General features: G+C 34.2%; 20 protein-coding genes, 1 long non-coding RNA gene and 2 other non-coding genes across 38 annotated transcripts in view; 14 read left to right on the top strand and 9 right to left on the bottom strand.

The window, feature by feature from the left end:
* Positions 1-978: 978 nt before the first annotated feature.
* Positions 979-9989, top strand: LOC123218789 (protein STICHEL-like 3). Of its 4 annotated transcripts, XM_044640417.1 has the most exons (8): positions 984-1842; positions 2043-2164; positions 2249-4298; positions 5007-5226; positions 5634-6188; positions 8125-8779; positions 9023-9086; positions 9709-9989. In XM_044640417.1, the coding sequence occupies exons 3-8, from the start codon at positions 2334-2336 to the stop codon at positions 9799-9801; spliced, it is 3552 nt and encodes a 1183-aa protein (XP_044496352.1). In that variant the 5' UTR covers positions 984-1842; positions 2043-2164; positions 2249-2333; the 3' UTR covers positions 9802-9989. The 4 variants fall into 4 exon arrangements, with proteins under 4 accessions (XP_044496354.1, XP_044496353.1, XP_044496351.1 ...); XM_044640419.1 differs by having other exon boundaries at positions 979-1842; positions 2043-4298; positions 5835-6188; XM_044640418.1 differs by having other exon boundaries at positions 979-1842; positions 2043-4298; positions 5826-6188.
* A 5012-nt stretch (positions 9990-15001) lies between these two features.
* On the top strand, positions 15002-17739 carry LOC123219103 (U-box domain-containing protein 17). Its single transcript, XM_044640848.1, has one exon. It carries the CDS (start codon positions 15470-15472, stop codon positions 17612-17614), a length of 2145 nt encoding a protein of 714 aa, XP_044496783.1. The 5' UTR covers positions 15002-15469; the 3' UTR covers positions 17615-17739.
* Positions 17740-19463: 1724 nt separating this feature from the next.
* TRNAE-UUC lies at positions 19464-19535 on the top strand. Its single transcript has one exon. It is a non-coding gene; the product is annotated as a tRNA-Glu (tRNA).
* Positions 19536-21371: 1836 nt separating this feature from the next.
* Positions 21372-23710, bottom strand: LOC123218615. Its single transcript, XM_044640119.1, has 3 exons — positions 23157-23710; positions 22233-22855; positions 21372-22114 (listed from the first exon to the last, which is right to left on the bottom strand). Exons 1-3 carry the CDS (start codon positions 23413-23415, stop codon positions 21470-21472), a joined length of 1527 nt encoding a protein of 508 aa, XP_044496054.1. The 5' UTR covers positions 23416-23710; the 3' UTR covers positions 21372-21469.
* A 1782-nt stretch (positions 23711-25492) lies between these two features.
* LOC123219021 (transcription repressor OFP5-like) lies at positions 25493-27007 on the top strand. The gene has a single exon (XM_044640675.1). It carries the CDS (start codon positions 25689-25691, stop codon positions 26922-26924), a length of 1236 nt encoding a protein of 411 aa, XP_044496610.1. The 5' UTR covers positions 25493-25688; the 3' UTR covers positions 26925-27007.
* A 94-nt stretch (positions 27008-27101) lies between these two features.
* LOC123219020 (pentatricopeptide repeat-containing protein At4g18840-like) lies at positions 27102-30427 on the bottom strand. The gene is given in 3 exon segments (XM_044640673.1): positions 27102-28090; positions 28093-29970; positions 30062-30427. Coding segments are annotated over 2 exon segments (1605 nt in total). The 5' UTR covers positions 29156-29970; positions 30062-30427; the 3' UTR covers positions 27102-27548.
* A 1467-nt stretch (positions 30428-31894) lies between these two features.
* On the bottom strand, positions 31895-34301 carry LOC123219022 (heat stress transcription factor A-4a-like). 2 transcript variants are annotated; one of them, XM_044640676.1, is made up of 3 exons: positions 34033-34301; positions 33125-33929; positions 31895-33027 (listed from the first exon to the last, which is right to left on the bottom strand). In XM_044640676.1, the coding sequence occupies exons 2-3, from the start codon at positions 33338-33340 to the stop codon at positions 32026-32028; spliced, it is 1218 nt and encodes a 405-aa protein (XP_044496611.1). In that variant the 5' UTR covers positions 33341-33929; positions 34033-34301; the 3' UTR covers positions 31895-32025. The 2 variants fall into 2 exon arrangements, with proteins under 2 accessions (XP_044496611.1, XP_044496612.1); XM_044640677.1 differs by lacking the exon at positions 34033-34301 and having other exon boundaries at positions 33125-34022.
* A 4364-nt stretch (positions 34302-38665) lies between these two features.
* LOC123218773 (BES1/BZR1 homolog protein 4-like) lies at positions 38666-42046 on the top strand. Of its 3 annotated transcripts, XM_044640396.1 has the most exons (4): positions 38667-39026; positions 40758-40917; positions 41017-41518; positions 41612-42046. In XM_044640396.1, the coding sequence occupies exons 1-4, from the start codon at positions 38811-38813 to the stop codon at positions 41613-41615; spliced, it is 882 nt and encodes a 293-aa protein (XP_044496331.1). In that variant the 5' UTR covers positions 38667-38810; the 3' UTR covers positions 41616-42046. The 3 variants fall into 3 exon arrangements, with proteins under 3 accessions (XP_044496330.1, XP_044496331.1, XP_044496329.1); XM_044640394.1 differs by having other exon boundaries at positions 38668-39026; positions 40758-41518; XM_044640395.1 differs by lacking the exon at positions 41612-42046 and having other exon boundaries at positions 38666-39026; positions 40758-41522.
* Positions 42047-42385: 339 nt separating this feature from the next.
* On the bottom strand, positions 42386-45124 carry LOC123218775. Of its 2 annotated transcripts, XR_006502738.1 has the most exons (4): positions 43833-45123; positions 43312-43488; positions 43001-43196; positions 42386-42769 (listed from the first exon to the last, which is right to left on the bottom strand). It is a non-coding gene; the product is annotated as an uncharacterized LOC123218775 (long non-coding RNA). The 2 variants fall into 2 exon arrangements; XR_006502736.1 differs by having other exon boundaries at positions 43312-45124.
* LOC123219857 lies at positions 44149-44358 on the bottom strand. Its single transcript, XR_006502935.1, has one exon. It is a non-coding gene; the product is annotated as a small nucleolar RNA U3 (small nucleolar RNA).
* Positions 45125-46724: 1600 nt separating the features above from the next.
* LOC123218774 (CTD small phosphatase-like protein) lies at positions 46725-47844 on the bottom strand. Its single transcript, XM_044640397.1, has one exon. The coding sequence runs from the start codon at positions 47784-47786 to the stop codon at positions 46920-46922; it is 867 nt and encodes a 288-aa protein (XP_044496332.1). The 5' UTR covers positions 47787-47844; the 3' UTR covers positions 46725-46919.
* Positions 47845-51273: 3429 nt separating this feature from the next.
* Positions 51274-53080, top strand: LOC123219088 (aquaporin NIP1-2-like). Of its 2 annotated transcripts, XM_044640821.1 has the most exons (6): positions 51275-51391; positions 51501-51650; positions 51750-51974; positions 52175-52372; positions 52645-52706; positions 52816-53080. In XM_044640821.1, exons 2-6 carry the CDS (start codon positions 51513-51515, stop codon positions 53051-53053), a joined length of 861 nt encoding a protein of 286 aa, XP_044496756.1. In that variant the 5' UTR covers positions 51275-51391; positions 51501-51512; the 3' UTR covers positions 53054-53080. The 2 variants fall into 2 exon arrangements, with proteins under 2 accessions (XP_044496757.1, XP_044496756.1); XM_044640822.1 differs by having other exon boundaries at positions 51274-51650.
* Positions 53081-54401: 1321 nt separating this feature from the next.
* LOC123219089 (aquaporin NIP1-2-like) lies at positions 54402-56121 on the top strand. Of its 2 annotated transcripts, XM_044640823.1 has the most exons (5): positions 54402-54653; positions 54755-54979; positions 55184-55381; positions 55661-55722; positions 55834-56121. In XM_044640823.1, exons 1-5 carry the CDS (start codon positions 54516-54518, stop codon positions 56042-56044), a joined length of 834 nt encoding a protein of 277 aa, XP_044496758.1. In that variant the 5' UTR covers positions 54402-54515; the 3' UTR covers positions 56045-56121. The 2 variants fall into 2 exon arrangements, with proteins under 2 accessions (XP_044496758.1, XP_044496759.1); XM_044640824.1 differs by lacking the exon at positions 54402-54653 and having other exon boundaries at positions 54749-54979.
* A 1491-nt stretch (positions 56122-57612) lies between these two features.
* LOC123219087 (seipin-2-like) lies at positions 57613-60551 on the bottom strand. Its single transcript, XM_044640819.1, has 2 exons — positions 59397-60551; positions 57613-58341 (listed from the first exon to the last, which is right to left on the bottom strand). Exons 1-2 carry the CDS (start codon positions 60345-60347, stop codon positions 57856-57858), a joined length of 1437 nt encoding a protein of 478 aa, XP_044496754.1. The 5' UTR covers positions 60348-60551; the 3' UTR covers positions 57613-57855.
* Positions 60552-64169: 3618 nt separating this feature from the next.
* On the top strand, positions 64170-84951 carry LOC123218867. The gene is made up of 48 exons (XM_044640522.1): positions 64170-64436; positions 64565-64733; positions 64895-64966; positions 65114-65182; positions 65275-65346; positions 65742-65813; positions 65898-65969; positions 66058-66129; positions 66208-66279; positions 66399-66470; positions 66563-66634; positions 67571-67639; positions 67725-67790; positions 68210-68272; positions 68392-68439; positions 68857-68900; positions 69806-70182; positions 70626-70824; positions 71519-71650; positions 72163-72284; positions 72387-72597; positions 72731-72968; positions 73047-73197; positions 73551-73973; positions 75270-75414; positions 75527-75692; positions 76122-76193; positions 76563-76631; positions 76718-76789; positions 77246-77317; positions 77409-77480; positions 77570-77641; positions 77717-77788; positions 77909-77980; positions 78073-78144; positions 79151-79219; positions 79306-79371; positions 80580-80642; positions 80761-80808; positions 81139-81182; positions 81505-81878; positions 82108-82303; positions 82497-82640; positions 83106-83227; positions 83345-83555; positions 83686-83923; positions 84006-84156; positions 84370-84951. Exons 1-48 carry the CDS (start codon positions 64340-64342, stop codon positions 84826-84828), a joined length of 6195 nt encoding a protein of 2064 aa, XP_044496457.1. The 5' UTR covers positions 64170-64339; the 3' UTR covers positions 84829-84951.
* A 3173-nt stretch (positions 84952-88124) lies between these two features.
* Positions 88125-93324, top strand: LOC123219315 (MACPF domain-containing protein CAD1). Its single transcript, XM_044641203.1, has 6 exons — positions 88125-88594; positions 89720-89958; positions 90614-90809; positions 91003-91186; positions 91698-91852; positions 92421-93324. Exons 1-6 carry the CDS (start codon positions 88343-88345, stop codon positions 93066-93068), a joined length of 1674 nt encoding a protein of 557 aa, XP_044497138.1. The 5' UTR covers positions 88125-88342; the 3' UTR covers positions 93069-93324.
* A 2318-nt stretch (positions 93325-95642) lies between these two features.
* LOC123218866 (protein NRT1/ PTR FAMILY 4.5-like) lies at positions 95643-98047 on the top strand. The gene is made up of 6 exons (XM_044640521.1): positions 95643-95672; positions 95728-95824; positions 95976-96193; positions 96361-96804; positions 96942-97066; positions 97157-98047. Exons 1-6 carry the CDS (start codon positions 95643-95645, stop codon positions 98013-98015), a joined length of 1773 nt encoding a protein of 590 aa, XP_044496456.1. The 3' UTR covers positions 98016-98047.
* A 127-nt stretch (positions 98048-98174) lies between these two features.
* On the top strand, positions 98175-99618 carry LOC123217980 (oil body-associated protein 2A-like). Its single transcript, XM_044639097.1, has 4 exons — positions 98175-98688; positions 98773-98855; positions 98943-99057; positions 99148-99618. The coding sequence occupies exons 1-4, from the start codon at positions 98406-98408 to the stop codon at positions 99402-99404; spliced, it is 738 nt and encodes a 245-aa protein (XP_044495032.1). The 5' UTR covers positions 98175-98405; the 3' UTR covers positions 99405-99618.
* Positions 99619-99821: 203 nt separating this feature from the next.
* LOC123217981 (cyclic phosphodiesterase-like) lies at positions 99822-101720 on the top strand. 2 transcript variants are annotated; one of them, XM_044639099.1, is made up of 4 exons: positions 99822-100034; positions 100072-100403; positions 100493-100547; positions 101367-101720. In XM_044639099.1, exons 2-4 carry the CDS (start codon positions 100089-100091, stop codon positions 101570-101572), a joined length of 576 nt encoding a protein of 191 aa, XP_044495034.1. In that variant the 5' UTR covers positions 99822-100034; positions 100072-100088; the 3' UTR covers positions 101573-101720. The 2 variants fall into 2 exon arrangements, with proteins under 2 accessions (XP_044495034.1, XP_044495033.1); XM_044639098.1 differs by having other exon boundaries at positions 99822-100403.
* A 2356-nt stretch (positions 101721-104076) lies between these two features.
* LOC123219309 (integrin-linked protein kinase 1) lies at positions 104077-110183 on the top strand. 2 transcript variants are annotated; one of them, XM_044641191.1, is made up of 12 exons: positions 104079-104789; positions 104870-104944; positions 105042-105137; positions 105505-105590; positions 105664-105784; positions 106193-106272; positions 106990-107052; positions 107155-107261; positions 107457-107542; positions 107991-108112; positions 109151-109262; positions 109897-110183. In XM_044641191.1, exons 1-12 carry the CDS (start codon positions 104469-104471, stop codon positions 109999-110001), a joined length of 1374 nt encoding a protein of 457 aa, XP_044497126.1. In that variant the 5' UTR covers positions 104079-104468; the 3' UTR covers positions 110002-110183. The 2 variants fall into 2 exon arrangements, with proteins under 2 accessions (XP_044497127.1, XP_044497126.1); XM_044641192.1 differs by lacking the exon at positions 106990-107052 and having other exon boundaries at positions 104077-104789.
* A 9039-nt stretch (positions 110184-119222) lies between these two features.
* Positions 119223-129509, top strand: LOC123218171 (floral homeotic protein AGAMOUS-like). Of its 5 annotated transcripts, none has more exons than XM_044639434.1 (9): positions 119223-119244; positions 119811-120048; positions 125337-125418; positions 126177-126238; positions 126333-126432; positions 126790-126831; positions 128126-128167; positions 128248-128414; positions 129198-129509. In XM_044639434.1, the coding sequence occupies exons 2-9, from the start codon at positions 119819-119821 to the stop codon at positions 129199-129201; spliced, it is 729 nt and encodes a 242-aa protein (XP_044495369.1). In that variant the 5' UTR covers positions 119223-119244; positions 119811-119818; the 3' UTR covers positions 129202-129509. The 5 variants fall into 5 exon arrangements, with proteins under 5 accessions (XP_044495369.1, XP_044495366.1, XP_044495370.1 ...); XM_044639431.1 differs by lacking the exon at positions 119223-119244 and adding an exon at positions 119311-119529; XM_044639433.1 differs by lacking the exon at positions 119223-119244 and adding an exon at positions 119315-119529 and having other exon boundaries at positions 119807-120048.
* A 75-nt stretch (positions 129510-129584) lies between these two features.
* LOC123218865 (GDSL esterase/lipase At1g29670-like) lies at positions 129585-134779 on the bottom strand. The gene is made up of 5 exons (XM_044640520.1): positions 134575-134779; positions 134327-134445; positions 133982-134227; positions 133688-133892; positions 129585-129805 (listed from the first exon to the last, which is right to left on the bottom strand). The coding sequence occupies exons 1-5, from the start codon at positions 134777-134779 to the stop codon at positions 129585-129587; spliced, it is 996 nt and encodes a 331-aa protein (XP_044496455.1).
* Positions 134780-137495: 2716 nt separating this feature from the next.
* Positions 137496-137616, bottom strand: part of LOC123218168 (GDSL esterase/lipase At1g29670-like) — a 1801-nt gene continuing 1680 nt past the window's right edge. The window contains exon 5 of the mRNA XM_044639422.1: positions 137496-137616. This exon is cut by the window's right edge and continues 395 nt beyond it. The gene's annotated coding sequence lies outside the window, so the exon portion shown is untranslated.

Raw genomic sequence — 137616 nt, 5'->3', positions numbered from 1 at the left:
ACATTTTGTTTCTTCTGTAGCCAAAGCACTATTTCCCACCCAAGGTATGCCTTTTTTTTCAAATTCTACTATTAACTTTGAAAATCTCATTTATCTACCTATAGTCTATTAAAAAAAATAATTTTAAAGACAAAATTATTATTTTATCTTTAATATTAAAAATAAACTTAAATTTTATTTTATTTTTCTTCTCAAACCCTAAAAACTAATAATTTTTTTCAACCCAAGTTTTCAAAAATAATATTTTCCCCCCTAGGGTTTTCAAACTTTCGAATTGAATTTTTTGACAATGATCAACGATCTCTGGATGATGTCTCTTCTTTCCCAACGTCTCCTCTTTCCAACCGTTCAGCGTCTTCCCCTCTTAAGCGTTATCGTTAGCGTCTTCGACAAAAAGTTTTCGTCGTCTTCATCTTTGAACGAAGATGAGTCGTTTTCATCTAGACGATAACGTGTCATCTTTGTCAACGTGATGCCACATAATGTTGAAAGATGTATGGTCAGAAAGAGGGGTCGTCGAAGAGGGAGAGTAAGTGTTTGGAGATCGCTGGTCATCGTCGAAAAAATTAAATATGAAGGTTTGGAAATCCCAAGGGGAAAATATGGTTTTTGAAAATTTGGGTTGGGGAAAGTTGTTAGTTTTAACGACGTATGGGTGGATAAATAGGATTTTCAAAGTTAATTATGAGAATTTGACAAAAAAGCAGTGGGACATAGTCCTTTGGCCTTCTTCTTTTTGGCATCTTTAATCACAACTTTACCACATTATTCAAATTTGATTCCAAAACGAAACCCTTGAAAGAATCAAAACACGGAAGCTGGAAAAAATTTGCCCACAGTTTTGCATTTCCTAAACTGAACTCAAACTTGCAAAGAACACATAACTTGTCAGCAACTCAGAACCTTACAGTCCATAAAATCTAATTGCACATATAACCATTGAATATAAAAATATATATAAAATTTTCAAAGTCCCCATCACTGGTTTTTACATTTGATTTTTCAATTGTTGCCACTCGAAGAGTCCAATCAAACCTGTACTAAGAAATCTGCAAGAAATTCAACAGAAAGCACTTTTTGGTCCCCATTCAAAATCCAAAAACTTGAAAAATAATGTCCGCATTTTTTTCTGAGGAATTAAATATGCAGAAGAAAATTATAAATATATATACAAAAGAAACCAAAGTTTGCATGCTCAGCTCAAACAAATGCGCACATGAGTTGTGTTCTCTTGAGACATGCTGTCTGTGAGTGTAACAGATCTCATTTTCACCCGTTACCACCTCCTTCTCCACAAATTCTCTCTGTGAACTCCACTCTTTCACTATCTCTCCCTATCTCAAACACTCTGCAGATAACTTACTCCCTTTTCACTGTGTTGTCGTTTTTTGCTATTCTGGGGGCTATTGTTTTCGTTTGAAAGAAACCCCAGGTGGTGAAGTGCATGTGAAGTTGGTTGAGAAAGGAAGAAAGAAAGAAAGATCTAATTGGTTAATGGTTGAAACGCTCACTTTGCTTTTTGGGTTTTTGCTGGTGGCAAATTAACTTGAGTGATCTCCTTACTTATTCTTTGTCCTTTTTTTTTTTTTTCTTTCCTTTGCTTCTCTTTTCATTTATCTCTCCTCTCTCTCCTTTTGTTGCTGCTACTACATGGGTTCTCAAAACGCCCCTATTTGATTAAAAAGCTTTGATCTTTCAAGGCTTTTTAGCTTTAAGAGTGAAACTTTACCGTCCCCTACTTGCTGTTGTTACACTATTTGTATATTGATGTTGAAAGGTGTCGCCATTGCTGCTGTTTTCGACTTCTAAGCTTGATTTTTTAAATTGGAACATGGGTTTCAGGTATTTATGTGTTTCTCTTTAGTTGTTTGTGGGAATGGGTTTTTGCCTTCTGAGTGACAAACGATTGTTGTTTCGGATAATTTGTTTTTCTTGAAAGAAATTTTGAAATTTTTGGTGCGTTATTGCTGATGGAGTTGTTTCAACTTCTTTTTTTATTATTGTGGATTTTTTATTGTTTGAATCTTCTGGCGGTGTTGTAGGTTTTCTCCAAACAATCAGCGAAGTATCATTACCCAGTTGGGAAAAAAAGTTGTTTCCTTTTTCATAATGATATAATTGTGAAGATTTGGGCGGCTATAGAATCAAAGGAGAATGCAATCTGGTTTGATTTGTTTGTATAATTTACTAGACAATCTGTTGTTGGATTTATTAATGCTCTGATCATGACCAAGGCTGTTCGTGATAGGATTCTTAAGGATGCGAATGGTGATATTGGTGATCATCTACGTAACCACATACATTTAACCAATTGCATTCACTTGAAGAATCATATGCATAAGCAGAGCCCCATTTTGGCTGATAGGTCCCTTATGAGGGACCTTATGGTCCTTCAGAGGTCACGGTCTCTTAGGGATCCTTCTGCCAGTCCTCCATCGTGGCATTCACCTTCAGTTGTTGATTTGCTTTCTAAGAAAGGCGACAAGGATGCCACTATCCGGGAGGGAAGAAGGTCAGTTGGTATTGAACATCGGAGGGATAGTAGCAGGTTGTCAGGAAGCTCACCTCCTTTACCAAATTTTGTTGCCCATCAAGTTGCTCCTGCTGAGGTTGGTGTGCTTAATGAAGGAGTAGCAGCAGCAATCAGTGAACGTAGTAACAAAAGTGGAAATCGTGATGGTATAAGAGTTAGGAGAGAAGAATCTAGTCGGAAAAGTAGGACTGATTTTTTGGATGGCAATGAGGAGCTTCCAGAAGATCAAGATGGTAATTATTTGGTTCAAGATGTTGTTTCAGATAACTCTGAGAGTAAAGATAGAAAGAGTAGACAAAAGGGGAAGCAATCCCAAGATGTTCGGGTTAAGACCCTCTCTGAGCAGTTGGATGATATTCCAATGGACAGCGATGATTTAATATCTTCAAACATCCAATTTCATGGTAGACGTTCTCAACTGGAGAAAACTGGTGAAGAACCAGAAGTCAGCATCCGTGGTTACTCCAATGGATTGAATAGGGGAAAAAGGCGTAAGTTTCGAGGGACCAGAAGAAACCGAACTGCTTCTGCCTTGAGGGATATTAAAGGTCAGAGTGAAATGTCTGTGGCTTCTAATTCATTGGCTCAAGGTTCAGCACGCCCAAGATACCACATAGAGGAGGATGAAGAAGAGTATGGAGATCAAAATGTCACAAGGGCTCCTAGAAATGGGTGTGGCATTCCATGGAACTGGTCTAGAATTCATCATAGAGGTAAAACATTCCTTGACATGGCTGGAAGAAGTTTAACTTCTTGTGGTCTGTCAGATTCAAAGACAAGGAAAGGGAGTGCAGCTTCCTGTGGAAGAGAGATTCCTATGCCAGTGGCATCTGATCATTCAACCTCATCCACTAAATCAGATGCAGAGGCTCTACCTCTACTTGTTGAGGCCTCTGGATCTCAAGAAAGCACTGAAAATGCTTGGGTGCACAACTATTCTGGGGAGCTAGGTATCTTTGCTGACCATTTACTGAAGAACGATATTGATTCTGACCTTGCTTCTGGAGGTAGATCTGGTGATCAACATAAATTAGGTGCAAACTGCAATGGGAGGCACCAAAATTTAACACAAAAATACATGCCAAGAACTTTCAGAGATCTAGTAGGACAGAATTTGGTAGCACAAGCTCTTTCCAATGCTGTCATGAGAAGGAAAGTTGGGTTGTTATATGTGTTTTATGGACCTCATGGCACAGGGAAAACTTCCTGTGCTCGCATTTTTGCTCGAGCTTTGAACTGTCAGTCTCTGGAACATCCCAAACCTTGTGGCTTTTGTAACTCTTGCATTTCTCATAATATGGGTAAAAGTCGAAATATACGTGAAGTTGGTCCGATCAGTAATTTTGACTTTGAGGGCATCCTGAATCTACTTGACAATATGGTGATCTCCAAGCAATCATCACAATATAGGATATTTGTTTTTGATGACTGTGATACTCTGTCCCCAGATTGCTGGAGTTCTATATCGAAGGTCATCGATCGAGCACCCAGACGTGTGGTTTTTATTCTTGTCAGTTCAAGCCTTGATGTTTTGCCTCATATAATCATATCCAGGTGCCAGAAATTTTTTTTCCCAAAGTTGAAAGATGCAGATATCATATATACTTTGCAGTGGATTGCATCCAAGGAAGATATAGAAATTGAGAAGGATGCACTAAAACTTATTGCATCAAGATCAGATGGATCATTGCGGGATGCAGAGATGACTCTGGAGCAACTCAGTCTGCTTGGACAGAGAATTTCAGTTCCGCTGGTTCAAGAACTGGTAAGTTCTTTCTTCTTTTAGATCCAGAATGAAAATATTTAGTTTATTTTTAATTTCTTAATATTTATATTGGTTATTATATGTAATCATGAGGAAATGAGTTCCTCATGAGTACATATAATAACCAACATAAACATAAACATGACTGTCTCCATTCCTTCTTTTCTCTGTGAGTAAAGACTAATTTTACATGATACCCTCCCTGTATTGGAATGTCTTAAATGTTTCTGTTATCCATGAGGAAATAGTTGTAAGCTGTAAACCAAATGCTATTGAAATGTTTTCCTGTAGATAGACTAGTCTGACTATTAATACACCAAGGTGCTGCCAAGCTGTATGTCTTCTGAACACTTTGTAATTATCATTTAATGACCAAATTTTGTAGGATAAGTTGTCTCTGATATTGCATCAGATGACAATTGATTATTGTTTTGATATGTGACTTGAGTGTTTTGGATATATAGCTGGTGCTTTGTCTTTTTGTATGTTTTCTCGGAGGTCTGATTGTTCAACTGGAAAAAAAAAAAAAACATTACTGACAACGAAACAAATTCTTACCATGCTTGGCTTTTCACCCACCCAAATAGTTTGTGAATTGGGGTTGGAGGTGTGTAGGCATGGTTGTATGAGACTCAGGATATAAATTTCTGTTTATATGATCTAAAGAAAGTGCTTCACTATGCATATTGTGACTTTGGCTTTTCGCAGGTTGGGCTTATCTCTGATGAAAAGTTGGTGGATCTTCTTGATTTAGCATTATCTGCAGACACAGTAAACACTGTGAAGAACCTAAGGGTGATAATGGAAACTGGTGTGGAGCCTTTAGCTTTGATGACACAACTTGCTACTGTAATAACAGATGTTCTTGCTGGGAGTTATGATTTCACAAAAGACATGCATAGAAGGAGGTTCTTTCAAAGGCAACCATGTGAGTATAAAAATTGCTTCTTCCCTAGTTTCTACAATGACAAATAATTAACAAATTCCTCCAATCTATTGTAAGTGGTGCTAATTGTATTAGATTTTATTAAATATGTATATGCAGCATTAATTACAATACCCAAAAAAAAAAAAAAAACTGTGTCTGGAATTAGGTTAATGCAGCTCCTGTGTAACAGCTGTACATTGCTTACCAAATTTCTGAACAGTTTTGGTGCTGTCAGAAGCCCTTTTGGCTCATTTACCTCAACTACGTTTAATTTATTAAGCTTTTCTTATTTTAATTTTTTAAACTTTTGCAGTTCAAATCTTTATCAATTTCATTTTTTAAGTTTATCTTTTGTTTTCAAGATTATTCTTCTTCTAGAAATATTGCAATAAATTTATTGATTCCAGTGTCAAAAGAAGATATGGAGAGACTGCGCCAAGCTCTAAAAACTTTATCTGAGGCTGAGAAACAACTGAGGACGTCAAATGATAAATTAACATGGCTAACGGCTGCATTGCTTCAACTTGCTCCTGATCAGCAGTATATATTGCCGAGTTCTTCTGCTGATACTAGTTTTAATCATAGTCCCTTGGTCCTAGATAATGCAGGTAAAAGAGATATGACCAGGAAAAGTGGTGACCCAGCTATGATTTCTAATAAAGAGACAGGCATGTCAATGAATGTCAGATCGAAAAATTTCCATGGTGGAAGTTCTGTTGATATCGGTAGTAATAGCATGATGAAAGGTATTAGTATAGATAGAAAAAGACATGTTGGGGCTGGGACTGCTTCTCAACAAACATCCACTGATGCAATTAGAATGAGTGGCAGGCAGATTTCAGGCAAAAACCATGCTGGAACTGAAGAAATCTGGTTGGAAGTGCTTAAGAAGATTCAAAATAATGGTATAAAAGAGTTTTTGTACAGAGAAGGAAAGTTGATCTCTGTCAGTTTTGGTGCAGGTACATCCTAATGTGCATTATACTCATTTTAAGCATCTTATAATTTATGCTATTGTATCATTTAGAAAGATTTTGAAAATTTTCAGCCTCCTATTTCTATATTGTGCGGGAGAGTTCTTAGCATTCTGAAAGGTAATAATTTTTGGTGCTGTTTAGTGGACCTGAAATAGTATTGAACTAAACTGAAAAATTTAGTGCTTTTGAATTCAATTGAATATCATTGAGGGGGCTTTTGAGTTTGAACTTCAGGAACACTGGATCTCAAAGCTGGTTTAATAAGATATTTAAAAATCTAAGTATATATCATTCATTTTTTTCTCCCATAAAGGCTTGAATCAAAGTAAACAAAATGCCTTTATTTCCCTTATGCGTTTGGTAATCTTCTCTCATCATTTCACTCAATTTCCCCTTTCATTGCTTTTTTTCAAATGTCAAGAGAACAGTTCGGCCAATATATTCCTCTTCTTTCATGCTAAACCTGAAGTTTCCTACCACTTTCAGCTCCCTACGGTCTTAGTCATTTGCTCAAGTCAAATGGATATAACTGTGCATGTGTCATCCCTTATATTTTCATCCTCTTCAGAATGTTAGTAAACTGAAACACTTTTGTGATGCAACCAACTGACCAGTGTCACTTCTTTTGCAACTTGGAATACTAAATTTTCATTTCCCTTTTCTTCCATCAAGTTTAGTCTTTATCTAGCATGTGTGTTCTACCAGTTTTGGAGCATGCTTCCATTTGACTCTCGATGAAAATACCCTCCCTACCTTTTAGTTGTGTACTACTGTGAAAAAGCAGGCATATCTTCTTGACAGCGGGTAACTGACGTGGAAGTAGAGTGTAAGATGTCATGTGGAGAATTTTCATTCCACCTCTGTAATATTAACTTTACCTCTTATTGTCGCTCAAAACTCAATAGCCCACTTTGATTTTAATGCTCCCTAAACGGTATTTAGATGTTTACTAATTAGTTAGGCTGTCTCATGTCTTTTATTATCAAGTTCACACTGACCAGTCATGGAGGCAGGAAATTTTGTCCGGAGGGCCAAATTTAAAAAACATATATATGTATACCTAATTTTTGTCAGGGGGCCCTGTAAATATTTAGTTTCTGAATTACAATTATAACCTCATTTTTTTCATAAATAGGCAGGCCTAATGCCCCCTTGGCCCTACAGTGGCGTCATCTCTGACACTGACTGCCTTTTTGTTCAGTATTAGCCAGGCTGCATCTACTTTGGCAAAAGTTTGAGTTGTTGTATTGCCTTTCCTTACTTTTCCAAGTAGGTGTAAAACTTTAAGCTGATTATTGGACCTTTGCTTGCCAAGGTGTAGATATTCTGAAGCAGTTGCAAGAACTACTTATGCCCCCAAACTTTTATTTCAATTGTCCTTGGCTACCCTGTTACTAGAATTGTGATTCTCCTTCACTGCAATTATATGCATTCGATTGAATATATTGCTAGTCTGTTTAGAAGTTAAGCTTTTGGGCTCTCTTTTTTTGAAAAAAAAAATGATATATGTATTCTTACGTGATTTTTCTTTTAATCGTGTCATATTTTACTTTCATTGAAATTTTTGTCGGTATGGACAGATTTCATTTTGCCAAAAGATGATGTCACCTTGTTGACATATATCATATTCATAATGATAACTGTTAATGCAATCGTCAGATACTGTAGGCTGCTTATCCATGCTTCATATTCCCTTTCCCTTACTAGAGATATACCTTGTTAAGCATTGCCTATCATATGTGTGTAGACTGCGTGAGTACAACTTTCTGTTGGTATTTCCTTTAGCTGCTATACCAGAGGCTTATCTGACAATCATTTGGCTCGTACTTGATATTATGTTTTATATTTTTATTAATGAGATTGTGCTCATTAATTGCTCAATGTCTAATTCTTCGTCTGCATTGATTGTTCTTTCTTTCAGCTCCAACTGTGCAATTGATTTTTAGCTCGCATCTCACAAAATCTAAGGCAGAAAAGTTTAAGGATCACATTTTTCAAGCATTTGAATCTGTTCTTGGTCCGGTAACAATTGAAATTAGATGTGAATCAAGGAAAAATAGTAGGACAGGGTTTCATTCACCTCATAGCTTAGCCTCTAAAGATTCCCAGATGTTTACTAATGTGGAGTCTAAAGCGGGAAACAGATTGCCTTGGGCTGGATCTCTTGAACTTAACAAAAGAGTTACAAGAGATAGAGATTTTAATAATGCAAGTACCCAAGCACAGCTTTTACACGCTGAATCTCTTGAAATGGCAAGGAATGAAATTGTTGAAGTGCCAGCTTCTCCCCGGGAAACCAAAGACAATGATCATGCTGGCAGTCGAACAGTATACAATAAAAGAGGTGGGAGTACATGGATGGGTGATGCATCTGCTTCACAAAAGAAATCACCCTTGGCCTCTACCTTGGAAAGAAGGAAACTTGGGGAACAAAGTCAAAGCCAGAGCCAGAGCCTTGTGAGAAGCAAGGTTTCCCTTTCACATGTACTTCAGCAGGCAGAAGGATGTACGCAGCGAAGTGGATGGTCAAGACATAGAGCAGTTTCAATTGCTGAAAAGCTTGAACAAGAGAACCTGTAAGTATTTGTGGTTTTTCCATATATATGTTAACCTTTAGTTAGAATACGTGCTGTTCTTAAAATTAGGTATTCCAACTGTACTTCAGTAGAGTTTAAGTAGGTTCTAGTTATGTTTCACTAAGAAGTCTTGTCTTGACCCAAAAACTTGAATTAATCAATCTTTTCTGAATATCATACTATTTTATGAAGGCTTTAATCATAAGCATAGATGCTGTGGCTCTTATATTTGATAATTGACAGGAGATTGGAGCCTAGATCAAGAAACTTGCTTTGCTGGAAAGCAACTCGAGTAACTCGACGGAAGGTAATTCATCTTTTGGTCAACAATCTGTATTCAGTTCTAACAGTGTAATTCTATGAATAATACTCAGTTTGGCCAAATGTGACCTATTACTCATTTTGGCAACATGTGACCTATTACATACTCATTTTAGCATCATATGACCTATCACTCATTTTACTAAGTGATTTGATTATCCATCAATATATGGTGCTTCTTTTATTAATCAAAAAGCAATGGAATTTTAATGAAATGATTTTATTAATGGAAGCAAGAGTCAAAGGCATATTAATGTATAATGATTTCTTGCTAATTCAAATCTAGGCAAACTAATTTTTGAGGGGAAGAGAATAAATTAATGGATGCTTAGCTGATAATGATACACTGGATAGATATTTATACACGATAATTTACATTAACTTTAGATAGTATGGATTATTTCATAGGGAATTAGAGGCACTGCATCTGGAAATTTAGACCCATCATAACCGCATTTGTTCTATAATTTAGTGGTAACAATTTGTCTTCACTGCCGAAGCGGTACTGCAACGTAGCATCATTATCTTAACTAGATTTTTCAGAAGATGTGAACCATTGATTTAATTTTAATGTGATTGATCTTAAAATACTCTGTGTGCATCTGCAGCTTTCTCGCTTGAAAACTAGAACACGAAAGCCACATTCATTGCTGAAGCTTGTCTCCTGCGGGAAGTGCCTCTCTTCTAAATCTCCAAGGTAGCACAAGATAAAAAATTTGATATGCCTTTGAACGGTTTGCTGTGCAACTCATTCATATTACTTCTGTAATTAGCCATTTTATTGCCGTTTACAAGGTCAGTTCTACCTATCAATCCTTGAATAAAATGTAGTTTTTTCAGATTAGAAAATTTCGGAAAGAAATATAATAGCAAAGTTTCATTCAGCGAATTTCATATGTTTAATCATATCACTTTTCCTTCATCCCTCTAAATTATTTTAAGATGTTTTGTGATTCAATTTCTCCAACATGTTGGTTACTTCCCCATAATGATCAATGCTAGACATTAAGCTTGGCTGAGTAGGAGAAACAAATTTGTTCTGAAGGCTTGAGTTGCGGCATCTGCAGATAATTTATATGCCAAAAAGGCCTGTACATATTTTGCTTCATTGCCATAGATATCTGAATTGCGTATGGAAATGCTACAGAAGAGTGTTTCTACATTCTGCCGATCTTTTTCAGTCCCAAGTTCTGTAAATCTTGGTAGCCATTTCCCTTGTTTTCCCTGCCATTCTCCTCTTTCAAAATGTAATTTTGTTCTTCAGATAATGAATTTCTGAATCCAAACTGATTATTTGATATCTGGGTATCAAATTCAACCTTCTGAGTTTGACTGCAAGTTTTTATCAACTGTAGAGCCTTTTAGGTCAATTTAAGCATTCAAATTAAGTGATTACTTAAAGCAGGAAAAATGTGAAAGAAAAACAACCATGTGGGCACAAGTTTCAGTCATTTTCATTGGTATTAGCCAGATTTTCAAAGTCCTCTAGTCGGCTTGTTTGGGTTCCAGGAATGCCAAACTTTTCTCCATCCTTTGCAGGAAGACAATCTTTTTCTCTCATTCATTTAATATCTTTTACAAATGAATTGATCATCACTTTCAGAGGCCGCTTTCACTTATTGAAAATTAAATAGACGTGTGGACAATTGTAGCTCTTCTCTTGTCTGTTTTCAACGTGAATGGAAGACATGGAAAACGGACATCTTCCACCAGTTTAGAGTATTCAATTGAGAGCATTTACATTAGATCTGATCGATTGTATTATTGGGTTGTATTTGTATTATATCAATTCGAGTTTTTTGTCAAAGATTTTTAACTTTAACTTGATCTAAATTAAACTCATATCGAAATTTTTTAAATCTAATCAAACCTTTAAATACTCAAATTAACTCGATCTGATCTAAATTGATCAAAAATTATTTATTATTTTCATTTTTTAAAGTATTTTTATTGTATTAAGTTTTTTATCAAATTACCCCAACTTACTATTAAAAAAACACACAATATAATATTTTACCTTATTTATAAATTGACTAAAAATTAAATACTAAAAGTTTTAAAACACATCAATAATTTAATTTATTAAATCACATTTTTATTATTTAATAATAAAATAAAATATTTAAATAAGAATAAAAAATAATATAAATAATTACAATTATATAAAATTATAATTATAAGTAATTTGTAAAGGTTTTAACTGCAGTTTATATTGTTTTTCAATATTTTTATAATTTATCCTTAATAAATTATATTAAAGTAATATTTTTTTAAAATATTAAAATTGATTTAAATTATATCTATCGAGTTATTTTTATATGGACCTTAATATTATTTAATTTAATTTCAAATCATATCAAATTAATTTGAAATAAATTTTATATTAGAATAACTTAATTTTAATCCAATTTTTTCATATTAAATTAATAGATTATATTAAAAATTATTAAATTTAATTTTAAATTAATAATAAAATATTATCTAATTATATAATAACATATTACCTACCTCCTACCATCTAACTCCTGATTCCACCGTCAAAACGACACTGTATAATGCTTTTATATTCAATTGATGCTGACAATGCGTTAGGTAATGCATACTGACAATGCGTTAGATGGTACCTCATGCAATGCACGAGGTCTGATTACAATCGGCCACGGTATAGAAATAACACAATACCTTCTTTTCCTTTATCAAATTATTTCCACGCCCAATGATTTTCAGAAACTAACAATATTAACCCAGTTTTCAACACTAAGAAATCAATTTTGACACAATATTTTCAGAATAACAAATGTACCCTCGCTTGTAGGGTATTTTTTTAATTCTAAATCTAACATGTTAGGTTATATTATTTTAAGGGTAAAATGGTACATTTATTTTATTGAAAATTGGGGGAGCTTTGTTACATTTTGAAACTTTTTTAATTGTGCTAGTTCAATAAACCTGAAGGAGGTACTTGTTATTTGTTATTCACTGGTAATCAGGCGACTTCAACCCGGCAGAAGTATCCGGATAATTCCAAACATAATAATAATATTCTTATTAAGATACTGAAATTTCTAATAATTTGTCGGCCTGAAGCTTAATTTATATTCAAATTGTGACTTAAGAATTTTTTAAGTATAAATTAATCACAAATTTAGTTCATGGATCGGTCATCCGGTGCACCGAATTTTGACTCGGACCATTAAGCTAAAATAATTTTCTCAAAATTCATGAAGAAAGATAAGCATATATTATAATTAAAAATATAAGCAGAAATGTGTATCATGATTCGTGTTCTTGAGTTTTGAATGAATGACGCGTCGACTTAGCTGTATCACAAGCGGCAGCCACTTGTTTTGTATGGTGAATCGATACACGTGTCGCATTCACGCCACAAGTATACGCGAAACAGCCGGCAATTATGACTCACCCAAACCCAACTCGACTCACTCTTTTTCCGTGACTATTTAATTTCAAATACCAATTCTCCACGTCGCCGATTAAACCGGCCCAGCTGTGGTCATGGTTCAACCTAGGCCCTTCCTTTTCTTTGACTTTTTTTGGTTGACTTTATCTACGTGGCGTGACTGCAACCATGGCTGCATTGTGATGGCGTGTAATTCAAGGTTGACTTTCTTATCAGACTAATCGCTAGCTGACACGTAGCACGTGGACAGTAAACGCATGGCTCGACTTTGTGGGGATCGGCAAGACCTAATTTAAAGTTGGCATTTACTGCCAGTTGGTTCAAAATTTAGGTTCATCGACCTTTCTGACCCAAAGTTTTCCGTAATAACTTTGTCATCCTCAAACTTTCAAATCATTAAAAAAATTGAAAATATCATTTATTATGTACCTTAGAGGCATCGATAAGGCTAACACCAACCTAACGCATCATCTCTTTACCTCCATTGTCATCTACCACACCTTTGCTATCTCTTATCTTGAATTTGATGAAGGAACAATTAAATTGTTGACATCATTTTTCTCCCTCTAAACAAAAATAATTAATCAATTTTTTCAAACTTAAAGGTCAATTGTCAGTTGTAATTAATAATCACAAATTTCAATAGGTTTTACAAGTGGGAAGACTCTTCAACCCATTTTTTGCGCTCTCTAACGATTTCTCTTTGTGAATTATGTCTCATAGTCAATGATACAAAATAATTTCTTCTCATGTAAAAAATATAAATATAAATTAATTACTAAATTGTTTTGATAATTATGAAGAAACGATCGATGTTGGTATAGAGAAACAAAGAATGAGTAAACACCAATGTTTTAGTGTCCACATTGCCAATTTTATAACAAATTTAAATTTGTCTTTTTCATTTCCTTGTAACCCACATGTAGAAAGGAAATGGTGTAAACAATCTAATTGTGTTTGTTTCTATCATAGAATTCAACGTTGGGCAATTAGATGATAAGTTGCCAGCTCATTAGGTAATGGTATTTCCATACTTTTATTAAAATAACATATTAGTATTTAAGTTTTTAAATTCGACTATCAAACCCTGATATAATTACAAAAACTTGTCTTTATTACATGACACATTAGTCGATATAACATATCACATATATGAGAATAAGATTATACAAAATAATGGATTTATTGCAATTAAATTTATAGAAATAACCCATTTTACCAAGCTTCACTCAATTTTGTTTTCTAAGAATACAAGTCCACATGAAATTGAAGACTACTAGAGAATTAAATTGTTAAAATGGGGTAGGTTTTATTGTACCTAAATTTGTTTTCATCTTATTTGTCATTTGTAAGGATTTGGTATTTGATTTGAATATGAGGAGGCAATTTTTATTCAATTATTAATATTTGGTTAAATTTTTTCATTTGATGAACGTCACGTTCATTCTTATTTAACCTGAAAAAAGAATAATGCTTTATATATTTAGTTTTAAATACTTAATTAAATGTTAAAATAATAAATTATTATGCGATTGAAGATTATTTTATTATTAATTTAAAATTACCTAATTATATAATATTATAAAACCCAAACCTAATTGAGTACTCAAAATTAGAGGTAATTAATTAAAAAAATGTTGAATAATTATTTTCCACCAAGGTTTGATGAAACGACAAATTCTCCCTTTAAGTTTCAGAAAACTAAATTCCCTCATGTTTTCCACTTATGTTAGTGAATCTGTTAAGTTTTATTTCAAAAAAGACTATTTTGTTCTTTTATTAAAATTAAAAAGTTGTTTTAATATTTAATATAAAATATTATCTTTTGATATATAATTGTCATTTTTAAAACTATTGAGAAATATATTGAAAATTTTAAATATTTAAAAATACCTTTGATTTTTTTTTTTTCAAATTTTTAGCCCTTTGAATATTTTGTTAACACCTCTAATATTTAAAAAAAAATTAGTTTGTTCCACGGGCTTTGAAAAGAGAAAATAGAAAAAAAAGAAGATAAAAATTAAACAATAAATAAAAAAAGAAAAATTTATGTAAGATAACCTCCATTCTTTTATATTTAATGATATTTACTAATGAAAAAAATTATTGATAAAATTATTTTTTTTTGGAATTTTAAAAAGGTAAAAATTTGTTATTTCAGCAGACTTTAGGTGGGAAATAGTTATTTGACTTTTAAGAAAACTAAATTCCAATATGAATTCCATTTTTCACTCATTTTTTCAACATTATACTTTAAGATTAAAAAAAAGGGGAGTTTGGAGTTGGAAGGGGGGAGGTTGAGTTCAGTACACGGTAAAAAATGGCGATAACTCCGCCTCCTGTATTTTAGTCAACCCTTCCAAATAATAAACCCTAAAACTGACCCATCAATCTTACTTTTTTTTTTTTTCGCTTTTCAGGAATATTCAATTTCTGGAATTAAAGGGTGTAGTAATATCTGAAGGGAAATTTTGTAGTGAAGTTGAAGAGAAAGAAGAAAGAGAAATCTGGATAATTTAAGCGTCGAAACCATTCAAGTCATTTTCACAAAAACAAACAACAACTCCCTTCCACTCCATTGAATTCAATTCTGAAACTAAAACCTTGCAAATTTTCTCTCTTTTTCCTTTTTTTTTTTTTTTTTCTAACAAACGCGCATACGCCACATAGACTAATTTTACTTTTAAACCTACCTTATTTATTTATGCCCTTTTCTTCTTCTTCAACCAACAACATAACAAGAGTGAGGGATTTTTCTTAGGAAGTAACTATTGCTCACTTTGACTTTTTTTTTTATTGTTTCATTATAGTTATTTTTTGCTTTGGTTTTGTTATATGTACAGAAGTTGAGGTTTTTTTTTTTTTTATCATTGCTTTTATAGTAACTTTAGATCTACTTGCATCAAAGTCTTCGATTTTGTTGGGTGGAGTTGTTCATTTTTAGATAGTTTATGGCTACAGCGGCCATATTTTCATCTCTTCGGAGACGGAGATCACCTTCTTTACAGGCGTTCTTGGCTCCGGTTGACTTGACCGATGTGGCTCTTTTACAGACCCTTGTAACTATTTCATCTGAGCTTGTTTCTTGCTTTTCCAACAAACCTCTCTTCTTTCAGCGGAGGAATTTTCGTTCTTTGATTCGAAAGGTTGAGGTTTTTCGTGTGTTATTAGAGTGTTTAAGGGATTCGGGTTCGGTTCTTCCTTCAACGGCCGTGCTGTGTTTCAAGGAGCTGTACTTGCTTCTTTACAGGTGCAAAATACTGCTTGATTATTGTGAACAGTCTAGTAAGTTCTGGCTTTTGATTCAGAATCATTCAATTTCGGGGCATTTTCATGATTTGAATCAAGAAATATCTACCCTTTTGGATGTTTTTCCTGTTAATGATGTTGAATTGAGTGAAGACGTTAGGGAGCAGGTTGACCTTATGCAGAGGCATGCTAGGAAGGCTAAATTGTATATAGATAAAAGGGATGATTCATTGAGGGTTAAATGTTTTTATTTTCTTGATGAGTTTGAGAATGGGAGAGTACCAAATCATGTGGAGTTGCGATCTTTCTTTGTGGAGAATTTGGAGATTAAAGATGCAAAGAGTTGTAGAACTGAGATTGAGTTTTTGGAGGAGCAGATTGTCAATCATGAGGGAGATGTTGAGCCATCTGCTGCTGTCCTTAATGGGTTTGTTGCGGTGACACGGTATTGCAGGTTTTTGCTATTTGGATACGAGGAAGATGTGGTGGCATTGGGAATTGGAAATCAGAAGCCAAGAAAAGGTTTGATTACTCAAGAGATTGCGGATACTTTCTTATCAGTACCTAAGGATTTCTGTTGTCCAATATCGTTAGATTTGATGCATGATCCGGTGATAATTTCAACTGGACAGACTTATGATAGGAGCTCAATCACCCGGTGGTTGGATGAAGGGAACTGTTCTTGTCCAAAGACAGGGCAAATTCTTGTCCATACTCGTCTTATTCCTAATCGAGCTTTGAGGAATTTGATTACTCAGTGGTGCACTGCTCATGGAATTCCTTATGACCTTCCAGAGACTACAGATTCATCTGCTGATTCTTTTGCTGCGGCTCTGCCTAGTAAAGCTGCAATTGAAGCCAATAGAGCTACTGCAGAGCTTCTCATTGAACAGCTAGCCAATGGGTCACAGGCTGCAAAGACTGTGGCTGCACGGGAGATACGCTTATTAGCAAAAACAGGAAAAGAAAACCGTGCTTTTATTGCAAAAGCTGGTGCAATCCCCCATCTTCGTAAGCTACTTTCATCTCATAACCCTGTTGCACAAGAGAATTCAGTTACTGCAATGCTTAATCTATCAATTTATGAGAAGAACAAAAGTCTTATCATGGATGAGGAAGGGTGTTTGGCATCTATTGTTGAAGTTCTGAGGTTTGGACTCACAACAGAAGCTAGAGAAAATGCTGCAGCAACATTGTTTAGCCTCTCTGCAGTTCATGACTACAAGAAGAGAATAGCTGATGAGAGTGGGGCAGTTGAGGCCTTGGCGGGGTTGTTGAGAGTCGGAACCCCAAGAGGGAAGAAGGATGCTGTCACAGCTTTATTTAATCTATCTACACACACAGATAACTGCCTGAGAATGATAGAGGCAGGGGCTGTTGCCTCTCTAGTTGGAGCATTGGGAACTGAAGGGGTTGCAGAAGAAGCAGCAGGTGCATTGGCCTTAATAGTTAGGCAGCAAATTGGTGCTGCAGCTGTGGAGAAAGAGGAAATGGCTGTGGCTGGGTTAATGGGAATGATGAGGTGTGGGACACCAAGAGGGAAAGAGAATGCAGTTGCAGCATTGCTTGAGCTGTGCAGAAGTGGTGGGGCTGCCACGACTGAGAGGGTGCTTAAAGCTCCAGCATTGGCTGGTTTGCTTCAGACTTTGTTGTTTACTGGTACAAAGCGGGCAAGAAGAAAAGCAGCATCCCTTGCCAGAGTGTTTCAAAGGTGTGAAAATGCTGCCTTGCATTTTGGTGGACTGGGTGTCGGTTATGTATTTGCTAGCAACTCAGCTGCAAATAGGGATTCAAGTTTCACCAGTGATGTCTCAGTATCTATGTCCATGTCTGTGTCTGTTTTGTAATGGTAAACAGCCACTCCTTGGGTGTTGTCTTCCCTGTTTAAATATGTTAACATTTTTGTTGGTATTAGTTACAAATTCTTTCACTGAAATCTCAGGTTAATAAAATATGGAAAGTTACAGGGATACCATACATGTGTTGGTGGAATGACAAATGTTGCAGAGCTCTTTTAAATTTTCATGTGTAATGCTTATTGATTTAGAAAAGTAAAATAGAAAATACTCAACATAAAATGTGAGCAGTTTACAGATGCTTAAGAAAAAGGCACTTTCCAGATTGTTTTTTCACTTTGCTCATTAATATTGTGCATCAAATACACTTAACAAAGCTAAAAAAAAAAATCATGTGTACTGCATATGACTGTTAAATTTAGCTTTTGGCTGGCCTAAAGGTTAAATTGTATGACGTTATATGGCTGAGCAGATTGATGCTGTTACTATCTATTATTTTTCCTCATTCATGAGAATCGTAAAAAGATGCTGAAGATCATGTCATGATCTGAATGGCATAATTTATTTTTTCAAACTCTCACATGTGATGAAAGAGGCATATAGGAATCTGGATGGTCAAAAAAAGGGACGTTAGATCCTTGTGCAAAAAAGCACAAGAATAGGGCATATTTCTGCCGATAATGCTTTTGTGAAGATTCTGAAGAAAGGCTAGAATAAGTTTCAATAATAGGAACTTCCTGGAGATCAACCTAGTGGTTGTCATTTTCAGTAATCCAATGACTGGTGCCTAACACTTTGCTGCATTAGATTCCAATGACTGGTGCACGCCAGACCCGCACCAACTTGCTGATGTTGCATAAAAAAGTTGCATTGATGAACTGCATACTTTATTCTTGTTGGCACTATTGAAATTGGTCTTTATTAAAACATATAAAAAGAGTTTTGTGAGTTTAAGATACCCAGTTAAATCCACTCCTGGTTGGGATATACAGTAGGCAAAATCTTATTGCAGTTGAGAGTTTTTGGATTGGATGTGGTGGGGCAAAAGCATCACCATGAGCCTTGTGCTTTAGAGGATTAAGATAAAATGGCAGGCTGACAAAATGGATACACAAGCAGGCCATTTAACTGGGAAATAATTGGAGATTGTGGTGGTGATAGTGGTAGTTGACATGAACCAATCATTCTGATATTAGAAATTATGTTACTATATCTCATGATTTGCTTCATCTCTTTGATTATTTCTTTAATTTATTGCAAGAATGCTAAACTTTTTATCATTAAAAGAAGTAAAGGAATCAAACAAAAGAGTGGCTCAATTTGATTCATTATATTTTCATCTCTTTTTGTTTAGTTATCATTGCCAATGTCACAATGGCATTACTCGGTTATTTTTCTTGATAAGAAGAAATCCCAAACTGGGTATTATTTATTTGGGAATACAGATTCTGTCTTTTAAAAGATGCAAAGTTTGTGGCAGTCAATCTCAATTGCCCCGGTCACAAGTTAAGTTGGTGTATATGGTGTCAAATAAAAATGCATCTGTCATCTTCCCATTTCCAGTCTTGCTTGTTCTAGAGGGATTTTGTTATAGAGTGATCAGCATCTTCAAGGCAAAGCAATGCAAAACTGAGCACATGAGAGTTGTGATTATTATTTCTTGGCCGGCGGTGCACTTAAGAAGATTGTTTATTCTTTTCCTTCAATTTTTGTCACTACTATTAGTTTGACATTTGTTCTTTTGCATATACTGTGTGCTGGGTAGTCGATATTATTAATTAAATTTTCTGATATTAAAGTTAATGCGTAATTCAAAGTTCACAAGAAGATCAAGAATTTGGCAAAAGGGCATATAAATTTTAGGTTATAAAGCTTTTCGATAGAGAAGTCGGACAGCAAATCCGTTGTCGTCCAGCGGTTAGGATATCTGGCTTTCACCCAGGAGACCCGGGTTCGATTCCCGGCAACGGAAAACTTTTTATATATTATTTTTTTTATTCTTTTGAAGAAGGAATTCAATTTTAATTTTGGTTACATATGAAAATTGGGAAATCTAGATTAGCTTTTTTTTTTTTTTAATTTTACTATTCTACCCTTACGGTAAGAATTTATGGGTAGAGATAATATCTCAATAGCATTGGGAGGTATATTATTATATAAACATACTTATAATAACATTATAAATAAGATGATAAAAAAATATATATATATATATATTATTTAGTATTTTATTATACACGATAAAAGGGGTTTTTCGTTAGGAGTGAATTCGAGTTAAATTAATTTAGAGTCAAATTTATGTATAGTTTAAATATATCGAACTATACCTAAATCTTTAGTTTAATAATTTTATTCAAGTTTGAGGGTATACAATGATTTTGCATTAGAGTTATTCTCATACAATGATTTTTTTTTTGTTTAGTGATTTTTTATATTATTCGACTTCTTCTCTTATGACCCGTTATCTTTGCTGACTTCATTGTTTATCATTCAAATTAGTTTGTGCTCGAATTAAACTCAAACTAATCTTTGCTGAACTTGGCTTTAATTCACTCCAGCTGTGCTACCTGCTTTATGACTTAAAATCAACAACAATTTCTTGTCTCTTCCAATTCCTTCTTGTTCAAATAATGCATCCAAATTCAGAAATTACACAGCAATTTCTCCAGCTTTTAACTTATTGTTCATCATCATTCTTGACTTGGGGTCCTCTTTACCCCATAATACAAGAAGTCTTTGCAAGTCAACTCTTTGCTTTTTTAATTTCTTCTCACAAAGGGAACCCCTCTCTCAATTTGCTTTTCAATATTATAATATAAATTTTAAAAATAATGTTTTATGTATATATTTTTTATATACAATTTATATATAAAGGTAATATATCATCAGTATTACTTTATTTTTAAGTCAGAATCATCCAATTACATCTTGACAAATTGTCTATTTACTTAAATTGTATACTAAAAATGTGTACGATAGTTTTATTAAAATTTTAATTTATAGATATAAACTTCCACTATAATCTTAGCAAAATGACATTAAACCATATTTCAATTTTGATAGACCATAACATATATGTCATTAGAAATTATCCACTTTAATTAATTACCATCATCAATCCTGTTCAGAATCTTGGTTGGTTTCCTCTTTTGGTTTGCTTTTGAAGTTTGAGTTTGTATTATTTTAAGAAAACTTGTTAAAATAGAAATAAGATAATACAAATAATAACAATTTTACATGTATAGGAACATATTTCTCAATAGAGATTGTATATCTTCATAATCTACAATTGTGAGAATCAAGTAGTTTACGAGATAGAGAAATATACGAGAGTTTCACAAAATTTGTCAATATACAGAGGAGTCTCGAGAAACACTTATTAAGATATTATTAGTTTAAAGTTTTGACAAATCGCTCCTTTGGGATATTATATAATGTGTCACACATGTATTTTTGTAATAATAATATATTCCTTCCTCATCCGTGAACGTAGACAAGTTATGCTAAACACCGTTAAATATCTTGTCTTTTGTGTGATCATTTATTTCACGTATTGTTAGTCTTGATATTTAAAATGTTTCTGTAAATTCCTAATAAATCATGCTCAAGAAAAGATCTCCTGGCTAGTTGGACAAGGTGGCAAATTGAATGAGCTGTTACAAAAATGAAATTACATGAGCAGGATTATGAGATGCTAAAATCTTGAATTTGATTTTAAAAGAAGGGTAAATTAAAAAAAAAAAAAACACCCAACAAAGTTTTGCTGCACAAATTCTGGTTGAGACATTTTCTTATTATGCTGAAAAAATGACAGAAATCATTTGGATTGAAGCTGAAGAAACTTGCTATACAATTAATTGATATTTTCACTTGCACCTAATCTCTCTCTTTCTGTATCATGCATATTCATTGCTTTGATACGAGGATATCGAAGTCACTAACAGTCCATTCTGCAACTTGATCTGGGTCTTTGAAAATTTCAGTTCCCAAATCAATGGACCTCCATTGCCTCCTAGCTGGTGAAGTACCAGGATCCTGATAAAAATATAAAGATTGAGACAATCTTCCAACATCAAGCTCCCAAGTCCTCGGATCACCAATCCAACCTTCTCCTTGTCTAGTAGGATAGCCGTACTCACCCCAAACGGGGTGCGGCAAAATTTGCAATATCTCCTGAGGCTGAGGATTGCTATATGGATCACATAAAGTGTAAGGCATTTCAAGATGCTCTGCATTTCCAGGGGAGCAATACAGGTGATAAGCAGCATAGGGGAAGCGGGCAGTGTCATTGCGGTGGACGCGTGTCCCATCAGGGTATGTGTGGTACGGTGGGCATATGCTAATGTGGTCACGATGGCACCATGAAGTTGTGTTAGGATTTATAATCATTTCACTGTATCTAGTAACATCTGATGTTACATTGCCATCACAAGGTTGTCCATTGTTCTTCCAACAACTGCCAATGTCCATTAGGTAGAATTGGCTGCTAGGGCCCCCATCTTTGATCACATTTAGAGTGAACCTTACTTTAAAGTTTGGTGATTCTGGAATCTGCAAAATACATTTGGGATTTAAATGATTGCCCAACAACCTGATTTACTTGTTGGAAAAGTTTACAAATTTGAAGGAAATGCTTCTATAAAACTAAATTAAAGTCATAATAACTTACAATCTTGGACATACCCCTGGTGGGATAATGATAGCCACCAGACACCCCTTTCGTGGCATCTGATCTGAAGTAAAGCATCAACCATGGATACTTAGTTGAAGTCCTCAAGACATGATGAAAAACCCAACTTCCTTTACCAACCTCTTTCTCCCAATCCACAGAATGGTAAGAAATATTACCCACTAATCCTTTACTCAAATCAGCATTCAAGTCCCATGAGCCATAAAACCTTCCCTTAAGAGTAGTCCTATTTGGCCCCTGTAATGTGGTGTAGTCATGATACATCAATGGTTGATTCATGCACCTTTTTCCAAAGCAAGGGAACCCATTATCAGGGCCAAATGGTCCAACTTTATACCCGTTTTTAGGACACTTGGCTGCGGTAGTGTCCATGTTGCCACTCTTGAGCATGATCATCCAAAATTGCCAAGGATTTGGGTTGTCTTCAACTTCACATTTAGATCCCAAATAGAGTTCCTTCTCTGCAGCATAAAGGTCTACATTGAATAGGGCATCTGGTTGCACTCCAAGAAAAGGGTCTCCAACCCCTAGCTTGTTGTCTGCCTCCGTGACTCTGTGGACCAATGCGTATGGTAGCATGTTGCAAATGGAACAGTTTTTTTCTATACATGATTATTTGCCAAAAATAAGAATATAATGCAAAGAATAACTACTTGTTCTACACTGAAAAAGAAAAAATGATATATGTTTCTGGAAAGTAATTAAATAACTCAATGACTTTCAAGGACAGACTTGTTTTCAATGAAAAGATAAACAAAGACAATCTTCTTTTATCGTCTCCACGAACAAGATGAGATAAAAAAGGAAACCGGTCTAGTTTGAGTTAGTGCTGTTTACTATATATGTCGAACCAAATTATAAGTGAGCTGACATCTAATGAAAATAAGAGAAGTGGGAACTAACCATTTGACTCTGGAGAAGCTTTGTATATGTCAAAGCAATCTGCAGCTCTAGGACTTCCCATGTGAGGAACTTCTTCTCCTACCTCATTGCATTGATTCCATGACTCAATGGCCAATCTTAGGCTATCCCTTCGCATTCCTGGATCACCTAGTGCTGATATATACTCAGTTTCGGCACTTGCATGCCAACCAGTGCAAAGAAAAACCAGAACTGTAACTATAACAACAGAGAAGCTCCATGGTTTCCTGAGTTTAGCCATTGATGATATTTCAAGCTAAGTTGAGATGAAGCATATTTTTGAATTTAAGTTTCTTTGCTTTTTATGTATGAAAGAATCAATAAATTTCAATGAAAGCGGGAATGGGACTCATTTATTTAAAACTTCATAGATTTTGCCTTGAAAATTTTGTTCCTACTTTTGAAATGCACAGAACGTACTCTACCTTATATGCCTTTCCCATGCTGAATATTAGGTGCAAGTAAAGCTGTGCAGCACTAAGATATCATTACTTTTTCCTGAATTGCCCATTGTTGGGTGCAAATTCTGTATCTTAGATGGTAGTTTGATGCTTAAGCATTTGTTAGTCCTTGACTTTCCTACCAGAAAGGAAAAGGACAAGTCCATCTCTTCCGCAGTTCAATTTTTTCTACAGTAGAATTTACTGTTTCCACAGCTGGCACTAATTATTCTGTGTAGTAGTTGTGGAATGTTATTGGTTTGGCTCCGAAGGAACAGTCCGATTCAAGTTGGGTTTCTCGAAAAAAAAAAAAAAAAGAGAAGTAATATTGGCCAAACAATGTATTGAATGGATTTGAAAATGAAACATTATCTATACTATTGGTAATCCACAGGTTTTTCCAGGAAGAGAAGTTAAAAATATCTTCATACTTTATTCTTACTCTGATCCTTGAATACTGTTAAGAGTCCAAGTTATGAGCCCTCTGTAGTTTTCTGATTATTAGGTGAAATTGCAGTCAAATCAACACTTTTATTAACCCCTTATGGGGGCAAATTCTGAATCATAGAGGGTGGCTTTATGCGTAATCTATTTGTCGGATCTTGACTTGCCTACCACAAAAGAAAATGACAAACCCAGTTATCTTTGCAGAAGTCCTTGATTTCTGCCAACTGTTACCATCTTTGTTTTATATAGAAACTTCTAACTTAATTTCAATAATGTTCTTGATTACATTAATATTTCTATTATTGTTAACATTATAAAATGCATATTCTGGTATGCATTACATTGAAGAAAACAGTACAGGAGTGGTTAGGATGAACCAACAACCAAGTTTAAAGACTCAACAGTTGTGGCCTTCAGGATTTCTTTTAATCAAAGTGATGCTTTCATTATTTGTGAAGCAAGAGAAAAGGTAGTTGATTCTGTACTTGAGGTGTAAACCATCTTGAGAGGTTGATACCAGAACCATTGCCAAATTATTTTTTCTACCAAAATATTTCTACTTAATTGAAACAATTCAAGATTTATAAACTAGATTAACTCATCTTCACTGGCAATGTGAACTCAGACAGAATTTATTTCAGAATTGTCAAATCATAGGAAAAAGAAAAGAGTTACCAGGTTTTTCTTCTTCTATGCTGTCATCACTGTAAGATTAGGCAATTTGTATATTCTGAGGAAGAAAAAGTGCCTGTAAAAAAATGATAAACCCTTTCTATATATTTTTTAAATGAGAGATGACTAATCTTTAAAAAAAAAAAAATTGCAATTTGTTGGTATGCAGCTACATCAATGTAGAGGGGAACATTTATTACCCATAAAAGCTTACAGGAAACAGAGCCAAAAAGAAACCGATTTAATAAATAAAAATTATTGAATTTCATTAAGCATTTGCAGAAGATAAGATATGGGAACTTCAAAGTAGCTTATCTTTGGAGTAATCTATTTGAGCAAAGAGTCGTTGGGGTTAGTCTATAGTTCTAGCCAGCCTAATCCATGAGATTTTTCGGCTACAGCAGAGAATATGTACCAAAGTTGGACTAAAAGAAGACGACACAAAGTAGAAAAGCCAAAAAGCACAAGAAGGAACAACAATCAGTTTTATTTTAGTACCAAAGGGAAGGAAATGACTAAAGAGAGAAATCCAAAGAGTGAACTGTCAGTCAGTCTTAATCATCCAAAATTGTCTCTCAAATAGCTGTTAAAAGAGAGAGGGCATCTGGGTTAGCTGAGTTTCTGATAAATGTACATGTTGCTTAGGTCCCCTACTGGGCATAATCTATTTAAGTGGAGACCAAAAAGTAGAAAAAGGTAATCAAAGTGGTCACATGAATTAGAGCGGTTCTTTCTTTTGAACCTCAAAGATTAAAAAAAAAAGGAAGAAAAATTAGCCGACACAAAAGCAAGTAAGAAGTCCAGGAACCTATTTATCAGCCTGACCGCCACATAACTGCTACAAGCCTCTAATCTCCATCATTTTTATCCATTCAGTTTTTGTGAATGTGATCATCTCCTTCATCAAACAGTTTTCATTTAGAGAATTAAGTGACTTATCTGTTAGCGTTAGATAATGAAGTGGGGAAGAAAGAAGCCCTCTTCTTTTTCTTTGATCTCTCATGTCTTTCCCATTTCATGGCTTTCCAAGTTCAAGCGAAAGAGTAGAGATGTGGAACCAAAACCAGGTAAAGTGAAGCACGTTGAGGCTAAGTGGAATTCATGTGGTAATGCCAGAGGAGGAGGTAGATTCTACGGTGGGGAAGGTGATGATTTCTGGAAATTATCATTTGGCGAAGAGGGTGTTGAGGGGAAGAGTAGTACGAGTGTTTTAACCTCAGTTTGGTATAATTCTGACAATGAGTTTGATGTTCCGCCTTCAACTTGGCAGAGTTCTGGATCAAAAGCTACAACATTAATGGGAAAAGAAGAGATTCAGATGTTTGACAACTTGAGTTTGAATTCAAAGAAGATTAGAGACTCATCAACCAATGCAGAGATTTTTCCTCGCATGGATGCATGTAAAACTGAAGTACATGAAGCAATTATCATGACACCTAGAGTGAAAACTGAAAAGACATTGAAGAGAAATCCAAAAGTTTCAAGGGGTTCATGTGAAAGAGAAGAGAAATCAAGAAAATCAATTCAAAAAGACAACTTGGAATTTGAACAGTTAAGAACAATTCAAATGATGCAGAGACAGAATTGCAAGTTAATGAGTGCTTATTTAGAGAAGCGGCATCATCACTCTTCAAGAATGTCGAAAAATTGTAATCCCATCGCTGAAGAAGATAGTGTATTTGCAGCAGGGAGTTTAAATGGAAATTATGGAACCTCTTCAAAGAAAATGAGTTCAGACTGGGAAGAATTGAAACGGATGAAGATAAAAGAGCTAAAATCAAAGAATGAGAAGCAGGGGAAATCTATGGACACAAGCAGAGAAGTACAGAAAAAAAGAATGAAACAGAGTAGCAAGGTGAAAGTTTCCTCTCCAAGAATCAAGGCACTTGAGGACATGAAGAAAGCCAAACTGAGGATGAGTAAGGGAAAAGAGAAAACAATGGAGCGAAGAACAAACCTAGAGAGCTTTGCTGTGGTGAAAACATCATTTGATCCTCAAAAAGACTTTCAAGACTCGATGAATGAGATGATCATGGAGAAAAAGATCAGCCAGCCAGAAGAACTCGAAGAGCTCTTGGCATGCTATCTGACATTGAATTCTGATGAATACCATGATCTCATCATCAAGGTTTTCCGGCAGGTATGGTGTGAGATGAACCAGGCCTGCTTTGACAATGAATTACAGAATTAAAATTATTTCCATAATTAACTAATGGTTGGCTAATGATAGGAAAACTTGTAAAAATACTGTCAATAGTTAAGCATTAGTGTTTTAATATTATGCTTCTAATTTCATTTACATTGAAATCTTTGCTTGAAATTTATAGCACATGCAACCAATATCTTCTAAGTTGACAATAGGTAGAACTGAAAGTATTAAAAGAATAGAGATTTTGAGGTGATAAACAGTACAAAGCTGGCTACTTACAATTAGGGAACCCTATCACTAGATGCCTCCCCACAACATTCTCCCCTCCCATGTTCCAAAGAAGAAGAGGTTCCATTTTACAAGCACAAATAATTGTAACATCCCATCAGCAGAATTCTATCATTTTGTAATTTTCATGCACCACTTATGGGTTTGAAGGCCCCTTTTCTCTCGAAATTCTACCGCCTATTCTTGTTCATTCTACAATCCACAGCATATGGCTACTTGTAGGCTTTAATTGAACTGATATAGAGTGCCAACATCGGAGAGTGAACAACTGCTACTCTAAGATGAAATTCAGGTTTAATACCCAGTGAGCTCTGGGATTGATTAAGAAGAGCTTGCATTCTGAATTGTCTAATTCATACTTTCCATGGTAAAGTTTGCTCAGGAAATTATTCCTTCGCCAGCTAAGAACTCATGAATTACTCCATCCACTTCTATCATGCTACAACCGGGCTCCTTGTTTACTTTTTGTGCCTTCATTTTATTCCTCAACTCCATAACATCATCCCATCTTCCAATAGATGCATACATGTTTGACAACTGTACATACCCAGCACTATCTTGAGGATTCATCTCCAAGAGCTTCTTAGCAACAGACTCTGCCAACTCTATATTACCATGGTTTTTGCAAGCACCCAAAAGTGTTTCCCAGACCACGGGAGCTTCTTTCTGTGGCATTGCTCTCACGAGTTCCTCAGCCTCCTCAAGTAATCCCTGTCGACCAAGTAAATCCACCATGCAGCCGTAGTGCTCAACTGTTGGTTGAATTCTATAAACATGAGTCATGAGATCAAATTTTTCACGCCCCTCATCTAACAGCCCTGAACGACTACATGCAGATAAAACACCTATAAATGTCACTTCATTCGGCTCAACACCCGCCACACTCATATCAGAGAATATTTGCAAAGCAGATTCTCCAAACCATGTATACTTAAACCAGAAATCATTGAATTCCAAGTACTAACATCCTTCCTCAAAGTGTTTCTAAAAATTTTCATAGCCTTTTCAATGATCCCACATTTGGAATACATATCAACAAGAGCAGTAGCTATAAAACCATCAATTTCAATCCTATTCTTATCAATATAAGCATGAATCCATTCACCTTGGCTTAGAGCTCCAACCCGGGCACAGGCAGATAAAACATTGACAAATGTGCAATTATCAGGCTTCACTTTCGCATCCTGCATATCCTCAAACAACACCAAAACTTCATTGAAACAACTTGCATGCGCATAACCAGTGATAATAGCATTCCAAGAAACCACATTCTTTGAAGGCATCATATTAAAAATCCGTCTAGCGTCTTCAACCAACCCAGCATTTACATACCCCGAAATCATAAAATTCCAAGATTCTACATTCCTTTCATCCATTTCATTAAACAACTCGCGTGCTAACTCAATCATTCCCATTTCCACATAAGCACTTAACAAAGCATTCCAAGAAACCACGTCTCGTTTCGGCATTTTATCAAGCACATTACGTGCCCTTTCAATACACCCGGATGTCGCATACATATGAACCAAGGTATTTTGAGCAAACAAATCACACCCAATTCCAATCTTTAACAAATGACCATGAATTTGCATTCCTTCTCTCAATCCACCAGATTTAGCACATGCCTTTAACACAAAAGTGAAAGTGTACTTATCAGGAACAACATTTGCATGGCCACTCAACATTTGAAGGAAGACTGGGAGTGCATTTTGTGGGTTGAGACTGTTAGCATAAGCTCTGATAAGGATATTAAAAGTGTACGAATTCGGGTTGTGAATTCGAGTGAGAATGGAGTGACTATAAGAGAGAGTTTGAGGATCAGGGTTTGTGCTGGCAAAACTGATGAGTCTGCTTGCAGCAAAAGTGTTGTTGAAATGACCAGTTTTGAGCATGTGGGCATGAGCTTGCTGAATTTCAGTAAGGGAAGTGGCCATATCAGTGAATGAGAGAATTGGGGTCTGAGAGTGAGACAAAGATGTACTCATTGGTATCTCCCAAACTTTTCGTTTCTTGACTTGTTTTCGTAATGGTTATATTCAATATTCACAATGGTATATACCAATGCTGGAAATCTGCCTGTGATAAATTTGGCATTCATTAACTTCTATATGAGTTGATCAAGATTGAAATACTTACAACACAAAACAATATTCACCATTGTTTCTGTAAACATGTTTAATTATCGAAGCCTTCTAACTATCACAAAAAGTAACTTGCTACTTGATTATTGATATTGTGTACCCACTCTTTGTCAACACTAAAGAGAATATCCTCCCCTAATTGTGCTAGCTGGATTTCAACTGGTGCTGGGAGAGCCATATTAGCACGGCTACTGATTCTATTCCAAAAATGGCTTATATAAGCAAGTATCTGTTGCCCACGTAATTTTAGCAAATAGTCATGTGCTTGTGGCGGAAAGCTTGAAGGTAGTTGTGCTATGTGTAGCCTGACTACCGAGCATTTTCTGAGGAAGTGCTATGCTTCCTGCAAGCGACCGAACCCCGATGTCATCAATATCTTCTTCATAATAAGTAGGTAAACTGTGAAGAAGGGAGGGAGACGAGATTTTGGTAACAAATAGGTTCACAAAAGAGTCAACTTTGACGCCACTTGTATTTTCATCAACTAGAATAGTTTCAGTTTTGTACGTGTAAAGGTGGGATTTGAGAATTTTTTGGCATTTGCATCATCTACAACCATAAAATTCAGAAGAGCTGACTTTTTCAGCAAGCCTGCCCCCTATCAAATACAGAATTGCAAGAATGATTTGCCTCTTTTAAAGTAACAATTTAGCTGTGTACTGTCAAATGACATGAATTTGGTCAGAACTTCATCCCTCCTAACTTGCCAACATAAATTCAAGGAGAAGATAGGTGAAGCTCTGCAAATACCTTCATGTCTAGGGAAAGAATTTTCTTTCCCACAGGCATTGGAGCTATATAAGATGATCAGCAGTCATATGGAAGCAATATATTGGTGTATGTGAGTTTCTCTGCCATGTCATGCATGAAATTATGCAGATTTCTGCTGTTGAGCACCATACATGATCACAAATGCCCTTTACCTGTGCACAACTTGAAAGAAATGCATTGCATGCTCACAGTTATCAGCAAGACGAACACAATATGACACAAACATTTGGTGTGGACATAAACAACCTAACCCTATCCCAACTAGCATGGCAACCAACAAGACCACCTTTGCCAAAACACGGCCCGTGGAACAGACAGATACCGTAGTTCAACATATTTCAAAGTTGTCAACCAAAAACTATGCATGCTCATCTAGATTATCACAGGAAGTAATCAGAAACAATGAAATGTCTTGATAGGAAGAAATGGGCATAAATAATCAATTAATCAGTAAATTATTAGGTCAGACTGATTCTTTCAGTCTAATATGTAACATGAATGTCTTTCTAGATTATAAGAATTATCTTAAAAGATTGGTGTTCCATTGGGAACTCATGTTTTAGTGTTACAGTGGCAAAAACATGGGTGTTCCTAGCAGCAATCTTATAAGTTCAATCCATAAGAAACAGTAAGCAGATCACCCAATTAATGTGAAAGTAAAAACCAGAAAAGCAATCTGGTGTTGCTACTTTGCCTGGAACTTCTTCCTGCCAAGTCTTATTGCTACTACTCTGCCAAACTGCTTCAAATCAGTTGCTGCCTTGATGCTCTCCACTGCTAAAAAGCTTCAAGTCTGTTGCTGCTGCCTGCTTGAAAATTTTTTGCTAAGCCTTGGTGTTGCACCTTGCATAATTGTTTTAGTTCCGGTCCTGGTGTGTTGTCCAGCTGGGTATGCCTCTGCTGCTTCCCTCACTTTGGGAACTCGGTGCTTTGTTTTGTGCTTCCTCTCCCCTTTGAAGTTATATGGGTATTAGTTAGGAGGTCTTGATGTATAGTGTGCCCTTTGCGCAATGTAAAGTGGTAAGAAATTCTTTTGCATAGTTTGTTATCTTATCCTACTTTTGTTGAGATAGTTTATCAAGATGAGCTTAGATTATCTCTTTTGGTTTTAGTAATATACTCTTGCTTACCAATAAAAAACAAAGCCAGAAAAGCATTCAAATTGACTCTTGGTAGGAAAATGATAGTCTGGCAACTTCGCTTTAGCATTCGCATGAGTACAATATATAAATAATTTTTTGGCAATCAAACTCCCAACCTTTAGTCTGAAGCTACTCATGAAGAAAACCTAAGATGATTATGGATCACTACGGCTTCTGAAAACGAGCCATAAAATCACTAATTAAATTAGCTAACACGAAACAAGAAATAAAAAGCCATCAGGTCACATCAAAGCGAAGGAAAAAAGCATAAGACATGTAAAGGGAAGTCTCACTGAGGTCAACTGGATCTATTAAATTCCTCTAGTAGTAGCATGAATAGAATGACAAATCATCAACTGAGAAGACCAGTAACAATTAGATCAGAAACGAATGTTCTTCAAGAAAAAATGTGAATCACCACATTGATAGGCAGCGAACATATCTTAATAGGGAAACATTAAGACAGGTTAAAGATTACTCAGCTACTTGCCTAAACACAACATCAGTGTTTGAGCTTTTTTGTTTGCTTGTAAACGGTTTTGATTTTTTTTTCAAATAACAAATTGAGCAAAACATGATTGAAACAGAGTCGACACAGGCCATTTGAATCATAACAACAACTAGAACCAAAAAGCATAATGGACTAGTGGCACAACAATAAATCATGATGTTCTGAAAAACAATGAACTACAAATATAGAACATCTATTTATTGCCAGATCCAACCATTCATACCTAAATTTATTATGAAAGATAATGGGGCATCAAAAGCTGGAAAAAAATAAAAAACAATGAAACAATATCAAGTTCTCTCTGCAGGAGTTAGATGCCCCATCTGTTCTGCAAGACTATTTACATTTCTCATATTCCACAAAAATCTGCCATGTTCAACAGGTTTGCTTTCTTTCTTTCTGCCATCAGGTTCTCTTCTTTCTGACTGAACTTCCTGGGTTTCAGTAGAACCAGGATTCTCTGTCAAAAACTGTTCCCAAAATACATCATTGACACCGGTTGTCACAGGAGCAGTGGTCACAGCTGCTGGTTCCTTCGACACACCAGGATCAGAAGCAGCTGCAACAACAGGCTCAGCGTTCATGTCAATTCCAGGAGATTTTGGCCGGGCATCAACATTAAGTTGTATACAAGATATGGCTGGGCTATCTGCACAACTTGTAGATTCATCCAACTCCAGGCTTGAATTAGGTTGAAAGGCAGTTTCATCAACATCGTGCACAATATTCTCCCAAAAGGTCAAGGAGGATTCCAAATGCTCAAACTGTTCTGTGTTTGGTGGCAAAGTACTTGTACTCTCAGCATTATCTCTAGCCACAGTTTGGGAAGTCTCCATCTGATTGTCTCCAATGTTGCCTTCATCATAGAAGTAACCTATTCTAGGAAGTCTTCTCTTTCTATCATGAGTTTCCAATTGTGACCTAAGATTTGAGGCAACCCCTGGTTTCTGCAAGGCTTGAGCCACAGAAGACAACATCTTCTGCTGTCTCTGCTCCATATGCTGAAAACGCTTCTTCAAAAGCTGCATTTGCAATTGAAATCCTCGCCGCTCTTGCTCATGCCTCTGTAGCTCCAAAATAAGCAATTTTTTGTCATTTTTTAATCTCTCAATCTCTTCCTTTAAACTCTGTCTTTCCAATTCAGTTGATGGATTTCCCTGGCCTTGTACATTCTGAAGAGAATGACTATGAACTGGCTTTCGCCTGTGGATATTCTTCATGAGATGTGGCTGACCTCTTACAAAATCCTCATTTGCAAATTCCCATTGCTCGGGATCAACTTTTCTGAAACCCTGTTGAAATTTATAAGTCAATATCATCATATGCATTAACTTCATGAATATTGAATAAAACAAAATATACCGACTAAATGAAACAATATAGGCTTACATATGTATTGAGCTGTCTGATAAAACTTGAGAAATTATTGTGCTTAAAGAATCTTGGTAGCAGATCCCTAGCAAACTCTGGTGGATTCCACACAACAAAGCTTTTGTTAGATGCACTCCAGGACACGATTGAATCTGTCGAAGGATCATCTACCATGTCATATGTTTTCGAAAGGAAAGGAGGAAGCGAATTTGAACTGCCTTGAGAGTCATCCATTTCAAACCTTCAAGTCTAATCAAATTCCCGAAATCTAATAGCTGCCACAAACTCTCACTTTGCTTGGATATTTTTAGCACGAAAAGACAAAGCTCAAACAGTTTTATAAAAAAACTTCAATATCCACTCCAAGTTTCAATCTCAAGGAAAAGCAAACTCTTTCCGTCACTGTTTCATATGAAACCCAACATCTTTAGTGATCTCATAAAGTTGCTAGACTCCATTGAATTTTACAACCATTAAATTCCTACAAACCCATTTACAACTCTTGAATCTCCAAAGGAAAAAAAAAAAAAAAAACTTTACTCTTAATAAACACCCAATCAGACTGCACAACTTTCCTTAAGCTCTTTACAGCTAAAAATAATACTAACAAAATCAAGGAACAATTCAAATCTAGTGAACCCGAATTCCAAGCTGCAGAATTAAGTGAACAGAAAAACCCTTCTGACCTCACACCACACACCCCGAAACTTGTCGTCCAAGATTTGTCAAAACTTCAAGAGTAGTCAAATTCAAAAGAAATTCCAAACCCAGATCAAAACCCCCAAAATATTTTCAAGCCTCTAACCACAGCAGCAATCAATCCCTGTATTTCCCAAATATTCAATCTCAATTAAATTCCACTAAAAAAATAAAAATAAAAAAAAACTCAAACCACAAAAATGAATCCAAGGTGTCAGATGTTTTACCAAACAGAAACGGTGGCAGGTTAATTCGTTTAGTTGAAGCTTGTACGGGAATTTTTGGGGATTGTCGTTCTAGAACCGAGTAGGGAGAGAGAGAGAGAGAGAGAGAGAGAGATACATATATATAAACGTACCCTTTCAGCAGATGCAGAGTAATTGAAAAAACAAAGGGCATTGACTAGTGGTACTGGTAGACGATAACGACACCAGGCAGCTTTGCTTAGTTGTGGCGAGATCATTGGCTCCCTCCATATCTGCCTTTTTCTGTCCGATTTTGATTATTTTAATTACTCTATTTATAGCAGTAGTTTTGTTTGTATTTGTGTGACGTGTGTGCTTATGTGGATTCTTACATGTGTCGTCTCACTACAACCCCATTGTCTTTCCAGAACCTCCCTCGACATCGCCCAGGGTCTTCAGCGGCATTGTTTTTCCTTCTTGCACATGGCTTCGACTATTCAGTTAAATAGTTAAATATTATGTTATTATATAATTAAATAATTTTAAATTAAAAATAAAATAATATATAATTATATAATAATATAATAAATCAATATTTAATTAAATATATAAAATTAATTACATATAACATAATTATTTACTTTACGATAAATGTTTTAACCGACTGTTTTACCGTCTTATCACTTTAATATCAGAATTTATTTATTTAAATATAAGTTTTTATTTTGTTAAATGATTGTGATATTGTCAATAATATTAATATGCAATTAAGTTCTTCAGGAGTAACTTATGACTTAGTTTAAATAATATTGAGCCTAGACTGAGTTTAAATATTTTAAGTATACTATTAAAAAATTTATAAAAGTTTAAAATTTTACATCTATACCCAAATATCTTATTTTTATCTCTAGGTTTTTATATATTAGTATAACGAATTTCATCAGATCCATTAGCTTTTAAAACTCGCATATATAACTCAATGTTAACATAAATTAAATGATAATTGATAAACATATATAAGGTATGGTGTTTAATTATAATTTGTCGAGTCAAGATTAAGTGAATAGATTCTATATTAAGCTTGAGCAATGAATTCAATCGAATTGAACTTGAGCCTAATAATATTCAGTTTGGTTTGATTACAATCCCAAATCACATGTTCTTGTTGGGTGTTTTGATCAAAATGATGGAGTTACACTATCTTATGTTAAATTTTAAAAACTTGTAGGATTGGGGGGTGATGACGGTAAACTTTAGGGGGGCGGGGGTGTTTAATCTTCCATTGTTTTGTTATTAAATTGGTATTTGTTAGATTGAATAACCCATTTGGGCTACAGTTGGCTCACAATAGGAGATGTTCTGGTCAGTGTCACACGCACGTTAACCATCTTTTAAGCCTTGTAAGTTCTATAGGTTCAAACAATGGTAAAAATGAGAATGGCGTTTATGTTTCCCTATTGACATGTTTAATGATTTCTTGGTTAACAATCGACACTAGTAGATTTGTACGATTGATTTTATCCTATTTAGTATTATTTTGTATTGTTGAAGTCTAATTCGATATGCCAACACAACTTTGTTTCACATTTAAAACATTAAATCAATTTAGACACGTAATCTTTCATGATTGTTATTTCAATCGTTCACAATTTTAAAACGTAATGAGATTCTCGAACCTAATTTTGGGACGTACGTATTTAGTTTTTGGATCAACTTGATTATTGATCCAATCAAAATATATTACTCAAATGGTTTAATTATTGGCTTTATAAAGTGATTGAGTAGGCTAAAATCAATGAACTTCACTAATTGAGTTTTAAATGGTTCAGGGTTAAAATGGTTGACCCGACATTACAATTTGATTAACTGCCAATTGGCAATTGGGCTGGCCGGGTCCTGTTGAGGGCTTATGATTTCGGAAAATGAAAGGCCAAGCATGGAGCGTATGGATGAGTTGGATTTAATTCCAATGACAAGACAGAAATTATTATTGTCTATATACAATTAAAAAAATTATTACAATAAAACTGTATTATTTAGATGATGTGTTATTATATAATTAATAATTTTAAATTAATAATAAAATAAAATATAATTATATTATAACAAATTATCTATATATATAATTGGATAATTACTATTGAATGCACATAATATTGCTCAAATTATTATTAGATTTTTACTTTCTTTATGTTATTCAATTAATCAAAATACAATCAAATTGAAATACATATTTATAACCTCAAGGGAGTAGGGGTTAGTTCGTTGATAAGCAATCGTGTTTACATTAGGTCTCACGGGGTTAGTGTTAAGGCCATGAACAAGTTGAATTGCTTACCAGCTATTTCCAATTCAACTAAATTATACTCAAATTGAGTTTGAGCTTGTGTTGTTCAAATTGTTGACCTCACAAGCTTGTTGCCCCATTCAAGTATTATATCACTAAATTTTAAAATTTTGAAAATTTTCATTTATAATTTTAAAATCTAACTATTTGACTTTAAATATGAAGCAATTAAAAATATACAAATTATGAGGTTTTAATTGTTAAATCTTGAGTAGAGTTTAAACTAAGTCTTTACTCTTGAACTCAAACTCGAGTAAAAAATATCTAAACTTGTCTAATTTAAGCTTGAACCCCTATAATTACTTCATCAAGCTAAGCTCTAATAATATAATATTTGATTCAATTCGATTCATTTGTAACTCTAGTAAGAGGATGAAGATATTATGGAAAACAAAGCAAAATCCATTTTGTCTTTAATTGTAATTTCCATTTTATTTTTTTAATAAATAAATGATCCAAAAAAAAGTGATGTGAATTAGAGATTATTTTTCATTTAAGTTTTAATATGTTCTTAAAGTAAATTTATCATTTAATAAAAAAATAAAAAAATTAAAATTTTATTACATTTATCTTCTTTAGTTTAAAATTTTTATAATTTTATTTTATCTAAAATTTAAATTTTTTATTAAATAATTATGTTATTTATAATTTTAAATAAAAATTAATTTATATGTGAAATTTTAAAATTTTAAAATGGCATAAAAACTTAAGCGGAAAATACTCATTTGGCCTTTCCGTTTTTAGGGATAGTTGAGATTGAGGTGTCCAAAAACAGAACCTTGAAAAGACAACACAACCAACCAAGCTTACACCTTAAATCGGCGCTAGAGTGTCCCATTGGTGGCGGGCATATCGGCCATCACGTGACCCTACCACTTTAACGGACATGATTTGATTTGTTCAGAACTCCCGCAATTGGTGCCTCGTTAATTGGCCCTATCCTGCCACATCACTCTCTTGTCGCTTGCTTGCTACAAATGAGCCGTCTACCAGCTACCTAATGGCTAATACCCATAGGGGGTGGCGGACCCAACTTCACTCCTTTTAATCCAATTTATTCATTGCCGGTTGGAGTCCGCGGCGCACGTGTGCTTTGGATGCCCCACTTTTGACAACAACTTGATGGTTGCAGCTGGACGTTTAAAACTGTTTTTTTTTTTTTTAATAATTATAGAATATAATTAAAGTAGGTTCTTTTTCTAAATATAACTTCTTCTCTTCGTTTATATATAATACAAAAGAAATGGGGAGATAGAAGAGGCATGTGCAGGTAAGGTAGAGAATTGCCTAGCCAATTACCAATCATACACATAATTTTCGATATAACTTGTAAAAAAAACTAATAATACATCATAAATATAAGTTTTTTGATTATTAAATCAAATTATATTTAAATTAAATTATTTTTTTCTCTTTATTTTATTCATATCATACTGTTAAATGCGTCGAAATCTCTTATTAGATCCTTGTGCTAATGACAAGAAATATAGTCTACACTTATATTGTCTTCTATTGTCACAACTTAAAAAAACAGCCTATGAGAAAATCCCAAAACCAGAGTACTCTTCACTATTTAATACAAAAATTATGTTCATAGGACTTGATTACACGACCCATGTCTGGCTTCTAAACCAACTTTATTTTAGAAAATAACCTATGTTGGTTCTAGGCCGATAGAGTTTTCAGCCCACATCCATGTCCCCCCAGGGCTTTGTCATATTCCTAGTATGGTGGGCAAAATGGTAATCACACAGTTTTATCATTCATAATAGCTGTTCCACTGAGTTATCTGTGAAAGTGAAGCTCAAGATGATAAATCAGCTAAATTAAAGAGACATGGGAGGGGGTGGCACATGTCAGATCGGCCCACATATACTAACCAACAAAATCCTGACACCTGGCTTTCTAATAATATTTAATTAAAATAAGTCACTCTTCTCGTTAGTCACGCTAAAGGAGCAAGTGGCACTGTCACGTGAAGACTGCACAGAGAGAGAAAGAAGCCCCTCCCTGAGCACATCTTGATGCAGTTACATCATTTGTAAAATCCACACGGACAACAAAGTGACACCGTTTTACCATCGAAACAGCAGTACAATTTAATACGACGAGGAACAATACGGCACCGTTTACCTTTATTTAGCTGTAGGCTACGTAGGGACCGCGGAAAGCCCACACCCTACAGGCCTCATCACCGGGACTTTATTTATAAAAAGCCTAAACACGTGTTAGCCCCGTGATCTCGGAATAAAGCACAGCAATGGCACCCTGGTAATTTCCTTACATTTCCATGTCCATTTACACTCACACTCTGTATTTAGCTCACCTTCTGCCCGCGCCACTTCGGTTAACCACTCCATCTGTTTATAAAAATACTGCGAACAGTCCACTCGCTCTCCGATTGTTTACCCTTCTCATGAAACAAAGCTCATAAGCGACGTCGTTTCCTGGACCAACAGAAGTTCTGTAAAACATGACGTCTGGAACGAGAATGCCGACTTGGAAGGAGAGGGAAAACAACAAGAGACGAGAGCGCAGAAGACGAGCCATCGCCTCCAAGATCTACTCAGGCTTGAGAATGTACGGTAACTACAAACTGCCTAAACACTGTGACAACAACGAGGTCTTGAAAGCTCTCTGTAATGAAGCCGGTTGGACCGTTGAAGAAGACGGCACCACTTACAAAAAGGTAACCGTTCATTATTAAATTTTTAATTATTATTTTGTAATCATTATTAAGCTGTAACTGTGTATAGTTAATTTTTATATAGATCTTAAATTTGAAATCAGTTCTGGAAATTAATGGAAACAAATTGTTCATTCAAAGTTCAAGCTGTCGTAGTGACCTGTATCGGTCAGCTACACGGCTTTGGTCAGATAACTTTTTGTGATGTTATTTGATCGACGGTTGAGATTGTTTTGGTTGTTTGCTTACCTGTATTTGTTAAAAAATATTACTCTAGCCGGTAGCGCAAAACACAAGATCGAAGTAGTCGTTCCCTGTTTTTGATTTTCTTATAACAACGAGACGAACTGAAGGACAGAGTTTTCAGATTACTTTTTTAAAAGACGATCATATCCATCTTTTGTCATCAGAACTATTCCTTTCCAGGGGCATTTTCGTCATTCTGATTTTCAATTCTTTAACTGAATTGAACTTAATGCAAGCTCTGTTGTTTCTGTGCTCAAACTCTCTTTTTCCTCTTTTGTGGATTCTCGATTTCCAAGCGCTTAACGTGTTATCGCTAAAACTTTTTCTTGCATCACATGTTATCTCATCCTTTACTCTTTTTCCTGTCATTTTGGTTATTTCGGTCATTTTAATAACATTGTTCGCGAGATTCCCGGGTTATTTTTTTGTGGGCAGGTGGGTTTGCTTTATTAATTGTTGAAAAGCTTTGTTGAAACTTGCAGTAAATTTAATGAGAAAAGGAGATATCGAATCCTTGGATTCCTTATTTCGTAAATAATTATTTAATTTAGACGATAAAGCGTGTGGGATGTCTTTGATTAAGGCAGTAAAATGTTGGGAGATAGCGTGTTATGAGGTTCATAATGTATTATATAGTTACTTGTCGGGTCGAAATTACTACACTACCCATCATTATATTTGCTATTTGGACGACTGGCCGATATGGTGGCTCTTGTTGTATTAATTGTGGTTATTATAAGTTCACTATATTCAATTCTGCATTCGTGTTATATGGTTGAAATGGTTCATTCTGCATTGATGTTGTCTTTGAAAATTATTAATCAATAGGGATTTTAGTGCTTCAAACCTTTGCATAGTGTTTGATTAATATATGTGGTGGGGTCTGGGAGGAAATTGAGATCACTATATTGGTAGATAATGTTGTCATTTTCTTGGATAAAATAAGTTGTACCATTTAAGACTTCTGTGATGGAGGCCACCATTGACTATAGGAGCAGTTTAATATTATAAATTGTTTTTCAAACTAATATGGAATTGAATATAACGGGACAACTTAATCTAAGATAATTGGTCTTTTTAGCAGTTGATTTTGTCCACACAAATTTTATCAAATTAATATGACATCAGTATGTTTTGATGGTTGTATTAGAAGATATTTAGTTCAGAATTGCGTGTCAGCCATTCTAGTTCATTCAATGAATTGTGCTTTTAATTATTGATATTGACAATTGGCGTAGAACTTCACACGAATATCAGAATGACAGAGGAATTTAATTTTGACCTTTATCACCCATGAACACGTAAAATTTAGCTGGGAAGAATATGATAAGGTAAGAAGTGTCTGTTTGGACAACAGTGCATTTCATAATTGTCATTTTTTTTATTACAATAATAAATCTTTTTCCAGATGAAATCATATTATATTAATAAAGTTGTTTGAATAATTCTGCTCTGTCCATTAATGTTCCTTTTTATGCCTTTTTGTAGGGTTGCAAACCTGTAGAACGCATGGACATTATAGGAGGGTCTGCATCAGCTAGTCCATGCTCGTCATATCAGCCAAGTCCATGTGTATCCTACAATCCAAGTCCTGCCTCATCTTCCTTTCCTAGTCCAAGGGCATCTCATTATGCTGCCAACGCAAATGGTTCTGATGCCAATTTCCTTATACCATGGCTCAAAAACCTCTCTTCTAGTACATCATCAATTTCATCTAAACAATCCCACCATCTCTATATTCATGCAGGTTCCATAAGTGCCCCAGTGACCCCTCCATTGAGCTCCCCAACTGCCCGAACTCCTCGAGCAAAAAATGACTGGGATGACGCTGCTGTGGGCTCAGCCTGGCCCATGCAGCAATATTCTTTATTGCCATCATCAACCCCACCAAGTCCTAGCCGCCAAGTCCTACCTGATTCAGGATGGCTTGCAGGAATTCAGATTCCCCAAAGTGGTCCTTCGTCTCCTACATTCAGCCTTGTTGCACGAAATCCATTTGGGTTTAGAGAGGAGGTTTTGTCAGGTGGACCATCACGAATGTGGACTCCAGGACAAAGTGGGACCTGCTCTCCTGCAGTTCCTGCCGGCTTTGATCAAACGGCAGATGTTCCAATGACAGATGGTATTGCAGCTGAGTTTGCATTTGGCTGTAATGCAACTGGTTTAGTGAAGCCTTGGGAAGGAGAAAGGATCCATGAGGAATGTGTATCTGATGATCTTGAACTTACACTTGGAAACTCCAGAACCAGGTAAATTCAAATTCATTTGTGGCTGTATGGATTCAGCATTCTATATGCAATGCATCCTTTCGTTCATTCTGTATGTTTGTGTTGCTATTGCAGATAAAAAAATTGTATAAGAGGTCCAGTGTCTTGATTTGGCGTTTTCATTGCTTGTGCAATATTCCTCTTCAAATAATCTAGTGTCTACAGTTGGGCAAGGCAGCTGAATTTGGAAGTACAGTGAGTAGGATTATCTTTCTTTTCCCTTTTTTTCTTTCTATTTTCCTAACCGAAAAAAAAAGAAAGAAAGGAAAGGACAAAAAGTTGAAATTATAAAGAGTTCATGGTGGTAAGTTTGCCCCTTTGGTTCAATTCATACATATGTTCCTTGTTTCCTTCATCACATTTAGAATTTCCCATCGCAGCATCAGTACATTGTGTTTGGTATCTTGGTGTGATTTTTGGTTTGTGATTAAAAGGGAGTTGGGATGTCAAAAATTAGATGATTGTTTTGAAATTACTAGTGCACCTCTACCTCAGTTTAATTTTATTTCATTGCATGCCTTCTTCCTAAACTATGTGCTCCATCAAAACAAAAACAAAAGACTTGGAGTATTTGCACAAGGAAAATGATCAAAGTTGTAGTGGTTTTGCCAGCACATACGAGGTGAAAAGTTGAATGTTCAATAATTAGAATGAAGGTGAATCATGGTAGACTAGTGCATTAATGCCTATGTTGTTGGATAATTATTATGGTAACTATTGCATGCCAGCCCTCAGTGACTTTATAATAATTGATAGAAATTGGATCAGGAAGGAAAGCGAATTATTATTAATGCCCATGTTGTTGGATTATTATTATGGTGTCTGCTTGCGAGATAGAAGGGATGCATATGGTCACAATGATGCTTAAATTAGTGATTGCTTTCTAGGTCTAAGTTGTGATTTACAGAAAAATCATGATATATATTTACCCTTTTGATACTGTACATCGTGGCTAAAGAACTGTCCTGCTCCAAGCACTGCTTTTTCTTTTCTCTTTGTACGTTGTATCCCTTTACAAGCAAATAATCTCAGCGTAACTTCAAATAGATCATCTCTGAAACTTCTGGTATAGATCGTTGAGAGCACGACAGAGGATAGTTACAGTCAGAGGCATGGGCGTTAAGCCCAGAAGTATATCTGATGCAGTTATGGATTGGCTGCCGTAGCAACAGGAATTCTCTCTTGTGTGAGTGGTGAAAAAGCTTCCTTCCAATTAACATCCAACGAATGCACCTGCATATTTAAGTATAAAAATATTTTATAAAAGAAAAGGGAAAAAAAATTGAATCAATCTTGTTCTTGTTCTTATTCGCACCAGAATCATTAACTTCCATTAGCCGATGTGAATAGTGCACATAAAAGAAAATGACTTGAAAAAATAAAGAGACTAAAAAACATGAACCCGGAAAATTGAAGATTTACAGAAATTTATGGTACTTCTAAAAGCCCCATTAAAATTTGTACCTTTACTGCAGCTTATGTATAACATGCAGCGTAGCCACCATATCCAGCCCGTAGATGGGCTTCAACTGCTTGTCCCACGGTGCCAACTGCTGCATTCAAGCCAACTCCAAGGGAGAAATGCACATTGACTAGTAAATGTTTTCACAGCCTCATTTGTTTGCAAAACGATTATGAAGTCTGTCAATTCTCCTCCAGCCTGTAAGCAAATAACGCCATGATGATGAAAAGATGAAACAAGAACAAAAAGGTGACTGAGATCAGAAATTAAGGCCTCTTTAAAGTTCCAATTTGCCAAAGAAGAGCTACTTCACCTGAGCTCCCCATCCAACTCCGAATAAAGAAATGGCGGATGGTGGAGACCACAAGCCGTCTTCTCTACGAGCAAAATAACAAGACCTGTTCCAATATTGTAGGTAACTATCATCCCTACTTTTGCAATAGAAAGTATTGCAAGACCCTTTGCTCTTCGTCAAATGACATCCCAACCTCTGAGGAAATATTAAGTTAAGATACTGAGAAATATGCAGTTTTTAAGAACATTACAGAATTCTTTGATCAAGCTAAAAAAACTTAAAGCAAAGAGTTCATCTCTCCAAATTAGATGCAAGCTCCTCCACTGGACATAATTTTTCCAGGTTTTTGGGCAACGAAAGAAGAAATCTGAGGTGGACTAACATGTTCACTCAGTTAACATACTCCCTGATAGATCCATAGTATTTTTTAAAACTTAGAAATGATTCCCACAATTCATTGGCTTATGCATATAAACAGCTTTTACAGAAGGAGATATGCATCAAGCAATAATGGAACATCCTTGGAACTTGAATCCTACCTTACTACAACCTCGAATTGTGTTTGTTGTCTTGTAAATCTCATATTTCATGGACTGTTCCCATGGAAAATTGACCAAGGATCTCAATGTACTGAGATCTGTCAGGTCATGGGTTGGCAGCTGAGCAGCATTATTTGCTCGGTTCATCAAGTATGGTTGGACGGACTCAAGTCGCACACAGCACAGACACGTTGGGGATCTGAAACTGGAAACCTTGTGGGCAATAAACTCCGTCCTTTAGAACAGTCACCACAAAATAATCCTCCACAAAACCGGCAGTGGTTGGTGGCTCTACTTCATTTAAAAAGCATATGAGAGTCTGTCAGACAACCGTATAATCATCTCAACCTTGAATGGCTGAGAACGATCCTCTACTGCACCAGTGAATAGTGGTTTCACAGGGCTGTTAATCACGCTCTGATCATACGGTCAGTGTTCATCCACCAGACTTGATATCCTGTCTCTTTAGAACACAAGGACACAGAGGTACAAGCCTATAGAACAGATCCTGTTCAAGTAAGGTCGTGCCTTGACAGTCTTTCATTGAGCTATAAATACACCTGAGCTCAGGGCGTATGCTAGCGATGTGGGATACATTTATTTCTGATTTGAATTTAAGCTAGTAAGATCGAAGTGTCTTTGTCTTCCCCATGGCGACAACGGTGTGTAGAAGAACATCTGTCTTGATGCTAATCCTCTTAATCTTCCTATCAACCCTCTTTCAATTTTCATCGGCGCAACATCTCGAACCCACATCAATCTCTTTTTCTTCGTCTTCCAATCGAAATCTGTTGGCAGTTAAAAGGGAACGCGGCCAGATTCCTAGCTGCAATGAAATGTTGTCAAGATCTCAGTGCTCTCAGAACCCTAAGTGCCGATGGTGCCGTAGTGAAGCTCTCGATAACAGTTGCTTTTCCAAAACTGAAGCTTGGAGGTTGCCCCACCAGGTCTTTACTTGTGATTCATGACCTTTCATTTCCATCGGCAGTTTGTCGATTGCGTGAGCTTGGTTTTTTGCTTTGTATTGTATCAATCCACTCTACTTTATGGTTTTTGAATTGGGATAGACTGTTGGTGATTTGTGATTGCTGATTCAATTTATGGAGTTGGTTCTGGATTGGAAAATATTAGAAATAAGTTATCGCACAGAAATCATTCTCAATTGGCGCATTATTGGATTTTTCCATGTTCTTTTAATATATACATTGGATTGAGTTAAAATTATTGTTCTTGGAGGACAATTTTCTGATTCTTGAAGGAAAACAATGAAGGGATTTTTCTTGGATCAATTTAGTTTGACACTATGTGTTCATGTCCTCCCTTTGGAATGTGCTTTTGCTTCTCAAATTCTGGCTTTTCTTATGTTTGGTTGGTATGTTTTATTGAAACTGTATAGTTTTAGATGTTGAGAAAGTTTCTAGTTGGACAGGTACATCTCTTCATTTTATGTTGAGCACAAAAGACATTTTTATTATATGTTGATGACTAAGAAATTGCAGAAGCATAAAATGAGATGTCATGCTTTTACGATAGAATTTTTCTAATCAATATTTTCTGTTGGCTATCAAAGTAAACCCTCTTAGGATTTACATAGAAGCATCTAGTCCATTATAGTTATATATAGATTCTCTCTTTATGCTATTACATGGAATATTTTGTCTATATTTATGGAGTATGTTCGATGGCTTTACACCAAATCAGGAAACTTTTTTTTTTTTTCTCTTTTTAACTTTTTATGTTGTTTAGTGTTTACTTGTTTAGAGGTCAGATCTTAATTGAATGGCTGATGTTATGGTTCATAATTAAGGTTTTGTACTTAAACTATTGCTGCAATTCTATGTTGGTGTTTTTTTCTCGGGGTTATTTATGAGTACCTGTTTGTGAAGTTGATAGAATATAGGAGGAAGCATGGTTATGTTGCTTGAATTGAAACTACTGGATAGAATACTATCTACGGAAGTGTGCTCGAGAGAAGAGGCTTATATTTAGCTTGAAGAAACAGTGTCTCATACCTGATCACATGTTGTGGTTAACAACTTTCTTGGGAGAAACTAGATGTGGGTAATATTGATTGCCTTGTACTTGAAAGTGTGAAGGAATGTTTCTAACCAGAAAAAAGCAGTCAGTGGCATTATACTGGTTTATTATCATTCTGATTAAAATTTTCTATAAAGCAGAAAACTGTCAAGACTCTGCCTACCAAATATTCTTGTGATCATGCCATTGCTGTGGTATACCTTATTACTAATCTCGTTTAAAATTTTCTATCTGGCAGAAAACTTTGAGACAGTCCTGCCAATTCAAGTTACCAAGTGTGTAGTAGGAAAATTCCTGTGGTTATTGACTGAAATGTCGGCCCCCAAGCGAATCAGCCCCTGTCCTTTGAAATGTTAATGGCCCACAGAAGAGATTATTAAGCTCTTTTAGGATACCGGGTTGAGTAAAACATATTAGCACCAGGTGAAATGATCGTATTAGGACACATGGTATCCGAGCAAGGAATCAATGCAACTGAGAGCATATACTCAAGTCACATTTTAAAATAAGAAAATCTGTTGTAAGTTGTTGGTGCATTGTAAAAGACTGAGTTGCAGCAGGAGAAGAAAATATTACCCTCATAAAACAGAAAATGTTGTATTTTACAAGGTAACTTTAAAACAAATGTCTAACAATCAAAGTTGCTTGATGACCATGCAAGAAAAATTATGGTGCACCATTTCTTCTGCAAAATCAACTCATTTCTGTTGGGAAAATTTCAAAAACTCAGCTTTGATTTGCTAAATACCACAATCATATATTCCTTTTTAAGTTATTACTGGAAACAATGAAAAAGGGAATCTTCTCTCCACTACTCCACATGTGTAATCTGATTTTTCATAATCCCCCTGAACATGTGTAAATCTAGAGTTTCCTTTTTACTCTCATTAAATCTGGAAATTCAGATCAGATTCCAAAAAAGAAAAGATAAACAAACACGATCAACTTGCCAAAGTACAATGGTTACATCCTGCAAAGAAACTTTGCATCTGAATTCAATCCCTAAAACCTAAACTTGAACAATTCATTGCATTCTTTAAATTCAGCAATTCATTGTTCAATACAATTCTCCTCAACAATAAAAGGACCAAATGCCTTCACAGCATCCCTCATATCAACACAACAATCACAACACTCAAAAAATTTGGCCAACTTACACAACTCCTTATCATTGGCGTCGCCGGTAAAGGGTTTCACCGGAATTGCATTTTGCGGCTGAAAAATGTAGGCATTTGGATTATCGTCAACGATCACCACCTTCTTCAAGTCTCTTCCCATCTCAGACAAGTCCTTTACAAACTTCCCATCATGTTGTTTGCAAGAATCACGGTAAAGCCGATGTGAAATCGCCCCCTTCTCATCAAGCCTATCAAGAACCAACGACGCATACTCCCTTAACCCCGCCGTGAAAATCACCAACTCATACTTCTTACTTATTGATTCCAAGAAAGCATCAACACCAGGCCGTTTTGCAACATAGAAATTCATCAATTCTCCATCAATTCTCGGCCTAACAATGAAGTCAAAGCTTTTCGGAGGAGGGTCAGGTTTTGAATGGATTAACGTCTCGTCAAGATCAAGAAAAATGGTCTTTTTCTCAGGAGACATGAGAGGAGGAAGAACGTTTTCTTTACCGAAGACAAGAACTTTAGGAACAAGAACTTGATCTTCAGATTCAGGGTGATCTTTTTGTTCTTTTTTCAATATCTTGTAGCCTTTGCTTTTGCGAGTTGGGGTGGACATACACACCAATTTGGAGAAAATCTTGGCCAGACGGCGCTTGCATGAGTACAAAGATTTGTTAATGGAGGAGATGAAGTTGGCGGTGGCAACGGATTTGGAGGGGGACTTCCTACGGTGGCGATAGCGGTTCTTGGAGACTTTAGGTGGGGTTTTTTTGGTAAACTTGGCCACCATTTTTGCAGAATCTTTTTTCCCTTAGAAAATGAGGGAGAGATTTGGGGAATGGAACTTGGGATCTGCATCTGGAGAGCGTTGGGGGGTTTAAATTGTGGTTCGGTATGTAACGGTCGAAAAGACAGGTTCGGAACCGAAGCTATATTTTTGTTCAAGTAAAGGTGGCTAGTTTTAAAAAAAAGTTATGGGAAATTATTTAATTTAACTAAATTTTGGGGCTAAAAAGTAAATAACTCTGTATTGATGTGCTGTGACTATAATACCCATGGTGAGATAAAAAAAAAGGGATAAAAAAAAAGAAGTCAATTTTGAGAATGAAAATTATATATATAATAGAGAATAATAATTCTATACATAAAACATATAAAAAAAGAATATATATTTAGTTTTGAAAATTTAATTAAATATTTAAATAATATTTTCCCATATAATTGAATGAATATAAAAAAGAAAAATTAGAAATTGAGAGGGGGCAATTGCCTTCCTTGCCTTGTCCCTCACTGGCTCCGTAATTGTTTGAAATGAAAGATAAAGAGATCAAAGTAAGATGATTTTTAAAAAAAAAAAAGAAAGTTATATGGGTAAAAATTTATATTTAAAAAAAAAAAAGGATCTTAAACAAAATTGAAATGGGCCATGGGCTTCACACATTTTAGGCCCAAGAAAAAGCCCAACTGAATTTCCAACTTGCTTCTAAAATGAAGAATAGAGATGGCTTTTTAGCTCATCCCTCTCCGAACGTAAAGAGGATTTCTCAACAGGAATGAGGATGGAACTGACATAGGAATTGCTTAAATCAGTAAAATCAATTAATGTTAGTGTTTAACTTAAGTAATCTCATAATAAGCAAATTAGGTCACTAATAACCAAATAATTAAAAAGGCAAAGATATATGCAGTGCATGAGCCATGAGCAAATTCTACATAAAGAGAATTGCCACAGCAGTCTTTTATACTGAATCTCCATTGAATTTGAAAATGGGAGAGCCTTTGAGGCGACTCTCACCAAACCAATCAGCTAATAACAGAGAATTTCAAGTGTGAAAGCACAGTCCGGAACAGCGGCAAAGAAAGAATGACCCATCTGGGTTTGAAAAAGTTCAAGTGTTGCACGCAGTCCAATCCAAAAAGAAAACATGGAAGTAGAAAACGGCTTCATGTCTCCTACAACATTAATGGGAATGGTAGAAAAATGAGTAAGAGTAGCGTAACATATGTAAATAATATATGTAATTTTATGCACAAACAATGATATATTATGATATGACTGTATGAGGCTGGCATGCACTATGCATCTTGAAAACTTGAAACAATATTTTCACACTAGTATTTGGCTAAAGAGTGCACCATAATCAATTGTATATGTTAATGACTTGATAAAACGATGAAATTGACAAAGTATTAGCAAAACGATGAAATTGATGATATAAATGTTAGTATGCATTAATTAATATTGTATCTCGACAATTTAGAGCAATTACACGAACAATGTTATGTGCACCCACGTCTATTATTAATTCAAAATTAGTAATTTTATTTATTCAACGCCTAACGGAACTTCGATTGTTGAATATTGATTGTGCAATTTTAGATCCAATTGAATGCAAAATGTTGGTGGAACTAATTGATTTGGTTTACCTATAATATTAATTAGTAATCAATTGGGTTGGCTGATTGGTTGCTTGCTTAGTATGCAGGAAAAGAGAAGTTAGAAATTGTGTAGTCATAACACAATAGGGGTTAAAGAATTAAGAAAAAAAAATTTAGATTATACTGTATAATAAAATTATGTATACAAATAATAATGTGTCAGTTTATAATTTAGTGTTATTTTATTTTTATTTTTTAATTATCCAATCACATGATAATATATTATTATTTGTATACAAAGTTATATATAAAAATTGTATACTTAATATTACTTGAATTTGTATGATCATATTTGGTGGGAAATATAGGCATATTGATGTCTTATAGGTTGAGTGAAGCAATATTTCTCATTGACTTAGGCCTTAGATTTCATTTATTTTTGGATGGGTGCCATCCCCTTGTTGAGTTTTGACTAGCCCTTCATTTATGTTTTAGTTTTGAATCCTTAATCTTGAATTAGGGCTGCCTAATTATATTAACATTGATTTAATATGATAGTTGATTACCTGCTGATCAAGGAAAGCTAAATTAATATTGTTTTATGGTATTCCCTTCCCACAAATTATCTTCTTGAAAAACATATTTACAAATGGCCTCCATACTTTGATTAGTCCAATAATATCTCTTAATTAGAGAATGTGTTCGACAATTGACATAATTACCATGTCATACCTATAATAAAAAACAATAACTTTTTATTTTTAATATAATCATTTAGAAATTAATATTCAAATTTGAATTTCGAATTTATAATTTATTACTATATATCATCTGTTTTGAATCTATAAATAATTTTTAAAGAAAAAGGGGAACATGAGATAAACACAAATAGTCATTAGATATTCTATCCAAGCTTATGATCCATCCGACATTAACACTAAATTAAGCGATGAAGCCTTTAAACTTAATAATCCCATTGAATGCCTCCCTCTTTTGTCAAATCCTCTTTAGAACCCTCATTTGTAGTCTTTATATTCACTCTGATGGAACATTCTCTTAAAGTTATTAATATCGTATGTTCATGAACAATGTGCGAAACCATGTTGAAAAACCACCTTAAATCTAAGTTTTTTATTGCATTTATATAACAATGTCATAGTAGATATTAAAATCTATTATCAGATTCTTAATATTGCTATCGTAGTCTATTCTACGTAAGATTATGAACTATATATATCAATTTATGATGAGAAATTTTATCAACAACTACTTAAAAACAAGGTGAAGTAGTATCCTAAAATTAATATAAATTGCAAATTGGCAAGATCTTTTTTTTTTTAAAAGAAAAATCTTGCATTTTGGTAGTTTTATAAATTTCAAAAATTTCAAAATTTCAAAATTTCATCGACAATTATTGAGGTGAATATTGAAATTTTAAAAATTTCAAAAACATTCTTGATTTTTTTCTGAATTTCAAAGCTCTCATAAAAAATCTTTTTAACATCTCTAATATTTTTTAAAATTGCGGTTTGCCCTCTAAACTTTTGATAAGGGAAAATAGAAGAGCAAATGGAAAAAGAAAAATAAAAACTTAAAAAAAAAAAAAGAAAAAAAACAATTTTATGTAAAAAAGCTTTCTCGCCTTTTCACTTAACAAAATTCATTAATTGAAATAAATAAAATGTGAGAATTTGAATTTTTTAAATTTAATGGTGGAAAAATAATTTCAGCAAACCTTGGGTGGGAAATTGTCATTTGGCCAACTTGGAGAGAGTGAGCTTGATTTATGGTTGCCATATTGCTGCATTGTAGGTTTTGGAATGGACAAATATAATTGAGAAAGTATATGGTTTATGACAAATTTGCATCCGCTATATCTGTGAAAAAGTCCAAGTCCGTTCTCACCATGCCATTTCTCTCTTTCTTTTTCCCTTGTTTAAGGGGCCTTTCTTCGGTTGTCCACAAATTGAACATCATTTGCCTTGCCTCGGCAGTTTAATATTTTGAGCTTTGCACGTAAACAGCCAACAACTGAGCTTGTGATTCTTTAAAAATCCATCTTTGTGTCCATTTTGCTCTTAAATCCTTTTGTTTTGTATTCATATCGCTTTTCTTGTATATACAGATCATTATCAATATGGACAAGGCTGTTGAGAGCCATGGATTCGATGAAGTTGCTGTTAACATTAAAGATGGTGAAGATCCCCCTTGCCCTTCTGCCTGCGAAACTAAACAAGACTCCGGCTTGCAACTTTCTGCCTCTTTCATGCAGAAGGTGACTAAAGACTCTTGCCCTTCTCAGTTTTATTGGAAAGTTTCTTTGTTTTTGGATGGGGTGATGGTGATCGATTTGTTGCTTGTCATGTTTATGCAGATAATAGCTGAACTTTTGGGCACATACTTCTTGATTTTTGCTGGTTGTGCGGCTGTGGTGGTGAATTCGGACAATGAAAAGATTGTGACACTGCCTGGGATATCAATAGTGTGGGGACTGGCGGTGATGGTGCTGGTTTACTCTGTTGGCCATGTCTCTGGTGCCCAATTCAATCCTGCTGTCACCATTGCTTTTGCAACCTGCAAGAGGTTTCCATTGAAACAGGTGAGTGAAAACTTGGTCAATACTCTAAGCCTTAAGGCAATTTTTTCATCAATTTGGTAAACCACACCACCAAGCTAACTTTGAAATGCCTTTAGGATAATGTTAATTAATCAGTCATTTGTCTATATTTCTGTTACTTTGCCTGCAGTCACTGTTGACATCAAAATGTTTATCAAGTTTATGTTGCTTCAATGTTCCAGGTACCAGCTTATATAGCAGCCCAAGTTCTTGGATCGACACTGGCGGCTGGAACCCTTCGATTGCTTTTCCATGGCAAGCATGATCACTTTGCGGGAACAGCACCGTCTGGGTCTGATTTGCAGTCTTTTGTGGTTGAATTCATAATCACTTTTTACCTCTTGTTTATTGTATCCGGAGTTGCTACTGATAACAGAGCGGTCAGTTCATCTTCCTTCTCCCCAAATCATTTCTTCTAATTTTATGATTAGATATGCAGAATCATCCAATAGGGTAGCTAATTTACTTGCTTAACAAGATGGGATTTCTGATATGTCTAGGTTTTTTAATATTAATCAGTCAATACAGACCAAAATGTGTGACTCTTAATGTTAAAACAATGACACAGACAATAACTTAATCTTTAAATTTATCTGTATTGACAATGATATGTTGAAACATTACAAGATTGATAATCCTGTTGCTTGTGCAGACTGGAGAGCTTGCAGGGCTCACCGTTGGTGCCACAGTGCTGCTTAATGTGATGTTTGCAGGGTATATTAACTTAATTAATCATTCCAAACTAATTAAGCTCATCATAGTCAACACATATTGGAGCTTAGCACAGGCGATCTTGTAAAATATTAGTTTCTGGTTTGTGCAGGCCAATATCAGGAGCGTCGATGAACCCTGCAAGAAGCTTGGGACCTGCCATTGTGTCAAACCAGTACAAGGGTATATGGATTTACTTGATTGCACCAGTCCTCGGTGCCATAGCCGGGGCTTGGATGTACAATACGGTGAGACACACGAACAAGCCCTTGCATGAGATTACAAAGAATGGTTCATTTCTAAAGAGTGTAGATGCGCTTAAAAGTTCAATGAAGGAATCTAACTTATAGAATGAATATGTTGACTTAATCAATCAATTTAATGCTCATTGTTCATGTACACAATATTATTTTTAATTAAATATTTAGACAATATATTATTATATGATTAAATGAACATGAAAAAAAAAATTAGAAATTAAGAGGGGGCAATTGCCTCCCTTATCTATCTCTAGCTCCGTATTTCTTTGAAATCAAAGATAAACAGATCAAAGTAAGATGATTTTTCCTTTAAAACAAAGTTATGTTATCGGGGGGTTAAAAAAGGGAACAAAGGGGATCTTCAACAAAATTGAAATGGGCCATGGGCTTCACATTTATTAAGTGTCAAAAACTTGGGCCGTGTGAGTCAAAAACTGATATTGCAGGCCCAAGATGAAGCTCAACTGATTTTCCAGCTTGCTTCTGAAATGAAGAATGAAGATGACATTTGTGTCCAAATTTTCCATTTCATTTACTTAACAACATTGTACTAAATATCACAGTTATCCTCAATGTTGCTACAGTAACTGGTATAAATCTTTAAATTATACACATGTATAGTAATTGATAACGAGAAATCTGATAAACAAATACTTGAAAATTAATATAAATTGTTTATTGGCAAGGTTTTTTTTTTTTTTTTTTAATTTTTTGAAAAAAAATCTTATTACAAGGACTAATGCCTCCAAATGACTTTTTTGTTTATACACATATTTTTGTTTTTAGTCTTTGTAAGACAAAATAAGGTAACAACAGATGAGTCATTACCAAACGATGTCATATATATATATATATACTTAATATATTTTTGTGTTTTATTGATGTGAGATTTGTGAGTATATATAGTCTTAATATTTATTTCATGTTTTACCGATTTGAGTTTTTTTTTTTTTGTGGTGCCACATTCACCACTTTATACGATTCATCGTTTTATCCTATCATCACTAAAAAAAAAATGTAACATAAATTTGATATTATTTATAAAATTCTGATACAGTAGTCTGAACTCATAATTTATTGTAGTTTTGTTTTTGAACTTTATAACTCAAAAAACATCTTAACAGCTCATGAGCTTACAGATAATTTAAACATTCATATCTTATTAACAAAATATGAGTGATTTATACACAAACTTAAGATATCTCCTTTGTTTTACCAATGTAAAATTTATCTCTTACTGTTGTAGATAAGTTAACTTAAAAAGAGTAAGCTTGATTGATAGTTTGCTAAATTGATGCTTTGTAGATTTTGGAATGAACAAATATAATTGAGCAAGTATATAGTTTATGACAAATTTATAACCGCTATATATGCAAAAGTCCAGGTCGAATCCCACGTTGCCATTTGTGTCTTTATTTTTACCTTATTTGAAGGTTCTTTCTTTCTTCGGTTGTCCATAAATTGGACATCATTTATTTTGAGTTTCAGACGCAAACTGTGCTTGTAATTTTTTAAAAGTCAATCTTTGTGTTCATTTTTGATCATTATCAATATGGCCGAGGCTGCTGCGAGCCATGGATGCAATGAAGTCGCTGTCAACGTTAAAGATGATGAAAATTCCCCTTGCCCTTCTGCCTGCAGAACTAAAAGAGACTTCAGCTTACAATTTTCTGTGTCTTTCATTCAGAAGGTGACTAAAGACTCTTGCCCTTCTCGATTTTATTGGAAAGTTTCTTTGCTTTTGGATTTGTTGTGAGGGTGATCGATTTGTTGCTTGTTATGCTTATGCAGATTATAGCTGAACTTTTGGGCACATACTTTCTAATTTTTGCTGGTTGTGCGGCTGTGGTGGTGAATTCGGACAATGAAAAGATTGTGACACTGCCTGGGATATCAATAGTGTGGGGACTGGCGGTGATGGTGCTGGTTTACTCCGTTGGCCATATCTCTGGTGCCCATTTTAATCCTGCTGTCACTATTGCTTTTGCAACCTGCAAGAGGTTTCCGTTGAAACAGGTGAGTGAAAACTTGGCCAATACTTTAAGCCTCAAGGCAAATTTTTCATCAATTTGGTAAACCACACCACCAAGACAACTTTGAAAACCCTTTCAGATAATGTTAATTAATAACTTATTTGTCTATTTCTGTTACTTCTGTTATGCCTGCAGCCAGTGTTGACATCAAAATGTTTATCAAGTTTATGTTGCTTCAATGTTCCAGGTACCAGCTTATATAACAGCCCAAGTTATTGGATCGACACTGGCGGCCGGAACCCTTCGATTGCTCTTCCGTGGGAAGCATGATTACTTTGCAGGAACAGCACCGTCTGGGTCTGATCTGCAGTCTTTTGTGATTGAATTCATAATCACTTTTTACCTCATGTTTGTTGTATCCGGAGTTGCCACTGACAACAGAGCGGTCAGTTCATCTCCCTTCTCACCTCACCAAATCATTTCTGCTAATTTTATGATTAGATATACAGAGTCACCCAATAGGGTAGCCAATTAACTTGCTTAACAAGATAGGAGTTCAGATATGTGAAGTTTTTTTAATATGAATCAGTCTAATACAGACCAAAATGTATGACTCTTGATGTTAAAACAATGACATGGACAACGACTTAATCTTTAAATTTATCTGTATTGACAATGATATGCTGAAACATTACAAGATTTTGATAATTCTGTGCTCGTGCAGATTGGAGAGCTTGCGGGGCTCGCTGTCGGTGCCACAGTGCTGCTTAATGTGATGTTTGCAGGGTATATTAACTTAATTAATCAGTCCAAACTAATTAAACATGTCATATTCAACACATATTGGAGCTTAGCACAGGCCAGCTTAAGTAAACTATTAGTTTCTGTTTTGTGCAGGCCAATAACGGGAGCTTCAATGAACCCTGCAAGGAGCTTGGGACCTGCCATTGTGTCAAACCAATACAAGGGTATATGGATTTACATGATTGCACCAGTTCTTGGGGCAATTGCCGGGGCTGGGATGTACAATACGGTGAGGTACACAGATAAGTCCTTACGGGAAATTACAAAGAGTTCTTCATTTCTAAAGAGCATGAATCATGCCTAAAAGTTCAATTAAAGAGTTTAATTACAGAATAAAAGTAAAATAAAGTGGCACCTTGTTATATTTGGTGTTTCCTTTAATCATTTGTTTCAATTCTAATCTCTAATGCTATCATTAATTATTCCTTTGTTAATTGTGGTCTTAGACTAATGAAATGAGGAAAATACACCATTAATTTTATAGGATGAATTCAAATTGAATCTAGGTCAAACAGAGATTGGTTCGAACTTTGTTTGAATCCAAAAAATCTGTTCGAATTGGTGACAAAGTTGCTAGAGAAACTTGAGTTGAAGCTATCGTTTGAACCGAAGACCGATCCTGCAGCCCTATTATTAAATTGTGCTGAAAATGAATTAAAATACACCATTCAATTGCAGTAATCTTTGACCCGTATGCAGATTTTGGCAGTTCCCCTACTTTCCACGTGTTGTGGAAACACCATTTGTTTTATGATTTTAGATTTCTTCGCAAAGAGAAAAGTTGAACAAAATGGATCTTCCAGTTGTGCACTTTTTGTTGGTTTGTGTCGACTGATTAATTTTCGAAACGGGTCAGACGAGCTTATGATTAAGCTTGTTTGTTCCAAAAATGAAGTTATTCCTGTCACAACAATTAAGCCAAAGTCATGATTCAACACTATCAGATTGCAGATTCAAAGGAATAAATTGGTTGAAGAAAGAAGTATGAACATGAATCCTTGGTCGTAACACGCGAAAACGAAAATTGCCTCTTTCGGTTTTACTTGTGATATGGATGACAGGAAAATTGTGTAAGATGAATGGGCATATGGATAAGATAAGAACGGTTTTCTTTCATGAGCTAATTTGTTGTTCAAAATCGTATCCCAAGTCCCATGACTCAGGTTGCTTTCACCTAGAACAAAGCTCATATTTCGAAAGTTGAGGTGAGTTGAATGCTTCTTTTATTGGGCATTATCCACTTTATGACAGAAATTTGAAAAGAATGCGCAAGTCATGTGAATCCTTTTGAAAACATCGATTAAATTTAAGATGAATTTAATCTAAACCAATTCGGGTTCAAATTAATGTTTAACTTAAATGAATCAAATTTGAACTGAAGTTCTAACTTCAGAGCTTGTCAAAGATTCTTCATTAGAACTCTTTTTTGACTTTTTTTTTTCAACAACTTATTGTTTTATCCAATATCATTGTCTATCATTCAAGCTAGCGTGACTTTGAACTTAAATTAATTGTTCTAAATTCGAACCAAACTCGAGCTAACCCTTATTTAAGCTCAACTCACTTCGAATCCACTCTGTCTAGTTGTTATGAAAATGATCAAGACCAATCCAAATTGTACTGCAAAGATTTCATTCTGTGCATGTGACATTGAAAACTTAAAAGGAGGATGAATAATAAGACCCTACAAAACTCAATTAAGTTTAGGTCAAGAAAGTCTTCAAGCTTGAAAATTCAAAGGTGAATGGCACACATAAATGGTCTCTTCAGAATTAACTTTACCTGATGCTAAAATATAAGAACTTTGTCCATTTGCATGCCAAGCTAAAAAAACAAGAGCTAAAGAACATGATAATCAAATACTCAAGTAAATTCTCTTTCCAACATGTAGATTATTTTATTGACAGTGTGTTGAGTCTACAACATAAAAACATGTACATAGTGGCAAAAAAGAATGAACAAATAAGTGAGAAATCAAAATACAACAAATCTGAATGTGTTAGGAATGACCTGAGTGATGTTAATCTTTACAAACATCAATCTCACCAAGTTTGCTGAAGCCTCATGGCCTAACTAAGTTTGATACCGGATTCTGTTGAAGCCTCATGGCCTTAACTAAGTTTGTGACTGGATTCTACTTCGATGGGCACTATTACTTGCAGAACCACCCCTTGGTCTTGGTCTTGGAAGAATAATGGGAATACAACAGATTAGTGTGAAGCACAACTCTGTCATAAACAATGTAATGGTGATCCATACAAAAATGGTTTTCTTCCAATACCATATGATTCTTTTGAAAAATGGAAGTTCTGACTCAAGGATAAGGGAGGCATCATATAGTTCAGGGATACCAGCACCAGGTGCATATTCTGCTCGATGTTCAATTTGCACCTTTACGCATGAAGTAGGAATATCCCCTTCTATAAAACCTGTAAGCTTCACATTCAATGTTTGAGATTCCGATACATAACCTGCAACAATAGGAGCAACTTTAAGGAAAGTCAATAGAAGACGGACAGGTTCACTTTTGAATTTTAACAAGCAAGGATGGCTTGAACTCGCAAGTGATTTGCCATTAGCAGAAAGGAGTTCTACTCTGACCTTCAAAGCAAAAAGAGAAATCAGTCAGAGCAACATTCATCTTCTACATTCTCAAAAATATGCAGAACATGGATTGTACAGATCTCAAGAACAAGGAAAGGATAGCTAACAAAAATGCTTGACATTAAAAGTAAAGAGGAAATAATCAACCTTAAAATTAGTGGCTTTGAGATTACATATAACATTAAGTATCATGTTCTAAACAGAACATATTAAGAACAGATTCAAAGTAGATGTGTTAGTGGTACTGGAATATGAAACAATTATTTTTATTAGAAAAAAGACAACTTATATTGGTTTTCTTAACAAAAAGAGACCAGTGGTTAAGTTCACATAAGTCCATGTGCTGCAAGTGCTATAATGTTAAGGTAATCTGGCATTAAGATCCATATCCTTTGTGATGTTATGATGAACCGTCATTTCTCTCCAAAGGTTCTAGCTAATCTTCACAACAACCAAAACTTATTGTCAAGATCATAATCTAGTATTCATTCTCATTACATAACATTCATCAATTTCAACCTGAAGTCATGAAACTTGACTTAGATGAGGGAGAAAAAAAAAATTGGGTTTATCTAAAAATCTGAGGAATAAATTCTTTCAGAATAAGAGCCATATCAAAGTATTAAGATATTCTTCTAAGACCCCTTCATCCTCTATAAGAAATAATCTTTTGAATATAATATGATAGTGCAACTTGCAAGGAGAGACTACTATTTCAAATTTACAAATTGAAATGTTGCAGTTATAAGCAACCAAATTATCTTGCACATATGGGAAATCTAAAGTAACAACTAATTAGCTGGAAATTTAAAATTCCTCCACCCGAGTAATTTAGTTTTCTTATCTGATACTGATTAAAATAAACTTTAGTGCAAACAAGAAGTTCGAACCATAGCAAATGCTGAAGCATGAAATAGAGCAAACGACTAAGTCATTACTACTAGTAATACAAACCTTATGACTGATTAAAGACAATTAACTTAATTGAAAGATGGAAAAAAAAAAAAAACACATAACCAAAAGGAATCACATGCTTTGCAACAAATATTTACCTGAAACATCCCAAGTTTTTGATTGTAATCCGATTCTGGCAATTTCAACATGACAGTAACCTGCAACTTATGACCAACCGGTATAACTCGAGACCCTAAACTCTTTAAAGCTTCTTTCTTCTCTTCACAATTGAAGCCACAGAAAACACCAGGACAAGACAGAATAGATACAATCGCAACCGGACTATTTTTTGTGTAATCAAAATTCAGTGTCTCTTTTATTTGAATTGGTTTCTCCACCAAAAACCTCATAAAAAATCCACTAATCACGACTGCCAACAGCAACAGCCCACACAACATGAAGCATACATAAATAGACCAGAACAAGCCCCAACCGAATCGCCAAACTAGCTTCCATATGGATTCATGCCCTTTTAACCGGTCATGAATCGAAGGCCTAACAAAGCCAGAGATCAAATTCCATAAATCATAAAACTTTAGCATTAGATACTCTCTTCCACGCTTTATAGTACCAAATGGATCAATAACAAGCATGTACAAAGAAGACAAAATCGATATAGGAAATAAAAGGAAGATAATTAGCAAATTGAACTGAAACCAAATTGCTTTAATCATTAACCCAGCCATATATACTAGCAAACTCGAAGACTCTGAGTCAGCCGAATCAACAGAATCACCAACTGGGTCATCATTTTCGAAAGTTACCGTCGATTCATCAGTCTTCTCATCGCTGACTCGGGATGAGTCAACGCGGTCCACAGACGAGTCCGATCCTTTCTCGAAAATAATTTCACTCTCCTTCAAGTTTCGATGAATTTGACTTCGGCGACGAGACAGTGAACGGCGCCGTATTGAAGAGGGAAAATCTTTCGATTCCGACGGGGACTGATCAGATTGGTCAGTATGAAGGCAATCGTAGAAAGCGAAGTCGTCAAGGGCGTCGAAGAAGAGTTCATCGCCGTCATCGCTGGTCGGATTTGGTGAGTCCATTAAAAAGATTGGTGATGAGGTTTAGGGATTGCACTCAATTACATTACAATTGAAAATTTCCATTTTGGCTCCTGTCACACTCTTTCCGTTCTTACATTTCTGTGAACTAACGCAACCAGATTCTAGGCAGGTGGTAATCGTCGGCCTTGCCATCACATGCAGCTTGACATAAGGGATGGCATGGCCGGGCCCAGCCCCTCGAAAAAGCATAGCCCGCGATTTTGTGAGTCATACCAGATCATATAAGGGGCGTTTGGTTATCGGTTTTAAAGATTACCTTGGTAATATATCGTTTATTCTCTTATTTAGTTTATCAATAATAAAAGGTTACAGTAATTTTTTATTACCTATGCTGACGTAGCAGATAATATAGGTGGTAATCTGATTACCACCTTCACCTTAAGTATTTAAAGATTACCAAACTAATCTTAATTTTATTATAATTATATTAGTATTTATTAATTTTTTAAGATAAAAATAAATTTATTTTTAATTAATATGACAAATAATATGAAAAATATTTAAAAATAATTATATTTACGGACATTTAAGTAAAATAATTTACTAGTAATATTTTATTACCTTTAACCAAACATAATAATTATTTATACCTATCAAATTTTATTAAATATAATAATCATTTATATCCAGTAATCTTTTAAGTAATCTATCTTCAAGGTAATCTTTCTATTTTGGTAATAAAATATTATCCAAATCAAACGCTCAAGAGTTTAGTTTACAGGGTAATTCAATATGGTCTAAAAAATATATATATAAAAAAAATAAAAAATAAAAAATAATACTATAGACTAGTGTTTTAAAGTGTAATATTTATGGTTTAATAGTTTAATTTATTATTAGGCCAAATGACTATTTCCCATCCAAGGTATACTGCAATGTCAAATGTCCCCCTTTATCTATGAAAGCACTAAATACTCATTCATTAGCAATTAAAATTAACGGAACCCTAACCTCTTGAAATTTTATCTCATTTTGCCCCTTCTAAACTTAAAAAACTAAAAATTTCTTTCAACCTAAGTTTTAAAAAATAACAGTTTCAACCTAGAATTTTGTTTTGAAATCTCCGGCGTCATCTCTGGCTCTATTGTAGGCGGTCTTTCCCTCCCGAAGCATTCTCTCCCTCCGGTGGTCTCTTTCTTCCCATTAAACGGCTGATCGATGTCGAAAGAGCGATGGAAAACGAAGAGTTTCGTCGGAGAAGACAAAGAGCTTCATCGGGGAAGACAAAGAGCTTCATCGGGGAAGACAAAACTCTTCGTTCTCCTAGACGAAAACGGAGCTGTTGTCTTCGTCTGGGAAGATGATCGTCTTCCTAGAAGAAGACCTCTGGGAGCCGTCTTCCCAGACAAAGACGGTCGTCTTCCCAGACAAAGACGATAGCTCTGTCTTCATTTGGGAAGACGAAAATCGGATGTTCGACGTTGATTAGGCCTCCAAATGGGAGGAAAGAGACCGTCGGAGGTAGAAGATGCTTTGGGAGGGAGAGGACATCGACAATGGAGCCGGAGATTTCAAAAGAAACCCTAGGCTGAAACTACCACTTTTTAAAACTTAGGCCGGGGGAAACTTTTAGTTTTGAAAGTTTAGGGGTGCAAAAAGAGATTATATTTTAGTTTATTTTTAATATTATAAAGAAAATAACGATTTTATTCTTACTGCCGTTAATTTTAACTGTTGATGGGTGAACATTTGATGTTTTCATAAATAAATGGAGGATACTTGGCTTTGCAACATATCTTGGGTGGGAAATAGTCCTTTGGCCTTATTATTAATATATTATTTATTATAAATATATAATTTATTATAATTTTATTTTTAAATTTTATAATTCAAAATGTATGTTAACAATTTAAAGAATTTATAATTTATTTAATTAATCAAATTTTTTTTTATCTCTGATCAATATAAAATATATAGACAGATTAAATACTTATTTTATATTTTATCAATAAAAAGTTTATCTATGAATATCACATAAAAATTCATAAATCACAACCCAAGACAACTATGATATTAAACTATATAACATAAAATTTGATGTGATTTGTTGTGTTATAATAAGACCACCACAAATTGGCCCAATAGATAAATTGGTCAATAAGTGAAAATTCTTCCCTTCCACAACAAGAATATAAAAATATTTAGGGAAAATTTAACAAAGGAATATGATTTTCAGCCCCCACCAATTTATAAATATTTCTCTTAAATATATTTAGAAAAAGAAAAAAATAATAAAATGTGATAATTATTTAGAATTTGGTTTAAAATAGATTAACTGAAAATTTGGTTCGATTAATAGGTATTATCGATTCAGTTTAAAATTGATTAATTTTTAAATCGTTTTGGTTTTAGTTTACAATTTTTTTTAAACTGAAAATTTGATTCGACTTAAAAAATTAGCAATCGGTTCAATTAGTCAATTTTAAACATCCCTAATGAGATATTATTGTTTATATATATTATTTATATATATAATACAAGTTTGAATCAGTCACCTGGGCTCAAGCTGAAAGCTTAATGGGGGAGCTTATCCATAATACCATCGATCCGGGCTAGAGTGGCTCAATTGGATCACAAGTTTACAACCCTAATTTGGAAATTTGAAAATGGTCAACATTCAAGTGAGACCGTGAGAGTAGACCTGGCCACGGTTCATGAACCGCTGGTTTCGGTTCGGAACCGTCGGTTCATGATTCGAAAATATAAGGACCCTGAACTGAAACCGTAACAGGACGGTTCGTCCATGGTTCGAAACCATCGGTTCCGGTTCATGGCCCCGGTTCGGAACCGATGGTTTCGGTTCGAAACCGATATTGAACCGTCAATTCTAATACATTCTATAATTTCCATTACTTGTCATTTTTTGATAATAAATAAAATTAATTATATAAATAAATTATATGATTAATTATAAAAGATAATAAAAAAATAATAAATAAAATTAATTATAAAAATAAATTCTATAATTAATTATGAATTGTATAAAAAAAATTGAAATTGAAATTAATAAAAAATTAAGAAAGAATTTAATTAAATTTAAGAAAATTTGATTGAATTGAAAGATTGAGAGAATATTAAGATTTTAAAGAATGAGAATGAGAGTTTGAAAGATTGAGTGAGAGAGTAGAGAGATTGAGATTTGAGAGAATAGAATTTAAATGGATATATATAGAAAAAAACTTTTTTAAAAAAAATTAGAAATAGGGGGGGTGAACTGAAATGCCAAAAATTGCAGGGGACGTCCCCGTAACTTCACTGAAAATTGCAGGTGCAATTTTTCCTCCAAAAGGCAACGGTTCCTGTGCAGGGAACCGTTGCCTTTTTAAATAAAATTTAAAAAAAAATCAAAAAAATTTCAAATTTTTTCTGATTAAGCACAGTAAACCCCCGGTTCATAAACCGGTGTGAACTGGCGGTTCTACGGTTCCAATTTATGTGAACCTGAACCGAACCGTAGAGTCACGGTTTCGATTCCGGTTCAGTCTGGTTTCGGGTCTGCTGATTCCGGTTCCGGGTTTATCCGGGCCGGTTTCGGTCCGGTTCACGGGCCAAACCGGCCCGTGGCCAGGTCTACGTGAGAGTGGCGGCAGTCATTCTCCTGGAAAAAAGTGTTCAATAAATGCATGCTTGCGTGACCACATACAATTCAATTAGTTAGGCACGGTAGCTTGTCATGTCTTCAATATAAACAAACAAAATCATGCATGCAAGCTGGCAGCTTTGCTTTACTTACACAATTTTCAATCTATTGACTCTTACTATTTATCAATAATTGAAATCCGAAATAGCAACACTGCCCACCAAAATTTATCTATAGTTCAATTGGTTGTTTTTTTGTGAAACATATCCAAAAGTGAGTTTTTATCCAAATCATCCGATTTAATTATAGATGTTGCCATAACTATCAATGTTCTATGGTTTTAGTTTTTTCTGATGACGTATATGAAAGCTCACCTTTTTGATTCTCAGAGATGTTATTCTTCAAACGTCTAATTCCTTTGTCAATTCTTGCTCTGAGTTTCTCATGGATGCAGCTTCTTGTTGCTGCTACTCTGCCTCAAGATGAAGGTATGTACAGTACCCATCATGTTCATGTTACTTCTTTTACCAGAATCATGTTGTGTTAAAAGCTTATGGATGTGTGTGATCCAATTATTAAATAGTTATGAGTGCTCGTTGATGGGTGTGTGATGCAGTTGATGTTTTGAATCAAATTGCTCAAACCATGGGAGCTCATAGCTGGAACTTCACTGCTGATGTTTGCGAAGGCTCTTTCGACGTAAGCCAAGTTTTGGCAACAGACCCTCTCAGGAAAATCACTTGCGATTGCCAATTTGTGAACAACACCTGCCACATTGTTTCCATGTAGGTTTCTTTGAACTTGTCTTTTATCAGCAACTCTCATATTAGTTTAACATTAATGAGAGACCGATTTCTAAGTTTTGGGTCCAAGTTAAAAATCAAATTTTGACTACTTGATATCATTTTTGCCATGGAACTAATTCTGGGTTTGTTTTCATTTTCAGAAAATTCATGTATTACAGCCTTCCAGGAACACTTCCCCCCCAACTTGTTCAGCTTCCGTACCTCCAAGAAATGTGAGAATAAATAGAGTCTTCACATATGTAATTTGTACTTTATAGTTTCCTTTTGTTTATCAGTAATTTTTCTAAGTTTATTGGCAGTTTGGAAGTAAGAAATAGGCAAAACATTCAAATTTTATTCGCTGATGTTCTAAATTGCAGTGATTTCGCTTATAACTATTTGAACGGTAGCTTACCACATGAATGGGCTTTAATGCAATTGACATATATGTAAGCCAATCTGCATCCTTCTGGTCTGTTAAAGCATTTTGAATTGTATTTCTCTCATCAAATTAATGAAGTATCCTTGATTGTTATTGCAGCTCACTTTTTGGAAACCGATTGACAGGCAATATTCCAGATCAATTGGGGAATATTACTAGTCTCACATACTTGTAAGCATTGACCTTCACTTGCATAAATTTCTTTGGTGCACTGAATTGTATGTACTGACTATATATCTTTTCATACCGAGCTGAAATTTGTGAACTGCAAAATCCCAATTTTCTAGACAAAAGGAACGAACAAGAAAATTTCGTTTTTTATTTAAGGAGATGACCGTTTCCTTCCCCTCATGCTCCCTGTATCCAGTGGACAGTGGAGAAACTCCAAAGTCATTGAATTACTATTTCACAAAATGCACACACTTGGGAAGATATGCTTTAATCACTGTGAGAAGACATCTTTGTGTGTGTATACGTGTGTGGTAGTGTTAATGTATGGATATGAGCCTGATTTAGTTTCTAGACAACATTGTCTATTAGTAATCTCAATGGATCTATTTTAACAGGGACCTTGAATCAAACCAATTTTCTGGAGAAATCCCTGAAGTGCTTGGGAAGTTAGTTAATTTGAGTACTTTGTAAGTTATTTAAAATGCCTTTTTTTTTAAGTTTCTAAGTGTGATCGGCATATTCAGTGGATCATGAATAAATTTTCATTGCAGGAGACTATCCTCCAATAGGTTGAGTGGAAATTTGCCAATGGAGCTTGCTGAGCTGAAAAATTTGACGGATTTGTAAGCTTTTGACTAATTTTTTCTATAAGATTATAGGGCTAATTTTGTTGAAGTGTAAGATGTACTCCTTCCTTTTTGCACATTGCAGTAGGATTAGTGACAACAACTTAAATGGAACTATACCAGAATTTATACAAAACTGGAAGCAACTTCAGAGACTGTAAGATCTTCCTCAAAGGTTTTTCAGCATGCATTCTGGTTCATTAATGTTCTTGATCAATCATTTGAATTAATACAGAGAACTTCAAGGTACTGGACTGGAAGGGCCCATTCCATCTTCAATTTCTGGTTTGGAAAAACTCGATCAATTGTAAGCAAATATTTCTCAGTTATTACACTACAAGAATCTAAATTATGAAATGTATTATTTTAATTTTATTTAATAATGTTACTTTAAGATCCTATACTTAATGACATCATTAAATTCAGGAGGATTAGTGACATAAAGAGCACAGATCAAACATTTCCTGAACTTAGAAACATGACAAGCATTCGAAGGATGTATGTTTTCATTGCCCATTTCTATCATGTTGATGGACAAGTACCATCATTCACAATTGTTATATCTTATATCATGAATATTGGGTTTTCAGAATTTTGAGGAACTGTAGTATTTCCGGGGAGATACCTGAATATATTTGGGGAATGAATAATCTGCGAATCTTGTGAGTATGCTACATTGTTGTTAATCAATTTCATATATCTACTACCTATGCTGCCTTTTGTTGTGCAGTTAAGACTAGTTTGTCTTGCGCATATTGCATATACTGATTGTTGTCTTTCAGAGTCACACAAACCTAAATATGCATGGTGCTAGTAGCTAATATCCAGCAGGCTGTATCATTAAGCAAAGCACTTTCAGACGTGTACTGCACCAATCAACCTCAAAGGAGCAGCAGATACATACCTAATTAAGTTATTATAGTTACTTTGTAATTTAAAATCCTTTTAAATGGTGGTTTAATTCACAGAATTTTATTTATAAGTCTTTTCAGTTGACTGTCTAACTTGAGCAGAGATGTCTTTACATCACATGTAGTAATTATAGTTCTATGTTCTCCATAAGTTGATGATTCTCCTTCAATCTTAGTGGTTGCTTATCATATAAGCAACAGATTTCAAAAAATAAGTCAAGTAGTCAACAAAAGTTCTTTATCGTTCTTTATGTACTCATATGCTCCCTTAGTTAGGCAGACTCATTGTGCTACTGCATCAAATTTTTTTTTTTTTGAAGAAATTAAAAAGATTTATAGATAGGAAAAAAATAAAGTACAAAAATACGAAGGGCATACCCTAAGCATGGTCAATGAAGTCGCAAAACAAGACACAAAAAGAGCACAGGCTCTCAAAACAACAATACAAACAAACCATAAAATTACAAAAGAGTCTAAGTGTTAGGCAAGTGCCAGATAGCCCTATACTGTGGCGAAATCGTGAATCTGTTCTCCATGGTAGTGATCCTGGCGTGAATAACCTCACAGATATCTGAAACAATCTCCCTGCGGTGCCTACAAGTCTGATGAAACCCTCGGTCATACTGCATCAAAAATATGCATGCTATATATCTATATATTTATGATTTGTATATTTATTTTGGGTAGGGATCTCAGTTTTAACAAGCTAATTGGGGAACTTCCAAATGTTCAAATTTCTGGGACTTTGAAATTCATGTAAGCTAATAAAACAAATTTCTAGATTTACATTGCTAATTTCACTATGTCAAGAATTCTAACTGATCGCTCTGTGCTTCATCAGCTTTCTAACTGGCAACTTTCTCAGTGGGAATGTACCAGAGTCAATTCTGAGGAAAGGAACTAATCTGTGTGTAACTTATCTTGATCTTACAAAGTTAATTGATTTATGTAAAGAAAGCATCTCTATTTATTGTCTAAGCTTGTTATATATTGTTGACATCTATAAATACAATAATCTGCTTATGTGCTTGTGAACTGAAATCAATATGTAATTGACATTTGATGAAGGCATTAGAATGTGCCTCAATATTTCATAAGAATTTATATTCATCCACTCTGGTTGAGCCTCTTGAGATTTAATGTTGTAGATACTAGAGGTGAAGGTGGTTGATTGACAATCAATGGTTACTCTGCTCTTGTGTTTCTATTCCAGTACTTAGATTAGTTTTGAAACCAAAAATGTCTGTAGAAAAACGTTTGTGCATTTTTCCAATTGCATCACCATTGTATATGAAATTTCCTTGTTTGCTTCTTTCTTGCATGCAGAGATCTTTCATTCAATAATTTTACTCAGCTAAACCCCGGGCAACCTGCTTGTCAGGATAGACGGTCAGTATGTTTCTCTCTTTTAGTAAATAAATAATTTACTATATTTACTTGTCTATTTTGCAATTCTTTTAAGTGGATCTAAGTGCTGGTACTGCCTTAATTTGTTGTTTCTTCACTAGGGATCTATCTTTGAACTTGTTTCGAAGCTCTTCAGTGAAAAGCAACTTGTAAGTTGCTCTCAGTGCTTGTTATTATTGCGGCTTAGTTGGCAGAGTTAACAATCAATTCATCAAGGAGTGTGCATTTATAGTTAGTCATTTTTTGCCATCCAATCTTTTTTCTTTTCCACTTGTTTTTATTTCGAAATTCTTCTCTATTTGGGGTGTGAACTGGAAATTTAATTTTGCACATTTATCATGTTACAGCAGTTCTAGATTTTCCTTCTGTGTTTTGTAATTGGTCTGTCACAGAATGCAACAATTCTACTCATGCATGATAGCCATTCCTTAGTGGACTTGCATTGTATTTCAAATTTAGATATACAAACATTTTGTTTCTTTTCATAGTCACATGAAAGAAACATATTCTTGACCATAAATAGTGCTGATACCATGCTAATCTTGTTTTTCTGTGACTTCATCTAGGAGTGAAGTTCATCCATGCAGGAACGATTTTGTATGTGACCGATGTAAGTATGTTATTTGGAAAGCCAGTATTAATAAATTATCTTGAAGTTTATATATACAGTTCACTGAGTTGTTTTAAATTCGCTGCACATTTATTGGCTTCCGGAATTGCAAATGTTCTGTGTCCTGCAAAATAATATTCCTATTCAACCTTGCTGGAAAGCCAAGTGTTGTAAAGCTGGATTATGGAATCATGATGATAGAATAAAGCTTGTTAATCTCAAGGGTCCCATTCTAGATCATAATTTATTTGAATGTTAGCTTGAAACTCTTTCTATTAGTTTTAATTTATGCGCTGTTTCTTGCTGAAGCTATAGTGGAAAAAAATATCGTAAAGATGTTATATTCTTCAATTACAATGCTCTCTCTTATATGGCTTGCTACCTTCAAATCTCTTGATTTCTTAAAGATCAATAGAAAGATATATATAACAAATATTCCCAGTACATTGCAGCTTTTACCATTCAAGTTCCTTTTTCTTCTCAAGAAACTGAAAGATATAATTTGTCAAGAAAGAAGATATTTACAATTGTTGTAGTGTCACCTTCCACAAAAGGGGATATTGTTCTAGACAAAAAGAAAAAATATAAACCAAGAGAAAAAACGGTCCCCCTAAAACCAAAGTAGACGGAATAGAAAAATTAAGCATATTTTGTCCCCAAATTGAGTGAATCAAGAAATGCATTTGTACCCTGTTTGGAGTTTGAGGCCCATGGAGAAGCAAAAATAGATAATTCTATTACTTAAGATATTAATGTCTTCCTCACTTTCTATCTTCACAGGATTATTTTTTAATATCCAGCAAATAGTTGGAAAGTTTTGGATTTTGATTTTGTCAATGCATGAACAATATCTTAGAATTCCTTTTAATTATACCATCTGAAATTTACTTCTCTTTCCTTATCAGATTGGCACTCCTTTCATGTTAATTGTGGTGGAGATGATGTCAAAGTTAATGGAACTACATTTGAAGGAGATGCATCGGTTGGTGGAGGTGTTGCAACATACTATTTAAATGAAAATTCAAACTGGGGATTCAGTAGCACTGGAGATTTCACAGATGATGATGATGAACAAAACAAATATTACATTGAGAACTCAAATTCATCACAGATTTCTGCATTGCATAGTAATGCACGCAAAGCTCCTCTTTCACTAACTTATTTTGGATATTGTTTAGCAAATGGGAACTATAATGTGATTTTGCACTTTGCGGAAGTCAAGTTTACAGAGGGTGAAACATATAGCAGCCTTGGAAGACGCAAATTTGATATTTATGTTCAGGTAATTTCACATTATTAAAAGATGCAGTTTGGAGATATTTCTGGCTGTAAGTTCTTGAGAATTAGATGAATGATAATATGAAGAATTATAAGCAAGATAACAGTTGGTTGCTATTAAATTGTTGTGTTGATTGTACTTAATTTTCCGTATTGTGTAAAGTTCTATAATCCATTGAATGGATCCCAACTTTTTGTGGACAACTTGTTCAATGTTCACTCTTCTTTCGTAAATGCATCTACGATATTATATGTGTTCTACAAAAAATTAATAAATTTATACTTCATTTTAGCTTACCTTCTTGTGAAAGATGTTTCTAAGCATGTGCCAATGATCAAGTTTGTTCTTGAACATCCAAAGTTCAGATGATAGGCATAGGCTAGATGGAGTTTTTACCTATAGTATATTAACATTCTGAAAAGGTTTCATTGGATATCACATTGCAGGACAAACTAATTAAAAAGGATTTTGATATAGCAGCTGAAGCTGCTGGGGTTCTCATTCCAGTTGCATTACCATATAATGCCACTGTAACCAATAACATTCTAGAGATCCGTTTCAATTGGGCTGGCAAAGGGACTACGGCAATCCCTGTTGGTGGAGTCTATGGCCCTCTTGTATCAGCTATTTCTGTGGTGGATCCCAGTGAGTGATTTTCTCCTCATGCTGATTATCATTATAATAGATTCTATTTCATCTCTTAACAATGCAAATGGAACTGCTTTTGTAAAGTATAAACTATAAAGTTACATTTACTTTTTATTTTAGTTATGCATTTAAATACTGTTGAATCCATGTAACTCAATTTTGCAGATTATGTTACAATTGAAATCACGTAGTCATAGAATTAGACATGTTATAGTACTAAGAGGAAATATGATCACTGTTATAAAATTTGGCATAATTTAAATAAAATATATGAACACCTTGGTATAGTAGATATTAACTGGCATGGTAATTAGGTCTCTTGGGATAGTATAAAAGTTCTTAAGATGTCCTATAGATAATCAATTTTTGTGACTTATATCTTACCAGATAGTCTGGATGTTATATTGGCTATTTTAAGTATTAGATATCTTTTATCTGTAAGATGGACAAATAGTCTTGCTTTGGATGCTCAACTTGATATTTTACCTGTTGTTATCCAATTTCAGTCGTAAGAAAAACAAATAGGTTTTCATCATATTGATAGCTGACAATTTGCTTGGGCCCAGTCAACATACTTTTGAACTTCTGTTTCATGCCCAAAACACTTGGTGCATACTCCATTTTGTTTCTGTTTCCAAGTTAGCATATATGTTTCTTAATATTGTAATTGCTTGGTGGGTTGTTCTGGCAGACTTCAGACACAAAAAGGAGGATATTGCACCGATTGTTGTTGGAGTTGTTCTAGGATCATGTCTCATTATCGTGACACTGGGAATCCTATGCTGGAGATATTATTTCAGAACCAAGAGTGGCAAGGAAGGAGGTTTGTGCTTCTTTCAGATTGAAAAATCACAGCAAAAACATTATTATGGTGTTCAATAATTATCCATGGGAAAAGTTGTTTATGGCAGTATAATCTTTTAGCCTCTTCGAAAACTTCAACTTCATTCTCAAAAAACTTTTAGATATGTATTAATGGCATTTGTTTGACAGTATTTAGCCTAAAAAATATTGAAGTAGTCTATTAATACTGAAACTTCTATGACCTAACTAGCACTAGATTTTTCCTTACTGCCTTGTTAAGCATTCATGATTCTTTTCTGAGACCATCTTATGAAACATATTCAGTTTTCTGTTGAATTTTGAAGTCAAACTTGGAAGTGCTATTCTAGTCTAGTTATGAAACATATCTGGGAATATGTTATAGTGCCTAGCAGCTGTGAGGTTGCATGATGATGTGCATATTTGTCCATCAATATATATTTGAAAGAAAAACATAAAGAAAGGAATTGGACAACTCATTTAAAGCATATTTATTTCTCTTTCTTTGGACAGATCATATAAAAGGATCCGATCTTCAAACAATTTCTTTTACCCTAAAGCAAATAAAAGCTGCCACTAACAATTTTGATCCCGTAAACAAGATCGGGGAAGGTGGATTTGGACCTGTCTACAAGGTATACAACCTAACTGCCATTCGCCAATCTTTCTTAATGCAGAACTTCCCTCAATGTCTGCTTAAAATATATGCATCTTTTATGGTATGACCATTGATGCAGGGTATGTTATCAGATGGTACAGTAATTGCTGTGAAACAACTTTCTTCAAAATCAAGACAGGGAAATCGTGAATTCTTGAATGAGCTAGTCATGATCTCGTGTTTGCAACATCCAAATCTTGTAAAACTTCATGGCTGCTGTATTGAAGGGGATCAATTATTGCTGGTATATGAATACTTGGAAAATAACAGCCTTGCTCATGTTCTGTTTGGTAGGTTTAACTCAGCGACATTGCTTGATATTATCATAAAAGATAATAAATGTATAGTAGGAGCATAGTGATTATATACATGTAAAATTTATTAGTTTTCTTTGGTAACATTTCTAGAATGGTTATATTGAAGGTTATAACCAATGTCAATTGAAACTGGATTGGCCAACTAGACAGAAGATTTGTCTTGGAATAGCCAAAGGTTTAGCTTTTCTTCATGAAGAATCAAGATTCAAAATTGTTCATAGAGACATTAAAGCCACCAATATTCTCCTTGATAGAGATCTAAATGCTAAAATATCTGACTTTGGATTGGCTAAGCTTGATGAGGAGGAGAAAACCCACATTAGCACTCGAGTTGCTGGTACAATGTAAGCATAGGTGCCTCTTTCATAACAAGCATTTTCTTTTTACTATTTAAACGTATATGCATCATTATTTACATGCAGAGGATATATGGCTCCGGAATATGCACTGTGGGGTTATTTGACTTACAAAGCAGATGTTTATAGTTTTGGAGTTGTAGCTTTGGAAATTGTCACTGGAAAAAACAATATGAGTTATGTGCCACATGAAGATTGCTCTTGTCCTCTAGATTGGGTAATTCAGTAATTTATGTTCAATATGTTTATTTTCTTAAGATGTTATAGTGCTACCCCTCGATTTGTATCATCACATATTGATTTCGGCATGTTTCTTCGACATTTATATTTGAGTTTTTCTGCTCTAGACCCCATAAGAAAACATTGAATTATTGGTGATTTAAAGAAAAAAATTGAAGAAATGTTTTTGAAGTCGCAAGTTATATTGGTGACTTACTCCTGCAAAAGCCAGTGAAGAGTCCAATTCTCAGTCGATGAAACAAAAATTTTAATAGCATCTGGGCTATGTCATGGCCCTGTTTTGATAGCATTATTATTGTTAATATTGGTTATTAATTGTTTATTGTCCAGGCCTTTCATTTACAGCAAAGAGGAAAGCTAATGGAGTTAGTGGATCAAAAGTTGGGATTTGAATTCAATGAGGTTGAAGCAGAAAGGATGATTAGAGTGGCTCTCATATGCACCAACGCTTCACCTTCACTAAGGCCAACCATGTCTGAAGTGGTGAGCATGCTAGAAGGAACATCTATCATTCCAGATGCAGTACCTTTATCAGGGACTCACAGTGAAGATTTGAGGTTTAAAATTTTAAGAGATCATCATAAACAAATAAATCAGGACCTGGCATATCCAACATCAGATATCTCCTTATTTGGTTCCTCTTCCAATGATTTTTGTGAAATTAATGAAGACTCATATTTGAGGTTTAAAGCCATAAGGGACAGTCACAGACAGACAGGTTCCTCAAAATCTGTCCAAGGTATATATACTATCTGAATTGTACTTGTAAGCAAATACATACATTTATTTTTTTCTTTTCATGTATCAAATTTTGAGACCTGTATTATAAATTGTAACTTTTTATCCAAAGGTTGCATCATATTACATATATGGAACACTCAATTTTGACACTGAAGGGAAAAATGGCAATTTTTCTCCCCTTAGTGATGTTTATGGACTGTTCAGTTGGTGACAAGTTTTGATATTAGTTTGAGAATGTGGTGATGATGAGTAGTGGAAATATCAGTAAAGTGGTCATCATGAGCAATGCATAATGGTGATGGTGAAGTTGGGAATTGCTCTGATTTAGAGCAGATCATGTGAATAGATAATACAGATGTACCTTTTACGTTTTTCCTTTTTTTTTTTTTTATAGAAAGTAGTTAATTTGAGTTGAGGTTCAAAGTCTATCAGAGACTACCATGGAATGAATTGCAGCCCAAGTATGGAATGGTATCGTCCTCTGCAAGCCTTTGACCTTGTTGAATCTTCACTTGTTTCTCCAAGTCAAAGCCTACAAGAAACCACCATAGTGAGATTCATTTCGAAAGAAAAACTTTTTTTCTCTTCTAATTATTCTTATTATGTTTTTTGAAGTTAGTCTTAAGGATTTGTATGGGAGAAAAGAAGACAAGCATAATATATAGAAGAAAAATGTAATATATGTTATACATGGTGGATTTTTCCACCACATGAATTTGACTTTGGCCAAAAGTTCAATGCCTTGGAAAATTGTCATTTTTGTTGACTGGAGGGGCGGTAAAATTTCCTATAAATACTCCTCCTTTCTTCATGTGATATACATTTTTCTTCAATCTAAAGCTTCCTTGCTTCTTCTTTCTTGCCTCCTCTTTTCTTCCTTCTTATTTTCCATAAACTGGGATTGATTAACTAAGATTATATTTTTAATTTGCAATTCATTCCATTCTATTCATAACAATATAAAATTTTTTGATAAAGAAAAGAAAATATCATTGTCTGAAATCAGTTTACTATTAGCTCTCATTTCAAAAGTCAAAAGGGATCTGTAATTCTGTACAGCATGTCTGCATGTGGTAAGCTTCCTTGAAGAGCGGGGTTCACTTGGAAAAAAAGGCATTCACAGACAATAGAATATGACAAATTGACCATCATCCAGAGTATTATCGTACTAGTCAGTCAATTGTAGTCAGTCAATTGTACTCCTGTAGATGTCAACTACGGGACTAAAAAGATGCAACTTGCATTTTCTTTATGTCGTTGTTCTTACAGCTTGAAATCAGAGTGAAGACACGAGAATAGTGTATATAGCTCAGGAGAACACAGGCAAAAAGACAGGTTTATTTTCTTTTCCCAGAAATGTTTCCCCACAAACATTTGATTCTTGTATCAGGTATAGCTCTGGCTTACTTATGCATGCATATATTTGCTGTTACTAGGCTGCCACAAGATGAAGGTAAGTACACGTGTTCTGGGTATCCCTAATTTTGGTCCATTAGAAACCTTTGGTTATTCTAAATTTTATTTTGTGTTGTGTGCGGCCCTCTGTTAATGGCTTTCTTATGCAGTTGAGGTGCTCAATCAAATTGTTAAAACAATGGGAGCTAACTGGACCTTCGGTTCTGATGCTTGTGAAGATTATGTGGATATAAAACCAGTTCTTTTAATGGATCCTCGGAGGAATATTACTTGTGACTGTGCATTTGAGAACAACACCTGCCACATTATAGCTCTGTAAGTTTCCGGTTTTCTAAATATTCAATCTGCATTCACTGTCTGCGAAATTGTTTCCACGGTAATTTTTACAAATAAGTTTTTTGGGTGCAGTTTTTCTCCTTGTTTAAAATATTTCTTGAACTGTTCCAATATGCTGGGTCAATTTTGTACAATCTAATTTGAGCTCCAAGTTATGTGCCCTAAACCCAACTATTTATCCATTCAGACATTATCTTGCTATGATTATGATTTTTTTAACCTTTGAGGCCGAGCAGCTTTCCTTAATTTTTTCCCTCCGTACCTAGCATGCCTTCTATTTTTTTCAAGACATGCACTTCATTCCCAAACCCTACTACACAATAGATGGTTCTTTCTCTAATTACCTAACTTTCAATCTTGAGAATATTGTTGCACTGTGATTAATTTTGGGTTTGTTTTGGTTTTCAGAAAGATCCTGCTTTTTAGTCTCCCGGGCATACTTCCAACTGAGCTTGTTCATCTTCCTTACCTTCAAGAGATGTGAGTACATATATCTAGACACATATCATAACACAAGTTTTTGAATATTAGATTCATGCATTTTCAACTTGGATTACATTTAAATGAATTACATAATTTGTTTAAAAAGGAAAAGTTTTTTATCGATATGTATATATTCTCGGGTGAGTAGCATGTTCCTGTTAATATCTAACGTATTGTGATGAAATGAATTAATTATATAACAAATGAAAATTTATAATTAACTTTAATTCTTTTGTTCAGATACAGACTGAATATGGTCAAATGCTAGTTTATTTTTTTGAATTTCTCTTAAGTTTCTTTGCAATTAAGAAGTTAAAAATAAAAGGGAAAATTCTAGATTTAAATATATATTGTTGTGGTATGCAGAGATTTTGCTTATAACTATTTAAGTGGTCCGATCCCAAGCAAATGGGCTTTTCTGCAATTGACATACATGTAAGTTATCTCTTCATCATTTTTATCAGTTCAAGAAAATAGAACCACATTTACATGAAATTAATGAACCAATCATTAATTGACAGCTCTCTTTTTGGGAATCGATTATCAGGAAACATTCCAAGCTTTTTAGGGAATATTACTGGTCTCAAATATTTGTAAGTTTTGGACTTGTTTACACAGTTTGTTTGAGGCAATTATATAGTGATTGTAGATAGTGGGCAAAATATCTATTTGATATATGGACTTGAAAAAACGAACAGATCATAACTTAGTTTGTTTTCTTGTGAACTTCATGAAATTCCAAACTCGTTCAGTATTCTTGGACATCAAAAAGGAATCACAAATTTCTATTTGTTCAATGAGATGGGTACCTTCTTTGAGAATATTGAGAATATCCATTTTCATTTTCTCACTTTTCTTGGTTCTAGATGAGCACTGAATGAACTTCAATAGCTTGGACTTCTTGTTCCATCAAAATGCAAACACAATCATTTAGTAATTTTTTAACAATTTCTTAGAATATTTTCTGTGTTTGTGTATAGGCATGTATCTGGATATGAGTCTGTTGTCTATTTTTTTGTTTACTTGGCAATGTAATGGATATATACCAGGGACCTTGGAGTGAACCAATTCTCTGGATCAGTCCCTTCAGAGCTGGGGAAGTTAGTACACTTGGAAACTTTGTAAGGTCCTTTACAAGGCTTCTTCGTCTTCATTTTCTTTCTTTGTGTGATTAGGACATTCATTGGGGGACCAATTAATTTTTACTCGCAGGAGGCTGTCCTCCAATAGGTTAAGTGGAAATTTGCCTATGGAACTTGCAGAGCTGAAAAATTTAACTGACTTGTAAGTTTTTTCTTTTGGATAAAATTGTTTAAAAGGTATTCACTTGGCAGGACAATAAGCCGTAATCCAATTCTTGTTGGTCAATGCAGTAGGATTAATGACAACAACTTCAATGGGAGCATACCAGAATACATAAAAAACTGGAAACAACTTCGGAGATTGTAAGGTCCCTTGAATCTCTTGAACTTAAATTTGTTTCTTGAATGTTCTTGATTGATTCATTTGGGTTGATGCAGAGAAATCCTAGGAAGTGGACTGGATGGACCCATTCCACCATCCATCTCTGGTTTGGAAAATGTAATACAATTGTGAGTGAATATTTCTCAACTATTCTATCACAAGGATCTGAATGATTTTATAAATTAATTTATTAGATTAGTGTCAATATCAGTTTACTGATCTGTTAATAATGATACTATTATATACAGGAAGATTAGCGACATAGCTGGAACAGGTCAAACTTTTCCTGAGCTTAGAAACATGTCAAACATTAGAAGGATGTAGGTTTATTGTCATTTCTATATCATGTTTATGGATGAGTAAAACTATTCAACTTATATATATCTCCTGAGTAACAACATTGCATTTCCAGAATTTTGAAGAACTGCAGTATTTCAGGAGAGGTACCTGAATATATCTGGGGACTTAATAATCTGCGACTGCTGTAAGTATGTTGAATATTTCATTTCTAATGTGCAATCTTTATTACCTTAGACCTTAGATAATATTGTTGGTCATGACCTTAAGCATTTGGGTTGAATAGTTAATTACCTTGACATTAAACTTAAATGCACCAAAAGTATTGTGTTTGACTCCCTCTGTTATGTTAACTAAATTTTAACTTTTGTTTTTGTTGCTGTGTTTGTGGTTGTGGTGGTGATTATCATATGATCGATTATTTTCAATCTAGCCTTGCATGTGAAGGGGTGTGTTAAACCTTTAAAACTTCTGTTAGGTTTTACTTTAGATCTAGTTCTGGGTAGAATAGTACTTAACAATACATATAAAAGTGAATCCCAACATTATAAATAGCATACATGAAACTGTAATAACATTGATACTACTCTTTTGCAAGCTTGGTACTGTGATACAGTTGGATGCTTCCTTGTCTTCTTCAACTACGGGATCAACAAATTCAATCACTTTGAGGCGTGTATTGACTCTTCGTTTTTTTATTAAAATGTGTTAACATGCCTGATGTGAGGAATAAAAACCCTCTGTGCAGTATTCTTCAATGTATCACATCTGAAGGTGTGTCAAATAAATTAATCTCGAAGTCACAGAAGACGTATGTAAAAAATTTGTTCCTAGTCTTTTAGCAGTCAATGTTAAAATTTGAAGTTTCTCTAAAAACGAATTGCTTATATAAGTTTATCTTTTTCAATTTGCTTACGTTAGTCAAGCAAATATATTCATACTCCTATATGTGTAATTTAATTGTAATTCTATGTTCTGTCCATAAATTGGTATCTTCTCCTTTTAGATTAATCACCACTGTGGTTGAACATAAGTTGCCTTCCATTTGTTACTTTTCAATTAGAGAGATATTCCTTCAAATTAATGCATAATTAATGTTTTGTTGCATGAACTTGATCAGCAGATGTTATTAGGGCCTAAGGTTTACATCTATATACAAATAATTGTAAGATTTATCTTGTAATTTTGGATAGGGATGTCAGTTTCAATAAGCTAACCGGAGAACTTCCCTATGATCACATCTATGGGCTTTTTAAATTCATGTAAGTTGATGAAACCAGAGTTCTAGACCTACATAACTATTAATTTATCAATGTCTAATGCTAACTGCTTATCTGGCCTTGATCAGCTTTCTGAGTAGCAACTTTCTTAGTGGGAATATACCAAAGTCAATCTTGAAGAAAGGATCCAATGTGTATGTATCCTATCTTGAAATGCTTAGATTCTTCATTTGTCTTATTTGAGAAACTTGTTTGCATTTCATTTCAATAGTATTAACTATAACAAAATATTTTCCAATTGAAATTAATATTTGATAAAGCCATGAGAATGTGCTACAACATTTGGTTTTCATAATCACATCAATGTACTATCGTTTGTTATAAGAATTGTTTATCATATTTGCATATATTGAAAGCTAGTTAGTTGAGAGGTTTTTTCCTTAGATAAGTAGAAGTGGGGAAAGAAGTAGGGGGATTTTCCAAAAACAAGAGGATTCCTTAAGAGATTGCTGATTGAGTCAACAAGCTTCTATACATGCTAATCTTTCTTTAATTTGTAGTTAGTGCGGGCTAACAAAGAATATGATTTTGTTTTAAAATAATCTATTTATCCTTTTAATTTTGCTGATGCTGGTCTAGGGTACCATTTTTGAGGATTTTCCATCTTTATTGGATTTTATAAACTGTTTTTCCTGCAATTATTCTTTCACCAGTAGCTGTACTGAACTTTGGATTTGATATTCACATTCTAACCTTCTCATATTTTGTTTTAGAATGTAGAGATGTAGATGATTGGATGATAGTGAGAGGCAATGGACATCATTCATGTTACTGTCCTGCTGCTCTCTCTTTTTGATTACTTGTGGTTATAGAACAACCAAAGTTTAATGTATAGGAGGACGCCCTCAAACCCATGATGGACTGTGTGTCCAAAGTGGACAATATCTTAACAGTGGGCCGGGTTATTGGACCTGGGGTGTTACAAATGGTATTAGAGCAACTCCGCGTGTCCTCTTGAACTATGGTGGGGCAAACCTCAGCGAGGACGCTGAGTCCCGTAAGGGGGGGTGTATGTGATACCCCTAGGCGAATCCCACATCGACAAAGCATGGGAGAGATGTTGGGTCTGTGTGTGTTCTGTCTTTGGATCCCACATTGGTTAGTGGTGGGAGAATTGAATTGGTTAAATAGCTTATGAGCTCCTTAACTGTTAAGACGCGTTTTGGGTTGCAAAGCCCAGAAGCAAACCCATGATGGACTGTGTGTCCAAAGTGGACAATATCTTAACAGTGGACCGGGTTATTGGACCTGGGGTGTTACACTCATGCATCTTCCAATTGCTTCATCTTAGGCATAAAATTTCTAACATTGTTGAAAAGATTTTTTTGTTTCTTGGATGCAGGGATCTTTCATACAATAATTTCAGTTGGGAAAGCGTTGAGCAATCTGCTTGTCTGGAGAAACCGTCCGTACATTTCTAACTTTAATTATTAAGTAATCAGTTCTGTATACTTTGCTCTGTTATAAACTTATGTTGTGTATCTAGGTGCTGACATTTGTTTCCTCTTTTGTTTTCTCAATAGAAATCTAAATCTGAACTTGTTCAGAAGCTCCTCAGTGGAGAAAAACATGTAAGTTCAGTTTTTGTTTTGATATTTTTCCTGTGAGTGATGATTTATCAGGAAGTTTATCGATATAGCAAATCAAGCTATCCTCTGATCTTGGTTCCTTTTCCACCTTTTCTTTTCTAAGATTTTTTAGTGTCTTGAAAGACAGATGCTTGAGTTTAAAAGTTCCATTATTCAAATTTCAGCATGTTAAGTTGGTATGAGATTTTCTAATGCGCTACCATTAATGAAAGAATAGTTCTTCTGACAATAGCCATTGCTTAGTCAAGTGATCTTGATTTTTCTTAGTATCTACATGGTGCTTACCTGTTTTTGTTTCTTGGTTTAAACTAGAAGTGGAGCTCTTCCATGCGTGGACAATTTCAAATGTCAACGGTGTAAGTATTTTAGGTTACTTATTTCCCACAATTACAGTTTTTTGTCATGTTTATTACTATTGGTTCATATTAGTTCAAATAATTTTCTTCTTTTAATTTTTCTCAAAAAAGGGCAAAAACTAATTAAGAAAAGTGTGAAATCAACTTTTTATATTTTATATCGGTGTTTTTCTTCCTCAAAGTGTTTAATAGAAAGATTGAAGTATGATAAGTATCCTCATAAAACAGATGATTTCTTTAGAATGGTTGAGAAAATCTTGCCAATTTAGTTAACTTAAAAGCTCCTTGCGTATTTACTCTTCAACATTTTTCTGTTTCACAGATAGGCACTCTTTGTACATTAACTGTGGTGGAGAAACTGTAAAAATAAATGGCAAGACATTCGAAGGGGATGCAGGAATTGGTGGTGGTGCTGCAACATTCTATTTTAATGCCAATACTTACTGGGGATTCAGTAGCACTGGGGACTTCATGGATGATGATGATGAGCAAAACAGCAATTACATTGCAAATTTGCAGTCATCACAGATTTCTGAATTATACACTAATGCTCGCATTGGTCCTACACTTTCTTATATTGGATATTGTTTAGAAAATGGTAGTTACACTGTGAGACTACACTTTGCAGAGATCCAATTCACAAATGACAAAACGTATAGGAGCCTTGGCAGACGCAAATTCAATATCTATGTTAAGGTAATTAATGGCAATCAAGAATAATTTTTTTTGTGAGTTCCTGATAGCAATTGATGTCTCTCAAAGTGAGATATACGGATACTGGAATATCAAAATTCTGTGTCATCATTTGTGCCATGTTTTTAGCTATATATGTTCTTAAGGCCAATGCCTTGGATTAGAGGTTCGGATAAATGTTATTCTCAGTAAATAACATTTAAGATTGTATTACTTTCTGTTCATTTTGCAGGACAAACTTGTTGAGAAGGATTTTGATATAGAAGCTGCTGCTTCTGGGGTTCTAAAGCCAGTTATAAAAGAGTACAAGGCCAATGTTACAAATAACATTTTAGAGATCCGCTTCATTTGGGGTGGCAAAGGCACTGTTGCAATTCCTAAAGCTGGAGTCTATGGGCCTCTCATATCAGCTATTTCTGTAGATCCCAGTGAGTGGTTTCCTTTGCCTTCTCTATTTTGTAAATTGATTAACACTATAATTATTCTACAGTCATGTTTCAGCAATGTAAGCGGACATGCTCTAGTGTTGAGAAGCTTGGTATAAAATATGGTATAATATCTGTCCAGGTTTGTGTATATATATGTTTTTACCCTAATTGCTTGGTGGGTTCTTCTGGGCAGATTTCAAACCGCATTATGGAGAGGAAAAAAGGGAGATTCTACCAATTGTTATCAGTGTTGGTGTTGTAGGATTCTTTACAATATTTTTGGCTTTTTGTATCCTATGTTGGAGATACTTCGGAACTAAGAGTGGGAGAGAAAGAGGTTTGAACTTCATTCAAATAGAGAAGTGACAGCTTAAAAAAAAAAATTCTATGTGCTGCTCAGTATTAACTTCGTAGAAGTTGATTAGGAAGACTAGAATCTTTATCACCTTTAACAATGGTATCTTTATTTTTTACAGTATAGAAATGCAATTCATGACTTGTAGTTGAAGAAGATACTTAGGCATAGATTTACTCGTGTGTGTGTGTGTGTGTATTTATATATATATATATATATTAGAATTTGTTTGATTTAGAACAAGTTCTCAAATTAAGAGTGAAAATTATGTAAGAAACAACTTCTTATTTTTCCCTATTAATTTACCTTGAAACTTTTTTGGACTACTTGAGTTTATTATCGAATTTATATGACATTTATTTTTCCTATCGATAAGAAACTAAAATTAAGACAATAATTATGTGATTCTTGAAACTTAATGGGAACATATTGCTATTTTTTGGGCAGATTTTAAAGGACTAGATGATCTCCACACAAGTTATTTTACCTTGAAGCAAATTAAAACTGCCACGAACAATTTTGATTCTGCCAACAAGATTGGAGAAGGTGGATTTGGACCAGTTTACAAGGTATATGAGCTAATTTTGGTTCGTAGTTTTTATTTTTAACATAGAACTATCTCCATTGCTCATGCAAAGTATATGAACTTTTCTTTTATTGCTTATTTTTGTATGACTGAGATGCAGGGTCAATTATTAGATGGTACTACAATTGCCGTGAAACAACTATCTTCGAAATCAAAGCAGGGAAATCGTGAATTCTTGAACGAGTTAAGCATGATTTTGTGTTTGCAACATCCACATCTTGTGAAACTTTATGGATATTGTATTGAAGGGGATCAACTTTTGTTGATATATGAATACATGGAAAATAATAACCTTGCCCATGCTTTATTTGGTAAGCCTTTAATCTAGCTAATGACATTATCTGATTGATGTATTAAAGCAAAAAAATCGTGAATATATACTAGAAAATCTATAAATTAGTTCTTTTAATTGCTAATATTTCTTGGATTACTTAATGTAAGGTTGTGAAAAATGTCAACTGAAATTAGACTGGCCAACAAGACAGAAAATCTGTCTTGGAGTAGCTAAAGGTTTAGCTTATCTTCATGAAGAATCGAGATTCAAAATCGTCCATAGAGATATCAAAACAACCAATGTTCTACTTGATAGAGATTTGAATCCTAAAATATCTGATTTCGGATTGGCTAAACTTTATGAGGAGGAGAAAACCCATATTAGCACTCGAATTGCTGGCACTATGTAAGCTACATGTCTCTTAGGTAAAACCATCATGTTTATATATCTTGTATATTGTTAATACATATAATATTTTGATATGCAGTGGATATATGGCACCAGAATATGCTCTATGGGGTTATTTAACCTACAAAGCAGATGTTTATAGTTTTGGAGTTGTGGCTTTGGAAATTGTTAGTGGGAAGAAGAATTTGAATTATGTGCCAGAGAGTAACTGCTCTTGTCCTCTAGATTGGGTAATTCACTAATTTCTGTCATTTGCTTTGTTCTGTATCAATTTCATATGTGATCTTACCATTCTTTGTTAGCTGGGACCTTCTTTTGAAATGAGAAATTATCATTGATCTAAGATTTTTTAAGAACTTGATTGCAGAAAACTATAAGAGTTAAAGTAAAATAATGAGAGGTTTTGTTAATTGTTTCTGCTGTTTTGAATATGTGATGTCCAGGCGTTTAATTTGCAGCACAGAGGGAAGCTAAGGGAGTTGGTGGATGAAAACCTGGGATCTGATTTTGACAAGGTTGAAGCGGAAAGGATGATTAATGTAGCGCTTGTATGCACCAATGCTTCACCTTCGCTAAGGCCAACGATGTCTGAAGTGGTAAGCATGCTAGAAGGAACATTTGCTATTCCGGATGCTGTCCTGGTAGCAGGGAGTCGTAGTGAAGATTCAAGTAAAACTCCAAAAGATCACCATACGTACGAGAAAAATAAGGCTGACTTCTTGGTATCAGCCAGGCCCTGGCCTGCTTCTTCCTCTGATATTCAGGAGGTTTGTGAAGTTAATGAAGAGTCTTATTTGATGTTTAAAGCAGTAAGAGACAATCACATACAAAAATCAAAGGCTCAGACTTCCACTTCATGCCCCTCCTGGATTGCTTCCTCCTCAAAATCTTCCCATGATTAATGTATAATACAGACGGTATCATGTTACTTATGGAGAAGCTTAGAGTAAATCTGTAAGCAAAAAAGATATTTGTGATCTTAAAAACTTTTCTAACTGAATAAGAATATATAAAAGGTTATAGAAGGTCTACAATCCAGGTTGGTAATCCAGTTATCTTTTATTCTAGTGACTGACTTACAAGAAAGAATGTAGCAGACGAGAAACACTATAACCTCATTCAATTTCTTCCTCGTTTAAGTCTCCTTACACTTATGCAGGGCCTATTTCAAGTCCTCCCTTATTCAACTTCCCCTGAACACCAACACTTATGCAACAGATGAGAAAAATTGGGACCTCGTTCAAGTCTTTCCTTATTCGAGTCCTTGGACACGAACATATTCTCAAAACATACCATTTTGCTGTTGGTCATGCTGAATTGCAGAACAAAATTTTGGAGTTGCTTCCTTCATCATCACTGTCTATCGATTCCCTGTTATCTTGTTATGTACGTCCCTTAACTGTTAACTGACCTACACAAGTAATTGCAAATAAAGTTTTTCAAAACAAGGAGTAGATAATGGTTTAGTAGAGATGTTAGCAACCTGGTATTCAATAAAGAAATACTGAACAACTAATAATGTGCTGCTACTTGCTCCCTTATGTAATTTATATCTAGCTCAATATGTTTAGCTCTGGAATGAAACATAAAATTAATGGAGGCAAGATAACCTGCACTCCTGTTATTACACCAAATCACTGCCTTCTGAAAATCGGTTACTTGGATTTATTGAAACAAGCTTTTAAGCTAAACATTTTATGTTGCTACCTGAAAGTATAATGTTCTAACATGTCCTTTGATACCAGAGGTTATATGGTTCCAAAATACGTGTTATAGGGTTACCTAATTGAAAAGGCTGATGTTTATAGCTCTGAGGTAGTTGCTTTGGAGATTGTCAGTGAGAAGAGCAATGCATGTTATCGGGCACAAAATGGATCCTTTAGCCTTCTTGATTGGGTCAGTTTCATAACATAGATATAACTGTTGATGTGAGTCCATTGTTGAAAGTTTACATAATATATTCTTTTGCAAGATATTGCAGCAGAAAGGGAACCTGATGGAGGTAGTGGATGAAAATTTGGCAAAAGTGTTCAACAAGAGGCTGAAAAGATGATAAAAATGGCCCTGTCAGCCTGCAATGCAACTCCATCATTGAGGCCTAGCATGACACAGGCAGTTAATATGCTCAAGGAACAAACAGATATTCAGGATGTGATCTCAGATCCTAGCATATTTATAGCAAAGATTTGCAATTTGAAACCGTTTAAGGCCAGAGTTCAAGAGGAAGCCTGACCCAAAAGTTTTCTTCAGATTAAACATCTTCCCTTGTTTCTTCCACAACATCTGCACATAATCTCTACTCTTACCAGTTCCAAATGCATAAGAAACTTTATGTCACCCCATGATCTTTGTCCACTCAATTCAGAGCTAGTTTGGATGAATCATTTATTTCACTTTCCTATAATTTTTATTTGCAAACCTGAACTGCTTCTCTAAGTTTGTCTGAGAATATTTTCTGTAATATTTCTGTCTTGGTCAAATATCCAATGAGTCCGTGCTCAGACAAGCTTCTTTGTTGCCCATGTTTGGTGAATGATGTTGTGCAATGCACTTGTTTATTTTCTTAACAGCAATCAGTTTTGGTGGGTGATGACTGATGACCAAACTCTTATTTTCACTGATCATGACTCAATTTTTGGATTTTTTAATCTAATTCAATGTCAAAACCAATGCTCACTGCAATAAAATACTCAAACAAGCCCATTTCCTGTAAAAAAAAAAAAACCAATTGAAAATATCCTTTAAATTGGTGATGCCCAAGATAAAACATGGTAATGCAACTTTATTGGCTTATGGCTAGTTGACGTATGGCTCATTTTGACTTTCTACACCTTTTTTTCCATCTTTTCTGCCATAACTCTTCCGTGAGCTTCTAAAAAATTAAATAGACCGTTGACGCAGAAAGAGCTTTTATACATATTTCTCTATTATGATAGGCGCTCCAAGGCACATGCCTAAAGTTTAATTCATTCAATTTCATTAGGCCAAACGACTATTTCCCACCCAAGGTTTAGCGTTTTCTCAAAAGTCCCCCCTTTAACTATGGAAACATCAAACACCCACCCATGACCGGTTAGATTTAACCAAACCCTAACGGTGGTAGGGGTAAAATCGTCATTTTGGCTATAATATTAAAAATAAACTAAAATAGAATCTATTTCGCCCCCCTAAACTTTAAAAACTAAAATTTTCCCCCACCCTAAGTTTTAAAAAATGGCAGTTTCACCCTAGGGTTTGGTTTTGAAATCTCCGGCGACCTCTCCGGCTCCGTTGCCGACGGCCGCTCCCTCCCGAAGCAACCTCTCCTTCCGGCGATCTCTTTCCTCCCATTTGGAGGTCCGATCGACGCCCGGAGACGTCGTGGGAGACGAAGACTTCGTCGGGAAGACGAAGTTCTTCGTCTTCCCAGAGGTCTTCTTCTGGGAAGACGAAGAACTTCGTCTTCCCGACGAAGTCTTCGTCTCCCACGACGTCTCCGGGCGTCGATCGGACCTCCAAATGGGAGGAAAGAGATCGCCGGAAGGAGAGGTTGCTTCGGGAGGGAGCGGCCGTCGGCAACGGAGTCGGAGAGGTCGCCGAAGATTTCAAAACCAAACCCTAGGGTGAAACTGCCATTTTTTAAAACTTAGGCGGGGGGAAAATTTCAGTTTTTAAAGTTTAGGGGAGCAAAAGGAGATAAAATTTTCAGCCGTTAGGGTTTGGTTAAATCTAACCGGCCATGGGTGGGTGTTTGGTGTTTCCATAGTTAAAGGGGGGACTTTTGAGAAAACGCTAAACCTTGGGTGGGAAATAGTCGTTTGGCCATTTCATTAACCTTTCTGCATTTTTTTGTTTTGTTTATTTATTCAACTAAGTAACACCAATTTTAGACGCCAAGTCAGAGTTTTTGTTTGAAAAAGAAAAATAATATGAACAGAGGAAACAAATTTTCTTTTGGGATTTTTTTTTTCCAAAATCTCAGTTCAAAAACCACTTTTAGGAGGGTTTTTTTTTTTTTTGTAATATAGAAAAATATTTAATAAATAGTTGAATATTCAATAATGGTGGAGAAAAGAACAAGTTGAAGGATCTAAGGAAGACCAGTCAACTGAGAACGGAGACAAGACAAGCAAACCGGAGAACACAAAAACGCGTTTTTGGATATAATTTCAGTCAAAAGTCAAAATCTCAAATGTCTTAAAACAACAACAGCATAAACTCTTCACCAACTACAATGCCCAAACTTGCCCCACCACCACCATATTTACAACTCAACATTAACTAAACTAAACTCATAAAGCTTTAGTTTTTGTTGGTTTTACTTTGAAACATAATATTAAATATTTAATATAATCATTACATATATTTGAAACTATTCTTCTCCTTGATGAACTGCTAAAACCAGAATCTTTTGCCGCCGCTGCTGCTGCTGCTTCTATGGAAGATCAAATTGTTACTACTCTCTGCAACTCAATCCAAGCTCTGGGTCGTGGCTTTGATGTTACATCTGATATTAGGCTTCTTTACTGCAAGGGGACTCCTGGGTCCAGGCTTGTTGTCTTAGATGAAGATCATGCTAGAGATCTTCATGTGTCTGATTCTGTCGTGGTGCCTGATGTCTCTTTTGATATTGATTGCTCTAGAGGCAAGAGAAGCGTTGAGAGAGTTCCTGTTTGTAGTTTTCATGAGGTGATTGTTTCTTAGAAAGTTTATATATTTTTTCGCTTTTGATCTGTTTTATTTTGTGGAGTTTTTGTTCGCGAGCTGAAATATATATCTGGGTGTGTTCGAATTTTAATGCTTTATCATCTTAATTGCTAGTTTGGTCTCAGTTTGTTGTTTCCTGAGAAAATGAGAATTTGGGTCAATGATTTATTATTGCTTGCGGTGCTTCATATGGCCTTTTTTCGATTGTTTTTGCTGGGTTCAGAGGTGGTTAGGTCCGTGTCATTATTTTGACGTGTAAATTGTTAAATTTTGATGGGAGGAGTGTTATGATTTTTCACTGGTGATTCTTAGTTGAACTGAAGAAGTTTGTTGTTCTTCTGCTATTTCAAAGGTAATAGAGAAATAGGATGGTTAGATTACAGCACTTCTGGCTAATAGCTTATTGTTATACCATTGGCCAAAAGCAAATGTAGAATGGTGTGGCAGTACATTTTTCATCGGTTGGGCACTGTCACAATGATGCCCACACCTGTCATAATTTGGCAGCTACAAGCAATGCTTGACTGGTTGGACTGTATGTACTTTTTGAAAAAATTGGGTACTTCTAATTCACTTGTGCTAATGTAATGCAATTGAAGCCATGAGCCCTTTCAAGAGAAGACAGATAAAAAATAAGAGAATGTGCATTATTACTACTTTTTAGGTTTTGATGATTGTGTCACTATTTCTATCCATTTCTCTCCCATTTCCTCTGTGTTCTCTGTAACTGGATGGAGTGTTACAGATTTCTGATCATGAATTGAAGTTTGTGATCATTGTCCTGTATAATTAAGAGAATAAATTTATTATTTATATTGGGATAAGATTTATCTAAATTACCATTTTCAAGTGAAGATTTTGTTGTTTTATTGTTTGTTGTAACTGTTAAGCCTCAATTTTTGGGGTTCGCAAAGATAATCTGGTTGTGGTTTGAATAGAATGCCCATCTCGTGCCTCCAATTGTTCATGTCTGTTTGAATATCTCATATATATCAGACGTTTGGCTTGAGTTTTTCTGATTGCAGTGAATGATTCTATTTTTTGTTGCAATTTTATCATACTTGTTTATCAATGTCTAATAGTGGTCATTGATGCTTGAAATTCCAGATGGCAGGATACTTCAATAAAAAATCTGGTATTTCAGGACACATTCCGCTTGGAAGTTTTAATGCTATGTTCAATTTCACGGGTTCTTGGCAAGTGGATGCGGCGGCTACAAAATCCCTTGCAATGGTTGGAAAATTCATTCCTCTCTACAAAGTTAAGTTAGCAAGGCTAAATTTAGATCTCCGTGAAGAAATCAGGCGTGCTGTTCCTTATTCTTGGGATCCTTCATCCTTGGCAAGGTAAACATTTCATCACACCATCTTTTTTGTAGCTTCTCTGTGTGAATTCACTTTCCTTAACATTTTCTATTTATTATTCATATGATATTTCTCTGATTATTAGAATTTGTTTATATTCTATGAATTGATAATCCATCATCTTTGAATGTAACTCTGAAAACTTTTTGATGTGTTAAAATGTAATAGAACTTTAAAGAAAATCACCCAACTCCTCTAAATAATCATGTACCAATTTTATTGTGAAGAAAAATTATGTGCTTTTAAGGGCACCGGGGCAGATATTATTTGCAAATTGATTAGATGATAGTATTGTTCTTTGCAATGCTGAATCTAGTTAACTTAGGCCTAATATGTGCCTCTCCAGCTTGAGATTGTACTTGTAGTATGCTAAAACTTATGGTTTGTGTGTCTTTGGGATATAATGAACCCACACATTCTTTTGTATTCTATACACTTTTTCTTTATTCCCTTTTATATTTATTTATTTTATTTAATGATCATTCTTGCCATTACCAATTGGAATGTGATGGTTTTTAGATAAAATTTCTCCATTGTTATATAGAGAAGGAAGTTAAACTTTTCCTATGGATTGAACAGCACTAGGTTTTGATTTCCAATTTCTTTTCCCTTTTTTTCCTTTTTTATGTTCCTGCAGCTTTATTGAGAATTACGGTACCCATATTGTTACTTCTGTAACAATTGGTGGAAGAGATGTAGTTTATATCAGGCAACACCAGTTGTCGCTTTTGTCAGTGATGGATATTGAGGACTATGTGAAAGAAATTGGGGATCAGAGGTTTCTGGACTCAAGTAGCCACTTAAATGCTGGCCCCTTAAAATACAAGGACAAGGTAATATCATGTTATTACTTCTTAGATTTTGTGAGATTGAAGCTATTGTCGGACTTAAATGTTCTATATCTACTACTTCTCTTAAGATGAAAACATCACAGCACTTTCAGCCTGTTGCTTACCTACTGCATTGAAATTTTCTTTTTAGTTCTGTACTGTGGGAAAATCTGTAATTGAAAAATCATTGCTGTAGGATGTTACAGTCATTTTTAGGAGGAGAGGAGGTGATGATCTGGAGCAGAGTCATGGCAAATGGGCTGAGACTGTACAATCAGCACCTGATGTGATTAACATGACATTTATACCCATCATTTCACTGCTTGAAGGAGTTCCTGGTTTAAAGCATTTGGCCCGTGCGATCGACTTATACTTGGAGTGTAAGTTCTTATCAAACTGTTAGATGTTCACTTGCTTTGAATGCTGATTTAAACGTGTATTTTATTTCATTGATGACAAGAAAGAATGTTTACAATCCCTATCTTCGTCATACTTTAACATATTGCAAGTTCTTTTGAGGGGCTGAGTTAACAATTTTCCAGTCACATCTCCAAAGCTTTGGAGACATGAACAAACCTGGTCTTCTCTAAATCAGAAGAAAAATTAAATAAAAAGGTTCCTAGTTTATATGATTTTAGAGTTACTTATTTCCAACTACACTATTTGGCTTTTTGGTTGTCCTTGTTCCTTGTCTTTTGTTCTAGTAGTCAAATCGGTGATCCATTTGTTGAACATGTAGAATACTATGACAGCACCATTGTGGACTTGATTGGAAGGGAATCATGCTCTTTTTTTTTTTTTTTTTCTGAATTAGATATGTTTGTATTTATTAGAGATGTTTTATTTTGGTGTTGCTAAATACTAATTCGTTGACTATCCATTCTACTCCAGACAAACCACCTATTGAGGATTTGCAGTATTTCTTGGATTTTCAAATTGCTCGAGTTTGGGCTCCAGAACATAGTAATATTCAAAGGAAGGAGCCTGTGTGTCCTTCCCTCCAATTCAGCTTAATGGGTCCTAAACTTTATATCAGCCCAGACCAGGTATTGTTCAAATTTCTGAAAAACCTCAGTAGTAGATGTAATTGTGAAATTTTTATGTAAAATATCAATGAAATGTAATTTACTTTAATTCCAAGTTTATCAGAGATTAATTGCATCTCCCAATTTTTTAAGCTTAACCTACCATGACTTCATTTTTGTCTTTTTCCATGGCATGAGGTAATGTTTGGTAGTAGTCATGCAAAAAGGAAGATAAGAAATGTTTATGTCCATGGAAAATTAAATACCAAGTAATCGAGAACTTGATGCTCATATGATAAAGATATGTGGCTTCTCTTGGAATAATCAATCTTCATTTCTCTTGTGAAAATGTACAATCGTGAAACTTCGATGCTGCACCCTCTTTGACTTGTGTGTATGAGCGAGAATTTTGACTTTGGGAGCATTGCTAGACTAATAGTCATGCTCTTGCTTTAGGTTGTCTCATTATTTTTCAGAAGAGAAAAGTTAAATTAAGATATTATCTTAAAAGTGAAAAAACCTTTTCCCCTTCACAGTAAATGTGAAGGTAGCTCACCTAAGGCTAAGAACTATTATGATGATGTTGCAGGTAACAGTTGGCCGTAAACCAGTCACCGGACTTAAACTTGGCCTGGAGGGCAGCAAGCAAAACAGACTTGAAATTCATTTGCAGCATCTAGTGTCCCTTCCAAAAATCCTTCAACCACATTGGGATGCCCACGTCGCTATAGGTGCACCGAGGTGGCAAGGTCCTGAGGAGCAAGACAGCCGCTGGTTTGAGCCCATTAAGTGGAAGAATTTCTCCCATGTAAGCACTGCACCAATAGAGTATACCGACACTTGCATTGGAGACCTCTCTGGTGTTCACATCGTCACAGGGGCTCAGCTTGGTGTTTGGGATTTCGGTGCCAAAAATGTATTATACCTCAAGCTCCTCTTCTCCAAAGTACCTGGATGTACAATAAGGCGTTCTGTATGGGATCACAGCCCCTCCATCCCTCCAAATGCACAGAAGCCTGGTAGCGCTTCTTCGTCAATTGCAATTGAAAGAACCTCTGATGATAAGAAGGAAGATAGTTCAACCCACCTTGGTAAATTGGCAAAAATTGTTGACTTGACTGAAATGTTGAAGGGACCCCAAGATTTACCAGGCCATTGGTTGGTCACAGGAGCTAAGCTTGGAGTGGATAAGGGAAAGATTGTACTGCGTGTAAAGTACTCCTTACTGAATTATTGATTGATTATTTCTATTTTTGTAGGATTACCCCCCTTTTTCCAGTTTCAACCATAGTCAAAATTCTTTGCACAGGCAATCTATTTCCTTCTTCTTTCTGTACATTATGTTCTTTGTTATCCCCTGGCCCCGTAGTCGATAGTTACATCATTGATTGTCTAAAGATATTGTCCTCTGAATTTTTTTATTTTAGGTTTGTCTGGTGGATGAATAATATCAAGCATGTTAAATTTACAGTTTAAAGTAATTTTTTTTCCCAGGTGAAGTTGACAACAATTTTTTTTAGGTTGTATTTTAGTTGATGAGCTTGTATTACCTGTTGAGATATTTTTGTTAAGATTTGTGGCCAGATTCTGTACTTGTATCATTCTTTCAGTACCAAATTTATGTTATAAAATTATGGAACTTCATTATTTTCTTTTTGGATTTTTCTTTTGATAGAGAACTTCCCAAGAAAAAGAGTTTGTTCCAGTTTTGGGTAGAAACAACTATAAAATGACAGACCAAGAAAACCTTAGATGAATTTGAAAATGCTAATTCCTTTTCAAGAAATTATAAAATTATGTATATTTAATTTTAACATATTTGAGCTCGAATTTGAAATTTCAATATATTCAAGTTTGAGTTTTAGAGTGTTTAGTTTGTCAAGTTTACGAGCTAAAAATTTTAATACAAAATGATGTCGTTTTAATCAATATGTAACTTAAATCGAACTTGAACTAAACTTAAGCTTGACTCTTTTGAAACGAACCGAATTTGAGCTTATTTGAAGCAAGTTCAAGTTTGGGTTAACTTGAGTCTAGCGCTAATACCAATTTATGATAGAAACAACTATAAAATGATAGTCCAAGAAAACCTTAGATGAATTTGAAAAAGGCTAATTTCATTTCAAGAAACAATAAAATTATGTACATCTAATTTTAAGTATCAAATTGGATATTTAGATGATGTGTCATTATATGATTGGATAATTTTAAATTAATGATAAAATAATATTCAACCACAAAATGATATATTATTTTGATACTCAAAACTGGTTGCATATAGTGTTGCTCTTTCGAGAAAAACTTTTTAACAAACAAATCTGATAAACTTTTCCATTGTTTTTCGTAGGGAAACTTCAACTAAATTACATTGAAAAACCATCATTGTGGTTAATGCTAGTGATGAAAACAATATTGACATGGAAGCAGCAGCATTTCAGCCGGCAACCAAGTTGCAGAACCTCCTTTAAAGACATACATGGTCAGTTTCACGCTGTACAGAAAGCAACTGAACAGTTTGGAAAATTTTGTTGCCCCACCTCTGACCAATCCAGTGATAAATGGCATCTATTCACTAATTTTTAATCACTCAATGGAGGATCACATCTAAATCTTTCTACGTCAACTTGCATTATTTTCTGCTGTAACATAAATGGCCTTTTCTTTGGCTGCTTGAATAGAGACATTTGGTGAAACAAATGGTTGGGTACCTTTCATCATTGTGTGTTTAAGATATTTCTTATGTGCAGCATTAAGCTTATCTGTTAAACACTAGCAGCTGAGATGACTTGCCAAAAAGGGAATATTTTTCTCCAAGAGGTTAAAGTCTTGGGAGGCTTTTGTATTACAATACTGTTATAATTTTCGTATAAGAATGTTATTGATTTTGTAAACAATACTAAGATATTGAATAAAAGAAACAAAATACACAAGTTTTATTTTATTCGGATTTCGTAAATAAAATCCTACATCTAACGTAGATATATTCCTTTAGTCAATCCACTATATTAAAGTTCAAATATAACCAAAATACAATAGAATATCTAAGACTACAAGATTAATGCAATATTAACCTAACCCAAGAATACACTTAACAAAAACAGTCAAAATATTCTCACAGGATGACTAAACTTGACTGACCGAACTTAGCCAACGACAACCCAAGGACCACCATGGAAGTTAATAGCACCAGACTCAAGAGAAAAATCAAGAGAAATTCTTCTTAGGTTTTCCATTGACTCTCTACAAAAAGAGAAGAAAAGCAAAGGCTTTATAGCTAGGTTAAAAAACTCTAGCAATGACCATATTGCCCCTGCTTGACTCACATAATTCCTAAACAACCACAAGCACTCAAAGGACTTTTGCACCCCTTTTGACTGTTTTAAGACACATTCAACAAGTACAAATTTTTTCTGCTTGTAATTTAGCTTCTTTGAAATAGCTATATTCAAATGACAGATTTTCATAGAAGCACTTCGTAAAAGAATTTCAGTTACCCCTTGTAGATATCACCCAAATGGCACAAAATCTGTCTGTATCCTGTTGACCAGTCATTAGTTGACAGTTCCATGAGAATCTCTTTCTCAAAGTCGGCAAGATTCACCTAGATGAAGCCACCTTCATGACCCACAGATGAAGCCACCTTCATGCAAAGGGCATTGTAATTTTTAAATCCTGAGAAGTGGTCATGCATAATATGTTTTCATATTTAGTATTTGAACCATTATATATACAGTGCTTTGCCTCAGCTTGAAACAACGTGAACATATTGTTACACTTCTGCACAGGCACCTGAGGAAACTAGCCAGGAGCTATGGTACCTTCTGATTCTCAATTTATGTTTGTCTCTGTCTTCAATTTTCCAAATTTATTCCAAAAGAATTTCTTATTCCTTGCAGGAGACACCTGAGCATATTGAAGGAAAAGTGGACTGGAAAGGAAGACAAGCTGTTAAGTCTAACCATGGGGGAAAAAAGACTTCTTTGCTCATACTAGGTGCATAACTCTACCCAATATTCTAAAGATATTAATGCATAGTTCTGTCCAAGAATTATTGCATAAATCAGGTCTTCTTCTATAGAATATGTTCTGTATTCCATCAACAATTTTTTTTATTTTCTAATTTTGGGTTGCGTTCGGATTGCAGCTTCGTTTGGTTTCGAACAAATGGCAACTTTTGCACTGGCTGTGAACTTTGTGACATATTTCAATGGGATTTTGCATATGGAACTAGCTGATGCAGCTAACCAAGTGACAAACTTTATGGGCTCTAGTTACATCCTCTCCATTCTGGTGGCTTTCCTTGCAGACACTTACATCGGAAGATATAAAGCTGTGCTAATTTCAGGAAGTGTTGAGTTTCTGGTAAGCGTATAAATAACTGTAAAAATTCAATCCTCAAAATGACTAACACTTAGATAGAACATTTTGACACCATTAAAAAGATGTTCACGGGATTTCGTTTTCCTTTCTGAAGCCGAGGACTTCATTGGCAAATCAACTTTTTTTTCTTCCGTATGTTGTTTATGTAGGGACTGGCATTACTAACAATACAGGCGCATTACCCCAATCTTAGGCCACCTCCTTGCAATGTCTTCGATCCAACGTCTCATTGCGAGAAAATTGAAGGTGGTAAAGCTGCACTTCTCTTTGTTGCAATCTACTTGATAGCTGCTGGGACAGCAGGAATCAAAGCTGCACTGCCCTCTCACGGTGCTGATCAATTTGATGAGAAAGACCCACAAGAGGCTAGGAATATGTCCAGCTTCTTCAATGGCCTCTTGCTAGCCCTATGCCTTGGTGGTGCAGTTAGTTCAACTCTCATTGTGTGGATCCAAGACAACAAAGGATGGGATGGGGGATTTGGTCTCTGTACTATAGCTATATTACTGTCTGTGATCATTTTTGGAGCTGGATTGCCATTATACCGAATCCAAATTGCTCAAGGGACTAGTGCCATCATCGAAATTGTGCAGGTTTGAATTCATAATCATGTCATAGACTACACAGAATTCAGATTTGATTGTGTATAAAAAGAGCTTCCAGCCGTATATCAGTTTTATGGACGCATGCTTGTTTAAGAATGATTTATTTGTTCTTTTATTGAATTCAGGTATATGTTGCAGCCTTCCGTAATAGGAATCTTCAACTTCCTGAAGATCCTATAGAGCTTTATGAGCTTAAGGACAAAGAAGCTGCCGTAGAAACAGAATTTCTACCTCATAGAGATATTTTCAGGTCAATTTTCTTGGTTAAAAAGTGTTGATAATGTCTCACCTAAAACAGAATAATACAAGTGTAATTTTCTTCTGCTGCATAAATGTTCAGGTGCCTGGACAGAGCAGCAATCCAGACAGAACCTGAAGGAAATACAGAAGCTCCAAATCCATGGAAACTTTGCAGGGTAACACAAGTAGAAAATGCAAAAATCCTACTAAGTATGGTTCCAATATTTTGTTGCACCATTATTATGACGCTCTGTCTAGCTCAACTTCAAACTTTCTCCATCCAACAAGGCTCCACAATGGACACAAGCATCACTAAATCTTTCAACATGCCACCAGCTTCACTGCTCATCATCCCAGTTGTATTCTTGATCATTATAATACCTGTATATGATCGGATAGTTGTGCCCTTTGCAAGGAAAATCACAGGCCACCCAACAGGCATAACACGTTTGCAACGAGTAGGCGTTGGCCTTGTTCTTTCCTGTGTGTCCATGGCCATGGCCGCAATAATAGAAGTGAAGCGCAAAAGCGTGGCACAAGACCACGATATGCTTGATGCCATCCCTGTGCTGCAGCCATTGCCTATAAGCGTATTTTGGCTATCAATTCAGTACTTCATATTTGGAATTGCTGACATGTTCACATACGTAGGACTCCTAGAGTTTTTCTATTCAGAGGCACCCACTGCACTTAAATCAATCTCTACGTGCTTTCTTTGGACTTCCATGGCACTTGGCTACTACTTCAGCACCATTTTGATTAACATAGTGAATGGTGCAACCAAGGATATTACTAGAAGTGGAGGGTGGCTAGCGGGCAACAACCTTAACAGGAACCATTTGAACCTCTTCTACTGGCTGCTCTCCATATTGAGCTTCATAAATTTCTTGGTTTACCTGTTTGTTGCTAGAAGATACAAGTACAGACCCCAAATCAGCAGTCCCCACTTGGAACAATGAGAGACGAAGTGCTGCAGTTTAATCCATTGTGTTTGTTTCTTTCATATAAATTTGTTCATGGTTCAGAAAGTGTAATATTACTCTGCAATTTATGTAACTGTTTCTCATAATTAAGTAATTTGGTTGTTAAAAAATAATGTAAACTTTTTCTATCACTTGAAGAAGCCACTCTTTGTTCCTACAAAAATGGCGAACATCTCCAAGTGTACTCCATTTGTCCACTGACCTCGCAATCCTCGACCACCTCAATCCCCCTGCATGTCCACGTGCTCTCTCTTTAAGCCACCACGTTTCTTGTCTCTCTCTATAAACAACTTCAGCACGCCACCCGCTCAACAGAACTAACCCATCAAAACGCAAATTCGCAAACACTTAAGCTGTGCGGTTTCAATGGCTTCCAGTGACAAATCTCCGGAACCAACACCTCCCTACGGAGATAAACAGCCACCGGGTGCGCCGATGACGGTACATCAGCACTTGCTTGACAAAGGCGCTCAGATGATGCAGTCTTTGAAGCCCATAAAGCAGATGAACCAACATGTGTGCACCTTTGCTATGTATAGCCACGATTTATCTCGCCAGATTGAGACTCACCACTATGTCACCAGACTCAGCCAGGACTTCCTCCAGTGCGCCGTTTATGACGGCGATGATTCCACCGGCCGACTCATTGGTAACTAAATTTTACAAAATAATTCCTTTTTTACGTATAGTTCTTGAATGTCAGCTGTGCTAGAGATTTTTGCATTTTGTACAGGAGTGGAATACATAGTTTCACATAAGATCTTTGAAGGTTTGCCAAAAGAAGAGCAGAAGCTTTGGCACTCTCATGCTTACGAGGTTTTCATCATATTACATATAAAAACTTGTATTTCCTTGAATTTCAATGTAAACAGTGACTAATTATGGAATTATCGAATGATATAGATCAAATCAGGCCTCTGGGTTAATCCTCGAGTCCCAGAAATGATAATGAAACCAGAGCTGGAAAATCTGACCAAAACTTATGGCAAGTTTTGGTGCACATGGCAGGTGGATAGAGGTAATTAATCAAATCAATATTACACATCTAAATGCATGCGTTTTTTCACACTTGAGGTATGAAGTTAACCGCAAAAATGTAAAAATGAAGGCGATGGGCTGCCACTGGGAGCGCCAGCGCTGATGATGTCTCCGCAAGGAGTGAAGATGGGGACGGTGAAGCCAGAGCTGGTGCAGATAAGGGACGGCAAATACAACATATCAACCGAAGCAATAAAGACTACAAGGGTGGATATTGAAGAGCCAGAGCGGACCAACCCGCAGGCTGACTACTGGAAGCTGCATGGCAAGGGGTTTGCCATCGATATTGAGAAAACTCAGATGAAAACGACGGCTCCCTACCCATAAGTATGAACACGATGGTGTGCTTTATGAATGTCGCTAATAAATAAATTATATCATGTAGATCAATGTGTTCAAATGGACTCCCTTTTGCTTCATTTGTGTTCTTGAATCTTTCTTGTTAATTTATCGTTTCAGAACCAGTAATATTTTGTAAACATAGACTACAAATGGCAAATTTATGATTTAATCCTTTTAAATTATATTATTTCTTTGTTGATGTTTAATATTCTATTTTTATTCAAATTTGATCCCTAAGTTATGTGAGGGGATCCTAATTCAATTGAAATTTTATTGTGATTGACATCACCAAATCATGTAATCTCTCACTAGATCTTCCAGTTGACGGTCAAGATCATGTCCACACGTTAAACACAGTACATTTCTCTAACACTGGATTAAATTTCCTCAGACGTCTTCAACAAATTCCAGATGCCTCTTCCATGTGCCATCGTCCTCACGGTCCCCCTTGCCATTTTTAAAAGCCAAGAAAAAGCTTACGCCTCCTCAGCAACTCCATCAAAATTCGTTTTTTAATTTTCTTTTTGAATTATTTAAACGGAATAAAAATGGGTTCATTTCAATTAGTCTGTTTTTACAGTCTCATGAATGTTCAGAGATCTGTTCTTCATTAGATTCCTAGCATTCCTTGGCGTCGTCGGCTTCTCTCTTCTTGTTTTCTTGATAACCATGGATGTTCCCGCAACTACAGTCACAACAGACGGTGCTCAAAAGAATGATTATTCGGTGTGGGCAGTTCCACCGGAAGATGTGATACCGAGAATCAAGAAGTTGATGGAGGGTCTACGATCAGAGTTCGGCGGGCCCCAGTTCGAGCCGCATATGACTGTCGTTGGGTTGGTCAGTTTGACGCAGGTTGATGCGTTGGCCAAGTTCAAAGCTGCGTGTGATGGGCTCAAGGCTTATAATTGTAGTGTGGATAGTGTGGCTACTGGGACTTTCTTTTACCAGTGTGTTTATTTGCTGATTCATCCAACAACTGAGGTGAATTAGGCTTTCATTCGTTTCTGGGTGGCATTTGTTCTTACCTTAATTGAGTAATCTATAATCTATAAATGGGATTTTGTTTTCAGGTGGTGGAAGCTAGTGCAAAGTCCTGTAGCATTTTTGGGTTCAAATCGGCAACACGTAAGTTGTTTACACTTTTGCATCTGTTTAAAGCCTTTTCTTTTGCCCATTTGATGAAAGAAACGTCTAAATTGTCATTCTACACAAAACTTTGTACAAATGCTAAAAGAAGGGAAAAAAAAAATGTATTGTGGAAGTTGAGGATTTGTTTGGGAAAGTAGACAAGTCGTCTGGTTAAGAAATAGTGCAAAAATGCTGGGGACAGCCTTTGTACGAGCCGGTAACATTAATGGCTAGTTGTAAAAATTTCTAACATATATGAAAGACATATAATTTGTTAACCAAAATGATGTTGTGAATAAGCTAAACATGTTATTTCTGATGGCATTGAGTGATTGTGCTCCCTGTAACAGAGTAATTTCTCTGAAAAGGACCTTTTTATCTGTAGTTATGATTCCTGATCTTGCTCACAGTAGGTATCTATATAAATTAAGAATCTGAAATGGGGCTGCCTAGCTGAATCCTCTTCTTCTTCTTCTTCTACTTGTATAAGTTGTTTACCACAAGGTTTTTGTAGTTCATGATTGAGGGAGAGATGATGCATAAATGTTGAAGTTTTAAGGTTACTAGTTAACCTCTTTGCTCTTGCCCATCAGCTCATGACTCATGTACCTTAAAGATGAACTCTTTTATTGCTTGACGTGGCATATATAAAATGTTAACTGCCTCTTGGGTTCATGGTACTTGCTGATATCATTTAACTGCATTTTTTGCTTCTTTTGGTTACCTTTCAATTTTAAATTTGTGAGACTCTAATACATGGTTCTTCTGTGATGAGTAATTGTGGTTTAACAATGAAGCCTTGCATAATCTTTGCAGCTTATATGCCACATATAAGCCTGCTTTATGGGGACCTGACAGATGAAGAGAAGAAAAAGGCTCAAGAAAGAGCTTACTCTCTTGATGAGAGCATTGGGCAACTAAGCTTCCCGGTTACTCGCCTTCAGCTGTGGAAAACACCCACTTCGGATAACACTCTCACATCTTGGGAGAAGATTGCTGAGTACAATCTCAGCCCCAATTAACTTTTCTTTTAATCCTTTATTGAATAATTTGCAGCAAGATCCACCGTACGATAATCTACTTCAACTTGTTGCGTACAGTTTATAAATAGAACACTCCATGGTGTCTGCTGCCTTTATTATATGCAGCTTATGTTTAGTTTTCTGGTTATTTCTTGTCTAATGCATGCATATATATCCTTAAAATAAGTGTCACCAGCTTATAATCTGTAATTTTGATAATGTAGAATGATCCCACAAAATGCATACGATATAAGTTAATTGGTTGGAGCAAGATAAAGAAACTCTAATTCTCGTAAGCACGAAAGAAGAATAACCAAATTTTTAGTAAAGATGTGAACATGGGCGTTTCTATGTCTGTTCATATGCATAATTTGTGGATTTAACATTCAGGTTTTTGGCTTGGCCATCAACAAATCCGTTGACTGTTGGTATACTCATGGTCAAAACACAATATATGTTCAGACTGACAAAAATAGAATTACAATAAAACTTGTGGTAACCTTAGAAGCGATATGGTTCAAAGAGTTGATGTCATATCAAAGAATCATATACCATAGGAGAACTAAGCACAGTGCTGTGAGGTGCCATGAAGTTAGAGAGTTGGTTTCTTCGTTTTGTTGATGAAGGTATAAATCAACAATAATATGGTTGATATGTTGACAAAGGTGTTATCATCAGATAAGTTCAAACATTGTTTGAAGTTAAGTTATTGTTTGCTAAATAGTAAAGAGTTTGAGCTTCATGTAGAAGTGTATGTTTTTCAATGTTAAACGGACCTTCTATTGAGACAAATTTTTGCAAGGTGAAGACTGTTAAATGATATGACTTATTCAAAAGTTTAATTTTAATATATCTTCAATATGTTTTGAATTTATGTCTTCTTACTTGACTATCTTATTTTTATCACTCAAATTATTTGACACAATATCCAGTACCTTCTTGACCTACCATTTAGTGGTCTTCAACTTGTCGTGTAAATGCAGCTAACGATACATATATCAATCTATAAGTTTCACTAGCTAATAATGACTTTATGTGGTGTTGAAATATCTAGGAAACTTTGTGCAGTCAAATGTAGGGATGACAACAGAGAGGGGTGGAGAGGGGATCTCAATCCTCGTTATGGGGATGCAAATGAATCTCCGTCTCCTCCCCGATGAAAAATCTCCTCCTTATCTCTTTCCCGTATCCGCAAGAAAAAATTCTCTCTTTGTACTTACAAGGAAAAATCTTTTCTTTATACTCTTTAAACACAATATAAATATATTAAATAACAAAATTAAATAAAATTAAAACCAACTCATTATTTCAAATATCACAAATATAATATATTAATCACTTTAATATGTATAACAAAAACTTAAATAAATTTAAAAAATATAATTAATCTAAAATTATAAAGATATGTTAATATTTTAGGAAAATATATTAATATAAAAAAACAGAGATGAAAACGGAAAGGGAAAGAGGTGAGAAGGGAAGGGAACATATGTATCATCGTCCACAACCCATCCCTCATTATAAAGATTTTTTTATCCATGTCTCCGTCCTCTTTCTTATTTTTATCAAAAATCTTCTCTTTATTGAGTTTGAAAGGACCAAAATCCTTAAAGTTCGGTCGAAATTACCATTTTTAATCAAATGCAAGACAAAAATGAAGAAAATTGGTACGTTGAATTACAGCCCTGGTATCATTGAAGGTGATAATTTTCCCACCAATGACAAAATATACAAGGTCAAGGTCTCACCTAAGTTCATTGGACTTGTATATTAAAAGCAATATAACAGAGAGTAGAGGCTGCAATGCTGATAAGAACAGACGGAGGAATAGATGTGGACAGGGACAGGTGCATCTAGATGCAATGATTTGAGGGGTTTGACCTTGCCTGGCCATTGGCAGTTGGTTTACACATTGGAGAAATTGCAGCTTGGGATGGACATCTTCTTCTGGAGGATCAGGGCCACGCGTTCTCAATAATAATCAATAGTCAACGCCTGTTCATTTCCCAGAAAGGTGCACAATGGCTGGCTGGAGCCTCATCATTGTAAAGACTAGTCAAAGTTCAAAATCTTATCCACTTTTTTATCTCATGAACGTAGAAAAGTAATCTTCTGTGCAGATTCTTGAACAGTGAATTACATCTACCCAATCTTTAACTTCGCTACAAAGTCAAGAAAATTTGAGCTGCCATCAAATAAGGATAAAATTATCAGTAGTCAGATGATTGAGTTTTCAAATGACATAATGGATCAAATAAGAACTAATAATATAAACATATTATTTATCATATAATTACTCAAAATAAGAATAAATTCACCTTAATTTTATATTAAACAATAAAATTATATATATTTATTTTTATATATAAATATATATATTTATATGTATTATTATATAATTAAATAGTTTTAAATTAAGATAAATACAAAATTATTTATCAAAGTGAGTACCCATGTCTCTTTTCAATTATTCAACCAATCAAAATGTTAAATTCTCAGAAGTTAAGGGTTAACCGGCTAGAAACGACCCCTTGATCGTTAACAACTACCAATCACGAGATTAACTCATTAAACGACGCCGTATCTGTCGCCGTAATGCTCATTAGTGTACGTTCAGATCCCGTGCGTCGTAAGCACTGTCGTGTAGGTTAGTCAACAACTTCTTACATTGCACAGGATACGCGCACGCCGTAATGAAAAATATTCTCTTAACGCATCTTACCCTCTTCTTACGTCGTCAACCTTACCCACCTTTATATATATCATTACTCTGAAACTTCAAAACGCATACTATAGACGTTACTAAAATTGCTGAACATAATTCTCTCTTTCAACTCGATCTTGATTAGAGTTTAGGGTTTTTAGAAATAATATTTGCTTAATTTTGTTCGACTTAATGGAGACGAAGGCGCCAGTGAGGAAGCTGCTAAAGCAATCGTCGTTAGCTCCGGATCGGCAGCGGAAGGAGGCGGAGCTGGTAGACAGCGAAGAAGACAGCGAGGACATCAAGCCGGAGGTGAGGTTGATGTACCTGACCAATGAGCGTGACTTGGAAGGCATTAACGAGCTCTTGGATTCGGGCATCGATGTAAATTTTCGTGATATCGATGACCGTACAGCTCTCCATGTGGCGGCTTGCCAGGGGTTCACGGAGGTTGTGGAATTGTTGCTCCAACGTGGCGCTGACGTGGACCCCAAAGATCGTTGGGGAAGCACGGTGAGTGAAAAATCATAATGAAACTTTACTGCGGTACAGCTCCGGTAACGTTACCGATTCACCTAATGTTGGTTAAACAGCCCCTTGCAGATGCTATATATTATAAAAATCATGATGTGATTAAACTCTTGGAGAAACATGGAGCAAAACCTCTGGTATGTTTTCATTCAAGGTTGATTTAATAATTTAAATTCGTTATGACCATAGTTTTTATACTCTGTTTTAGTATTATCTTTTAATTAATGTGTGTAGATGGCTCCAATGCATGTCAAACACGCCCGTGAAGTTCCGGAGTATGAAATTGATGCACTTGAACTTGATTTTACCAACAGCGTCGATATTACTAAGGTAAAATATGTTCCCCTTTATATAGGCTTTTTGGAACTTATTATTTGCTTGCTTCTGATGCTAAGCCGTTATAGGAGATATTATTTCTTTCAAAACTGTTTTGCTATGAATCATGGGTTGCTAAATAATGCTATCAAATTTTAGGGAAACTTTTTTTAATTGATAAAGTAATTCCTGTGAAAAAGGAAAATGTGGTAGTAAATCTAGAAGGCTTGCTAAAAATTATTGTAAGATAGCTTATTCTCTGGCTAACTTCTGGAATGCTACAATCCTGGCATTTTTATTCATGAAATTGTAAGAGCTTTAAATTACATAAGAATATGCAGCTAGGAGTGTGTAAGAAGTGTTATTGTGAAATATGTTGCAGGGGACCTTCCGTATAGCATCATGGCGTGGTATTCAAGTTGCTGTAAAAAAGCTTGCAGAGGATGTGATTAGTGATGAAGATAAAGTGTAGGTTATACATAAAGAAAGTTTCTTTTTTGATTTATAACTCCATTTTCTCAAAACAGTTGATTTGTCACAGGAGAGCGTTCAGGGATGAGCTTGCATTGCTTCAAAAGATTCGACATCCAAATGTGGTCCAATTTCTGGGTGCTGTAACACAAAGTAGTCCAATGATGATTGTGACAGAATATTTACCTAAGGTCTTTCCTGAACTTTCCATTCATTAGCATGTGGTAAAGCTATCACTGAATCTATGAAATAATTGCCTTTTCCTTTTCTGAATATTTTATGTGTCTTCACGTTAACTTTTTCATTATTGGGCTTTCCTGCTTCTTTACAAATTTTAGTGATTGTTCATGTTGAAAGCGATATTTTCAAGTCATCTGTTCTGCTTGAAAACTTAAGAATGTAACATTTCACATGCCTGAGAAACAATGACCAATTTATTTCTGTAGAATTTCTGTGCTGCATCTTTACTTCTTTTGCCACTGGATTTAACCCCATTGTATAAAAAGGAAAATTACAATTAAAGTACTTAATAAAAAGTTTGTCTCACTGCTTATCTTGAAGCTTCTTTGTTTTCAAATCTTTCTTTTTTCATGTTGCAGGGAGATCTCCGTGCATTCCTGAAAAGGAAAGGAGCACTGAAACAGTCGACAGCTGTGAGATTTGCCCTTGATATTGCAAGGTTGTTACTTTATTTTTGCAGTTAACTTTACTCTTGACTTTTGGACATGCCTTCTACTTACAATTTTGTATAAAGACTAAGGTTATGCATTACCAAAAGCAAGGTCTAATAGTTTCTTAGAATGAACTATGGAAACACACTTTTTTTGTCAATTGAAAGAGATACTAGTATACAAAATTCTTGTTCCTCCTGTCAAGCAAATTTTAAGGATTTTTTTCTTATTGATCTAGCTTTAAGAGTTGGGCTTCAAATACTTCACTTTTCTGAAGGTAGTAGATCAGGCCTTGCAAATCTATTTAGACAGAAAAAGAATGCTCTCCAATGTCTTATGTATGAATCAAGCTTATATATGATAGATATAGTCTAACTTGCCAAAATGTTTCATTTTTCAATGGTGAACAGATTTGCTAACTTCATGATTTTGGAAAAATTTTAGAACTTCATAATCTCATCTTTGCTTCATCATTTGAAGGCGGAAAGAAGTTGTAGTACATAAGTTTAAACCCATCTTATAAAATCTTAGATGGTGCTGAAAGGAATGTGGCAAAGCATCACTTTAAGATACATATGCAGAAAAGAACTATGGCTTGAAATTATGTATTCTTTTATTTAATATCACTAGTTTCTGTGTAATTGCTTAAGTTCTGGAGTTATGTGCAAAATTATTTCTTTCTTTGGAGCATAGCTGAAACATCGTTATATATATCCAATTTTCAGGGGAATGAATTATTTGCATGAGAATAAACCAGAACCAATTATTCACCGTGATCTTGAGCCTTCGTGAGTTCTTTTTCAACATGTTAATGTCCTCCTAGGTAAAATGTTTGTCTGCCTCAGTTTTCTGATGTTAGCTCCTTTCTTTGGTTACTGGGAAGCTGCCAGAAATATACTGCGGGATGATTCTGGACATCTGAAAGTTGCAGACTTTGGAGTTAGCAAGTTGCTCACAGTCAAAGAAGATAGACCTCTAACTTGTGAAGATGCTTCATGTTAGTGCTGATTCTTTTCATGATCTTTCTGTGCTCATTTCATTTGAAATTAATTGCTAAAGTGTCATTTCTTCCTTGTACCATTATATGCAGTTACTTTCTCTTCATTCAGTAAAGTTGATATCTGTAGTTTTTAGTTTAGTTAAAATTGTAGGTTGTAGATTGTAATTGAAATGTATTATTTGTCATCAACAGGTCGTTATGTGGCTCCAGAGGTTTTCAGAAATGAAGAGTATGATACCAAAGTAGATGTATTCTCATTTGCTCTAATTTTACAGGAGGTAAAATTTTATTTTCTTTACCTGGGACAATACAGAAGGGGTTGATTCTTTGTTTGATAGATATCATTTTACTTTATATGCAGATTAATGTCTGTGGAATTAAGGCTAACATCATCTTTCAATTGTTTTAAGTTCTAATAATGTTTCCCCAACAAATTGAATTGATCAATTAATTTCACTCAATATTTCTTTCTTTCCATTCTACATTATATGTGTACAGTACTGAGCTAGAAGTTAAAAAAGGTTTACTGGTTGTGAGGAAACTTTTAGCCACTTAAAGGTTCCTTTACCTATCATCAATTTTTAATTTATTTATAGTTTTCTTTTGGATGAAGATAGAAGCATCTGTTTTAAGGTTCTGAGCCTTAAGGCTTATCATTTTGCTCATTATGATTCCATTTAGAATGACAGGCTTAATAATTCATGTTTTTGTTATGCTGTACATCAGATGATTGAAGGTTACCCACCGTTTTGTATGAAGCAAGATGATGAAGTACCTAAAGCATATGTTGCTAGAGAGCGTCCACCTTTTAAGGCTCCTGCAAAGCGTTATGCACATGGACTTAAAGAGTAAGTTTTACATATTTGTTAGATGCACATTCTAAGTATTACTTGATACTTTTATGATAGATAGCAAGACTATGTTCTAGCTTATTGTTTTAGCTCTTCATAGGGAGCATCTTTTCTGTTTTTTTGGTTTTTATAGATCTGATTTCTGTTATTTATATTATGTGTCATAAAAAAGATTCTGAATCAAAACATATTCAATGCTGGTTGAGAACTTTTTTTCTGGATGATAGTTTAACAATCCAAAAACCTTATTTCTTAGTTTAGATGAATACTTTGACCCAACTAGTTAGAGTGGTGAAGAGTCAGACACAATTAGCAAAAAATCTGTTTCCTCTCTTATTCTGCATTATTTGAAAGAAGTTCGGGCAAAATGTAGAAGTAGACTTCACTTACAAGGGTTTATCTTCAATGAGAGATTCAGCTGAAATTAATAGCCTAGATCTTCTCAAGTAAAAAAAAAAGTTATTTTTAGATCCACAAGGACTTTGAAAACCATTTCAAATGGAAGAAGGAACAGAACATAAAGCAAGGACATAATTTGTATTTCCTATCTTCTGCTGGAAATCGTGGACTCATAAACCTATATATGTGAAACCACTTTCTACCTTTTTTCTAATTCATGAATGCTTTCTTTTTTTTTTTTTTGGGTAAGACATGAATGCATTTGTAGCTCTAAATTGCATTATAAATGTAAATTTATAATTCAGGATGTATGAGTTATATAGAGTTCAATATCTAACTTATCCTAAAGATAAACATGTTCCAGACAATGCTTGGACGCCCTAGCTTTTTGACAAATATGGTGATGTCAGCTGTACAAAAATCTTTGTCCTGTCTATTTACTTAGCTATTTAATTTTTCTTGATTGCAAATTCTTTGAGGTTTCTTCTGAGAGGTTCTTTCATATACAACAAATGATTTGTGGACTATCAGTTAAAGTCAGTTTCTCTCAGAAACCTAAACTGAACTACTGGGTTCTATCAAGGTTTAAACTGTTTTAAGGATAAATTAGACCTTTAATCATGCTTCTGCTTGCAGGTTGATTGAGGAATGCTGGAATGAGAAGCCAGCTAAGCGACCAACATTCAGACAAATAATAACAAGACTGAAGTCCATTAATAACAGTATTGGTCATAAGAGGCGTTGGAAGGTCTCTCTCTCATTCTCACTCACCCTCTTTCCCTTTGTGTGTGCGAGAGTGGGTATTCTAATCAGTCTTGATAGCATACTTTACCATTAATATGAACCACTTTTTCTTGAATCCTTAACCATTGGAGAAAGCAAGCATTACTAAAATCCAGTATTTTCAAGATGCGAGAATATATTATAATGATGATCAACATCTATATGTATACACACACACTTGTGTGTGTGTCAATGAATATTTCTCTGGTCAAGGTGTCCTAATATAAGTTTATTAGGACCGTGCATATACACCATTGCATTTGGGCTGTTAAATCTCTTTCTAGTCCAATGCAATGAATTCACGCTGAATATGTCAGGACGTCCTAACTAGAAAATGGCTATATATGAATAATACTGCCAACTTAACGTACAACTATTGTTATGGGCTGTTAAGAGTGTTCTGATTGTCTCATTGGATGGTCAATGCCTCTTTTACCTTTTACTATTATAATTAATTATTTCAACAGCTCATTTGGTGTTCTGATGGACTCTTTAAATAAATTGTTTTTCTAATTAGCCTTATCTCATAGGATTGTACTACTAGGTTATTGTTATTGTATTACTAAGAAAATTTTATTGTTTAATTGTCACAAATACAGGTCGGAACAATGAAATGCTTTTATAATTTGGAAGCTTTTTTGAAGAAAGATCATTCTGGTCCTAGCAGCCGAAGTAATTCATCTCGTTCAACAAGGAGCATATGAAGAATTGGGATTGATATTCAATTAGTTTGTGAGTTTGTCAAATTTTTTTTCACCTTTTCCAATTGGGTGGCACAAAAATTGTTTTACCAGGGTGGTGGTATACCTTTTGTTCCATATGTAGCCAATGAAAATTCTATACAAAATTTTTAGCTTCCCCTTCGATTTTTGTGGGGTTTGGATCATATATCCGCAATGTATTACTTTAAAAATTATAGAAATTTAAGCAATACTATGTGCATAGACAAATGAGTATTAAGATAATGTGTTATTATATGATTAGATATTATTTCATCTATAATTCAAAATCAGCAAATCATATAATAATATATCATCTTGATTCCCAATTTGACACTCATTTCTCGGTGCACATAGTTTCATTGTGAAATGTATAGGTCTGTACATTATTTGCATAATTCCCCATCTTAAATTTCATCTCTGTTTTGGAAATCCATGTATGTACGACTTGTTCCCTTTTTGCTTGTAATGTGAAAGCTTGTAATGCACTTATCATTAGTCGGCAAAACAGGTTGTTTGAATCAAAATAGTCAACGACTTAAATTTGTGGCTTTGTGCTGTGATTTCCTGTAATCTTATCACTCAATCCTGTAGTTATGTTTTACACTGCTTAACACCATTGAAGTAGAACTTTAGATGCATAATTTCTGGAATATGAGCTGCCTACTCCTGTTGTTTTTTCTTCAAAAGAAATTCAGATTTTGCTATTGCCTCATGAAATTGTTTCCATTCTTTGCTTGGTCTAAGCTTTCGGTTATTATTTGAAGCACTGAATGTACACTAGTAGTAAGGCCCAGGTGGCATAAATAAAATGCTGTGCTGTGAATTAATGAAGTCAGTTTATGAATAAAGGTAGGGGTGGATTTGATGCTCAGATCAATGTTCAGTTTGGCTGGAACTTTATTTTTTTTTCAGTGATTTTTCTTCTCCTTTTATGATAATTCGAACGGAGTCAAATTCAATTTTAAACTACCTGTTTTGAATTTGAACCAAACTTAAACTAGTACATGTTCAGATTGGACTAAGTTGGAATTCACCTGGTTAAAAAGGCACTGTCTTGCAGAATTCCCTGATGACATTTTGGGCCTGCTTGATTTTCAACTATTACTCAGATATATGATAGAATCCAGAATCCGTATGATGTGAAATGAGTTTGGTCGAGTGTCTTTTTCTTGGGAAGTGACAAATCATTTCGAAACCACCAGCTTCTTGTCATCTAAATTGAATTATCAGGCAGATTTATTGGACCACAAAAATAATTGCATTTTTGCAGCAGTATGTTAATATCAATTTCCAAATTGAATGCAGTCATGTGACAGACCATTATGCTTAGCGAATATATGTTCAATTTTCTTTTGTCTTTCTCATTGAAGATGGTGACGATTCCACCATTTGGGTTACTTTGAATTTGGGTGTACCAAAATTTGTCATTTAACCTTGAAATTCATATGGGTTTGTTCGGTTTTGCCATTCTTTCTCGACAACAACTCCACCATCCATTTTCTTGCAATTTACCCTTTCTCTAAAGAGGAGGTGAAGTCTCTTTTTTCAAAAAAAAAAAAAATTTCCCCACCATTTGGCATGTAAAAAAGACTCCATCATTGGGAATATTTCCACAAAAAAATAAAAATAATTTTACACTTTTGAGAACTTCTCTTCTCTTTTCTAATTTCTGTTTTTTTTCTTTTTCTTTTTTCTAGTTCCAATAATAACATAACTTCGGTGTTAATTGGACCCATTAAGAAATAAAAAGGATACTATTTAGAGGGTGAGTTTAAAGCAAAAATGAACCGTGAAGAAAGCAATTACATGAAACTAGAAACTGAAAAAATATAATAATTTCACATGCTACTGCAAATTGTGAAAGACGTATCGATGATGTGTGCCCTTGATTGAGACAAGTTGTGTATGGAGATAGGAATATATATTATTGATTAAACACAATCTAAATTCAAATTAACAATAATTGCAAATTGCAAAGAGTATCACCTTCTTTCTCAAATAAATAATTTTTTAAGGGGCAAAAAAAAAGGATGAAGAAAAATTATAATATCTGTGAGCAATAGAAAAAGAAGCCCTTGAATCAGAAGGTCTAATTTGATAGAATTAAAAAAAAAAATTAAGTTTAATGATGCCCTTTGTATTATAATAAAACTGTATTTACTCAGTTTTGAATATCTAATAAAAATAACATTTAATTATGTATAACATCATCCGGATATAGATAACATTGCTCTTGCTCTTTGTATGCAACTATGGATTGACCATGAATTAGGTAAATTAGGGATAAATTTTATTGTGGTATAACACGTTTGGGTCATTTGAACCTTGAATGTTTGCAAATGACCTTTTATCCTTCACCACTTAGGCTAATCCCTAGGGTCACATTATTGCTTTATACAAATAGGGAAATTAAATCCTAGATAGATATTGAAAAAGAGTAATGTTATGTACATCTAGTTTTGAATATCTAATTAGATATTCAGATGATGTGTCATAATGTGATTGAGTATTATTTTATTTTTAATTCAAAATCGCATAATTATATATTATTTGAATACCCAACTAAATACTCAAATATGAGTGTAGATAGCTTTATTGTTTATTCAAATATAAAAATCCATTTTCTTTTATATGTGTCTTTAATGGACAAGATATAAACTTAAATCTAAAAGATGTGTATTAGATGACCAGTAACGTCACCTAATTTAGCAAGGACCTTAATAATAATAACAATGGGAGGGGAAAGCAAGTAAGAAAAAAGTTTAAACGTATGATTAAACAAAAGAGTGAAAGAGCAAACCCTATATTACTAGATAGAGAAAGCACCAAACATTATAAAATCCTCTCCTCCATGCATAAATCGAGGAGGGTTTTTTCAGTTGCTCTTATTAGACTTTGTGGAAAGTAATTTGCCCAATTTGAGGACTTGGAAACGTGCAAGGCAGTCTACTACTTTGTTATTTTTAATTTTTGCAGTTTAGTTCCATGTGAGATATTTGGCAATAAATATTTTCCACGTGATTTAATTGGGACACATGCAATCTCCTCCATGACAATAAAGGAAAGAGACAATGAACTAGAAAGTGTATAGCAATCTTGACGGCTTTTTCTCATCCACAAGCTCTGTGATCATGTCTAAATTGATGACCAATTAGGAAATATGGATTATGCATACTGAAATGTTGGAGCCGGCTATGGGATTAATTCAGTAATTTTGTCACACATACACAAAACTAAAATGGAATTCCTAAGTTAGAGTTGCTTAATATAATTAGAGAAATGTACATATGTATGCATGTAACAAACCATTCGAATGTGTTGACTATTCAATAGGATAAGTAGATAATGTTTCATCATGCGATTTGATGTTAATTTATTCTTAATTTAAAATTACTCAATTATATAATGACACATCATCTGGATATAGGTATTAACATAAAATCTTATTTATATTGTGAACTATGAGAAAAATTGTTCATCCCTACAAGATAAACACCAAGATGGAAATGACATTGGGATTGGTAATCAATTGTGACAAGATGGCTTGCTAGACATTGAAATCTTCTCTTTATTCATATTTGAGTAATAGTATATATACAAACAAATTGTATAAACTTATTCATATAATTTAGTGTGGTAGTATCTGATTAGATGATTTTGAAGTAAAAGAAAAACTAAATAATCACATTACTCAATCACAAGTTGTCACTTTAGTTTGTATAATTGGTTTATACTTATAGTTTAATTCTTCATATTTTGGGTGAACGGTGATTCTAAAAACAAATTAAATCATATACACAGAGTGACAAAGAAATCAATTATTAATTAGGTTATGTTGTGTAGGTGGGGGAGTTGAATTAGGAAGGAAAACTAAGGAAGAAAGCATGAGGCGGCAACCATAGTCGTTGTCACAAAAGTAGAACTTAACAAAGGTAAACATGTGAATCCACATGAATATATATGAGCAAGAAGATGGTGTAAAGGAAACCATTTTTGCACATTCCAAATGAGCTTAAATAATATTGGAGAAAGGCCATGCATATGAATCTCTCAAAAAGATTTCATGCAACCATTTTTCTAGATTATGTATAACTTTTCGATGCATGAAAATATGGTAGTGAGGAGGCTACTCTTTAAACACAACCTTACGTAAGCTTCTTCAAATGAATATGAATCAATTAGAAATAAAAAAAAAACTTTTATAGATGCTCATAGCTTGCCTATCCAATATTCAACAAGTGGTGTATTTGTGCTTACTGACGGACTTAGAAATAAAATTTAAGAGGGTCAAAGTTAAATAAAAATAAAATATAGAAGAGTCAATGAAGAAATAATAAAATTTTAAGGATTATATCAGAAATTTTTTAAAATCAAGAAAAATTACCTGAAAAATTATAGGAAGTCAAATAAAAATTTAAGGATTATATCTAAAAATTATTTAAATCAAGGGGGGGTAAACTAAACCATTTTGATCTGTGGCCGCCCCTATTTGTCATTAACTTTCAACTTAAGTTTTCTTTTAGATATAATTTTTTTGTTGCTTTATTAAAATACCAAATACATTAATTATGTATCATCTCGCAAAGAGGTCAGCTGACCCTCTTGGACCTCACATTGGTCCACCCCTATTTGTGCTTAACTTTCAATTTAAGCTTTTTTTGTTTTTAATTTTTTGTTATTTTATCAAAGCACCAAGTATGTCAATTATGTGTCATATCATAAGAAGCACACAATATGGTTGCTTAGATTATTAATCATATATGTATGTATGTATGTATGTATGTATGTATGTATATGAACTCTATGACTGAAGATTTGAAGTAAAAAATGTTGGTTTTCCATATATGAGAGGGAGATCTCAATTACAAGATAACCATTTTTTTATTAATTAAATATTGTGGGTGATGAGTCAATTAATTTATTAAATAAGGTAAATTCTCCCTTAATACTAAGCTAATTTTATAGACAAAGTATATAACCGTTGCTATAATATCTCATTAAACAGTGTTAATTATCATTAATGGCCAGCATCGATGTAAAAATCACTCCTTATCAGATGACAAAAGAATCTTAACTATAACAGTTAAAGGCTATGGTAGGGCTTATAATTAAAGGAAAAGAAAAGGGAATTCCAATAATGGATAGGAGTTCATTATGTACCCCTCATATATAGCAGGCTCTGCTGAGTAATTAGCTAATTAATTAAAGAGTTTAATATTAACAATCTTGATTAGTTAAAAAATGTTATTCAACTAGAAGTGTAATTATAGAATGAGTCTAGGATGATCAGCCGTGGTGAGGCTTTCGAGAGTATCATAGACTTTAAGGGGGTATTTGATTTGAATAGTATTTTATTATCAAAATTGAAAGACTACGTTGAAGATAAATTATTCAAAAAATTATTGAGTATAATTAATTACTATGTTTGATAAAATTTAAATAGGCCAAAAGACTTATTCCCACCCAAAGATTAGTCTTTTCCTAAATTTCCACCTATTAACTTAAAAAAATCTAAATACTCATCAATATATTAATTTTTATAGTTATTATTAGAGGTAAAATCGTTATTTAACAAAAATATTTAATCAACTTATGGTTTAATGAGATGTAATCATATAAGTGCCTGCCAATTAATCCAATTTGTGGTTTGACCATCACTTGCACACCAGTGGGCACAATTAATAGTTTTGATGAAATTGCAACATCCTTTTATCACCTTAAGAAAGATTTTTCAACTAGTACTGTTATGTGCACCTAGTTTTTTAGTGTTCAATTAAATATTTATATGATGTGTTATCATGTGATTAAATATTATTTTATCGTTCTTTTAAAAACATTTAATCATATGATAATATATTATTTGAGTTTTCAATTAAATACTTAAAATTAGGTGCACATGATTTTATTGTTTTTCAATTGTGTTTGTAAGAAAAACAACTAAAAAACTTGATTTTTTTATATATATTCCACTCTTTTGCCATGATCCAAAGAAACACGATCTTTACATATTGTGGAACATATTCTAATTCTATAGGCTTAGAAATAATAATTAATTCACATCGATCCTTGCATAAAATTGACAAATCAATAAGGTATCAACAATGGAACCCACTTGTGCAATTCTAGTGTTGAGTTGTTGGCCACATTTCCTCATTTGAACACTACTTTAGAACAATGGAATTCAACTCCTCTGTCTTGTTTTGTTTCAAGTCTACATCCCTACACCAATGTCCACGTCCTTGATGGAATTGGTTTAACCCTTACCTTCTATCTGAGTTGTTACAATTGATTTTAAAGTGGGTTTATGTCTTAAAGCAGACAATATTTAATTGTAGTTTATTAGGAGGGAGAGGGTTTCAGATGGAAAGAAAGCACTGGAGGGAGAGCCATCATCGAAAGAGAGAGATTGTTGTTCATCAGAAAATTGTAGAAGAAATTTGAAAACCTAAAAGGGGAAATGTCACTTTTCAAAACTTAATCTTGAAGAAAAATTGTTAATTTTTTAAATTAAGAAAAAAAACGAGATATAATTTTATTTATTTTAATATTACTAGTAAAATAACAATTTTACCTTAAATTCTAATAGATAACTTTTGGATTTGTGAAAATGGACTAAACTTTGGTTGGTATTTAAGTTTTTTAATTCTTGTGATTGTACCAAACCTTGGGTGGGAATAAGTCTTGGCCTTTAAATAATATTGCTCTTATGTCATTTTAAGATAAAATGACATAGAAGCCCAAGTGAGTTGGGAATGAGCTGTGAAGGTTGAAAAGCATTAAATACATTAGGTCATGCATTGAAGAGTGAGCATCACATATTTTGAAAATAGGATAGTGTTATGTACATAAATTTTATATATAATTTTATATATAAATAATAATAAATTATTATGTAATTAGATAATTAAAAATTAAAATAAAATAATATTTAATTATATAATAATATATAATTATTTATATACAAATATTATGTACATAATTTTATTATCGAAAATAAAATGTTAGTCAAGTGGACCCCTTTTCACAGAGAGAAAGAATAAAATTTGTTTCTGATGGGACTTACTCCCAGTATACTTTTACTTTCTTAATACATCACCCACCCGTCACTCCTAATTTAAGTTTATAATTAATGGTGTTTAAATATCACCTCTACAAAAACGTCAAAATAAATGACTGCCCTTTCCTTTTTTTCCCTAAACATGTCAATCCTTCAGCTTCGGATTTTCAATTGGTCTTCACAATTTCGTGAAACACAAGTAAACAACATTGCTAACTTATGTAATGATCGTTATTCCAAGTCTTTATAGGTCTTGCCAACCCAATTAGGAAACTTATAGTTCACCCAAGTAATTTTTATAGTCTAGTTCAATTCCAATGGTCAAAGAAAGATTTAGGGAGAGAGGTGATACGCAATCACTTTGAAACCTAAGTATAAGGTCGCACTTTAGTATTCACACGAAAACAGGAACAATTGGAGGTTGAAACAAGCACCAACAGTATTTAGAACACCTTTTTTTCCGAATTCTGATGGATTCTGAGGGCATGAAACGCTACTCCATGGTTCCATGATGTTCCAAGAACGACCATGGTTTTTGTGTCCAAATTCGCACCATCCACCCTTCATGCGTACTCCTTCCTTATGTGCCTTTTATCATTCAGTCCTCACGCATTAAGGTAAATGACATCACTGACGATCCCTGAAAACTACGGTCAAAACCCCTCGAATCTGCGCTTTTCCATGAAACTTCCCACATATTAAACCCTACCCTCAATCTTACTCTTCATTCTAATGCTTTCCTAATATTTTATACCGTGTGACGTTGTTTAAATTGGGTTGAATGTGGTCCTCTTAGTTGATTTGGGGAGATTTTGTTGTTGGGAATCATAAAGAGACTTGACCTAAGAAAGCAAAGATAACTACGTACCAAAGCTTTTCTCTATTTTGGGAGAAAGAGCGTTTAGACATGAAGCTATGAGTAGAAGATGTAGAGAAGAGTTTTGAGAAAGTTGAAACGTGTAACCGCAGATACAGAAAGAAAATATGAAAAGCATCCATCCATATACCTGTCCTCATCATATTTCTCACAACATCATGCATTTAGATCGAAATTTCCAGGAAGATAGATCATCAATGGTGTCATCATTGTATGCACAGAAGAAATTTGTTAACATTGCATATGCCTGCTTTCTAAACAAATTAATTATAACTGCCAAATCATATTTTCAAAGTTTTATATATTCTCAGTACATTTTTGTTCTTGATATATATTGAAAATCAGCATACTATTTGGTCCAGTCTGATGAGCGACCATGGCCATCCACATATGCTTTTCTGAGATTCATTGGTAGCTCTAGATGAGATTGAATACTCAAAATGAGTAGAAGAGGAGCATAACCAAAGTATAAAAAGATAGCAGGAAAAAAGAAGAAAGTCACGAGACAAGTGGGGAATTGGCTTTTAGTCACAGTTTGGATACAAACATGGATAAACCATCCAGAAGCAATATAAGCAGTTGGATGTTCAAATAATAAAAAATGAGGAAAGAAATGGGTGATGCTCATGGCCAAATGCTTCTTCAACAACTAGAGGTGGAGGGGAAGATGTCACATGGAGTCGCCTCCACTTTTGTCATAATGCTAGTCCTAGTAAAACTATTATACTTTGAATAAGTTGAGAAGTACCACCACAAAAAATTTTGAGATAAAAAAGATAGATGGCCCCATGGGGTCTCTAGTTCTGATAAATGGGATACCTATCTATCATATAACATTTTTATATATGCTCTATATTAAGAAACTTTCGTATAAAATATATATCATCAAAGCCTTTTGGCAACAATGGGGAATTAGAACAGTTATGAGTCTATTTACTCAAAAACTCAAATTAATTATAATGGAAAATTAAATGGTAGCTGATGTTGTTTCAATGGAGAATAAAGATGAGAGCAATTGGTCATAAAGTTTTGAGCCCATTAACGTCTCATTCATGAATCCATTAGCAATCGTTTTCACCCGTCCCTTTCTTTTAACTCTCTTTCTCTTTCTCTTTCTCTATCTCTCTCTTCTCTGATGATGCCATTGCCCTCCATCATTGACATGAAGGAAAAATAAAATGGATGGTTTGATGGAGTCTGAATCTGACGAGTGATTCCCAACTTTAGCCTTCACTTTTGCTTAATCTTCCATGCCTGCCACTTAAAAAGGACAATAAAGAAACAAATAAAAGTAAGAAGAAAAAGAAAAGATTTATTAAATATTTTAGAATTAAGTTCAGATTATTAAACAAAATTGCAAATAAGATTGAAGAGTAGTAGAGTAGTTTAAGTATAAATAAAGATACTAATGGATGAAGGGTCGTTTCTATACTTTATATATATCCACCTCTTAGAACAAGCTCGCTTCCATTTTCTGCATCTCTCCTGTTCAGTAGTTTAAGTATACACCCCAAAGGCTGGAACCTTTGTTTCTGTCCGTAATTATCATTCCATAATCCTTTGTTTCCACACCAAGGTTAGTGAGAAAAACAAAACACAATCTAATCCATCTTTTGAATTGCTACACCTCTTTAGTGTAAAAAAAAAATCTCCTCTTTCACCTTCACAAGATTCAGCTTTTACTGTTTGTTCTTCTTGATCGGTTTTCAAAGTCTAAGTTAACTGTTATACGTGTAAATGTAAACAGCTCTCTTCCTACAGCTTTAAAAAAGATGAAAAAACTTAGATGATGTTTGAATTTTGTTAAAATATTGCCATTTTTATTGATGGTTTTTGGGTTGTGTATGTATGAGGTAGCTGAAGCGATGGCCTTTCCAAACGAATCAAGGGAAGATTCCCCCAGAGAGAAAAAAATCGGAAGGGGAAAGATCGAGATCAAGCGGATCGAAAACACCACTAATCGCCAAGTCACTTTCTGCAAGAGGCGCAATGGTTTGCTTAAAAAAGCATATGAATTATCTGTTCTCTGTGATGCTGAGGTTGCTCTTATCGTCTTCTCCAGCCGTGGTCGCCTCTATGAATATTCCAACAACAGGTATACTTCCATAGCTTGTTCTTATTTCCTCAAGGCTATTAGATTTCTTTCTTTTTCACTAATTTTTGGTATTTTTAACTTCTCCTTCGTGTTCATTCCAACTAAATTTCTTGATGATCTTGCTTACTTTCTCAAGTTCATAGCTTTTCCTATATTACCATATGTACGTACATGGTTTTCTTATTATAAATGAGACACATTTCTTGGTTTTATTTTATTTTATGGTCAAGATATTTGCTTCTGCAAATAGATCTTAGCGTGGATTTAAAGTGAAAGAACATAATCATGTATTTTTAAGTAGGGCAGTTTAGATTGAGTTTCTCGCTAACTAAGATTCACTTGTCTTTCTTTCTTCTGTTTTGTTTTTTTCCTTGTAAGAGCTTTGTGGTTTTTATAAATTTTTAAAATATTTTTTTCTTTTCTGTTTATGATCATATTTTAAGTTCTTAGTTTGGTGGAAACATGGATCTGGTATAAGAGATAGAAATAGAAGCATTATTGTTACAGAAGTAGCCACAAGTATAGGATTGGTAATTTATGCAGACTTATGAAATCACCTTCTTCTCTCCTCCATTGTTGTTAAGTTTCCTATTTCCTTTCTCTTTTCTCTTCCATTGTTCCTCTCTCTTTGTGTGCTTTCTCTCTCTGTGGAAGCTAAGAGAAGACCTACAACAAAAGCTGTCACTCTTTCATTCGCCCTAAACCCTCCAATTTCTTGACACTTCTTAATGGCACGTCAGTTATACACATCAAGAAACGAAAAGTACAGATCGCAAAAACTAAACCAATGTCAAAACCAATTGCCTTCAAAACCCACGTTAGAGTTCCCAAACTCCAAATGGGTTTCTGTTTAAAACATGTTTAAACTCCCTTTTTCAACCAATCACTGCCAAATTAGGGCACCACCAAAGTTAGGGCTTTTCCCTAATCCACACTGAATTTCCCCAAATTTTTTTACTTGCCTTAATTGAATGAATGACAAAGAAAACCCCTCTTTTCACGATCAAACACATTAACAAATCAATAGCAAGGTTCTGTATTTCACCTCCAACCAATCACAACTCTCCAAAATTTTTACTTGGGTCTGGATTTTTTTACCCTAGTTAGGGCCTTCAACACTGGACCAGACAAACATCAGGTTGGATCGTGGTTCATCTTAGCTACAGAATCTTTGGTCACGTCACACACGATTTTTTAGTTTCTTACATATCTGACAAAAGGGTTTATGTCATGATTCCTAAAACAAGCTTCTTTTTTCGTTTTCCTCATCATCTCAACCCTAATTTTCTTTTCATCTTCAATGATGCAAAAATAAAAACACCCCATCTGCGCATTTCTTCGTCTAATTTGCTCTCTCTCTCTCTCAGTTGGTGAGGTTTATATTTGTTGAAGATCTTGCATAGATATATTTATGCAAGTTTAGAGAGATAAAATTTAAAACCCACTTACGTATGCTTCTCTGCGATTCAATGAAGCAAGTTCTGACGATTTTGGCTTCTTTCGTGCTTTGAAAAAACTTTGGCTTCACAGTCGGACGGCTCTGACCCTCTCAGACCTTCAGTCTGAGACCCCAAAAGACTGTTTTTTTACATTTTTTTATTACAACTTCCAATAAAATATTACAAAACTTAAATATCTGAAACCGGGTTTTGAAATGAACGAGGTGGATATTATTGCAAGGCCTAGAGCTTTGTCCGTTGAGTAATGGATATTTGCAACGTGGCATATCTTTGACCATTGCTGTCATCAAACCAATCATATTGCTGGGTCTTATGCCAGCGTGGCAGAGACAACCAGTGACTGTCTCGACGAAATTAAGGTATTATCTTCTGCGCATGGAGGAAATGTGCATATTTAAAAAAATATTATATCAATTAAACAATTTAAATATAATATATTTCTTATCAAATCAAGACTTTCACGAAATGATGACTCTGACTCAAAAAGAGACTGAGATTTCATCTTTCATTAAGGTTTCGTAATAGGTTCAGTTAACTCAAAGAGTTGGTTGATTTGACCGTTAATTTTCAGGTGCTTAATCTTCTAGCTTTAGGGTTCATCATAACCAATAGGATTGATTATCATGGTTAATCTTCTGGATTAACTGTGTACCCATTTTCCACTCAAGTCTTTTCATGCTTCAAATTTTATGAGTTTTTCTTCAGTTTTATTTTATTATAAATATATGTATAAGATGATTATTTATTAAAATGATGTAATTAAAAGCTTAAATTGATAAGAACTATGAGTTCAACCCACATTAATCATTAAAAAATTGTACTTTTATCTCAAGATTTTCAACTTTAGTTAGAAGGATTACACTTTTCTTTTCTCTTCTTGTGTCACTTTCTGTCTATTCAATCTGAAGGGTTTAATTGAAATAAGTATCCTAATTATTCGTGTGTTTGTAGCTGAATCATACAACATCTATACGCATATTCTTGGATGAATACAGCATGATTACAAAAACTTATTTCAACACAATTATATGAGAAATCTTTTTGGCCAAAGGACTTATTCCCACCCAAAGATTGTTGTTTCTAAATTTTCATCCTTTAATTTTGAAAATCTCATTTACTCATCTATAAACCATTAAAATTAATCTAATCCATTAGTTTTAAAATTTTATATCATTTACCCCCTCTAAAACCCAAAAAACTAACAATTTTTCTCTTATGTCAAGTTTTAAAAAATCACATTTCCTCCTTAGGGTTTATACTTTAATATTCAATCACTTCCTCTGGTGTCATCTCCAGTGATCTCTCTCTCTTGACAGTTCCTCTCTCTCTGGTGGTTTACCTCAACTTTTCTTCTCCCTCAAATGGTGGTGTGACGCTTGTCTGAGAAGATAAATAGTCTTCCTAAAAGAAGACGAGTTCTATGAGGAGAAGAATACAACTTGTCTTCTTCTAAGAAGATGACTATCTTCCTAGATGAGTGTCACACAACTACTAGAGGGAGAAAATACACTGAGGGAGATCGCTGGAGGAAAAGGAACTATCAAGACGGAGAGGCCACAGAAGATGACACTGGGGGGAGTGGTCGAATATTGAAGATAATTCCTAGGGGAAAAATGTGATTTTTTTAAAATTTAACATAAAGAGAAATTGCTAGATATTAGGGTTTATGGGGGAAAAAGAAAAGAAAATTTTAATTTATTTTTAATATTACCAGTAAAATAATAATTTTACCTTTAAAACTAATAGATTTAACAGTCTATGAGTGAGTAAATGAGATTTTTAAAGTTAAATAGTGGAAACTTGGGAAAACAACAATCTTTAGGTGAGAATAAGTCCTTTGGCCAATCTTTTTTTGCATACTGCAAGATAAACATGATGTGACCATAATTAATACTTTTTTCTTCTAAGGAGTGTTTTTTTTTTAATTTAAATCTTTTTAATCCTATGAGGTATGCTGTGATGTAGATTTCATTTTATTCATATGATGTAAGTTTTAGATATTAACAAAGGTAAACTTGTGTGTTGTAGAAAGAAAGCCTAAGCTTTTCTAAAGCAATAAAACTATGTACATTCAGTTTTAAGTATTCGATTGAGTATTTAAATGATATATCATTATATGATTAAATGATTTTAAATTAATAATAAAGTAATATTTAATTACATAATCATTTAAATACCCAATTGGTTAGTTAAAACTGAATGTATATAATATTGCTCTTTATAAAAATTTGTTAATGAATAAACACACTTCGATCATTTGTGATATTTGTTCCTTTAATGTTTATTCAAAATTTTTTTAGCAGCTTAATGGTTTCATTTTTATCTTTGCCTTACCCGTCAATTATTTCTTAGTGTTACATATAAACACTTAGACAAAAGAATCCCTTGAAGCAATTTTTCTATATATTTTTCTTCATAATTTCCAATTTAAATTCCCATGATTTTATTTTCTTCCTCTATACAAACTTTAGAGCTCATTTACATGAGAATTTTATTGATATCTTACTTGAAAATGTTAATTTACATATATGTAAGCCAGGCAAATCATATGTGGGGAGTCAACTACCAATAGGCTGATGAATCAATTTACATACCACACTATTTCTACAATAAAGATCATACTTTTTATCACCAGGAAGTATGAATTTATCTTTTCTAGTTAGAAGCTGAACAAAGTTGATTTCCAGGAGAAGAGTTAATTATGTATAATAAGGAGAACAATCTCTCATTCGAACTTTTAAGTGCTAATCCACAGTGAGTAGAGGTACTGATTTCACTAATAAAAGATCTTGGATGAACATTTTTTGTTATTCAAGCAGAAATTGCAAAGCAAAACTGATTGATTTGATAAAAACCTGAACAAGATTAAGTGGAGCAAAATGGCATAGCTAAAGAGTTTCAAGGCTAGTAATTCTGATTATATTTCTATTATTACTGTCAACTCTTAATGTTCCACAAATAGTTATCATTGCTTATCGTTATAACTTTTAACAGAAACACTTTGAAGCCTTAAAATTGAATTTTACTAATCAAGGATCAATAACCCTTCACGGATATCAGGTTACTGAATTCAATTGATTGTCCTGGAAGAAATACTTTTTATCAAACTTCCCTTGATCAAGCAATAATAACTTTGTTGGCACATTACTTTGATTATTAGTCTTCATTTCTCTCTATTCCTGGCTTATAGCGACTACTGGGATAATCAAACAGTAAAAAGGAGATGTTAAATTATGTGTTGGCTTATGCATATGCCTGCATTCATCGTTAACAAACCCCATATATTCTTCCTTGCCTTTTCTTCTTCTTCTACCACATGGTCGCCTTCTGTAACCATTTTGCTTTTTTGCTCTTTTCCCTTTCCATGTGCTCCTTTCTGTGATACCTTTAGGCAAATGTCACATTAACAAAGTGTAGGAGAAATATTGGGTTTATATATGCGTCTCACATTACCTAAGGAATTCAAAATAAATCTAGTTTAATAGTTTGTAAGTTGCTTAAGCAGTCAAGACACATTTTGGATTACAAAACCAAAAAATAAAATTATGATAAACTATGTGTTCAAAGTCTTCTAACAATGTGCTTGCCAAGGTTTCAAAATCAATTTCGCAAACATTAGTAGGAGATAAAAGCTTACATTTGAAGTTATTTTTATCTGTAAATAATTGCAAAAGACTGTGGATGCATATACATTTTGTCAAATGCTGATTTGACTAAGACATCCAATGAAATCAATTTAAATGCATTTCCTCACATGCTGTTTTTTACTAAGAATCTGAGATATCCATGAAATCACTTTCTTATTAGTAATTAGCACTGTTATTGCAGTGTCAAAACAACAATTGAAAGGTACAAGAAGGCAAGTGCAGATTCCTCCCATGCTGCGTCTGTCTCTGAAGCTAATGCTCAGGTACTAATTTTGGTTTACTTTGAATTCCAAAAATAAGTTGATTATTTCACTTCAATGATATATAACTATTAAACTAATTAAAAATAACTTCTTGTGGTAGTGGCATTACATTGTTTCAATTGCCTCAAAATTTTGATTTCAGGAAATGTCAATGTTGTATACTTTTTAATTTTCTTGTTCTAGCTTTATATTCATTAATGAAATTTGATTATAATTGTTCAGCTAGCCTTGATTTACCACAAAGTTCTTCATCATTAAAAGCTTAACTGGAGTTAGAGAATTTCTTCAAGTCAATTACAAAACAACTTACATGTCCAAATGGTGGATACTAACGAGTACAAACAAATTGAAACATTATTATGTAATCAATGATAATCTAATTGTTAATTTTATCACTGATTTAAAATCACTCAATCGTATAAGCGTATGTTAGTTTGTTTATAGTCATTAGTATCAAACCGTATATACATAAAATATTATCGTTTATGAAAGTTACCATTATGGGTAAAATTCTATATGTCTTTTTTATTAATTTTTTATTTTTTAAATTTATAAATATTTTTGTATGCCAATTTCTTTTATGAACACTAGGAAACCAGCATCAGGTAACTCTTTTTCAACTTCACTAAATCCTTGATAAGAAACATGAACATCAGTTCTAATGCCTCAATCAAAAACTCTGTTTTGAATTATAACTGACGTTTTAATGACTATTACTTCTGTGAGATTCTAACCCACTTTGTGGAAATGAATCTCAGTTCTACCAACAAGAAGCCAACAAACTGAGGCAGCAAATTCGGAATCTTCAGAACTCAAACAGGTATATATCATCAAATGGTCTTAATAAAAAAGTGTTGGATATATTTGCTGGGTCCCCACTTTTTTTTCTAAACATTGTTGTTTACAATTTCCAGGAATATGCTGGGTGAATCACTAGGTGCCTTGAGTGTCAAGGAACTCAAGAACTTGGAGACTCGTTTGGAGAAAGGAATCAGCCGAATCCGATCCAAAAAGGTGACATTATTATATTATTTATTTATATCATTTGAATATCTAATTAAGTACTTAAACCTAATGACATATTATTTGAATATCTAATTGAATACTCAAAATTTAGAGTTGATAGAATTGCTTAATTTGATGAAACAAATAATATTAACTAAATGAAAATGACATCTAGAAGAAGAGACCACCATACATTTTTTTATTTTAATGACCAGACCATCATACTTGTTATGTTTCTATGATCATTCTATTGTAATGACTTTAAGAAGTTGATATTGACCGTATGTGCTGCTGCTTTCTCTGGCACTAAAAGGTGTTTCTTTTTTGTTTTTTGTTTTTTGTTTTTTTTCTTTTTTGGTGTACCAGAATGAACTGTTGTTTGCAGAAATCGAATTCATGCAGAAGAGGGTATGTACTCAATATCTCTGACACTTCAATTTCTGCTTTTTCATGTTCAGATTTCTCACTATCTTTTTGTACCTGCTGTTTGTAGTTTATGTGTAAAAGTTTTTTTCTATCAATCATGTATGAAAGGTATAGGACTGCACTCTCACTGATTTCAATTAGTAAATAAAGGGTGGTCCCAGCTTTAAATGTTACCCTGAGTCTGAGTTTACGATTACTTTGATAAAAATGTTGAAAATTTGGCTTCGGAAATGGGGCTCCTCTTGCACTACAATTTTTTTTTTTTTGTTCAATAAATTAAGGCATGTTTACAAGCACTGAAGATTAAGTTTCATTTTCCTAACACTATTTTCTTAGACATTTTGTTTTTAGAATAATAATATACTTACACATTTTTCTTACTAATTAATCTATATGAACCAATGTATTTTTAATATGATTGGGTGAGTTTAAAAAGTAAATAATTAAATTACTTAATTATATTACTACAAATCAGTTAGTATAGATAAATTAAAAAAAAAAGTTAGTGATTTGTTTTTAATATTTGAAATCATACTCATTTTGTTAATAGAAAACTTTAACATTGTTTTCAACGAAGTCAAAGATAATGTATCCACAATAATAAAACTATATATAGTAATAATGAGTGTTGATTTGTATACTAATGATAATGTATCATCTTGTGAGTGATTGAGTGTTAATTTTATTTTTAATTTAAAATCACACAATCATATAAATTACTATATAAATTAGTACTTATTATTAATACATATAATTTTAACTGTGTCCACAACTACAGATAAATTGGATTTTCCTCTTTTTTTTTCCTCAGTGTTTGTCTATCCTCATAATGTCTTCAAAGGAGTAGTTCTAACATCAGCTTCTGCCTTTGATATCTAAGTTTCCATAATTATTATGACACTGTTGATATTACTGCCTTTTTAACCTGAAAAGCAGTTAAAAATGCAAAAAAAAACCTTTTACAAAACAGAATCCAATGGTTGAATTGGTAGATAATGTGGCAATATTTTATTTCAACTTTGAGCGTCCAATGGTTGAATCGGACTACTTTCTGTTGCATTGAATGATATTTTATCTATAATTTAAATTTACTTAATTACATAATAATGTTTGTAGCCATATTGTAAAGTATTATTGCTTCTAAAATAGTACTTGGCTTGGAATCACACATTAATTTGTTAATATCTAACCATATAAATCAACCACCTTAATTTTCTTGAGCTGCATGCATTGTTTGCCTGAGGGTTTCTTGTGACAATAAAATTTTGCGCTGCAGGAAATTGACTTGCACAACAACAACCAGCTCCTTCGAGCGAAGGTCTCTTCCTCTCTTTTACTTTGTTTAAGTGTATTACTTGGGTATTTTATGAGCATCTGAAGTTACTATGGTTGGTGTAGATTGCTGAGAATGAGGGGGGCCAACAGAACATGAATTTGATAGCTGGAGGGGGCAGCTATGAGATTATACAATCTCAGCCATTTGACTCTCGTGACTTCTTCCAAGTCAATGCATTACAGCCTACTAATCACTATGCACGCCAGGACCAGATGGCCCTTCAGTTAGTGTAAGAGTTTCCCATTTTCAACTCAGCCATTACATGCATCATCATCATTCACCAAATAGATCAAAAAACAATTTAATCTTGCTTTTTCATGATATTTTTGTTCTTCTAATCTCATGCATTATATATATGTGCTGTTGATTAACTTATATCTTGATTTGTTTAAGTTCTTCACTAATTTTCCCTATTGAAAAGGCTTGTGATAAACACTTAAATCTTTCAAACAAATTATATATTGTCAAAACAAACAAATTATAAAGAACAGATAATGTTATTGAAAGAAAGATAGTTACAGCCACTGATTTAGTTAATCAAGCGCTACACCTGGTTATTACAGTACTCGTAAAGCTTCCCTGCTTACAAGGAACTCAATTAACAACTTGATGTCATTCTCTTGTTCCCTACTTGCTTAAATAGATACTCTTATTTATTACTTAATCCTAAATTTTTATTTCAGTAGTTTTTCTACCTTTTCGACCCACTATCATATCAACCATATCAATCCTCTCCTGTCTTATCTCGCAGCTATCCTTCTTTTGTAAACTTTCATAACTTTATCCTTCCGCTCTTTCCTGTGATATGTTATTACCAGTGGGGCCTAACAAACTTGCATGATCATTTTTATAAACAACTTTGTAGATGTCTATGGATTATAAGGTAGATGTTATTAAATGGTTGTGATATTGCAGTTGTTGGGAAGGTTGATTTTTATTTTCACATTGAACCAGTTAGATTTTGCATCTGAAGGACTATTTTTCTAATAAGTTTTTTCTGCCTCTGGTGCAGCTAATATGCATGGTTGAAGAACTACTATTTCATCCTAGATGAAAGCTGAAGGATGCTGAGAGGCAGGAATCAAGTTATTGATTAAGTGGGGGCCTGAAGTAGTAGGTTTGTAGACTCTTATGTTAAGACTTACAACTATGTCATCATATAATTAAGGATTTGCTTTCTGTATGCTTAAGGCAAACCCCAATTGAGTGCCTGCCACAGATTGATATTGTACTAACTTGTTACTACTATGATACTCTCTTCGTGTATAATTAAGCACTTAAAAATCAGTGCTATGAACACTTTGTTGAAATTGTGTTTCATTCATTAGTCCTTATATGTTTATTAAGCCAAAAATTGCTGTGGCTAAATTTTGCTACAGGCTAGTCTAGAGCTCCTGAATTACAAGCCAACCACTCTTCGAATGTCCATAGGAAATTTCACATCTGAGTCCGAATTACTAAATGTCAGCTCTGCAAGGAGAATGTTTACAATCTCTGGCGGATGAGAAGAATCCCAGAATATGAAAGCATTTCTATCTTTGCACGGACTTGAAGAAGGCTTGCACAAACCATAGCTTCCCACTTCACAACATGTCTCTCTAAGATCAATATTTTTCATAGCTGAAATTTCCACAGCACTTATCAATTTCCGAAGACATATTCTCAGAAATTAATCAATGAATTAAGTTGAGGATATTTATACCAGGAGAGAGTGCAGATACTTCACCAATACTACTAGTGTTGATGAAGATAAAGGTGGCATTTTTTAGTTTTTTATTGTGTTTAAGTACAGTTTCAATGTCGATCTCTCATACTCCATTGCTCAAGTTAATTGGCAAGGTCGAATGGATAAAGAAGGTGATATAAAAGATGATGAAACAAGAATGCCTCCAAAATTAAGTAAATTTTGTGAATAAGTCATAGATTCTGGCTAGAATTCAAAATGGAAGAGGGGTAAGGCTGCTTCTGATATGTTCAATGAAGGCTGTAATTAAAGCTTATCTCTTCCTTGTATCCATTGAAGTCACACAATACCTCTGAAGAGATTGCCTGCCGCACTAACATAAAGAAGTGAAAAAGATTGTCTTAATTATGATCTTTCTGATTAAACTTGGTTTTAGATGAGTATAACTAACCAGAAATCTGACTATGGCAGTGTGTTTGTAAGAATTTATGTTACCAATTATATATTATTTGTAAAGTGAATAGAATTTTGGAATGTTGACAGGCAATGTGGCAAGAATAAAGTGAATTCGGGCTTCTTCTTCGGGAGGGATCATCGGGATCCAAGAGTTTGGGCCATGTGAGGAAGTTTAATTAAGGCTCTATGCATTCCTAGGCTTATTTATGCAACCGATAGTCTAAAGAACAGATCTATTGATATCTTACTAATGGCTTGGAAAAAAACTTTAATTTTTACAAATGAAACTCTTTATTAATAAAGGATGATGAAATACCCACAAATTTGTTCATGGGGGTAAAAGGTGCTTGTTAGGAAGGTCTAGCTCAAAATAGTAATTTGTGAAGACTTATGGGGTTATGTGAAATATTGTCTAAGTATGGGGTTCACATGGTAAATTTTCCTTTAACTTATTAAATAAAGCCATTAGGTTTTCTTCTTCTCCTACGAGGAAAAACAGAAAGCATAGAGCAGAAGAGAGAAAAGAGAGAAGAAGAGAGAAAGGGAGAGAAGAAAAGGAAAGAGAAAGAAAAAGAGAAAAGAAAGGGAAAAGAAAAAGAAAGAAGAAGGAGGAGAGGAAATTGATAGGAAAATAGGGATAAGTTATCAAATTTTCATCTAATTAACTCTAGGGTTGGAATTTACTGTTTAAATTGGGGATTTTCAAATTTTAATTATGTTGCTTTAAATTTGTGTGAATAGGTGAAGGAGGAAAATTCATAAAGAATTTTAGCATCAACTTTGGGTCTGCTCAAAGTGTGAATGGGAAACAAACCTTGAACTATATTTTAAATTATGCAAACTTATGTTTTGTTTTCAATTCTTAATAAATGGTATTATGGATTTTATTATGCATGTTATTGATTTTGATTGTAAGTAACTGTAGAGTAAAGGCAACTTAAATTCAATGTTATGTATTATTCTAAATTTGAATAATAATTGATTTAATGTTGGTGTAGCTTTAGAGCTGAAAGGTATTTAATTTAGGTCTACAAGTGACTGAACTTGTTAAATGTTAATTGATTTGATATTGTATGTAGCTGTAGAGCTGAAAGATATTTAAAAACAGCTCTATGGGAGACTAAAATTACTAAATGTTATTTGAATTGGTGTTTGTGAGCATGTAGATTTGACGGTGATTTAAATTCAGTTTATGGATGAGTAAAGTTACTAAATAATTTATTTATTAATGAGTGTATAACTGTAGAGTTGAGGAAACCTTAATTCAGTGATGAATATGACTGTATTGTTGAATGTTATCAAATTGGTATTGTAGTGGGATGTAGAATTGAATATTGTTAATTCAGTATAGCGAGGTCATGGTATTAAGAGAATATATGTCGTTACATATTTGGTGATCAATGCTCTGCCTGCGTAATATTTCACCAAGGTATGACATATGTTAGTTGTTCTGTCTGCGCAGTATTTCACACTAGGTATGACAGATGTTAATTGTTCTGTCTGTGCAGTATTTCACGTTAGGTATAATAAATGTTAGTTGTTCTGCCCGCTTAGTATTTCACATCAGGTATGACAGATTTTTAGTTACTTTGCCTATGTAGTATTTTACCCCAAATATGATAGATTTTAATTTTTTTGCCAAAACAAGATTTCAATATATCAGATACAATAGTTCTTTCTCGCTTTGCTTGTGTAAGGGACACCCACTGGATATGACAAATTTCTCCTTGAAAATATTAGTAATGATTTATAGCTTAAGTTATTGTATTGGTGAGAGGTTTAGAAACAAATAATAAAATAAATATATGAGTTGTTGATAATCAGATCTTCTTTTTAAGGATTTTATTCCCTAAGCATAATTTTATCACTTGAGCGATGTTTGTTCCTTTAAATTTATTTCAGAATATTGAGTATACATTGGAACTGTTGGCAACCTCGTTGTCATAAGTATGTTACCATATAAAGAAAAAAATCTGGATGTGGTCATGAACGTTGTTCAATGGTAAATGCAACTTTTGAAATATTTTGGGAGGTTCTGTGTTCATTCAGTAAGAATTTCAATAATTAGTTGAAGTGTGACATTCCTGATAAATCTTAATTATTAGCAATAAATGATTTTATTTCAGTGGTGATGGAGCTAATTATTTCTTTAGAAATTAAATATCTTTGAATTGGTTAATATATTATGAACTCTTGCATCATTTTACTGATATATATTTAGTATTCAAAAATGTTTTATAAATTGCCCACTCACAGAGCTTTTAATTCACTTTTATAGAATTTTCCCCTTCATGATATCTCCAAGACCATGTTAAGCGATGACTTTGCCCAAGGTTGTGCCACGATATAACATCTTTAGTAAGTGTTCCATTTTGCATACATATATTTGGATTTTCTTTGAGAAACTTAGGAAATGTTGAAGGTTGAAGGCCTAGTTAAACTATTTTCATGATTTTTAATAGAAATCAAAATGTAAATTTATAGTTATGCGTATGATAAGGCCAGAGGCTTGATTAAAAATTTATTTTATGTTCCTAGACATCATGTTAAAAATTTTGTGAGTGAGTGTGTGTGTGTGTGTGTGTGTGTGTGTATATGTGTGTGTGTGTGTGTTGTAAAATATTTAAAAATTTTACAGGATGTGTTTCGATCTCCTAAATCTCATAAGAGTGTTTGGATGTTATAGGGTTGGCGAGTTCGGACAATTTATGTCAGATAAATTTGTATATTAATAATTATATGTTATTATATGATTAATTATTATTTTATTTTTTATTTAAAATTATATGATTTTATAATGACATATCATAGTTTATACACAAATTAGATATAAGGACAAACAAATTCCTATATTAAATATATAAAATTGAATTGAATTTCATATTCTTTATAAATACTTTTGACATCTCATCACTAATAGAGGTAGGCAATTTTGTTACCGAGAGTAATTAACAAAAGGATAACAATATTTAGAGGTATTGAAGCAACCACATTTGAGTCCATTAAAGAGACCGAATTTTATTAGAATTGACTCATAATTATAATTTCATATGGCTCATATTCTCTCATAACTTAACCAAATGACTAATATCAAAAGGATGAACTTCAGATGGGTGAAAAGCTTTGTAAGATCGCTGTGCAGTGATTTGATTCATTGCTTGGGAAGGATGGAATCCGTCCCAGTACACGTATTCATTCCTGTTCTGGCATGAAGTGCCGAAAGGAAAACATACCACGGTGGCATTCAACCCTGGGCAGCAGCTTCTGTTTAACACTTTAAAACCTGCACAATATTCAGTTGAAGAAAGTTGCCAAATTTCTCACAAAACAATGGGTTCAAGGGAGATGTATTATTATTCTACCAGCAGAAACAAGAAAATCTGACGACATCATCTGGCAAACGTTAACATAGATGAATTTCGCATCAGTTAGTTTAGTGTTGAGGTGATCGACAAGTGACTTCAGCTTCTTGTTGAAAAGCTTGGCCGCTTTGTTCAAATTCTCTGCACAGCCAGTGTTGTTTACTGGGAAAACGACAATCTTCCTTGCTCCAAGATGGTGTAAAGTCTAGCAAATTAAAGCAAAGACAGAGAATTAGACATAATGAAGTATAAACTAGAGAGAAATTAAGAAAAATTGTGTTACGTTCTGAACACCCTTAGTTGCTTGGAATACTGGTGAATAAGAATTTCTGTAAACTTCTCCAGGTCATACAGGAGCATTTTCACGGATAAAAGGGTTGAGAAATAGTTGTTAGCGTAATCGTTAGTGCCCATTCCAACACTATAAAGGCACTTGTTTAGATACTGAGTTGCTGAATCTACAGTTCCTAGTTTTGCAACGAGATTTTTTATTGTTACTTTGTGATTTTGTAGCTGTTGATTCAAACTGATATGCTCACCCTAGAAAGAGAGAATAATCAAGAGGATCATAATAAGATAATAATACCAAATTGTAAACGAAAAACAATGTGAAGATATCTCAATTTCTATGATCAGGACTGCTCCAGTGTCATCCAGAATACCTGATCCGCTGGATGCATAATTCAAACCTTTGAGTATGTCAGAGGTCGAAGCCATTGCAAAGGATGGGATATAATTATTAAAGGCCAAAATTTTGGCTGCATTCAGAAGACTTTCCATCAATAAGCATATATAGCGATGGTTGAAAATTACAAAGAAAGAAAGAAGGGAATCATAAATCAATGACAAAAATATGCAGTAAGTTTAAGTTGAGTTGAAGACAAAACTGATTACGTCGACTCGGGTTTCACCATTACAAAACCTTCCTGTTGGTCCCAGGGGAAAGTCAATTCCATAAGGTGGGTAATTCGCCTTTGCTGCTATTACAAGATCATTGTTATTGCCACTGTCACTCAACGAATCCCCGAAAATGAAAAAACAAGGTACTTGTGAAAACCCTAGAACACATTGTTGCAAGTTTGAAATCACCATCAGAATATTAATGAATGCCCACCCTACTTTCATGACAGACACCATTTGAAGCAAAGTGGGAAAGGAATTGAAATTATAAACAAGATAGCTTAATTGAAAGAAAGAGCTTATTGTCTTCTATACGTGTGACTAATGGATATATATAAGAGGGAATCCGCGTCCCATCCCGACCGAAAAAATTTCTTTCCCAAAATTGAAATCACCGTCAAAACATTGACGAATGCCCACCCTACTTTCCTGTCACACACCATTTGGAACAAAGTGGGCAAGGAATTAAAGTTATGAACAAGATAATTTAGTTGAAAGAAAGCCATTATTCTTTTATACATGTGACCAAAGAATATATATAACGATGAATCTTCATCTCTATTAGAAAAAAAAATAAAATATTTATAAAATATTAAAGTTTATTTATAATAGTTTACTCTCAGATTTTGTTAGAGACACTGTAGTGGATTCGATTTTAACATAAACCAATTAATTTTGTATAATATGAGTTTCGATCTCTATATTTATATTTAGTAGACGTAAAATTTTCTCATACAAAAGAAACTTTAATATCATTATGTTAGACCAATAAATTGGCCAACCTAGTATTAGTATAGAAGTTGGGAGAAGGACCATTAAGGAAAAAAAAAAGGTTAATTACCTGTATATATGTGAGGGTGAACAAAGTTTTTGGTCCCGTATTGAAAATTGTATTAAAGGGTAGGTATTAATAAAATCACATATCAATGATGGAAGAAGCAAATTGCAGAACAATTAATAGAAAGAAAGAGAAACCAACTTCTGTAATTTTCTTACTAACAGATGAAAATGAGTTACATTTGTTTATATACAAAATCAATAAAGTTGAAGAGAAGAAGAGGAACAACTATAAACCACTAAACCCCAACTTTAATCCATCAGAGAAACAAATTAAAATGAATTTGTTTCTTTATAAATGACACGGCGATTAACGTATTCAATTTATTAAGCAATATAACAGCTAGAACTATAATTCTGTTCTTCAATTGAAGGTTTTAAACTTCAACTCTAGACTTCGACGCAATGTCAGCGGCTTTGCAACTTGATTACAAATAGCCTTACAAGTTGTACAAAACTTTTATCTTCCCCAACTAGGGGTGGATACCAATCGAACCGAGCTCAAGCTTGGGCCAACTTGTGTTTGGGTCGGTTGAAAGGAATCAAGCTCAAATTCGGCTACAGTATCAAACTGAGTCGAGTTTGAGCTTGTTCAGTACTGTGATTAAATAAAAATCAATAAAAAAATGTCATTTTGATGCATATTTATCAAAACAATTTTTATATATTTTATTTGAATCAAACTTTTTCAATCTCATGGCCTGACAAGCTAAACACCCCTTAAACTGGAGCTCAACAATATAAAAATCTTATGCTTGAGCTTGAACTTACCTGAGTCTAACTCAAGTTTAACTATAATATCAAACCAAATTGAGTTTGAACATGACTCGGTACTATAACTAAACAAAAATAATGTTATTTTGATACATATTAGTCAAAACAATATTTGTATATTCAATTCAAATCATTGTTTTCCAATCTCACAAGTTTAACGAGGTGAACATCCTTTAAACTCAAACTTCATGATATAAAACTCTTAGACTAAAATTTGAACTTATATACCTGAGTTAAGCTCATTTGAATTGAATTGACAAACAAACTCGAATAAGATAGGCTGGAATCCAGCCTTACAAGTATATAGGCATCTCCAAGAACAATTTTATATTTGAATGAATAGAGTCCACGTATTCAGGGCATGTTGTAAGAATAGTGTCCACGTGTGTGTGTGTGTGTATACCCTTGGTACTAGGATAGTAATATAAATGCAAGAATGCATTGATTCCCCAAGATAAATTAGATTTTTTAATCTATATAAGACTTTTCGATTATTATTTCAATTAGCAATAATATAAACTTCTAAAGATAATTGCTTTAATCAATGAACAATTTGCATGGTTAAAAAAAAAAAAAAAGAACCCTTTTTTGGCCTGAGTGGCATGGTTCCACATTTCAACTTTAATTTGAAAACACTAAATTAAATCTTGCAAAAATTAAACATTGGTTATTAGAATTGACTGGGATTGCTAGGTTCTACCGATTGTGACTCTATATAAAGAAATTCGTAAGTTCAATTATTGAAACTATAAAAAATCTATTGATCTTTATACCTCTTATAAGTGTGTTTTGAGTTTAAGGTTTAAGAAAAGATTTTTTTTACGAGAATAGAGATAAAGATTAAAACATTCGACCTCGACCCATTTGTCATCTCTAGCTCTACCCTAGCATCCCATTATTATCTCATAATTAAACCCTAATTCTTTTTCTGATTGATTTGCTAGGTTTTTTCTTTTTTTAAAGCATTGCCCACAAGTAAAAACCTTTTTATAAATATACAAGAGGGAAATTGTATTCTTGAAAACAAAAAATTCAAAAATAAATATTTATTACTACTTATCTTCATATAGGACATCGCCTGGGGACAATGATACTTTCAAATTTTACGCAGAGCATTAAATACATGGAGTTCATTTGGCTCATGTTATGTACTTTAGTGAGAGATAGTGTAATTGGACGATAAAGAGAAGATAGATCACTTTTCATATTATAATTCTTATGTTTCTTTATTTTAACTATTTGACAATCAAAATAGAGTTAATAAGAAACGAAGATTTAATTCGAGGAAAGCCTCAGCTTCCAAATCAAACGATGAAAACTACTTGATTTTTATTTATCATTGCTAGACAATTTATAGGAATAGTTTGAACTATTTTTCCTATAAATCGACATGTACATATACAAAAACAACCACACAG

Source organism: Mangifera indica, chromosome 6 (genome assembly GCF_011075055.1).
Source record: "Mangifera indica cultivar Alphonso chromosome 6, CATAS_Mindica_2.1, whole genome shotgun sequence".
Taxonomy (NCBI): Eukaryota; Viridiplantae; Streptophyta; class Magnoliopsida; order Sapindales; family Anacardiaceae; genus Mangifera; species Mangifera indica.
This window is presented reverse-complemented; position numbering and strand designations above follow the sequence as displayed.

What these genes read in the sequence shown, in the direction of transcription:
- LOC123218171 (XM_044639434.1), top strand. Translation starts at nt 119,819, where the DNA reads ATGGCCTTTCCAAACGAATCAAGGGAAGATTCCCCCAGAGAGAAAAAA. An exon ending in TATGAATATTCCAACAACAG is followed by an intron (nt 120,049 to 125,336) that starts GTATACTTCCAT and finishes CTGTTATTGCAG; the next exon opens with TGTCAAAACAACAATTGAAA. An exon ending in AATCTTCAGAACTCAAACAG is followed by an intron (nt 126,239 to 126,332) that starts GTATATATCATC and finishes TACAATTTCCAG; the next exon opens with GAATATGCTGGGTGAATCAC.
- LOC123219088 (XM_044640822.1), top strand. Translation starts at nt 51,513, where the DNA reads ATGGACAAGGCTGTTGAGAGCCATGGATTCGATGAAGTTGCTGTTAAC. An exon ending in CTGCCTCTTTCATGCAGAAG is followed by an intron (nt 51,651 to 51,749) that starts GTGACTAAAGAC and finishes ATGTTTATGCAG; the next exon opens with ATAATAGCTGAACTTTTGGG. An exon ending in AGAGGTTTCCATTGAAACAG is followed by an intron (nt 51,975 to 52,174) that starts GTGAGTGAAAAC and finishes TCAATGTTCCAG; the next exon opens with GTACCAGCTTATATAGCAGC.
- LOC123218789 (XM_044640416.1), top strand. Translation starts at nt 2,226, where the DNA reads ATGACCAAGGCTGTTCGTGATAGGATTCTTAAGGATGCGAATGGTGAT. An exon ending in GTTCTTTCAAAGGCAACCAT is followed by an intron (nt 5,227 to 5,633) that starts GTGAGTATAAAA and finishes TATTGATTCCAG; the next exon opens with TGTCAAAAGAAGATATGGAG. An exon ending in CTCTGTCAGTTTTGGTGCAG is followed by an intron (nt 6,189 to 8,124) that starts GTACATCCTAAT and finishes TCTTTCTTTCAG; the next exon opens with CTCCAACTGTGCAATTGATT.
- LOC123217981 (XM_044639098.1), top strand. Translation starts at nt 100,008, where the DNA reads ATGTTCAGAGATCTGTTCTTCATTAGATTCCTAGCATTCCTTGGCGTC. An exon ending in TGATTCATCCAACAACTGAG is followed by an intron (nt 100,404 to 100,492) that starts GTGAATTAGGCT and finishes TTTTGTTTTCAG; the next exon opens with GTGGTGGAAGCTAGTGCAAA. An exon ending in TGGGTTCAAATCGGCAACAC is followed by an intron (nt 100,548 to 101,366) that starts GTAAGTTGTTTA and finishes TAATCTTTGCAG; the next exon opens with CTTATATGCCACATATAAGC.
- LOC123219089 (XM_044640823.1), top strand. Translation starts at nt 54,516, where the DNA reads ATGGCCGAGGCTGCTGCGAGCCATGGATGCAATGAAGTCGCTGTCAAC. An exon ending in CTGTGTCTTTCATTCAGAAG is followed by an intron (nt 54,654 to 54,754) that starts GTGACTAAAGAC and finishes ATGCTTATGCAG; the next exon opens with ATTATAGCTGAACTTTTGGG. An exon ending in TTGCCACTGACAACAGAGCG is followed by an intron (nt 55,382 to 55,660) that starts GTCAGTTCATCT and finishes GTGCTCGTGCAG; the next exon opens with ATTGGAGAGCTTGCGGGGCT.
- LOC123219315 (XM_044641203.1), top strand. Translation starts at nt 88,343, where the DNA reads ATGGAAGATCAAATTGTTACTACTCTCTGCAACTCAATCCAAGCTCTG. An exon ending in CTGTTTGTAGTTTTCATGAG is followed by an intron (nt 88,595 to 89,719) that starts GTGATTGTTTCT and finishes TTGAAATTCCAG; the next exon opens with ATGGCAGGATACTTCAATAA. An exon ending in GATCGACTTATACTTGGAGT is followed by an intron (nt 91,187 to 91,697) that starts GTAAGTTCTTAT and finishes ATTCTACTCCAG; the next exon opens with ACAAACCACCTATTGAGGAT.
- LOC123219021 (XM_044640675.1), top strand. Translation starts at nt 25,689, where the DNA reads ATGAAGTGGGGAAGAAAGAAGCCCTCTTCTTTTTCTTTGATCTCTCAT.
- LOC123218865 (XM_044640520.1), bottom strand. Translation starts at nt 134,779, where the DNA reads ATGGTGATTTCAAACTTGCAACAATGTGTTCTAGGGTTTTCACAAGTA. An exon ending in AGTATTCCAAGCAACTAAGG is followed by an intron (nt 133,893 to 133,981) that starts GTGTTCAGAACG and finishes TTAATTTGCTAG; the next exon opens with ACTTTACACCATCTTGGAGC. An exon ending in AGATTTTCTTGTTTCTGCTG is followed by an intron (nt 129,806 to 133,687) that starts GTAGAATAATAA and finishes TGGAAATTTCAG; the next exon opens with CTATGAAAAATATTGATCTT.
- LOC123218774 (XM_044640397.1), bottom strand. Translation starts at nt 47,786, where the DNA reads ATGGTGGCCAAGTTTACCAAAAAAACCCCACCTAAAGTCTCCAAGAAC.
- LOC123218615 (XM_044640119.1), bottom strand. Translation starts at nt 23,415, where the DNA reads ATGGCTAAACTCAGGAAACCATGGAGCTTCTCTGTTGTTATAGTTACA. An exon ending in AGCTTCTCCAGAGTCAAATG is followed by an intron (nt 22,856 to 23,156) that starts GTTAGTTCCCAC and finishes AATCATGTATAG; the next exon opens with AAAAAAACTGTTCCATTTGC. An exon ending in CCAGGGGTATGTCCAAGATT is followed by an intron (nt 22,115 to 22,232) that starts GTAAGTTATTAT and finishes TGTATTTTGCAG; the next exon opens with ATTCCAGAATCACCAAACTT.
- LOC123218866 (XM_044640521.1), top strand. Translation starts at nt 95,643, where the DNA reads ATGGTACCTTCTGATTCTCAATTTATGTTT. An exon ending in CTGATTCTCAATTTATGTTT is followed by an intron (nt 95,673 to 95,727) that starts GTCTCTGTCTTC and finishes TATTCCTTGCAG; the next exon opens with GAGACACCTGAGCATATTGA. An exon ending in CAGGAAGTGTTGAGTTTCTG is followed by an intron (nt 96,194 to 96,360) that starts GTAAGCGTATAA and finishes TTGTTTATGTAG; the next exon opens with GGACTGGCATTACTAACAAT.
- LOC123218773 (XM_044640394.1), top strand. Translation starts at nt 38,811, where the DNA reads ATGACGTCTGGAACGAGAATGCCGACTTGGAAGGAGAGGGAAAACAAC. An exon ending in ACGGCACCACTTACAAAAAG is followed by an intron (nt 39,027 to 40,757) that starts GTAACCGTTCAT and finishes GCCTTTTTGTAG; the next exon opens with GGTTGCAAACCTGTAGAACG.
- LOC123218867 (XM_044640522.1), top strand. Translation starts at nt 64,340, where the DNA reads ATGTTATTCTTCAAACGTCTAATTCCTTTGTCAATTCTTGCTCTGAGT. An exon ending in ATGAATAATCTGCGAATCTT is followed by an intron (nt 66,635 to 67,570) that starts GTGAGTATGCTA and finishes TATTTTGGGTAG; the next exon opens with GGATCTCAGTTTTAACAAGC. An exon ending in AGCTATTTCTGTAGATCCCA is followed by an intron (nt 82,304 to 82,496) that starts GTGAGTGGTTTC and finishes TCTTCTGGGCAG; the next exon opens with ATTTCAAACCGCATTATGGA.
- LOC123219103 (XM_044640848.1), top strand. Translation starts at nt 15,470, where the DNA reads ATGGCTACAGCGGCCATATTTTCATCTCTTCGGAGACGGAGATCACCT.
- LOC123219022 (XM_044640676.1), bottom strand. Translation starts at nt 33,340, where the DNA reads ATGGATGACTCTCAAGGCAGTTCAAATTCGCTTCCTCCTTTCCTTTCG. An exon ending in TCAGACAGCTCAATACATAT is followed by an intron (nt 33,028 to 33,124) that starts GTAAGCCTATAT and finishes AAATTTCAACAG; the next exon opens with GGTTTCAGAAAAGTTGATCC.
- LOC123219309 (XM_044641191.1), top strand. Translation starts at nt 104,469, where the DNA reads ATGGAGACGAAGGCGCCAGTGAGGAAGCTGCTAAAGCAATCGTCGTTA. An exon ending in TTGCTCTAATTTTACAGGAG is followed by an intron (nt 107,543 to 107,990) that starts GTAAAATTTTAT and finishes GCTGTACATCAG; the next exon opens with ATGATTGAAGGTTACCCACC. An exon ending in GTCATAAGAGGCGTTGGAAG is followed by an intron (nt 109,263 to 109,896) that starts GTCTCTCTCTCA and finishes TCACAAATACAG; the next exon opens with GTCGGAACAATGAAATGCTT.
- LOC123219087 (XM_044640819.1), bottom strand. Translation starts at nt 60,347, where the DNA reads ATGGACTCACCAAATCCGACCAGCGATGACGGCGATGAACTCTTCTTC. An exon ending in AAAAACTTGGGATGTTTCAG is followed by an intron (nt 58,342 to 59,396) that starts GTAAATATTTGT and finishes TTTGCTTTGAAG; the next exon opens with GTCAGAGTAGAACTCCTTTC.
- LOC123217980 (XM_044639097.1), top strand. Translation starts at nt 98,406, where the DNA reads ATGGCTTCCAGTGACAAATCTCCGGAACCAACACCTCCCTACGGAGAT. An exon ending in TTCCACCGGCCGACTCATTG is followed by an intron (nt 98,689 to 98,772) that starts GTAACTAAATTT and finishes CATTTTGTACAG; the next exon opens with GAGTGGAATACATAGTTTCA. An exon ending in CACATGGCAGGTGGATAGAG is followed by an intron (nt 99,058 to 99,147) that starts GTAATTAATCAA and finishes GTAAAAATGAAG; the next exon opens with GCGATGGGCTGCCACTGGGA.